The sequence below is a fragment of the Pelecanus crispus genome, chromosome 16 (genome assembly GCF_030463565.1).
Source record: "Pelecanus crispus isolate bPelCri1 chromosome 16, bPelCri1.pri, whole genome shotgun sequence".
Taxonomy (NCBI): Eukaryota; Metazoa; Chordata; class Aves; order Pelecaniformes; family Pelecanidae; genus Pelecanus; species Pelecanus crispus.
Genome location: NC_134658.1, coordinates 5676803 through 5809852, shown reverse-complemented (window position 1 = coordinate 5809852; position 133050 = coordinate 5676803). Strand labels below are relative to the sequence as shown.

General features: G+C 57.5%; 12 protein-coding genes across 18 annotated transcripts; 8 read left to right on the top strand and 4 right to left on the bottom strand.

Annotated features, from left to right (window-relative positions):
* Positions 1-4977: 4977 nt before the first annotated feature.
* On the top strand, positions 4978-6016 carry FAM110D (family with sequence similarity 110 member D). Its single transcript, XM_075721772.1, is given in 2 exon segments — positions 4978-5232; positions 5234-6016. Coding segments are annotated over 2 exon segments (1038 nt in total).
* Positions 6017-6806: 790 nt separating this feature from the next.
* On the bottom strand, positions 6807-7816 carry C16H1orf232 (chromosome 16 C1orf232 homolog). Its single transcript, XM_075722178.1, has 4 exons — positions 7715-7816; positions 7520-7606; positions 7331-7428; positions 6807-7065 (listed from the first exon to the last, which is right to left on the bottom strand). The coding sequence occupies exons 1-4, from the start codon at positions 7799-7801 to the stop codon at positions 6807-6809; spliced, it is 531 nt and encodes a 176-aa protein (XP_075578293.1). The 5' UTR covers positions 7802-7816.
* Positions 7817-8663: 847 nt separating this feature from the next.
* Positions 8664-10031, top strand: ZNF593 (zinc finger protein 593). Its single transcript, XM_075722066.1, has 3 exons — positions 8664-8860; positions 9324-9386; positions 9572-10031. Exons 1-3 carry the CDS (start codon positions 8664-8666, stop codon positions 9711-9713), a joined length of 402 nt encoding a protein of 133 aa, XP_075578181.1. The 3' UTR covers positions 9714-10031.
* A 2930-nt stretch (positions 10032-12961) lies between these two features.
* CNKSR1 (connector enhancer of kinase suppressor of Ras 1) lies at positions 12962-20280 on the top strand. Its single transcript, XM_075721976.1, has 21 exons — positions 12962-13013; positions 13414-13571; positions 14339-14529; positions 14609-14693; positions 14921-14962; positions 15040-15288; positions 15362-15421; positions 15874-15942; positions 16386-16505; positions 16658-16743; positions 17265-17398; positions 17486-17661; positions 17933-17963; positions 18079-18251; positions 18334-18407; positions 18814-18885; positions 18981-19054; positions 19329-19393; positions 19470-19584; positions 19811-19992; positions 20092-20280. The coding sequence occupies exons 1-21, from the start codon at positions 12962-12964 to the stop codon at positions 20278-20280; spliced, it is 2397 nt and encodes a 798-aa protein (XP_075578091.1).
* A 1028-nt stretch (positions 20281-21308) lies between these two features.
* Positions 21309-21908, bottom strand: LOC142595053 (claudin-7-like). Its single transcript, XM_075722177.1, has one exon. The coding sequence runs from the start codon at positions 21906-21908 to the stop codon at positions 21309-21311; it is 600 nt and encodes a 199-aa protein (XP_075578292.1).
* A 2105-nt stretch (positions 21909-24013) lies between these two features.
* CEP85 (centrosomal protein 85) lies at positions 24014-34029 on the top strand. Its single transcript, XM_009484722.2, has 14 exons — positions 24014-24053; positions 24139-24210; positions 24815-24967; positions 27363-28087; positions 28724-28857; positions 29715-29832; positions 30227-30412; positions 30768-30920; positions 31178-31332; positions 31847-31967; positions 32429-32479; positions 32566-32673; positions 33345-33573; positions 33852-34029. The coding sequence occupies exons 1-14, from the start codon at positions 24014-24016 to the stop codon at positions 34013-34015; spliced, it is 2409 nt and encodes an 802-aa protein (XP_009482997.2). The 3' UTR covers positions 34016-34029.
* Positions 34030-36401: 2372 nt separating this feature from the next.
* Positions 36402-38399, top strand: SH3BGRL3 (SH3 domain binding glutamate rich protein like 3). Its single transcript, XM_075722031.1, is given in 4 exon segments — positions 36402-36462; positions 36465-36574; positions 36930-37097; positions 37496-38399. Coding segments are annotated over 4 exon segments (405 nt in total). The 3' UTR covers positions 37562-38399.
* A 1688-nt stretch (positions 38400-40087) lies between these two features.
* UBXN11 (UBX domain protein 11) lies at positions 40088-51139 on the bottom strand. The gene is made up of 14 exons (XM_075722176.1): positions 51072-51139; positions 50504-50535; positions 49972-50064; positions 49571-49671; positions 48735-48789; positions 47586-47662; positions 46967-47081; positions 45335-45552; positions 44923-45000; positions 43597-43717; positions 42358-42449; positions 42043-42116; positions 41122-41268; positions 40088-40253 (listed from the first exon to the last, which is right to left on the bottom strand). The coding sequence occupies exons 1-14, from the start codon at positions 51137-51139 to the stop codon at positions 40088-40090; spliced, it is 1437 nt and encodes a 478-aa protein (XP_075578291.1).
* A 6543-nt stretch (positions 51140-57682) lies between these two features.
* Positions 57683-66380, bottom strand: CRYBG2 (crystallin beta-gamma domain containing 2). Its single transcript, XM_075722174.1, is given in 31 exon segments — positions 57683-57771; positions 57916-58075; positions 58456-58614; positions 59168-59291; positions 60079-60218; positions 60379-60508; positions 60688-60800; positions 60915-60947; positions 61060-61186; positions 61270-61412; positions 61721-61847; positions 62071-62198; positions 62278-62313; positions 62635-62761; positions 62850-62932; positions 62934-62990; positions 63094-63162; positions 63165-63203; positions 63205-63253; positions 63528-63658; positions 63771-63818; positions 64326-64445; positions 64447-64563; positions 64566-64613; positions 64616-64816; positions 64818-64973; positions 64976-65011; positions 65013-65102; positions 65104-65259; positions 65261-65431; positions 65433-66380. Coding segments are annotated over 31 exon segments (4155 nt in total).
* Positions 66381-82064: 15684 nt separating this feature from the next.
* On the top strand, positions 82065-94788 carry LIN28A (lin-28 RNA binding posttranscriptional regulator A). The gene is made up of 4 exons (XM_075721953.1): positions 82065-82095; positions 82986-83164; positions 93232-93416; positions 94575-94788. The coding sequence occupies exons 1-4, from the start codon at positions 82065-82067 to the stop codon at positions 94786-94788; spliced, it is 609 nt and encodes a 202-aa protein (XP_075578068.1).
* Positions 94789-99799: 5011 nt separating this feature from the next.
* DHDDS (dehydrodolichyl diphosphate synthase subunit) lies at positions 99800-113124 on the top strand. Of its 7 annotated transcripts, none has more exons than XR_012831665.1 (10): positions 99800-99845; positions 101309-101392; positions 102326-102442; positions 103060-103202; positions 104586-104702; positions 104901-105002; positions 105663-105777; positions 107688-107795; positions 110813-111907; positions 112295-113124. XR_012831665.1 is itself a non-coding variant. In XM_075721791.1 (9 exons), the coding sequence occupies exons 2-9, from the start codon at positions 101330-101332 to the stop codon at positions 111047-111049; spliced, it is 999 nt and encodes a 332-aa protein (XP_075577906.1). In that variant the 5' UTR covers positions 99800-99845; positions 101309-101329; the 3' UTR covers positions 111050-113124. The 7 variants fall into 7 exon arrangements, 4 of the variants coding, with proteins under 4 accessions (XP_075577906.1, XP_075577904.1, XP_075577907.1 ...); XR_012831664.1 differs by having other exon boundaries at positions 110813-112446; positions 112583-113124; XR_012831663.1 differs by having other exon boundaries at positions 110813-112653; positions 112757-113124.
* Positions 113125-114542: 1418 nt separating this feature from the next.
* HMGN2 (high mobility group nucleosomal binding domain 2) lies at positions 114543-118103 on the top strand. The gene is made up of 6 exons (XM_075722029.1): positions 114543-114640; positions 115497-115541; positions 115891-115920; positions 116249-116299; positions 116660-116755; positions 117191-118103. The coding sequence occupies exons 1-6, from the start codon at positions 114626-114628 to the stop codon at positions 117224-117226; spliced, it is 273 nt and encodes a 90-aa protein (XP_075578144.1). The 5' UTR covers positions 114543-114625; the 3' UTR covers positions 117227-118103.
* Positions 118104-133050: the final 14947 nt, after the last annotated feature.

Sequence of the window (133050 nt, the reverse complement as noted above, 5' to 3'; positions counted from 1 at the left end):
CAAAAGGAAGAGGGATGTATCTGAACTGCCACAAACCATCCAGAGCGTCTGCGCTGTTTGGGGAGGGGTGGGAGGTGGAAATATAAGACAGAACCGCTGCAGATCCCTGTTCACCAGCTGTTTAAGCATTTTTGGGGAGTCTGAGACTGCACGCTCTTATAAGCAGAGCACGGAGAAGTCGAGTGTCCTGAAGGATGAGCCAGTATCACCGCTGCGTCGCTGCGAGAGGAGCTGCAGCCCCAGGCCACGTTCTTGTTAAATCCCGTTGTTCCCAGATGAATTTCCAGATTATTGGGGTGCCTGAAGCAGAAAGCAATTGCATAAGGGCTGCAGTTTGTAAAGGAGTAGCCAGGGCCAGCCCGGGGTGTGCAGGGGCAGGGGCTGAGCCATGGGGCTGAGCCGGCGGGGGGGCGTTGAGGCTGCGGCCGCTCTCTTTGGGGCAGCCCCACGCGCCCGGCTCCCGCCCCACGCTCACCAGGTAAGGAGCGCTGGGCTGGGGTGCTGGAGGACGCTCGCTTTGCACCCTCCCGAAGGAGGGCAAAGGGAGAACTCCTGCTAGAATTGCAATTGCTCAAAGGCCTCTTTAATCTCTGGGATTTGAGATGAACACGGATGCAACCTAAAAACCTCTGCGGGTCCCTTGCAGCTGCTGGGGGTTCAGCCCAGGTGCTCATCGTTGACCCTGAGGCTTCCCTCAGCCCCGGCAGCTCCTTCCATCTCCCGCTGCCTTTCCCGCCTGTCCCTGTGCTCCCAGCGCTGACCTCTTTTGCTTCCCAGACCCCGGCAGCTGGCAGAAGCCGGCGAGGCCAGCCATTGCCCGCTGTGCGTTTTGAAGCCCCCGTTGCCGGGTTATGAGCCTTGGTGCCTTCTCCTGGGCCCAGCTGCTGTCTAGTCCCTGCTTGCACCAACTTGTGGGTGGCTGCCCAAGATTAGGTGGTGGTTTCAGATTTATTCATGCCCATCTGAGCCCTTGATATTTTTAAACTTGTATAGCAAGCCTTCCGCTCCTGCCCTCTCCTAAATGAAAGTGCCTGCATCCTTGAGCCCTACTCTGGCTTGCAGCCACCCAGCTCCCGTGGGCTGCACCCCAGGTGGTGGCATTTGCATGGACCTCAGACCAGAAAGGGCTTTTGTGGGTTGTGAAAGTAAACCGGCAAGTAGAAACAGATGGCTGTGTTATCAGGTGCTGCAGTCCTGGCTGCACCTGGTCATGGTGGAGTTAAAGTGATTTTTTTTTTTTTTTTTAATTGTTATTTTTAAAGGAGAAATGCATCTGGAAAAGACTGAATGGAACTGCCTGCGGGCATGGCAGCCTCTGGCTTCCCCTGCCTGCTTACCCAGATCCATCGGAGCCGCGCTGGGAGCCCTGTGCTGGCTGTGCTGCTCTGCTGCTGCTCCTCAAGCCCCATGTGTGGGTTATGAGGGGGGGATGTAATTAGTGGGGCTGAGGGGGCCGTGTCCCCCTTGCCATGAGCAGGGAGGGAGGAGGGCTTGTGGGGAGCAGGGCTGCCTAATCAGGAGCTGGACACGCTCTGAAAAATGGTGTTGGAAGGAGGATCTGTGCTCTGGGATTGTGACCTTTGAGGACTTTTCTCGGACTTTTCTCAGACTTTTCTCATGCACTGCAAGGGCTGGAAGTTTCCATACCTGGCCCCAGCTGTGGCTGGGTTTGGCCCGGGGTTGCTTTGCTTGCTTGGCACCATGCTCGCTTCCCGGTGAGCTGGGAGGGGAGGGAAGCAGAGCCCCGTTGAAGAGCAGAGAGTGCCTGGCGAGAGCTCTGAGTAACCTTAAATCAAAACAAGGGACTTTGAGCATCCACGTGATTAAGAAAAGCCACCTGGTGCATTCACAAGAGGCTGATTAATTGGGTAAATCCCTTCCTAGAAGTTGAAGTGACAAAACCCCCATCACCTCCCCAGGGGAAGCGGGAGCTGCTGGGAATGCTGATGCCGGGAAGGGCTCCTCACACTGTCCCTTTTTGTATCCTGAAGGGAATTTGCCGTGTCCAAATATAACAGTTCAACAGTACGTGCCTGGCGGGTGCTCCGAGGAGGAGCCAGAGAGGACGGTTGCTCCGTCTGCTTCGCTCCAGGGTAGGAGCATCCCCTGGGAACACCCCGCATCAGCCAGAGAAAGGTGAATCAAAGGCTGCTCTTACTCATCTGTGGCTTTACCGGAATGGCTGCTGTGATTCCAGCTTGGAAAATAAAACCTGTCCTAATAAACAGTGATTCACATCGCCTGGAGTTAAAAATAAGGGCCTGTTGGCTGGGAACCCATGTGCTCTTTTCCCGGGGGCAGATCCCAGGGCTGCCACAGGTTTCTCTGTCACTCGTCCCCATCCCTTTCCCCGACTTCCTCTGGAGACGGTTGGGTTTGCTCCGGTGCGGCCGCATCCTGCGCACAGAGCCCAGGTTTATTAGAATAGAATCAGTGGTTTGTCCCTTCCTTGCTTTCACTGGGATTTTTTTTCTGGTGCTGGCAGAGCTTGGACAAGCCCTGGCCGCTCTCATCCTGCTCAGCTTCCATTTTAGCCTCTGTTTTTGTCAGCCTGGGGGTACTGGCTCCAGCCCCTTCCTGGCACCGGTGCTGTCGTGCCGGGAGTTGCCGGATGCCGACCTGGCCCTGGTTCCTGGCACTGGCTCCCCAGCAGCGGCACCGCAGGAAGGAACCGGGGTGGGGACCAGCAGCGCTCGGGGCCGGGTCCCCTCTTGTCTGGGGACGGAGCGCCCTGGCCTGGGGGTCCCAGCCCGAATGCCGCGGCTTTGTCCCCTCTGCAGCTTCCCGGACCCCTGAGTCCCCGCGAGCAGCCTGGGCTGGGCCGTAGCCCAGTTCTCCATCCAGAGGAGATGGGGAGGGATGGAGGGAGCTGGTGGGTCCCTAGGGAGCACTGGGGGCTTTTCCAGCCCCGCTGCCAGGGGCTGGGAGCTGAACTCGGGGTGCAGCATGTCCTTCCCCCCCGGCCGCTGTGGTGCCACCTTCGCAGCCTCCCCGGCAGGCACTGGGGATGGAGGGGGCTGGGGGCTGCCCCCGCGGGAGTGCTCAGCCCTCGGGAAGGGGAGAGGGCAGCCGTAAAAATAACCCCTGGGCTGGCTCCGGCTCATTGTGGCTTCCTGTGATTTACAGCCCTTCCCGGGGGGAAGAGGAGGCAGGAACTGGCCTGGCTCGGGGGTGGCTTTGACCCTTTCGCCACCAGCGGAGAAAGTGCCAGAAGGACCCTTCCTCCCTCCTTCTTACTCGCCGGCCAGGGCAGGATACTGGGGAAGGGGATCGTGGTGGGCTCCTCCTCAGCTGCACCCAGAAGGAGAAGGAGAAGCTGCTGGAGCGGACATGGTTTCCCTGTCCCGTTCCTGATGCCCCGTGTGCTGGGAGGGCAGAGACTCAGTCCTGCCTGGGAGGAGGCAGAGATATCTGTGGTAGATCCCGAAATCCCGGCCAGGCTCCTGTAAGGAGGAGAAGGGAGGAGGAGAGCTGGCAGAGGTGAGCTGGAGCTGCAGGAGAAGGAGGGTTAGCGCTGGCTGGGCAGGGGCAGGGGCAGGGCTCCGGGGTGCGAAGGCTGGGGCAGGGGGGTCATGCTGGCAGGGTGGGCACAGGGCAGGCTGCTGCTGACGGCGCTGGGCTGGCAGGGGTTAACGGGGTGGCTCTTCCTCTTCCTCACCCTCTATATGAGGCTCCTGCCGGCTCTGGGGTCAGTTTGCTGCTGGCAGCCAGAGAAGCAGGAGCTGAGTGAGACCGGAGCATCCCTGCATCCCGTCCCTTCATCCCATCCCCGCGTGGGCTCAGGTGAGCAAGAGCATCCTCCGCCCACCGAGCCCGGTGGCCAGGCACGGATCCTGGCAGCGGGGCTGGGCTGGGGAGCGTGCGGGCGTGCTGGCAGGGGCGGTCGCATCCTGGACACGCTGGCTCTGCCAGGGCAAAGCCGGCCGGTGCTGGGGCCACATGCTGGGGCCACCTTCCCTTGAGCCACCGCGAAGCTCTGCCCCGCACCGGGGGAGGCTGGGGAGTGCATCCCTCGGGAGCACAGCACCAGACAAGTGGCGTACCTCGGTTTCCCCAGCTGTACAGCAGGAGTGGATGTGGTGTTGGAGCCCGTGGAGGTGCGTGGGTGCTGCCGGGCTGTGTGCTCTCTACTGAGCCCTGCTCTGTCCGGCCCCGCGTCCCCGCTGTCACCCGGGGAGGCTGCGGAGCTGGGTCGGCCGCTGGCGATGGGGCGGCTCTTCGCGGCCGTTCGGGCCTCTTCTGCTCAGCGAAACCATCTGCTCTGGGCATTTACAGCCCCCGGCTCTGGCTCCAGACCCCCTTCCCCTGGCACCCACCTCTGCTGCCGGATTCACAGCCCTGGTCCTGCACGGATGCTCGGGTACAGCTGAGCGAGAGCCATCGCACCCCAGGGCTGAGAAAAGCCCCTTTGCTCCGTGCCCCACCGCATCGGGCAGGAGAGGCACCTTGCCTGCCAGGCAGCCGAGCTCAGCCTGGCTGCGGGAAGCACGGCACGGAGACCCCAAAACATCCCCCAGCCCCTGCCCCGCTGCCAGCAGGCACGGGCCTGGCCGGGGCAGCTCGCCAGCTCTCCTGTGCACGGGCTTTGTTCTGCTGTCCCTGCACTCGGAAAGATAAGACGGCCGGCCCCGGTATTTTTTCCTGTTGGAAGCTGCTGCTGGGATGCGGGTGAAACCGGCGGATGCTCGGCGCTTCTCTCTTCCTGCCTGCTGATTGTTCCTGCCTGGGCTGGCAGGGCTTGCTGCCTGCTGCCTGCCTGCGTGGGATCGAGGGGACCCCTGGCTCTGCTTCGCCCCACATCCTCTCCTGCCACTGCTGCATCCTCCGTTCTAACCCTAGCTCTCCTCTCTCCTCCCAGGGCCGAATTCAGGAGCCGAGCAAAGCTTTGGGAGCGTCCCTGGCTACAGCACCGGACCCCCCAGCAGCCACCCAGGGAGGAGCAGAGCACCAGGGGTGCCATTTCGGGGCTGAGGGGTGATGGTGCCTCTGGGCAGCCCCCCTCTCGCCGTCTGTGCCTCCAGCAACCTGCGCCTCGTGGCCCCCGGCCGTGGCTCCCCCCTGGCCTGGCTGAACCGGGGCCCTGAGTGCCCGCGGGAGCCGGGGGGCAGCGGGGGCCGGGTGCCCAGCGCTGTGGAGCGGCTGGAGGCCGACAAGGCCAAATATGTCAAATCCCAGCAGGTCATCAACAGCCGGCAGGAGCCGGCGCTGCGGGGCTGCTCCCCCCGGCTCTCCCCCCCGCGGCCGGCGCCTCCTCGCCCGTCAGCAGTGTAGCGAGTTGTGTCAGGGCTCGGAGCTGGGCCGGGAGGGCCCGCGGAAGCTGCCGTGCCCCCAGTCCCCCGTGTCGCGCCGGGCCGGCAGCAGGCGCCTGCTGAGACCCGACTCCCTCATCATCTACCGGCAGAAACGGGACTGCCCGGGAGGGGACAAGGAGAACACCAAGGGCTCCGGGCTGGTGCGACGCCTCTTCCAGGGACCCCTCAGAGACAAGCCCCCCAGCTCCCCGCCGGCCAGGGGGCTGGATGAGGGGCCGCCAGCCCCCCAGAGCCCCGAGACCCCCATGCTGTGGGTGCCCGCGGAGAAGGAGGAGGTGAGGACGCCGGGTGCCAGCAGCGGCAGTGGCGGTGCTGGCATCTTCCCTCTGCCCGGCAGCCCTGCGGCGCAGCCCCCCCGGCCCCCCGGCAAGCAGGCGCTGGCTCTGCGCGTCTCCCTGCCGCTCTCGGAGAAGGAGCGGTTCTTCAACTACTGCGGGCTGGACCGGGCGCTGGTGGAGTTGTTGGGGCAAGAGCGGTTTGGGCCAGCGGGCTGGGACAATGCCTCGGCTCGGCTCCCTGGATCCTGCGAGTCGGAGCCTGGGCAGGCCTCGGAGGGCAGCGAGGGGGACGCGGGGCCGGGCGAGGACGAGCCAGATGTCCGGTTGGGCTCTGCCGTCTCGGTGGTGGAGCGCAACGCCCGCGTCATCAAGTGGCTCTACGGCTGCCAGAGAGCCTGGGCGGCTGCCAAGGAGTCCACCGTCTGAGCGGAGGCGGCCTGGGGTGGGGACGGGGACGCCCGTGTGGGTCCCGCCGGCTGGATGTGGCCCCTGGCCCTCGCTGGATGCGGCCAAGGGACCAGTGGCATCCCCGGTCCCGGCAGCGGGGGGGGGCTGCTGGCCGGGAGGGCCACCAGGTCTACCCTGGACCCGGGGCTGAGGGCAGCGGGGGCACCCGAGGGGCTGGTGGGGAAGGGGCTCCCTTGGGTGAGTCTCTCCCTCGCCCTGGGCTCTAGCAGGCTGCTGCCCCCCGCTGCGGCCCCTCTTCTTTGTCCTCCCTGTCTCCAGCCCAGGGTGATGAGATGGGGCTGCAGCCCCCTCAGCGACTCAGGTCCTGCACCGGCTGCGGGGGGTGGGCAGCGCCTGAGCCCCCCGCCACCGGCAGCGCCCGCCTGCAGCTCCCTCCTCCCCGAAAACGGGGCTGCTGGGACCAGAGCAGTGCTCAATAAACCCATTATTTTTTTTCTAGCCTGGCAGGGTGTGTGTAGTTTGTGCAGGCAGAGCCCAGGACAGCGGGGGGGATGCTTTGGGGCTGGGGGTGGCAGCTCCCCATCCCCACCGTGGGGGCCGTGCTGCTCTGGGGGCAACAGGGCTGCCGGGGGGGGCGAGGGGGAAGAAAGCAGCAGGCAGGGCTCGGGGAGAAGGGGCACCTGGGGGTCTTTAGTGCAGACACATCGCTGAAACCCACCGCGGAGCCACCCGGCGTGGGCAGGGGCTGCCTGCCAGCAGTGGGGGGGGGCACCCGTGCTGCCGGAGAGTCTGGCTGGTGCCTTCCCCTCTAGGTGCCCTTGGGGGCATTTTTGTTCCGGATTTCAGCCAGTTTGCTGGCCAGGAAGCCCCAGTGGAAGGCCCCTTCCTCCGGCTCCCGCAGGTCGCAGCCATCATCGCCTGGCGGCTCCCCGGGGCTCTCGCCCGGCTCCAGGGGGGGCACCCCCTTGTCCGGCCTTGACGCCTGCTGCCACTTGGTAGCAAAGAGATCCCAAAAGCCGGGCGCCTTCTCGGAGCGGGGTGGCTCGGGCGGCGAGGCGGCCAGCGGGCTGGGGAGAGAGCGGGGACAGGGGACGTCGGTGTGGGGACCCTTCTTGCTGGGTCCCGTGGTGGTCAGGACTGGGACCCCCGAGCCCCCCCATGTCTCCGCTCCATGCCGGCTCTCCTCCTGCTGCTCCCCAGCCAGCCCCACGGGTACAGGCAGGGGAGGGGGATGCAGGTGATGGGATGGGGGGGATGCAGGGGCTCAGCAGCTCCCGGGGGTCAGATCCAGGCTCTGGGGTGTCCCCCCCCCCTCCCCGAGCTGCAACTTACTGGTCTGCGCAGGGCTCCGGGCTGAGCAGCTGGTGCTCGTCCTCGCGGGTGAAGAGGGACGAAAGCGTCCGCCAGCCCCGGGCACCCACCCCCTGCACCTGCGGGGGAGGCAGCACCGGGCTCACCGAGGACCTCCAGGTCCCAGCAGGCCCCCCCCCAGCCCCCTGCTTCCCCCGGCCCCCTCCTCACCTTCCTCGCCAGCTGGGACATGGGGCTGGGTCCCTCCTCCATCAGTGCGGGGGGCTCGGCTGTCTCCATCGTTTCGGGGGAGTCTCCCTGCAACAAAGACCCCATGTAAGGGCAGGGGTCAGGCAGGGGGAGGGCAGGGAGGGTGGCTGCCCTGCTTTGGGGGGACCCAGGCATACTGGTACCCCCCCATCCTACCTCCTCCTGCAGCACCCCGTCTGCCTGTGCCCCCCCCAGGGTCTGCAGCACTTTGGCCTTGTAGAGCCGCCAGAAGCCCTGGGTCATGGTGAGGGGCTCAGCAGGGCCAGGAGCCGGTGGGTGCCACGGGGAGCGGGAGGGGCACGGGGCCAGGCCCCCCCTGCACCGCCCGGCGATCCGGTGGCTTCATTAAAGTTTCAGGGACCACTTCGAATGCACAAAGGGGAACCTGAGCCCAGCCTGAGCAGGGGCCGCGCAGGGGGCGGCTGCTCCGGCCACCGCCAAACCTCCCCCCCTGCCTCAGCCCCCCCCAGTGCCCCTCGCTCACAGGGGACCCCCGGGGCTGGGGCCACCCCAAGCCCCCAGTGCGGAGCAGGTGCTGGGGCTCGGTGCTCCCCCCTGCTGTGAGTCCCCATCTATAACTGAGCACCCAGGGGGAAGGAAACGTGATCGGTGCCGGGGCACCGTGCGCTGAGCCCTCCCCAGCTCATCACAGCAGTGACCGGGGCAGCACAGGCCCCCGTCACCCCCGGCCCCGGGGCCAGGCCCTGTGCCCCACTGCGGGGACAGCCTGGGGACGGCTGACACCGGGTGCTGGGGTCCCCTGGGGACGTGGCTCTTCCCCGTGGGCGTTTACTGGCCCAGGGAAGCGCGGCGCTGGCCACGGCCTAGGACAGAGCGATGGGGCTGAGCCGGGGGCGTGGCCTGCCACGGCATGGGCGTGGCCTGTTGGTTAGTGGGCGTGGTCTCCCGGCCCCGCGGTTGGTGTCTGCCGCTGTGTGGGCGGAGTCTGCCGCTGCGTGGGCGGAGTCTGCCGCTGCGTGGGCGGGGTCTGCCGCCGCGTGGGCGGGGTCTTCCCCTTCGTGGGCGGGGGTGTAGCGGCGCGGGGCGGGGCCTGCAGCCGCCCGCGCCTGCGCACTGCGGAGCCGGGCCCCGGCGTGGCTCCGCCATGTCGCCGCGCAATGGCCGTCGCACCGGCGCCCACCGGGCGCACTCGCTGGCCCGGCACTTGAAGACGAAGCGGCGGCGCCGTGACCTGGACGAGATCCACGGGGATCTGCGGCCCGAGAACGCCGCTCGGCTGCTGCGGCAGGAGCCCGACCCCGACCTGCCGGGCTGCGCCCAGTTCTACTGCCTGCACTGCGCGTGCGTGGGCCGGGGGGGGCCTGACCGGCCCGGGGGGGGTCCCCGCACCGGGGGGGGTGGTCCCGGGGGGGCCTGGTCGCGGGGACGCCGGGAAGGGATGGCTCTAACCCCTGGGGGGGCTTGCCCTGGTGCTGGGGGTTGTCTGACCCCTGCGGGGGGTGTCCCCTGGTGCTCGGGGGTCCCTGGGCCCTGGGAGGGGGTTTTCCGGTCCTGGGGGGGGGTCCCTGGCTCCTGGCGGGGGCTGGTCCTGGCGAGGGGGGCTCTGAGCCCTGGGGGGTCTTGTCCTTGTCTCAGGAGGGACGCTGGCCCTTGGGGGGTCTTGTTCTGGTCTCGGGGGGGGGGACCCTGGCCCATGGGGGACTGGTCCCAGGGGTGTGGGGGGACCTTGGCCCCTCGGTAGGGCTCTCCCCAGCCCCACTCCCATCTTGGGTGCCCCTGACCCCCGACCTTTTGTCCCCTGCAGGCGCTACTTTGTGGACCTGACCAGCATGAAGGAGCATTTCAGGTCCAAGGTGCACAAGAAGAGGTAAGGGGGGGCCCGAGGAGGGCCCTGAGCCGCCCTGTGGGCCCGTGCCCTACCCCAGAGCAAGCTGGGGGCCCCCTGCCCTGACCTCTTTGGGGTGAGGTGGGTGGCAGTGTCAGTTCAGGGCCGGTCTTGTTTTGAGGAGCTGGGGTGGAAGGCTTCAGCCCTTCTCTCTGCCTTCCCCGCAGGCTGAAGCAGCTGCGGGAGGCACCATACACGCAGGAGGAGGCAGAGCGCGCCGCCGGGATGGGCTCCTACATCCCCCCAAAGAAGGTGGAAGTGCAGACCCAGCCGCTCGAGGAAGTCATCGAGATGGAGGCATCCAGCTGAGCGCGGACTGAGGGGCTGGGCGGCTCTCTAAGGGTGTCTTTGTCCTCAGTTTTGTGAGAAAAACACACCCCGGCGCAGCCTGCCAGCAAGCAAACGCGCTGCTCCTCCTGGCAGCCTTCCTCGCCGGAGCACTAACGAGGAGAAGGAGCCAGCAAGACCCCGGGTGCCCTTGCTGTGTGTCCTCCTTCTTGGGGAAGGGGCAAGCCTCTTGTTCCCGAAGCGCTGGCTTGACCGTACGCTCATCTCTTTGCTTTTAGAGCGGTTTTAGGTCTCTCTCCTTGGGTCAGAGGTTGACTCCAGTGACTCGCCCATTAAAAATATGTCAACCAACAGGCTGGCAGTGTTGAGAGCTCGCTGTGAGTGTGACCCAGGCCCTGGCTGGAGGGCGGGAGCCGCCTTGTTGTGCCCTTCCCGATCACGCAACGCGAAAGATTGCCAGCGTCTGTGCCAGCCCGGAGGAACAGCCCTGTTCCCAGTGCTCCTGCCCTGGCAAGGTGGTGAAGCTCCCTTTCCTTTCCCCTCCTGGCAGGGGGTTGGTTCCCAGCCTACCAGTAGCAGCTATGGGGCTGCTTTTTGAGGGGAATATGTGCTTGAGTGGACTCTTGATCAAGTGCCTGGGTCTGTAGTGAGCAGCTCATTGTGGTGCTGGCCCTGCCTGTTTGGGCCTTGAGAGGGGAGGGGTGGTGTCCCGCCATCAGGGATGTTTTTAGGCTCCTGTCCTCTAAAACCCAACGCCTGCAAGTGATTTCATCTTCCTAGACGGCTGGGGCTGTGTATGCAGCATGATCCAGCCTCCCCCCCCCCCCCCCCCCCCCCCCATCACATCCGCCAGCCTGTCACTCCTGTGATCCTGCCAATGACCCTGCCCCCGCCTGCCTGGCTCTCGGGGGACTTTGTGTGACCATGCCACCACCCGCTGCTGCGAATTCCTGCAGAGCGGGTCGCTCCCTGATGCAGCCCTGGCAGCAAAACCCTTAGGCCAGAGGTTCATCCCTCCTGCTGAGCCGGGGACGGGGCGCTGGGCAGAAAGGCAGCGCGACAACGCAGCTGTGCTCGGCAGGAGAGGGTTTATTTCCATGCAGCCCGCCCGGATTTGCATCCCCCTCCAGCCCTGGGGAGATGGAGGCGACTAAATCTAGCTGTTAGCATCTCACTAGGCGCAGCTCCATGCTGCGGCTCTGCGTGGGTTCGGTGGGTGTGAGGGGGCCGGGAAGGTTGCAGACCCCATCCCAGCGGGATGCGCCTGCCTGGGGGACATGTTGCTGACCCCGTGGGCCCCATCTCCGCGTCCCCCGTCCGTTGTTGCAGGGGCTGAGCCGGTCCCAGCCCTCGCCGCCGCGTTACCTAACGGCGCTCGGTGCTGACCTCCTTTCCCTGGGCTGGCTGCGGCCGCAGCAGGGTCCCCACGGGGATGGCGGGGGGCTGCCAGTGGGGTGCAAGGGACCCCCGGGCCACTCTGCTTGGAGGGGGGAGATGGAGAGGGATGCAGCAGCCGGCTCCGCCGTCCCTCTGTCTGTCTGTTCAGCCTCTGGTCTTGTTGTAGCTGGATCCTGGTGTCTTGCAGCGGCTCCGTAAGGGGCTCGGCCAGCAGCTCTGGAGCCGGGAGGTGACATCTCTGTTCTCCCTCCCTCACGGTCGTTGAACTGGCTCCCGAAAGAGGGGACAGACAGGGGGACAGAGGCGCGTGTCCCCTGGACGTTGCACCGCCCAGGCATGGAGGGAAGGGCTGGATGTGGCGCAGATCAGCCGGAAGGTTGCTGCAGCCGGCAGCTCCGCTCAGGCGGGGGCCAGCGGGTGGAGGGGGACCCCGGCACCGCCCCCCCCGGGGACTGACCCCTCTGGCCCCCTCCTCACGGCTCCGGGGGGGCCTTGGTGAGGCTGGCCATCCTCCGGGTGCTGTAGAAGGAGAGGCAGAGCCCAGCGGCCGCCAGCAGCAGGGCCAGGGGGGTCAGCAGCCGCCCCCCCGGCTCGGCCCCCCGCCCCGCCGCCAGCTGCATCTGTGGGGGGAGAGAGGAGAGGAGAGGGGAGTGCTGCGAGACCCTCAGCCCCACACCCCCTGGGGACAGGGACGGGGGACCTGAGGCCGTGCCCTGAACGTCTCCATCGCACCCGGCTGGGATGTAAGGGCGATTTGGGCAGCTTTGTGGGCCCCCCGGGGCACCCAGGGGTGCTTTTGGGGTGCCCCATGCAGCACTTGCGGGGCTGCAGTAGCAGCACCCTCGCTGCTAACCTGGAACCGGGATACGGCCGGGCATGGCTGCCGTGGCCGGCAGGCCTGGTGGGCAGCGTGGGCAGGATTCTGGGGGTCCCCGTGGGCTCCCCCCCACCCTGCTCGTCCCTTACCTGGAGCAGACGGAAGTACCCCGGGGTTAAGCGTCTGGGGCGGATGATCATGGCGCGGTGGGGAGCAGCAGGATCAGGCCCTGTGGGTCAGCAGCAGCAGCAGGGCTGGGCTCCCCCAACCCTGGGACCCCCGCCCTGACCACGGCGAGGGTGTCTGCGTCCGTCGCCCGCCTGCCGGCCCCGTGGCTCCCTCGGAAAGGGCGGCACGCACCCGGCGAGCGCCGAGCTGCTGTCAGCTGCGATCAGCGCCCGCTGCTCCCCCAAGCGCACACGCCGGGGCGGGGGGGAGACGGGCGCCGAGGCGCTGGCAGGGGGGCCAGCGCCAGCCCAGGTCAGGTTTTGGGGGGGTGGGAGAGCCTGCAGAGCGGCTGCCCCCTGCCTCAGTTTCCCCACCTGCAAAGGAAGGGGTGGGAGTTGTGCTTTGGTGGGGGGGGGATGACCCCCCAAAATGCCCGGGTGGTGGGGAAGGGGCTGAGCAGGGGCTCCCCCAAGGCTTTCCTGTGGGGTCTGTGGGGTCAAACCTTGTGCCCACAGGGCACCCGGCTGCTGGGGGACACCCACTAGTGTCACGAGTTCTGCTGGGACTCAGCCCTCACTGCGTGCCGTGGCGGGAGGGCAACACCTGATCTCACAGCTGAGGGGGAAAGCGGGGGGCCCCGGGTGGGTGCCATCCCCCCGGGGGCGTTTCGGCAGCCATGCGTCACCGTCCGGCCCGTGACTCACTGGGGTGCGTCGCGGGGCCTCGCCCTGCGGGGTTGTACTGGGCCATACTGGGCCATACTGGGAGGGCGGCCCCGGGCGCGGCAGGAGGCCGCGGTGAGCGGCGTGCGGGGTGCGCCAATGGGGCCGCCCGTCCCTGCCGCAGGTGAGCAGCCGCTCCCGCCGCCGGTTCCGGCCTGGCCGCCATGGAGCCCGTGGGCACCTGGGGCCCTGCACAGGCGGCCGCCTGGCTCCGAGGTGAGACCCCCCCACACCCTGCGCCCCAGCTGCCCCCCCAACTGGGGGGGGACCCCGCTGCTGGCCCTGGGGTGGGGGTCTGGGGCGCGTTGTCCCCGGCGTGGGGACATGTGGGTGGCCTGGCGTGGCTGCGGGGGGGTGGCAGCCCTTTCCCGTCCCTCACCCCTTGTTCCTGGGGGGGGGGGGGGGGGTCAGTCCCTGGATCCAGCTGGGGGTGGGGGTCCGGCCATCCCCGCCATATGGGCTGAGACCGGACAAACTCATTGCACGGAGGGCGCCTTTCCGGCAGCCAGGCCTCACCCCCTGGGGTCACCCGGCCAGGGGCCAGCAGGGACACGAGCGGGGGGTTGCTGGGCCCCCCCCGCCATGTCCGGCTGGCTGTAGGGCAGGGCTGTGGCAGGGCTGGACGCGGCGGTGCAGGGGTACCCCTTCGAGGCCTGGGGGCTGGCGGGGCCCCAGCTGCTGGGGCTGTCGGCGGGGGCCCTGGAGGCGCTGGGCGTGTGGCGGCTGGGGCACCAGGAGCTGCTGCTGGAGGCCGTGGAGCAGCTCCGCGCCCTGGTGAGTGCCGGCACCCGTGGGTGCTGCGGGACGCCCGCGGTGGAAGGCGGGGATGCGGGGGCACTTCTGGCTGGGTGGAAAATGGGGAAACCTTGGTTGGAGGGGGGGACGCAGGGGCACCCTGGGCTGGAGGCGGGGGAGGATGTGGGGGTGCTTTGGGCTGGGTGGAGGGGGGATGTGGGGGCACCCTGGGATGGGTGGAGGGGGACACGGAGGCACCTTGCACTGGGTGGAGCGGGGGGACATGGGGGCACCCTGGGCTGGAGGGGGAGGACGTGGGGGTGCTTTGGGCTGGGACGCAGGGGCACCCTGGACTGGGTGGAGGGGGGACGCAGGGGCACCCTGAGCTGGGTGGAGGGGGGGAACATGGGGGTGCTTTGGGCTGGGTGGAGGGGGGGTGTGGGGACACCCTGAGCTGGGTGGAGAGGGGGGGACATGGGGGCACCCTGGGCTGGAGGTGGGGAAGGATGTGGGGGTGCTTTGGGTTGGGTGGAGGCGGGATGTGGGGGCACCCTGGGCTGGGTGGAGGCGGGGGACACAGGGGCACCTTGCACTGGGTGGAGGGGGGGGACTCAGGGGCACCCTGGGCTGGAGAGGGAGGACGTGGGGGTGCTTTGGGCTCAGTGGAGGGGGGATGGGGGGGCACCCTGAGCTGGGTGGAGGTGGGAATCGGGGGCACACTGGTTTGGGTGAAGATGGGGACACCGGGGCACCCCGGAGACCCCCCGCTGCCCTCCGGTCCCCCAGCACCTGTGTCCCTCGCCCAGGACGCGGGGCTGGCGAGCACCAGCCTGCGGACGCTGACGGAGAGGCTGCAGGAGCTGGCACAGGGCACCCAGAGCCTGGTGCTGGGGGGGCTGACAGCGGGGGCTGCCCCCCGACCACCCCCCCTCACCCTCCTGGCCCACGTTGTCGACCTGGTCGGGGCTGCCAAGGGGCTCTTCTCCTGGCTCAACAGGTCCGGGGGGGATGAGGGCACCCGTGGGTGCTGGGTGCCCCCAGCACCTGGGGCTGAGCTCTCTGCCCACCCCCCCCAGGTACCTCTTCTCCACCCTCAACGACTTTTCGGCCAGCCGGGACATCGTCCTGCTCTGCACCCAGCTGGCAGAGACGCTGCAGGCGGTGGGTGCCCAGGGTGGCCACGCTGCCCCGAGGCCACGGTGATGGGCACCGGGGTGGGGAGCCGGCCTTCTGCTCTCCTGTCCCCCAAAGCTCTGCCTGCTGGAGGCGGGGGAGAGCTGGGGTGAGGGGAGATGTGGTATTGGGGGGTCCCCCGTGGGCCCCCGCAGCTGGGATGGAGGGAGACTGGGCCATCCCGTCCCGCTCAGCTCCGCGTCTTGTCCCTCCAGGACTGTCCCGCGGCTGAGAGGGACGGCCACATTCTGCAGATTGTAAGTGCTGGGTGAGGAGGGGGTGGCAGGCATGGGGGGCCCAGAGCCCCCCCTCAGCCCCCTGCTGTCACCCGCAGTGCCAGCACATCGTGGGCATCTGCAAGAGCATCGTGGGCTGCAGCCCCCCGGCGCTGCTGGACTGCAGGGCTGTGCTGCAGCGCGTGGGGCTGGTGCTGCCCCCCGGCCCGCGGGGCAGCTCCCCGCTGTCCCCCCACACCCCGACACTGCCTGCCAGCCCATGGGGGAGCCCCCCGCCATCCCCTGACACCCCAATGTTGCCTTCTGACCCCCCGAGGAGCCCCCTGCCTCTCCTCACCGCCCCGCTGGTGAGTCCCCACTGCCCTGGGACCCCCCGGCACCCCCTGCACCCCACTTACGCCTCCCTCCCATCCCCCCCAGGGCCTTGAGATCACCTCCACCAGCTCCTGCCAGCACTTTGTGTCTGCGACCGCCTCGGAGGTGAGTGAGGGGCTTGCCCCTCTCAGCCTGTCACCCCCCATGCCACGCTGTCCCTCCGTCATCCCCTTTTAGTGCCTGCCATGGGGAATGCCACCCATCCCAGCTGCAACCCATCCGGCCGCACCCTGCGAGCATTTTAGGGCCCTAATCCTGCCCACCCTGCCCCAGCCCCGCCCCAGAGCTCGGGGTGGCTGCCTGCAGCTGAGACCGTGCAACTCGTCTCACGAGTGAGCACAGCCTGGGCCATGGTGGGAGCCCTCCTCCGCACCCTGATGCCAGCAGCCGATCTGGCCGGTGCTGTGCAAGGTCAGGCTGCCGGTTAATGGTTAACCCCCCCACCCCCTGGTTGTCCCCGGCCAGGAGAGCTCCGGAGTGTGGATTAGTTGGGGCGGGGGGGGGGGGGTCGAGCGCCCAGGGCCAGGCACCCCGCTCCCACCCTGCCTCTGCCCCAGGCCCTGGCCACCCACGGGGGCCTCATCCTGCCTGGAGACGAGATCGTGCAGGTCAACGAGCAGGTGGTGGTGAGTCGGAGAGGAGCGGGTCTCGAGGGTGGTGCTGGTTTTGGCAGTGAAGTTGTGGACGGGGAGCTGCAGGGCTGGGAGGATTTGGGGGAAGGTGGGGGGCTGCGGGCAGGGGGATCTGGGGGTACGCGGGAGCTGTGATCTGCAGAATGCAGGAGCCGTGGCTGGGAAAGGTCTGAGGGACAGAGGAGCCACTGCCGGGGGGGTTGGAGGGTGCGGGAGACTCCGCAGAGGAGGATTTGGGGGACGTGGGAGCTGTGGCTGGGGAAATGCGCAGCACACAGGAGCCATGGCCGGGGAGATGTGTGGGATGTGGGAGCTGTGGCAGGGGAGGATGTGGGGGATGCCAGAGCTGCAGCCGGGGAGGGTTTTCAGGATGCGGGAGCCGTGGGGCTGGGAGGGTGCACGGGGCCAGGGCTGGGCTCACCAGGGCGTGCGTGCAGGTGGGTTGGACACGCATCAACCTGGCGAAGAAGCTGCTGGAGAAGGCGAGCGGGGTGACTCTGGTGCTGAAGAAGATCCCCCTCGACCTGCCCGGCTTGGCCCCCTCTCCCAGGCAGCAGGTGAGTGATCCCAGTGCTCCCAGTACAGCCCCAGTGCCTCACCGGGCTGTGCTGGGAACCAGGCAGGGATGCTCAGAGTCGGGCATCTCCCACTGCGTTGGTGGTCCCTAAAGATCTGGGGGACCACACTGGCCCTGATGCTCCATCCGCAGCTCCCGGGAACATTTTCAGACGCTGCAGATCTCCCCGACACCAGAAGCGGCGAGTGCCCGGGCAGCCCCGTGTCCCTGAGCTCCAGGTGAGCCCCGACCCGGACACCCCGACACCCCCAGCCCGGCCAGCGCAGAGGTGTTTGGGTGCCTGAGGCTCCTTCCCAGCCCTTTCCGCGCGGAGAGGTGCCCGCAGCGTGGTAGCTGCCTGCGAGTAGCCCAGGAAGCTGCCAGTAGTCTTAAGGAACAAACAAAAAAAAAAAAAGCGGTTGTGTTTGCAATTGATTCACTTGGTAACGTTTTAATGGGGTTGAAACTATATTTAGACATGACCCTTCTCCTCTCCCGGAATGGAAAGGCGTGCGTGGAGCTGGCGGCAGTGCGAGCCGGGCAGGAGCCGTCGGGCTGAGCTCGGACCCTGCCGGGGAGCGCGGAGGCCGGTGGAGCCCGTGCCGAGCCACTGCCGCCACGTTGCCTCCAGCCCCGCTCCTGCTCGGGCAGGGAGAACCGTGGGTGCCCCAAGCAAGCGCGGGGCCGGCTGGAGCCCGATAGCGGGACCCCCGCGGCGGTCGAGGGCATTGGTGGCTCAGGGATCCCTTTTTCCCTGCAGTGTTGCTGCCGACTTGGACTCGGGGCCAGACTCGGCGCCGGACCCCGTCACCGACGAAGAGGACGGAGAGGACAAGCAGGACTCGAGGCTGCCCGGGGCAGCCGTGGGAAAGCTGCCGGGGCTGCCCGGCTGCGGTAAGAGGGGAGCGGAGGGAGCGTTTGGGGACGGAGAGGTTTCTCCCCCCAGACAGGAGGCTGCAGCCCCGCTCGCTGTGGAGGAAGAGGAGGCATCGTGGGACAGTGGCACCTCACCGGGCACTTCGCCGGGCACCCCGCTGGGCACCCCGTGCTCCCCGGGCACCCTCGCTGCTGCCGGACCCTGCGCCGCGGAGCTCAGCCCCACGGCAGCCCCTGCCGCGGGGGCTGGGGGAGCAGAGCCCGGCCGGCTCCCCAGGGAGGTGAGAGCTGGTGGGAGAGGAACGCTGAGCCTGGGAGGGGTCCCTGGGGGGACATCAGCGGGGGACGTGCAGGATTTCACATCCTGCCTGAGCTGGGAGGCAAAACACCCGTCCCGGGGGTGGGTTCCCCTCTGAGCTAGCTGCTGCGGGGTGTGCGAGTTGGGGGTCCTTAAGGGGCTGTGGGTGCTGCTTGGGGGGGACTTGGCTAACGCTGCGGTGCCCTCACCCCCCTGCATGGTCCCTAACTGCTTGTCTCTGTCTCCCCGTCCAGGGCAGCCCCCCGACAGGACGCAGACCAAAAGGTGAGCGGGATCCTGCCGGGGCTGGGGCGAACGGGGCTGGGGGCTCTCCGGGGCTCTCCCCTCTGCTCCCCCTTCCCTGCTCTTGACCCCCCCTCCCCAACGCTGCGGCCAGCAGGAGTGGCGACCAGGCTGAGCCGCCGGCGGGTCTCGTGCCGGGACCTGGGCAGGGTGGACTGCGATGGCTGGCTCCTGAAGAAGAAGGACCACGTGGCCTTCATGGCCCAGAAGTGGAAGCGGTGCTGGTTTGTGCTGAAGGGCCACACGCTCTACTGGTACCACCACCCCAATGTGAGTGGGGGTGCTGGGTGTCCTCGATCCCCACCTGGGGCAGCCGAGGCGGGCGGTGAACACGGCTGTTTCTCCCTCACAGGATGAGAAGGCTGCAGGTCTCATCAACGTGGCTACCTACAACCTGGAGAGCACGAGGGAGCAGAAGAAGAAATAGTGAGTGGGGTCTGTCTCACCATGGACCTCCCAGCAGGTGGTGGAGGGGAGGCTGCTGTCCCGAGGGCGCGTGCCCGTGGGCCCTGCTGGGTGCCACCTGCATGTCTCTACTGTGATGGTGGGGTCCCCGTGGGGCTGGTGGGGTCCCCACAGGGCTGGCGGCGTCCCTGCAGTGCTGGCAGGTCTGGCTGTTGTGCAATACAGGAGCCCGTGCTCTGAGCAAGGTGTGCATTGCGCTACTGGTGTTATCCAGGCCAGGGCCGAGGACCGGAGCATCTCCGATGGCAGGGAAAAGCCTAAATCCCTGGGCTGGGTCAGGACAGGGGGGCTGCAGTGCAGGGGATGGGGGCTCAGGACTGGCTCCGGTGCTGGGTAGCCCCAGCAGCAAAGGTTTGTCCTCCTCCAGCGTGTTCCAGCTCTCCCATCAGAGGTACAAGCCCTTCGTCTTTGCTGCAGAAACGCTGTCTGATTTAAGCATGTGAGTAATGCGCGGATTGGCGACAGCCTGTGCCGGTCCCACCATACTGGGCTGGCCACGACCCTCTTCTGTCCATCCATCCTTTCTTTCCCCAGGTGGGTCAGCCACCTGATAACAGCCAAAACGAAGTACGTGCTGGCTCACCAGTCGGTCCCAGACCGGGAGGAAGGTAACAGGCCCTTCCCGGGGTGGGAGATGGGGTCCGTTCCTCCCCAGGAGATGGGGACCCTGTGGGGAGCGGCAGGCTGGGGGTCCCGGTGGGGCAGCCACGCTATGGCCCCTGCATGGGACTGCTGGGAGCTTTGCCTGTGATTTGAGGGAAGCGTGAGAAATGCTCCCTGAGAGGAGGGCTGGGGTGATGCTCAGCCCTGGGGAGGGCTGGGGGGGCAGCCTGGGGCTTCCCACTCCCTCTGCTCCCACCATCCTCCCCCCGTGGCCTCCAGACTGCTACAGTGAGACAGAAGCCGAGGACCCCGATGATGAGTCCCCCAGGCACGGATGCGACTCGGTGAGTGGCCCTAAGGAACATCCCGGGGAGGGGATGGAGGATCCTCATCTCACCTCTCACCCTGTCTCTCCCCCAGCCAAAGAAGAGGCTGCAAAATGCCCCGGAGAAAGCCCAGCTCTTCCTGGCCGGCGGCGAGCCCAGCAGCACAGCCAGCAGCCCCCAGGGCAGCCCCCAGCCCTGCTCGCCCATGGGTAGGTGCTGGGGGGTGACGTTTGTCACCCTGTCACCTCGAACACACCCTTTAATCGAAGCTAGGGCCACCCTTGTGTGTGTGTGCTGGGGGGTAACTTGAGTTGGGATGTATTTGAGTGTCAGCCACGTATCTCGGGATACTCTCGGGGCAGGGTCATGTGCAGGGGCAGCCCCGCCAGGATTTGGGGCTGCCCCCATGCTATGGTGCCCCCTCTCCTCGCCCAGACCCTGCCGGGGAGGATCTCGAGTGCCTGATGCGGTGCCTGAAGCAGGGGGGGGTGTCCCTCATCGGGCAGCAGCGGTTCCTGACGGAGGAGCAGTGCCGCAAGTCCTTCATCCGGCGCAACAAGAACCCCCACATCAATGAGAAGGTGCACGCAGTGCGGGTTCTGCAGAGCACGCTCAAGGTGGGACCCCGCAGCCCCCTGACCGCCCCCCCCCCCCCCCCCCCCCAAAATCCCCTGCCCATGGGCAACCACCCCAAAACATGCCCTTCCTTTCGGCAGGCAAAGCTGGTGGAGCTGCAGGCCCTGGAGCAGCTGCTGAGTGACACCACGCTCACCTCGGAGAAGTTCACGCGCTGGAAGGAAGAGCACCAGGAGCTGCAGAAGTGGTGGGCACAGCAGGAGGGCCAGGACCCCGACGGCGGGCCCAGGGCCGAGCACAGCCCCCCCAAAGAGGCGGCTGAACCCTGACACCCTGCCGGGACCTCTCTGGCACGAATCGTTGCCGATAAAAATCAGGGTGCTGCGGGAGCAAAGCGGGCGCTCTGCCTGTGCTGGGGGGGTGCCCAGGGGGATTGATGACATTTTTGAAGACTCAGCCCCCGGCGTGGACTTGCCACAGGAGAATTGGCCTCTGCTACATCCCCCCTCCCTGGGGCGGGATGTTGCAGTGACAGTCTTGCTTTTTTCAAGGACGTTTTGCCTTGGCTGCACATTGGCAACTGGAGGCCTTTTCCTGGAGGAACATGCCCCTGCCACTCACACTGGCGCGGTGCTGCCAGCCGTCCTGGCCAGGGTCTCTTTTGCTGTAAATAAAACCATGTTGACAAGGGCTGACCGTGCCATGGTTTTTCTTGGCACTGGAATATCCCCGCGGCAACAGCCAGGCCCTACCTGTGCCATGTGCCACCATCCTCGAGGGGTTGTGGCATCCCTCTGCGCCCTGCTCCCCTCTCCCCATGGGCTGAGCCAGCCCAGCTCGGGGGTGATGGCACCCACCCGTGGGGGTCAGGGACAGGCTCCGATGGTGCCGAGAAGGTGATGAAGTGGCAAAGGCATCCCGGGGAGGGCTGGGGTGCTCTGGGGGCTTTGTGCAGCTCCCAAGGGGAGAGCACAGGGCAGGAGGGGCAAGGAGATGTGGTCAGCCTGGGAATGGCGCACAGGTCCTGCCCCTCCCTGTGCCACCCAGCCCCTTACAGACGTGCTCCAGCTGGGTATGGGGACACTCTTTTATTTAACAGCAGCTGCAGAGGCTAAAACCTGCATAAGGATTAAAGCACAATCAAGTAACAGGCAAGAACACTTGTTTTCAAGTGAAAAATGAAGAGCGTAAAGAGGTAAAGATGGGGAATGGACCCACCTCCTCCACCCAGTGATGGTCCAAGGCACTTCCAGGGGTGTGGGACAGCCATGGCGGGAGGCTGAGGAGCCGCTGTCAGCCCACAGCGAGCGGCATCGCCCCATGATGGTCACAGCAGGAACCAGTCTGTCCCAGCGCCTCAATAATCCACCTCGTAAGGGGCAGCGGCTGGCCCCCCGATGAACCCCCTCTTCCTGCAGAAGCTGGTAGCCAGGCAGACACCAGCCAGCACCTCTGCCCCTCCACCGCTCCAGCCCAGGTAGAGACACGTCCCCAGGTGGAAGCGGTCTGCTGGGGGGGTCTGAGGGCTGGCCAAGTCCTGCAGCACCCGATGAGCCATGTAGGAAGCAGCACCCAGGTATGTGGCACCCGCCAGCATCAGCAGCAGCCCGGCAGTGGCTGCCAGGTTGGGCCGTGGCGGAGGGGCCCACCACCGTGCCCCCAGCATGGCCAGAGCGTACGCCAGGGCCCCCAGCAGCAGCGAGCCCACGGTGGCCGCCCTCAGCACCCTCATGGGCCAGAAATGGGCCGTGTCCTCCGGGAGGGCGCGACAGGCTGGGCCCGGCTGTGCGACGGCCTCCACGCAGCTCTCCCAGAGGCCGTCGCTGAAGGAGAGGTCGCGGGGGTATCCGGGCCGCTCGGACAGCTCCCGCCACCGTGGGGTGGCCGTGGCCGCCAACAGCAGCACCCAGCCCATGGGGGCCAGCACCAGGCCCCACACCAGGGAGAGAGTCCCCATCACAGGCGAGGCCTCGCTGCCGGCGGTGCCGCTGCTCCAGCCGGGGCGGGCCCTGCCCGTGGAGCTGGGGAGGGAAGGTGACCCCGCGCCACACGTGAGCAGCCCCGACGTGGCCGGGCATAACGAAGGGCCCGGCGCCACGGCCTCGCTGCTGCCGGCACCCGGGGCAGCGCTGACCTTTCCGGCCGAGCGGGCAGAGGGGTGCGAGGGGGCCGAGCGGGGGGCAGCCGCCCGGTCTTGCCCCTCAGCGTGGGGGCTTGGGCGGCGCCGGGGGGGTCCCTGAGTGGGCGGTGGAGCCTGTGCGGGCCGCGGGATAAGGGAACGTGGGGGGAACGGTGGGGCCGGGCCTGGCTGGGAGCGGGCAGGGCAGGGCAGGGCAGGGCAGGGCAGGCCCCGCCGCCCGCCCTCGCCATGATCGGCGCTGCCCATGCGCGGGGAAAGGGCCGGTGCCGCGCTCTCAGGCCCCGCCCTACGGGTGGCGGCTGCGGACAGTTTTCCTCCCCCAGAAGCCGTCTCTCCCTCTACGAAGCTGCGGGGCGGGGATCAGCGTTCGGACGAGCCAATGAGCGAGGAGAAGGGGCGGAGCCGGCGCATCCGATAGGCTGCGGGGCAGGGAGGGGCGGGCGGGGCCCTGCCCCTTTTCCTCCCTCCCCCCGCCCCCCCGCGGCTGTAACGGTCGCGGCGCGCGGGGCAGCGCGAGCGCGGCGGCGGAGCCAGGTGAGGGGGTCGGGCCCGCCCGGGAGCCGTCCCGCCGCCGGGCCTCAGGCCTCCCGCCTCCCGGGGCGGGCTCCGGCCTGGGGCAGCACCCCTCCCTCGGTGAAACCATCCCTCCGCCGTCCCGGGGAGCCCGGCGGCCTCCCGCCCCTCAGGGACCGGCCCCTCGGGGTCAGGCCGTGCCTTCCAGGCGGTTGTGTCCCCCCCCCCCCCCCCCCCCATCCCTTTCTGGGGTCAGCTGCCTTCCCTCCACCCCAATCACTGTTCTCCCCACCCCTTCTGGGGGGCCAGGGGCTTCCCCCCACACCCTGGCTTCACATCACTCCACGTACCCGCCGAGCCCTGCCCCCTCCATCGGGTAAAGCGCTGCTGCCCCCCTCTTGGTGGCCCACCTCTCCCTGCCCACCCCTTCTGCGGGGTCTGCCCTGTGCCCGCTGCTGGAAGGGGGTGGTTTGTAGGATGGTGTGGGTGCTCTCCGGGAGGGGGGGGGGGCTGTTTGTGAGAGGGGGGTGCTGAGCGAGGTGGGAATGCTTTGGTTGCTTTGTTTTATTTCAAGACCCAATGCTTGAATTTCCGTGTTGTAACTGCTGACTGCAGTGCTGGAGACTGAGATTTAAACTCAGGAGTTTCTGAAGCATACCTAAACTAAACATAATAAGCACTACATTTAGCTAGAAGTGTTTTATTTCTTTGCTGAGTGAAATGCTGCTTCTAGTTCATTATCCTATTGTATTCCTGATGTCAATCCTATGTTGTAAAATCTGTATATGGATGTTATCTAAGAACTAGTGGTTTCTGTGAGCTCTTGGAATCAGTTAAGCAAAAAATCTGTAAGAGCTGGTAATTGAGGATCTAGTATTTGACTGGTGGGGAGGTGAGAGGTCTTGAATTTCCACAGTGAAGCCCGAGAGCTGTAAATTATACTTGCATCATCAGAAGCAGGAAATTCACTGCCTGAAGTACTCAGATAAGCAGATAAATTAAACCAAAGCTCTGGATAGATAACAATTGCCATTTATGGAACAGCAATGCCAAGTTTTGAATGACCGCATTTCTGCATGTAGTTGCTGAGTGACCTCTACAGAGGGCAGAAATGAAGTGGTTTTGAGTCAAGACTTTTAAAGGGAAATTTTTAGTCTCTATAGACATAAAGCCAGATGTAGTTACGATGGTGACTGATGCTCTGTAAGTAACTATGGTGGGGATAACGCATGCCCCAGTTGAAAGGTGCTGCTGAACTGCTGCGTACCTGGAGAATGTGGCAAATAGGAACTCTCCTCATTTCTCAGGCATGAAGAAAACCTACAATAACTGCAAGGTTTTTTTTGCATATTGCCCTGTTGCTGTGGGGATGAAACAGAGACACCCTTGGGAGGAGATGCTAATTAAATATGAAATGCTGTGTTACTCTGAATGAAGAGAAGCCGATGTGTATGTACCCTTTGCTTGGTTAGTGGGAACAGGGTTTTGGTTTATGCTGATTTAAAAGATGATTTTTTTATTTATTGCCCTGTAGTTCACTGGATAGGTAAGATGGCTGCTCTTGAGAAACACCCAGACCTGAGGCTCCAGCAGAACAATCCATCAGGTAAGGACAGGCCTTTCCTTAAAGCCCTGCTGCTGTCGGATCCTGTTTCAGTTTCTCTGAGGAGACGCGTGGCCCTGAGAAGAGTTCTTTACCAAAAGCTTTTTATTAAATAAACCCAGTGTCTTATTCCTGCAAAATAAAACAATTGCATGGGTGTCCAAGGGTAGAGAATTATTGGATAACGAACCTACCTCTTGAGTGATAATTGATAAATTGGGAAGAGTTCTTAACAGTTAGTGCAAAAATGTATCTAACAGTATTGCTGTGTGCTGCTCTTTTTTTTTGTTTTGTTTTTTTAGTTTGAGAGCATCAGCTGGGTGTAATATCACCAAACTTAACAATGGGAATATAATTTACTGCTTTTGCATTCTGACTTCTGTAACAAGACTAATTTTCATTCTCCTGTTGATATTATTTGACTTCCCCGTGCTTGCTGCCGCTTCCTTTTGCAAAAGAGATTTCTTTAGCAACAATACGGGGAGTCAAGCAAGGATCAGTTTGGGTTTTGGTGGCATGGGTAATTAGATATGGCTTAATTAGGTGTATTAAAAGGCTTTTCAGTCTGTTGGCCAAAACACAAATATCCCTGGCTTTTTCTCTCCAGATCCCAGCACCAGTCAGAAGAGTCATTTCTTGGAGACTGACTGGAAAACACCGATGTTGTCTGTGAAGTTCCAGAGCCATGTCAGTCGCTGTTCAAGCGTGGCTGACAGCGGGGATGGGGGCATTGGGACCTCCTGCTCAGACAGCACAGAAGGTGATGGTCAGCACAGGATCACACTGTAGCAGCCAAAGACTTTAAGTTTTCTTAAGAAGACGGACAAGCATTAAATAGTCCGATATTATTCAACCCTAGAATGTAAAACTTGGGGAGAGCAGAATCTGTAACGGTGTTTGGAGACTATTTCAAAACCAGTGCCTCAGTACATAGATATGCTGCCTGAAATATAAACAAGTGATTAAGGGATTTGCTGTTTCTCTAAGCTAGTTTGGTTGTCTGTGGTAAGCATTTTTAACTGACTAAAAGAGCCACCTTGGTGATTTGCTGGTTCATATTGACCAACAAGTGATTTATCAGCAAGTCTGTTGTGTGATTTTTTTTTCTTTAAGAAATAATTTATAGGTGCCTCTAGAGCCTTCAGATCAGTGTGCCTTTGTGTGTAAGTCTCCTCAGTGTTAGAGCTGTGTGCTTCTCACTGAAGAATGCTGCAGCCTTGCCCTCAGCTGAGGCATGTTCTGTCAAATTGCTTGTCCCAGCAATCCTTTCCACCTGTATTTTCATCTTCATCCATGAAAGTGACATAAACCACTATCGATTCACTGATTCTTCTTTTGGCAGCGAGGGAGTTTGTGGTGTTCTTTAAAACAATGCACTTCACGCATTCCTGTGTTCCATGAGCTGCCCGGAGCCTTTTGAATGAGCTGTAGATCTTACTAATGTGCGAGTTGAAATGAAGGCTTTTAAAAAAGTCTGGCTTGTGAAAATACTGCTAGAAATATTACTGGAGCACATGTTCAAATGTCCCATCTAGCCGCTCTTGGGATAATAAAGTGTCCAGTTGCACTCTGAGGGCAGGGGAGATAGTTTTTACTTTCATATAAATGATCCAGCCACCAAGCCAGGAGGCATGGGGTTGCTACTTTACCCTTAATTGGCTTAGTGGTGGACTTGGTAACGTTAGGTTAATGGTTGGATCGGATGATCTTAAAGGTCTTTTCCAACCTAAATGATTCTATGATTCTATAATGATGGCCCTTTCGGAAATTGCCCTCTGAATGTTTGTATTGTCGCCTTGTTTGTGAGGGCTGAGGCTGAGTTGTGGCACTGACAGCTGGCCGAACCACGCTGACTTTCAGGTCAGGCCGTTGGTCAGAAATGTTTGGGTGACCCTTAGCACACTCAAGGAACCGATTGCAGCATCTGCACGTGGCATGCTGGTTGGAGGACTCGGGTTCCTGGGGTATAAATTTAGGGGCTGTAAAAGGAAATTGTACTGTCTCTTCTCCGTTTGCCAAGGTGAACGTGCTTGCGACTGCTTGGTAGCGTGGTGTTCTCTTGAGTTCCTAGGCACAGCCAAATAATGTCTAAAGAAATTTTTTCCCCCTCCTGCTCATTTTTGAGGAGAGGGTTTTGTGCCTTTATTGTGATAGTTTTCCTGCAGTTTGATGATGGTCTTTACGGAATCTGGTTTTGGTCCTATTCAAATTGTAACCTTTTATTCCTTCTTGTAGCGATGCTTTGAGGTTACAAATAAGTGGAAGTGTGACCTTGCGGTCCTGATAATGGATTAAAGAAACATCATGTGGGGATGGGCCTTCAGCCAAACCCATGAGGAAAACAAGTTTGTGTATCTGGGAGAAACCTGGAATTACTGCGATACACAATGTATCGGGACGAGGAGTGGGAACAGGCGCTTCGCTGTTTGCAGTTCCCAGCTCTTGCTGTTGCTGTTATTGAAATCTGAGAGTTGCTAAGAATAGCCCTGTATTTCCATGTAGCCAGGTTTGGTGCCCGTCTGACAGGACGGGCTCACGTTGGGGTGCGTGCGCTGAACTCCGTCTCATTTCCTGTGGCAATAAGGCGAGAGCCATTACTCTAGGCTCTAGAAAAAGCTCTTTTGCTGCAACGTCCTGGAGGAGTTCGAAGGTCAACTGCTCGGTGATCTAGTGTTCAGCTATGTTTGAAGCTCATCATGGGCTTAGCGAAGGCTCCAGTTAGCTTTGGTTACAGTGCAGAGTCGCTGAGCTGTGGGACGGGCAGAACAGAATCAAGGTCTCAGTGTTCAGCTGAGTAAGTTTCAGCCTTTTATTCAATTTAAAGGACTTGATTTCTAAACCTATAGAAAGATAACATTATTGATTTAAGATTATACTAGACTAGCTTAAAAAGAAGGGATTAAAAATGTGTACTGAACTAAACTTGGATTCTCCCCGTGGTTTACGGTGGTAGGAGAATGTCAACAGGCTCCTGAAACTTGTAGCGAGGGGGAGCACAGACAGTGCTTTAGTCTTGCTGCTGTGGAAGACATGTTCAGGGGGAAGAGAATTGCTTTTAAAAATTCTTTTGCGAAGTTGTTCAGCAGAGGAATGGCTGTTCAAGTCAGAATATTTTCAGGGTTGTAATTAGAGCATCACTCTTCTTCTTTCCCCAGACTTCTGCAATTCCAGTAACGGTTCATCATTCCAGCCCATCAAAACCCAAGTGACCATCCCAACAGCACATGTTATGCCTTCTACATTGGGTGCCTCACCCTCCAAGCTGTGCTCTGTGGGAGACCAGAGCTGTTCGCAGAGTACTTCAAAAACTGCTATGCCAGGATCTGCTTCTGAACACGCAGGGCTCATGAGAAATGGAGATTTTAATGCTGGGAAGTCGTCTCAGGTGCCACCCAGGGATCTCTTGCGTCTCTATGGGACTTCAGGGGAAAATGGTTTTGAGCAATCCTGGCACCCTGTTTCTGATCACATGAGAACAGAAGATACTTGGAAGTTTGACACCCCTGCCATTGAGCGCACCCTTAACCAGTCTCTCTTTCTGGATAGTTTGTGCACTGACCCTCTCCACAGGTTCCAGAAGTTCAGTCCAAACCCTGGGGCAGCTGAGGCAGGAAAGGACCATTATAAGGTGCTGCCAGAGAGTAAGCAAGCGGCAGGGGCTAATGGAGTCTGTGAGCCCCAGGACGGAACGTGGCCAAGCGGGAGCAGACTGATGCCAACGGGACTCCAGGCCAACAGTTTCTTTTCAAAACCTGTAACTCCTTCATCTCGAGCATGGATGCAAGAAGCCTGCACACTACACCCACATGAGAGGGTCTGTGAGCTCAGCGCTTGGAAACAACAGCTGGAGAAAGTGCGATTGCAAATAGAGCAAATGCAGGTAGGGAGCCGCTTCTGTGAACGTACGAGTTTGAAACCCCTCCTGTCTCTCTAGTCATGAATCGTTATGAAGCGAGGGGGCAAATGTCTCGTGCTTCTCCCTGTCTTACACTGAAAGTCTCTTAATGATCTGTTTTTACAACACATGGTGTCACAGGTATCATTTGACATCCTGCTTATGTAGAGCAGCCCTGTATTATGTTACAGCACTGCACAATGGTTCGGATCAAGAGGTGAAATATCCTGTCTGCTAGAAACTGCAAAGAAAAAGCATGCCAACAGTTTCTAGAATAACTGTATTCTGTATATAGAGTTAGGAAACAGACTTTTCTTCTTTTAAAGGTGCATAAAACTTACTGCAGTTTATTAGATGGAAACAGTTTGTTTATCGCCTCCCACCAGCTGTACCCTAATGGAGACAAATTGTTTCCAGCAAGCTAGCACAGTGATCTAAAATTATTTGTTAATCTCCAGTTGTGCTTGGGCAAAGTTACTTGTTCTTGGACATCAACAGAGACTGAAATAGCTGTGTCCTGGCATGCAGATGAGCACACAGTGTGCAAAATAGCTCTAGCAATGTTGCAATTACCTCTGTGGAGCACAAACCTCTCCCTCCTCATTTTATCTCCTCTTTCAGTTACAAAATGGAGGCGCCTGCCACCATCCCTCCATGTATTCTCCTTCGCTGCCTACACCTGATCCAGCCCAGTGGATCAATATCCTCAACTCTAATGAAAACCTACTCAAGGAGAAAGAGCTTCTCATTGACAGGTGAGAGTCTTGATACTGATGTGGTTTAAGGACTCCAGTGCATTTCCTTTTGGAAAGGGAGGGTTTTGGAAGTACCAAGGAAAACTCATATCTCAGAGTTCCTGTTACCCAATTGAGCTTTTTTATTGCAAGAACAACATAATGACCTTTGAGAAGAGCTCTCCTCCCCTTCCTCTTGGAAACAGGATGGTGATCCTGATGAGTTCAAATAAATCAATTTTCATTATGGTTTTCTGTGTTTTATAAGGGATAAAGATTTCTGTTCACATCACGATTATCTGGAATGTCAAAACTACTGCCTTTTTGCTTGAGGACTTTTTGGTAGCTCTTGGAGATCTTTATTTTAAATTAGATCTTTGTGAGTTTGGGCTGGCAAACGACACTTCTCATACCTAACGCTAGTGGTCCATTAGCTTTTCAAAAAAGTAAGTCCTCATGAAAACGACCTTCAGCATTTGGGCTGTAAATACTTTTTCTGCTTGCTCATTTTGAGTCCGCTGTTCGTTTTACGCATAAGCTCCGCAGCTGAGCTGGATTTTCCAAAGCATGCACGGCTTGTGTGTTTTATGTATAATCATTGCTGGGGGGGAGGCTTTGAAGGGAGGGGAGGGAAGAAAAGTTAATACCAATTATAAAAAAAGTCAGAATGGACATCTTTCAGATTATTATTTTATTATTATTCAGATTTTGTTATGGACATCTTTCAGATTGACTTTTCTGCAGGTCATTTCTGAGGTGCAGTGTTGTCTTTCCGTTCTGCTGTCATTGTATGGAGCATTAGAGCTGTGGCAGCACTGTTCATGTTGTATTGCTCTCTACTGTATGTTTGAGAAGTGTATTACCTGTGTTTTTTACAGACAAAGACAACACATATCCCAGTTGGAGCAGAAGGTCCGTGAGAGTGAACTGCAGGTTCACAGTGCCCTGCTTGGCTGTCCAGCACCCTACGGAGATGTTTACATGTTGAGAATGCAGGTAACTGGGCGCAACAGGCTGTCAGTAAGAAATATGTATTGAATCTAATGGCTCTGCCACTTCTCATTAGGTGTTTCCTGAGTAGGAGGGCTATGCAGAGTAAAACTATCCTTTGTATGGGGTTCCAATTACCTCTCATCTCTGAGATCCTCTGTGACTCTTGAGATTTCAAACCCTGCGGTACTATGGTTTGTTTAGAAGCTGTGCTAGTGATGCAAATGCCTGACAGCACTGACAAGTGCTATTTCAGATACTGCGGTACGTAAGATGGGCTGAATGATGTTTGGGAATTAGGAGGGCTGAGAACACAGCTCTCAGACAGCGCAGCTATTTAGTGCCAGTTTGTAACTGTTAGCTCTGATGGACGGAACTCACAGGCTGTCTCTGTTTGCAGGAGCTGCAGCGGGAGAATACATTTCTTCGAGCACAGTTCACAGAGAAGACTGAATCGCTCAGTAAGGAAAAGATTGAACTGGAGAGAAAACTGGCTGCTGTGGAGGTGGATGCAAAGCTGATCCGGGAGTCGCTGAAGGAAACTATGCAGAAACATGCAGAGGAGTTGAAGAAACAGGAAGAAAGGGTATGATCCCATTGCTCTAAAGATGGGAAGGTGTTTTCTTTGAGAAGTCAATGTCATGCCTAGGTGAAAGCTTTCTGTGGCCATGTGTTATTGTAGGTATTTTCTGATCTCCTTGTAGAATTCTTTGGCTTATAAGCAAAAGCCCTTCCTCCTGCAGTTAGAAGTATTTCAGTACCCCTTCTTTTAACCAGAGAAGCAGCCTGTCTTTAGCTAAAGTGAGCAGAAATGCTGCTGAGTTAGTGATCTTGTATTTTGGTGTTGCACTGTACAAAAAGGTAAATGAGTGGGCTTACAGAGGACTGAAGAATGGACAAGAAATTATATAAGCTAAACTTGTATATAACTGTCCCTGCAGGTAAAGGGAAGAGACAAACACATTAATAATCTTAAAAAGAAGTGCCAGAAGGAATCTGAACAAAACAGGGAGAGACAGCAGAGAATTGAGACCCTGGAACGATACCTGGCTGATCTACCAACCCTTGAGGACCACCAGAAACAGAGTCAGAAGGTAAAACTTCCTCTGAGTTGTGATGGTAGCTCTTCACATACTTGCTCAGGTGGCTTTTCTACAGCTGCAGATAATCCCCTGTGCAGCTGCCCAAGTGAAGTTGTGGTCTGACCTTTTTAGAGGAGGAATGTTCTGAGCTATAGCTGAGAATTGCCACATAGGTAGTAAAAACCTGCTTTGCGAAAGTAGTTGAAACATGGTGTGTGTGGTGAAACCCCTGGGAGGTCTCTAGAGTGCTGCGATGTGCTTTGTTGCAGCTGAAGGAATCTGAACTGAAGACTACTGCTATGCAGGAAACAGTGCTGGCACTGGAAACAGAGCTTGGAGATGTCCGGGCTGCTTTCAGGGAGCAAGAGATGCAGCTAGAAACCCAAAAACATAAGGAAATGGAGCTTCTTTCCACCGTGCGCAGGTAAAAATCTGGAGGATTAGAATAAGCTTCATCTTAGCACTGAAGTAATTGCTGCACAAGAACAGTGATGATTCAGCACAGCCACTGTCCCACCTGTCGGAACCAGGTTACCATGGATTTGTGATGATTGTGAGTGCTTGCCAAAACACCGTGTTCAAATTCTGCGTGGCGACAGTGGAGGGTGGGAGCAGAACCAGACGGCTGAAAGAAAGGGGCCCCCTGTTTTGTCACCTGGGTCTGTCTGTGTCCTCAGGGTATTGCTCTCAACCGTAACTTCTTGCAGAATGGACCTACGTAATCTGCAATCGTTGCATCCCTGCAAATGTGCCAATATCATGGGCAGGGCTATGTCCAGGGAGAGGTACTCCTCCCTTCACAGCCCTTGCAGTTTGCAAGCTGGGACACAAACAGGGCAACACTGACACCTGATAGGAAAATCGTTCACCACCTCATATTGTTTAGTGAGGGAAACACCCCAAATCTTGGTTTTCCCATGGTGTTCTGCTAATTTCAGCTTGCAGGACAAGATGCAGCAGTGTGTAAAGAACGCAGAGAGAGGACCTCCTGCCCAGGATGGGGAGAGACAGAAAATAGAGAATGATTCTCTGAAGAAAGAATGTGACTGCCTCAGGAAGGTAACAGGCTGTCCCAGCTGGGAATCACGCATTTTTCCTTCCACTGAGTCACACCAGGCACTAAAAGGAAATCAAGGACTCTTGCAGTCATAGGCAGTCACAATTGCACTGAAGCAGCAGTTCCTGGAATTCCAAACTGTGAGGGGTTTTAAAAATTGTTCTTGGTGTGATAACAATGCACTCCTACAGTAACACTGGAGAGAAGTTGCAGAATGCAGAAGAGAGGAGAGGAAAACCACAAGAATGTGACTTCTCCAGTCTGTTTTTAGCTGATACTTCTAATGGTGCCTTTTATCAGGTGCCTCTCATCAGGGAATCTAAGTCCATTAGTAACAGAGCTAGTGATCAAAGCAAAGTGGACAGGAAAGGAGGAGAGGGGATGCTGTCTTACTGAAGGAGAAATCCTGGTGGTATTACTGAGTCTGTGTGGCCAGTTCTGATGCCTCTGCTTTTGATTCCAGATTGTGGACAAACAGCAGAAGAAGATGGAGCAATTGTCCTTGCAAGTAAAGGTGAGAGGTGACTGTGGAGGGACCTAGAACTTGAGAATCTGCTGTGAAGTGAGTTAGACTTACTGCTTTCCCATGGTCTGTTCCAGGACCTGGAAGAACAGGTGGCCCAGGAAGAGGGGACAAGCCAAGCTCTGAAAGAAGAGGCGATGAGAAGAGAAAATGCACTGCAGCAGCTCCGGACCGCTGTGAAAGAGGTCAGGGCAGGAGCGTTTAGAGTGCCTGAGCACAGCAGTTGGATGAACAATGGATTGTCTTTTAGCAAGGCCCTTAATTTTGCAGTCAGCAGCACAACCTCTTCTGCTTCCTGATAGTCAGTTGCCCTCTCAGGGCTCTGAAAGGAGCTCTTCTCTGTTCAAAAGTGGGAGGAAAAAGGCAGTTTCTGCCTCGGGAGCTTCAGCTGGGGCTGTGGGTTGTGGTGGAGGATGCGGAGCTTGCCAGCTGGGGGCAGCAAGGCAGTGAGCAGGAGCCCAGACTCACTGCAGCCCTGGCTGAAAGGCAGTGCTCAGCACCACTCTCAAGCCTAAAGGAAGCCAAGCACAGTGGCAGCCCTGGAGGGAAGGGATGGCCAGTGTAGGGGCGAGCGGCTGGTGCACAACCTCCTGGAAGCTTGTTTTGTTGCATCATGCCTTGGCAGGGACAGTGCAGTGTCGCGGGGCGCTTGCCGTCTGAGCCAGGAAAGCTGAACGCTCACACCCTGTAGGACTGACACTCGCTCATCTGGCGAGAGTCCGGAGGGCTTGATGTAAACCGGCTCCTCCTGCCCTCGGTGCTCCCATCATCACCACTGAGCAGTTGCGTTAAGTTGCTTTAAGTGCACTAGTTCTGTACCAAGCGACCACTAACCTGCCGTGTCCGTTTTGTTCAGCTTTCGGTGCAGAACCAGGATCTCATTGAGAAGAACCTGACCCTTCAGGAACGACTCCGGCAGGCAGAGCTAACGACCCAGCCGCTGCCTGCTGAGACAGCCCGCCTCGCCCATGAGTTGCACAGTGAGCTGGCCAGTTGTCTGCAGGATTTGCAGTCTGTCTACAGCATTGTCACTCAGAGGGCTCAGGGCAAGGATCCCAACCTCTCTCTGCTCCTGGGCATTCGCTGTAAGTATGTGGAGTGATGGCAGAGCAAACCCTTTGGTTCCTGTGCTGTGGTAGAATTAAATAACTCACATATATTATAGCATGGAAGGTTCTCATCTTCGTGGGATTCTGAACCTTCTTTCTGTGGTTAGCTAGCTCTAAAGGTGCATGCTGTAATAACTAAATGTTAAATAGTACCTCTTTTGCAAATGTGTGTTGTTTTTTCTGGCTCAGCTGTGAATGTGTGTGATCCTTGATCAGAATTGCATGTGAGGTAACTCCCTTCTCTGACTCCACAGCTGTGCAGAACTCTGCTAAGGAGAAGGATGACTTGCTGAGCCCTGATGGACTTGCAAAGAAACTGGTGGAGGTAAAACAGCTTCACAAAGAGGTGGAGGACTTAAGGACGGCAATATCTGACAGATATGCTCAGGACATGGGAGACAACTGCATCACCCAGTAAAGAATGCTCCCCAAAGTAAGGCAGGAAATGAAGACTTGAAACCCTCAGGAGTCTCGAGCTCCTACAACCCAAAACCTATTCAGCACTTTACCATCCCTTTGCTCGGGTACAAGACGTGTGACTTATCCAATCTGTGAGAAATCAGGGGGTTTGTTGCCAGGAGCGTTTAGCTGCTGACTGGCTAACTGAAATTGTTCAGGGCTTCGGTGTCGAGCTTTGCAGTAGCTTTGATCTTGTGGAATGTGTTTATGCTGTGTTTGCTGGAGCTGGTGTGGTCTCTGATGCTGGGAGATGAATTCTGAATTGCCTTCCAGGCATGTCAAATGCCGAACGTGCAAATGTGACAGTTAAAATCATCACGAAAAGGAAACGTATGCCCTGGTCTTTCTGATAAATTCTCTGTGCAGATCCTGTGTGACTAGTAAGACCAGAGGATTATCAGTTTTCAGGGGATATCTGTGGACTTCACAGGCAAGCAGGTGTGCCAGTTACACTACTGCTAATTACAGCGAGGTGCCACAGGCTCCTCAGGTGCCCTGTGCATGGTTCTGGCTTGGATGCTTGTGGAACCATTCATGGAGCAGGACCTGCTTTCCTCAGGTAAATGCAACCAGAGTCTTTCGGTAGCCGACAGGAGTTGGGGAATAAAGCTACACTAAAAAGAGACTCTGAAAACGCTCCCCCTGGGCACTGTTACCCCAGAAGCCTTCAGGCTTTTATCCCCCTGAAATAGCACTTTGTGGGTATGATTTAGACTGCAGAGGAAGTGGATTGATGCTGAAGTGCCTTAATGTGCTAGAGAAACCTCCCATCCCCACACTGCTTCATGACTAATGCATCTGCTGGCAGGGTGAGGAGTTGCTGTTTCTTCTAGCAGCCTTTAGAGCCATCGCAAATGATCCCGGGGAGCTTCAAATGTCTGGAGCCCCTGCCCAGAGCTGCAGGGAGCCTCTGCGCCCCAGGGGACCCTGCCGCAGGCCAGCGGGGAGATGCACCTCTGCTGGGCACTCTGCTTGACAGGGAGAAAAGCCATTCTGGTCCTCACGCGGCAGGGTGGTACAGCTGGATCCGAGAGCTCTTCCTGATGCCCGCAAGGCAGCGACCACTCCGGCTTTGTTGTAGCCCTGGCCCTTGTTCTCCGGGAGCTCCCTGCTCTTCTGCTAAATAATGAGATTTCTAAATAAATCAGCATGGGATGCGGTTTGCTTTGTCACAGCCCTCCTTAGTGGCAACTTTACAGTATTGACTGCTCGCTTGTGACAACTGTTGTGGTGCTGAGGGTGGAAATTCTTTGGTTTTCAGCTTGAGTGAAGAGCAAGATAAGAAGTCGGCTCTATAAACAGGGGGGGAAATACTGCTGAAACTTGTTCGGTTGCTCTCAGTTCATGTTGGGCCAGTGAGCCCTAGGTTTGAGAGAAATGCTTTTGTTACTCCTTTGTGTTAAAATTTAAGACCAAATCTGTTTTATTTGTTGTGTTTGGCCGCCACGGGTGATGGTGGCAACAAATTGATTAGTTTGCTGTCCTGAGCTACCCCCTGCACGGCATGGGGAGAGAAGGCAGCCAGCTGTCTGCCCTGTTCTTTCTGCATCTGGTGTACGGCATTTCTGGTTGTTTCTGTTCTCAGGCTGCTGCTGGCGTGTACTGAGCTAAATGTGGGCCAAGGCTATTCGTTGAAGTCGTTTGTCCTGGCTGCTGGGTGCTCTCTAGGCACTGGGGTGCCGAGCAGCACCAGCTGTGAAAGTTGCTCCCTCCCAAAGGTTAGCAGGGTGCTGGTGAGCACCATCCCCTTTCCCTGCGCGCTCCTGGGGTGCGAGCAGGAGATCTGGTTGCCAGGAGCATCATGTGGGGACACGTTTGCCCTCTGCAGAGCTGGCTGTGCAAATGGGATCGCGGCTGAAACATCATCTCGGCCGATGTTTGGAGCCTGGCCCTGTCCTGGGCTGCCCAGGTGGGGAAGAGAAATGCCCCCATGTCCTCCTCCCGCAAAACGGGACCCGTCTAAGATGGTGATCCTGTCTGCCATCCCTGTGCCTGCCGCTCTCTGGGCGGGGGAAATCTTGGGCCTTTCTTTGCAGAGCAGCCCGGGCAGGGGCGGCAGGACCACCTTCCCACCCTGCCCCACCTTCCCACCCTGCCCCAGGTTCTCGCCCTGTCCCCTTGCGCAGTTTCCCCGGCGCTGCCTGTCCCCCTTCCCCGTCGCGTTGGGCGCGGTGTATTTATACCAGCCTTTGTCTCGCCCTCTTGTTTGTACTGAGTACTTTGAGTATAAAATAAAGCTGCTGTGCTCCACTCGTGGCGAAGCGCTGCCGTGCCGAGGGGCCAGGGCCGGGCTGCGGGCGGGTGCTGCCCGGGGCAGGGCCGCTGCCGGGCCCCGCCGAGGCCGCATGCCCGGGCCCGCCGGCCCCATTGGTCCCCGCAGTCACATGCCGGGCGGCGGCGGGGCCGCCCGCTCCCTCCCTTCCAGCCTCCCTCCGCCGGGCTGAGCGCAGGGAGCGGCCGCGATCGCAGCATGAGCACCCTCAAGGTCTACAGCACCTCGGTGACCGGATCCCGGGAGGTGAGCGGCGGCGGCGGGGCTCCGGGCCCCGGTGGGGCAGGGCTGGGGGCCCCCTTTTCCCTGGGGTGGGCCTCTCTTCCCAGGGGAGCAGCGAAGCCCCCCCCCCCCCCCCCCGCCCCATCCCCGGTGTCCCCTCCCCTGCTCACGCTGCCCCGTCCCCTTCATCCCCCGAATCCATCCCGCCGTGCTGGGTGTCCCCCCCCCCGCCCCACGCAGGGCCGAGCCCCACGGCCAGGTAAGGAGCGGTCGCTCCCTGAGCGCTGCGCTGAGTGTGCCTGGCACGCTGCGGTGCATGCCCGCCCTTCGGGCTCCTCTCCAGCTCCCCGTAACCTGCCTTTTCCCGCCCGGGTTCCAGATCAAATCCCAACAGAGCGAAGTAACCAGAATCCTCGATGGGAAAAACATCAAGTACGAGCTGGTGGATATCTCCCAGGACAATGCTCTCCGGGAGGAGATGAGGGCGAAGGCGGGCAACCCCAAAGCCATCCCACCCCAGATCGTCAATGGAGACCACTACTGCGGGGTAAGGCTCGTGCTGTGCCATGGGGATAAGCACCGCGGAGGTTGGGTGGCGGGCAATAATCCTGTCCCCTTGGTTTTGCTACAAATGGTGTCAAGACGCTTTTTAAAAGGCGTTTCTTGTGAGGTGTATGGCCAAGGGGCTGCCAGGGTTAACAGGCGTTTGGAGCATGGTGGCTTGTAAAAAAACAGGACCCAGGCAGGGGGACTCTGGGTGGGCGTGGGCAGCGGGGCTGTGCTGTGCGGGGCTGCCCCGGCTTCGCTCTGTCGTCCTCTGTGTGACTGTCACCCGTGCTGTGAACCAGTTTGTGCTGCGTGCCCAGGGGACCCCGCGCTGCCTGACCGGCAGGAGCGTACAGCTCGCTCCTGCCTTGCGAGCAACTGCGTGGCTTTTCCCTGCAGGATTATGAGCTCTTCGTGGAAGCGGTGGAGCAAAACACTCTGCAGGAGTTCCTGAAGCTGGCCTGAGCCCTGAGCTCCCCTCCTGTCCTGGACTCTACCTGCATTCCTGAGCACCCTCATCTCCGACCACCTTCACTTCCAGGTTGTCAGCGCTGTCCTGGCACTGTGACCTGTATCCCGGCATAGGGAAACCCATGACCAAAACTACTCATTGCAGCTGCCTACGATTCCCTCCTGCCTAAACCCTGATATCATCTCAGAGGGATCCAAAGAAAGTCTGACGCTTGCTGCGCACGGCCTTCGAATGAAGCTGGGCCTGGCTCACACCGCAGCTTCCAGTGCCTCTGTAAACAGCAAAGCCTCTGGGGCTGTGCGAAGTGCGGCCGGCCGTCAGCCCTCTCCTCCGCAGGGAGAGCTCCTGCTTCAGCAGGGGGGGGGCTTAGGGTTGCGTGTTACTTCCCACTTCTCCCAGTTGCTGTTAAAATTGTAAATCTGCTGCCTCACTTCCCCTTTTTTTTTTTTATCTCAGCTGCAGAGATTATGGCAACTAAGTTGATTTTTGTTTCTTTTGTTTTAATGCAAGAATACTGCACAAGGCTGGGGTCTGACCACCCGCCGCAGAGAAGGCAGGGGCTGGGGGTGAAGGCCGGTGTCCCTGGCAGGCTGCCTGGGGGGATGGATGGGCCTGGAAGCGGGGACCTGAGCTACTCTGTCTGCCCCCCACTGCGGTGCCAGGGCTCCCTTGTGAGCGTTAATGGCTCAGGGCTGCTCCAGAACAGCTGATGCTCCAGCTGTCTTATCTTTCCTCCTTGAGTTGGCTTTTTTTGTTGCAACCTGGACCAAGTGCATTTTGTTTTCCTGCCAAAAAGCAAGTTTATAACTAGTGTTCTTTTCCGAGATGCTATTAAATGTTACTATACCTTTCACATTGGTACTCGTGGGTTTCTTTTAAATTTGATTTTATTTTGACTACAGGTTAAACGTCACCCTACGTAATGCTTCTGAGTCATTTCCAGCTCAGAGAAGCTGAGTCAGTTGTACTTGCTGCTGCAGCCTGACACAAAGATCTTAACACCTTAGATTGCTGCCGCTAATCAAAGGCTCACAGGACTTGAATATCCTACAGCGCGGTAGTGACAGGTACCTCTCTCGAGCATTCCTCTCCTCTGTGTGGTAAGAACAGCAGCCCCGGGGAGGGATGGCTTCAGCCAGAGACGTGAGCGAAAACCAAACCCCTGGCACAAGGATTACCTGGTCGTTATAGCCCAGGCTGTAGAGGGGCAGTGGAAAAGGCTGCCCTGCAGGAAGGTGTTCTGTACACTCCTGTATCTGCTATAGGTGGAAAAAGGAGGAAACTAACTTAGCGATGTGGGGGTTGAGTCACTGGTCACGGGGAGCCCGTGGAAGCGGCTGGTTTGCATGAGTGGCGCTTCCTGTATTTGAGTTGTGCGGGTCCAGCTCTGGTCGGAGTGGTCCGGGAAGCACTCTGGGCACCTTGCCCCCTTCCACAGCAACTGCGCCTTTGAAATCTTAATGGAAGTGGAACCTGTAACTTAAATGGTTTTATTGGGAGCTTTTCATGAGGGCTGGGTGGCAGTGTGTGCTGAGCCTCTGCTAAAAGGGAACCCGCCAGAAGGTACTGCCTCGCACAAGTGGGAGTGTCGTCAGCTGGGAGTCAAGCGGGAGCTTGTCATGTCTGAAATGGGAAGAATGCGCTGGGGAAAGGGGCCCGCAAAGCATGGCCCCGGCCCACGGGAGAGGGAGGAAGATGCTTTTACTCAGGGTTCAGCAGAGAAGCAGCAAAGGGATTATGCTCTTCTCCAGTGACATGGTGTCCTGTTGCAGCATCCAGCGCCTGGCTGCAGCTGGCTGCGGAGGGAGGGAGGGAGGCTGGCAGCTCGGGGCCCTTGCAGGCTTGGCGTGGCTGCGAGCCTGGGCCCCGCTGGAGCTGGGGGCTGTCCAAGGGAAGGAGTTGTTCACGTACAGGAAACCCAGTAGCAGGATCTCCTGGCTGAGATGAGTCTGGCTCAGTCCCAGCACTGCAATGGCTCAAGGTCTTTTCGTTTAGCTTCACTAGGGCCATAGAAATGAGCTTGTTTCTCCTGTGGTGTAAGTGCAGTTGAAATCTCTGGGGAGCAGCTGTGGGTGGAAAGCAAATCGACCTTGGCTGTTTGTCTGTTCTGCTGCTACAGAGAATCCCTGAGCCCAACTAAGCAACTGCCCGGTACCAGCATAAAGCCGGTGGCCTTTCCTGGGCAGGGATCAGCCTCTGATCTCCAGCAGAGATGAGAAACCGGGCTGCTGGGCCAAGCTGACAGAAATGCCCCTGTGTTAGGAGCCCACCCACCTTGGGGGAAAAGCAGCCACCCATGAGGAAGCAGCACTGGGCTTGGCACCTTCTGCTGAGGGGAGAGGCCAAACCGCTGCCCCTCAGCTCTTCTCTCCATCCCAGGTAACGGCGCAATGAAACTCAATCTGGAAAGACACCCCTCTCCTCTCTTCCCAGCCAGGGGAGGTTATAATGCAGCTAATGGTGCGAGGCAGCTCCTTCCTCTTGCAGAGTCTGGGGCGAGCAGCTCTTGCTAGGAGCTGTTAAGCTGTTTGCAGCCCTGTCCCCTCTTGTTGGGAGGGGTCTCTTCTCCGCAGCAGCAAGGAAGCACTGGGGATCAGGCCACATTCCTGCAGGCTCCTGGAGTTGTCAGTGTACACCCTCTGGGGAAAGGTGCTGATGATCTCATACGAGTCCGAGTCTCCACCCCTAGGAAAGAACAGCACAATCTTTCCTACACACAGGATCCCCCAAGGTTTTGCTGAGATGCTCTGGCTGATCCAGCTGCGGTTGTGTAAGAGCAGAGGGACAGACTGTTTCACAAGCACAGGCTGAGCGGAAAAAAAAAAAAAAAGGGCTTCCCGCCCAAAGTGCAAACAGCCAGGCACAGAGCGGCCATTCCAGGCTGCACAGCTGCAGTGGGGAAGGAGGCTCGTGCATCCCAACAGCAGTGAGCTCATCGTGGGCTCAGACTGAAGCCAGAGCTATGGCCTGCAACAGGAGTGGGAAGAAGGGAGAGCAAAGGGGTCCCCTCAGCCATCTGGTGCTGTCCCTAAAAGGATGTGTGAGCCCTTGGGCAGCATTAAATGTGTTGGGATATAGAGCTGGCTGAGCAAAGGGGGTGTTTTACCAGCAGCAGATCCATCAGCCAAGCTGAAGGCTGCTGCTCAGCTTCCAGGCTGCACCAGCACCTTGGGAATGGTGGCAAGTCAGGCGAGAGCTGCTGAGCAGCTGGAAGGAGGCAAAGGTAGTGCTGGACCTGGGTCAGATGGCAATTTTAAGAGGATAAAAGAGGTTTCTCTCTGCTGCTGTGTCAGCTTTTTGGCAAAGGTGGGTATTAAATGCTCCGAGCTAAGCGTGACCCTGGCAGTGCTGCCCAGAGCATGTGTCTGGTGGTGGAGCTGAAGGAGCAGAGGGTGCCCAGCAGCTCCTGGGGCTGGGACTGTAACCCTCAGCCCTGCCCAGCTCAGCCTGATCTGCCTGAAGCGCAGCCCCAGGGCCCTGCGTGGCAGCTGAGAAACCTTCCCTGGGGCTTGACGGAGCCGGGTGGGGAGCAAGGAGGAAGTCCTAGGCCTACCTGACGTGGGCGAGGTGTTGGCGCAGGTCCCCTATGGTCTCCGTGAACAGCATCCTTATGATGTACGTCTGCTCCCCGCTCTCGGATTTGATGCGGAGAGCGCAGACATCGGGGGCAGAAGCTTCAGCCTCTTCAGCCCTCTTCACCCTGGAGGTGAGAAAACCTCTTCAGCTGAGGAGCGAGGGCTCTGCCAGTGGTGGAGGCTGTGCTCTACTCAACGGGCAGAGCCTCTGGGCTGCCAGGGTGCTGCAAACAGGGGAGAGGTGTTTCACATTTGGGAATGTCCTGGAGGTGAATGAGGCCCCATCTGACTGCGGCCGAGCAGACCGACCCACGGACCAAGCTGCTGCTTTGCTTTCCCTGCTCAAAGGTGCCTTGGAAAGAAGGTTGCTGACCTTTTTTAGCTTTTTCATTTTAGATCAGGGCTGTCTGGTAAGTACTTCGCCCTACTTCTTTGATTAAAAATAATCTGCTTGGGGTTTTTTTTTCATTAGCTATTTGGGTCTTGTCTTGCTAGAAGACTATGAGTGGAAAAGTGCTGTTAGTATGATCTCCCACTTGGGCATCGGTTTCCTGGAGGGATTCTCCCATTTAACATGACTGCAAACAGCTTCTTAGATGGTTTCAAACTCTTAGGCCTTGGCTTGCTGTCAGGAAAAGTATTTCACAGCAATAAGTAAGCAATGTTTTGAAAGACAGTTGTTTTTGTTAGAGTTGTAGAAGATGGCAGGTTTACCGTGAACAATTCAGTGGTCTCCCCAAAAGACCAACCTTGGCTTTTTTTTTTTCTCCTTCACTCTTTCTAAGGTATAAAAGGGGCAAGTCCATTTATGTCCTCAACTGAAACCCCTGAAATAACCCCAGAGTGATGAAACAGGAGGAAGATGAGAGCCTGACAGGGCAGGGGTCGGGGGGCTGTGCCCGTACCTCTCCAGGGCAGACAGCCTGGGTGTCTCCACCAGGATCCCTTTGCTGCTCCACACCCCACCAGAGCCCTGAAACCAAACCAGGTGAGGGTCACCGCTGCCTGCCCTGCGCGGAGAGCAACCAGCGCCGGGAAGGCCCCGGAGCAGGTGCCAAAGTGCCACGTGTGCTCTGGCAGAGCCTCTCCGGGAGGAGGAGGCTATGCAGAGCTGGGAGAGGCCCGAGGAGGGGGTGCCGGCGCTGTGCAGGGCACTGAGCCCAGGGAATTGCTGCTGGCCTCATCCTGTGGGTGTCTGGGGGGTCCGCTCATACCTGCCGTGCTGCTTTGGCCGAGCCTCGGACACTGATCACTTCTCCTCTGTGTTTGAAGGGCTTGGGAAACTGCTCCAAGGAGACTTTGGGACCTGACAGAGCAGAGGGGAGCTGTGTCTGTGTGTCACCTTTTTGACAAAGGATTTTCCCCCAGAACAGGCTGATTTGGTGAAGTAAGAGAGCGCAACAGCCGACAGGGAGAGCTCTAACCTCCCCGAGCTAGGCTGAGCCTGCCTCTCCATCTCCCCCGTTGAAGCTTGTCCCGCTTTCTGGCTCATGACATGTTTGATTGTCAACATCAACAGTGAGCAACTGGGGTGCACAACGGGTAGAAACCTGGTTAGCCCTGCTGTGAACAGCAAAAACTGAAACTATGACCATTTTTACAGACTTGGAAAATTTTTTATCTTGTGAAGGCGTATTTGTAGGTGTCCATTCCTTTTGTTGTGGCATCACTGGACAATTATTTTACTGCATGGATAAGGGAAACATTTAGCACAGCTTCTGCTTGTGAATGGCCTTGAGATGACTGAGCAAGTAGTGTGGTTTTATAAAAATAGGAAGATGTTGCTGATGGGCCATGCACGTGTTTGGGTTATGTAGTTATGCATACACAAAGCCACTATTTTCTGTCTATATGACTGACTGCATTTGACTTTCCAACCCCGACAGGTATCGCTTACACAGACTGCTAGAGTCTAGAAGCAAAATGAGGAATCTGAGGCCTGACCTTATGTCCCATATTCTCTTATGAAAGTCTGAAGAGGAATTAGACCATATTTAATACAGATAAGATTGGTCTGGCTTGAAGATGTCCACCCTGACAGAATGAACTTGTAGGAGAACTGAAGGTTGTTTGCAAGCTACTCCCCCCAGAGCTGCCTGGTTTCCTCGGCATCCTTTGATGCTGATAAGGGTGAAGCTAGAAGGAGCTTGGCCTTTCAGAAAGGTGCAGGGCAGATGTGGTTTTGGAAACCCGCTGATCTTCTGGTCTTTTATGGCTTGTCACATCTCCTTCTTTAGGAGGATTTAATGTTGAGAGGACACCATGCGCACTGCCTGGCTCCCAGCTCCTGAAGCAACACTGGGGCTACAAGCAAAGGGCTTTTGATCCAGCAGTGTTGCCTTCTTCTCTGAGACCTTACACATTCGCCTCCTGCTAGCTGGACTTCCCCAGTAAGGTTTTGATTCTCCTCTTTGGGAGTTAGCTGCATTTTTAAGGCAGGTTTAAGAATTTACCTGGGATCTCGGTGGTTTCCTGCACCTCACTTGATTTTGAATGGCCAACCACTTGGCCGTGGCCAGGAAAACTCCCTGGAAGGTCTCTCTCCCGAAATACCACATCCCTTCTGTCAGTGACCTGTTGAATCAAGGCCAACTGCCATAAGCAAATCTGACTGGTGCACAAGCTTGTTCTTGCTGCATCAGAGCGTAATAAACCATGGCAGTGATAACCAAGAGTTGTAAACCCCAGACGAAACCAAGAGAGCTGCTTCCTTGGGAGCTGCTCCAGCTCTCTGAACTCAATGAAATGTATTTTCAGCTCCTGCAGGCTCTCTAACAAAGCAAATCCTGGCGGATCCCTCAAGTCCCCGGGATGGCCCACCCAGACCGCAGGGTAGTTGTTCGTCCATCTCAACCGGCACCAGGCAGCTGCTCCTTTCCATGAGTAGCAAGAAATGAGCCTGGACCTCATTGCAGGTGGATGCACTCTGTGTCTGTGTTTACCCCAGATTACGGTCCCGTGGCTTCCAGACGTGGCCAGCTACACACAGATTATAGGGAGCCACCGCCCCAAGAGCCTTGCACAATCCTCGTTCCTCTGCCTGACTTCCTAACTATTACACCTACCAGCTCACTCCGGCTGTCCTGACCTCATACTTGCCTATGCAGTTGTGCCCTGCTTTCTTTGTGGCAGTGGGTAGGTGCACCCGTCTGGTTGTGCTTGCTTATGTTTCGGATGCACTTGAAGACCTAGATTAGAGTCCTCTGAGGCTCTCTGTCTGCTTTCTGCCTGAAAATGTGGCCTTGGCTTTTTGCCACTTCTAAGAAATCAAAAAGTGGGGCCCAAAAGAACCTCAGGTGGCCAAATCCATTTAAATGGTGGCAAACTAAACTCTCCCAACATCCTCCTTGAGAGATACTTGTTCAATCTGTTTTTAAAAGCTTTTCCAGGGGAACTACTTGAGAATTTTTTTTTTCTCCTTTTTGATACACAGCTCTTCAGATGCTGTGCATACTACTTCCCTTCTACAAAGCCTCCTGTGCTCTTAGAAGTCTCGTTCCAAGCCAAGATTCACCAAGGCAGAGAAACCATTCAGTCCTAATGCTGAAACGCTTGCTTACTTCCTGTAACGGCTCTCGCAGGTGTGCTCCCAGCCACCCTTTCCCCGAGACACACATGCACAGCATGAAGCTGCATGTATGCTGTGTTCAGAAACCTCAAACTTCATTTGCTGTGGGGAGCATCCAGCAGATTGGTGAAAGAAACCTGAACAATTTTCTTGGGCAGCAATAGAGCAATTTCTTCCAAAAAGGTGATGAATAGGGTTTTGCACCGCTTACCTGCAAAGGGATGCCTTCTGGGTAGCGCATCTGCAACTCCGAAGGGAAATAGCCATCCATAATATCCTGTAGGCATTGCTGAAACAAAATGAGAGCTTGTGGTCAGACTTTCTATTTATCTCATGACTGATGTATTCCTTCTGGGCTGCTCCTGTTTGGGGTGGTATTGCTGTGCAGAAAAGTCTGTGTCAAAGTCCCAGAATCTCTTTCTCTAAAAATTACTGCACAAAGACATGCTAGTCTTTAAAGGCACCATGGGAATGCAGGTGGGAAGCTGGAGGTCTTTGTACCTCCTCCTTTTTAGGACTGGGGGGAGCTCACAAGCCCTATTGCTACATATTCCCTTTCCTGAGGCTCAGTGAGTGACAGAAGGGTGGCTCTAAGTCTAATTCCTCTACAGACCTTTCCGTACCTGTGTTGATGGGTCCTCATAGGGCCGAAAAGGTCCGTCGAACATGACGATCCCATTTTGATACAGGGTAAGAGGGAGGGGTTCTGGCTGTCTCAGCCGAGCACCCCCAGGCGTGTGCTCGATTTGAGAAACACCTTCGCCAGCCAGCACATTCAAATCCTTCACATTTTCCAAGATTAAATCAAAATCAATCTGGTGTTTGGAAACAACTGCTTCACCTGTGGCAGAGGGATCAGAGTTACAGGGGGAAGGGGATGCCAGCTAAGCAGCTTTCACCTCTATGTGAATTTGAGGTGCATTTGAGTCCTAGCATTTTGGGGCTGTCTGTGCTGCCTCTCCGCGCTTCGCCTTTCGCGCTTTTGCAAAGTGTGGTGCAACATCGCTGCTGTTGTGCAGTGCTGCCAGCTTTACATGGGTGTGTGCAAAACCACAGGGTAGGGCAGCCGGGAAACAGCCCTCTTGCTACAAGCGAACCTAACTCCAGAGCCAGCTACAGATGCAGCCAGCTCTTAGAGACCCCACTTGGCTGCTTGGTTTTGGTTGTAATTTCGGACGTGTTGTGTTGTCGCTTAATGTGGTGCTGTAAAATGTACAGAGTGAGGAATTTAACTAGTTGGATTAACTAGATTGGATAAATGGATCAGGGCGGACTTGCTGAAGAAATGCCAGTGTAAACACGGCCGCCTGCGTGCTCCTTGCTATCAGCAGATTGCTCTCTTGATTGGGGGGACACTGCTCAGGATGTTTATCTGGGTGCTTGAGGAGGATGATAGGGTGAAGCAGTAAGAGTTGTGATGGGACAGAAGAACAAAATCAGAAGAGGAAGTGAAAGAAGAGATGTAGGCAGAGAAAGCCTTTGGTATTTTCTCTTCCCCTTGTTTACGATTTGATAAAGGAGGGCAGGGGGAATATCCCATAAAAAGGGTGAGCTGAAAACAATGAAAATTATTTCTGCTGCTTCCCCTGTCTTCTCCCCTCCTGCATCTAAGGGAGGGAGGGATTAGTTAGCTAATATTTGCATGGTGGTTAGGAAGCAGCATTGGCTGTACAGCCTAAGTATTATTCTTTTTTTCTCTGTTACCACTTCCTAAGAAGTCATTGCCAGATATGCTTGGACCTCATACAGCACAATCAGGTCTCAATTAAACCACTCACGTGGTGGTTGGGAGGAAAGGCAAACACTACTTTGTGGAGCCAGATGATATGGGTAAGTTACTACAGCTACTATATACACAAACCACCTGATTCCATTTTCCACCCTCTTTATGTCAATGTTGTTAGAGCAATCAAGCTTCAAACGTTCAGGGTACGTGAACTCTTCAGGAAACAGCTGCTGCGAAGTTATCCTTCCAAATGGCTGAGCCATCGTATTCTCTCCACTTCCCCTAGAAGGGGCTTACAAAATATAGGTATATAAAATACCAGCATTCTGCCTGGCTTAGCTCCTGTTAAATTGCTCCATGTCTCTATCCCTGAGATGGACTGATGTGAAGACCTCAGCACAGGATCACAAATTCTGAAGACCCAAATTCTGGTCTTTGATGCTTATCGACTCTGGGGAGCATCACACCTTCTCGAAGCATGCAGCAGGAGCTAGCATAGCTGCTTCAGCAAAGAGTGCTGGTGCTTTACCTGGCTTCCAGAGGCTTGTCGCTGGCAGCTCTTCTTCATCCTTCAGCGATTCTAAATCTTCCAGCTGTTCGTGTCTGTCTCCAACCCAAATCAGACCATAGTCATTTAGAAACTGCTGTAAGATGAAAGTACAAGTCAGTGTTGTACACCAGAGCTTCGAAAAACTAGAAACTTCAAAAAGCCTCAGAGTGGTCAGCTGTGACTGTGAGAAGGAGACAGGGAGGTGTAAGAGAACGTTTGTCTTGAGGCTCTTTGGCCCTGGCAGACAGACAAACTCACTGGCAGGGTAGTAGCAGCGGCTCTACTAGTAGTAGGCAAAAGTGACAACGGAAGTATCTGTAGCGACACAGTAATCTCCCAAGACTGTAGTAGCTGCAAAGAACATTTCTACAGTCCTAGAAATCAAAATGAAGAGGCTTGCAGGAGGCACAAATGTTTGTGTATTAAAGAAACTCCTGCTCTGTAGCTCACATCCAACCTATTCTTTCTTTTCAGAGGGGTGAGGTGAAGAACTGTGATGATCAAAGTGGCAGCTTGAAAAAGACCAAGCAGCCTGGCACCGCAACGAACTCAAACCAAAAGTGCAGATGGCTTAGGATAAGCGAAGCAGGTGTCTCACCTCCATCTCCCAGACCTGGGTCTGCAGCTGAAGGCACCTAATTTCCAGTTCGTCTGCTGCGGATGAGTCAGGAGCATCTGAAAGGGAAGGCTTGGTTTTTCTATGTACAGTCTTAAAGAAGAGCTATAGATAACCTGTGCCACACAGTGCAGATGCCCCAGCAGTACCTGCCTGTACTGTAAGTGAACCCAAGCGCATACAACACAGGAGCTGAGCATGAGCTCTGCGTGCTGGTCCCTGACGATTCAACCTGCAGCAGTTTGATAAAGATGCCGACAGACTAAAAGATAGTTGTGAACGATACTGGTGAGGCTTTATGCTGTGGGGAGCTGATGTGAATGGTGCTGTTCGCAGTTATGCAATGAGGACTGCTTGCCTTACTCAATCTTAAGGGACCTATTAAAAAAAATGAGCAGGTGTCCACTAAAGATGGATCCAGAAACCTAGACTGACTGGCTAGAACAATGCATGATTACATGTTTGTGATCAAAATCACATGTTTGTGGTTTGATGGACATATTCTTGTTCTCTGCTCAGGAAATGGAGAGCTTACCACAGCTTTGTGCTAACAAGGTAGTTCAGCCGTTGTAGGAAATGTGTCTGGGCTCAGCTCGAGAGCTGCTGGATTCCAAGGAACTGATTGGAGGGGAAGACCTTCAGTGACTCACTCAAAGCTGGGTTCAGTTGAGAGTTAGGCTGCCTTATGGGACAAGTGAGCCTGGACCTGTAATACTGTTTGAGGCTCCAAGTCGGTTTTTGGTTTTGCTTAGCTGTGAGTAGCTGTGTTTTTTTCAGCCTGTTTGAACTCTGCAGCATTTACCATTTGTTTTGGGTTTTTTTTGGTTTCTTTTTCCCTAACCATCCTCAGGTATCTGTGTGGTTGGTCTTTGCTCATGGAAACTTAGAAAATAGGTCAGGAAATAGTGTTTTGTACTGAACCAGAAACAGATGCAAGTATAAAGCATGGATCTGCTTTGGCAAAGAGTGCCGCATGTGTGTAACGGATACCACTCACCAAAGAGGCTCTTGGGCTTTTAAGGCAAGGATGGCTCAGAGGGGAGGTCTCCAAGCCTGCTCTGTTGCAGTACCAGGAGCTCTGTAGCTCTCCCACAGGTAGGAGCAAGGTGCCAAGGGTACAACAATTTTTACCTTCTCCTTTCTGAAGAGTCTTCATCTTCTCTTCAAGTTCAGCAATCCTCCTATCCTTCAGGACCAGAACAAATAATGACCTTGTTTAGTTCCTTGGGCTTCAGGACCTTGAGGCACAGTTTGCGTAATTAGTCCTGGCTGGGTGAGTCAGTGGTGCACGTACTCTCACCCCACTCAGACACAGGCAAAATAAGGGTCGGAAAGGCTGTATCACCTCACAGGTACCTTAATTAGACTCAAATGAGGGGTGGGATATAAATACACTGCTCCAAGAATAGGCGAGGGACATGCTGACCTATCTCCCCCTCCTCCATCTGCGCAAGAGCTGTGGGCAGACACACGGACTCATGCCCCTGTGCTTCCTGCTCAGGCACAGCTCATGCTCTGACCTGCAGTAAGTGGCTGACGTAGAAACAAACCCAGCATCTCTGCAGCCACCTCTTTTTTTTTTTTTTAAAAAAAAAAGTATTTATTCTAAGCTGCAGTAATGCAAAGAGGTCTGTTCCAGGATGACTCTGCTGCATGAGCAGCTGTTGTTTCAGAAAGCAAAAGGAAGGAAAGAAGAAAGGTCTGAAGCCAAACAGCTGATGATACCAGTGAAAGGGTGCTGAGAGTATTTACTTCAAAAAGTCACAGCAGGGACTGTCCACTCTCCTGCCCCAAGGACTCATACAATTCCTCTGTTGCTTTGCAAAGGCTTGTTTGTGTCATTAACAGAGCAGGCTACAGATTAACTTGTTGTAGCCCAAACTAGGTCTGAGCAGGTGTAATGCTACTGTGGCTTCAACCATCAAAGCAGGGCACAGAACAGGTTCCGTAAGAGGCAGAATTTTTACCTTCAGTTGGTTTTCTTGTGCTTGTTCCTCTATTTTTTGCTCCAACAGAGTGATTTTTTGCATCATGGAGGACACGAGCTCCGTGTCAGTGCGAGCTGCGCCTGAAAGCACAAATACGCGTTACCTCTCTAATGTGGCAATCGGTATTGGAGGCTCATCTGTGCCATAGGGGACCCCACACAAGAATTCCTGTTCTGCCACAGCAGGTAGGACGAGGGTACCTTTTGGGAGTACTGGGTAGAACTCCCTTGGCTCCTGACTGGCTGTGTCACCAACAGCACGCTGTGTATGCAAGAGGGGGGGACCACAGGAATTAGCCCTGGCCTGGGGTATTGAGTCCATCAGACTGTCACTGAGAAACCGTGATGGCCCAGAATGCCCGAATCGTTGAGGGACTTTACCCTGCATGTTCTTTTTCAGTGTTGTCCCCCTTGAGCAGGAGGGGAGACTGCCTTGCGCTGGATTCTTTGTCCTAGGAGACAGGCTGTCATCTTCTGAGAAGAGGCACGAAGAGCATGAAAGAAAGAAAACAGGTCAGCATTTTGGATATGACTTCTCCAAAAGCAGGTAAAGAAATACTGGGGTTATGCTGAGGGAAAGAGAGGGCAGGAGAAAGCAGGGTAGAGAGCACCGTGTGCTGCACAGCAAGGCAGAAAGTGGTAATATTGAGCTGTGTTAACAAAAAGCACAACACTCTGGAATATTAACGGAAGCAGCAAACTTCATTGGGAGTGGAAAGGGAGTTTTTGCTCTAAGATCTAGTAGGAAGGATGTGACCTAAAATGGAACTGTACAAATAAGTGAGGCTCTAATGTGCTCTAGGACTTGCTGAGGATGTGGAAACCTTTTGTTACTTATCTGATTTTGGACACGTGTAGGAGAGAAAGAGCTACAATCATTGCAAAACATGTAGGATGGTAAGAAAAGCCTTACCAGTGGAGGCAATGAACTTGGACAGCTCTGCCCTTTTAGTAAAAATAAGAGGGGATAGTATGTAAACATAAAGCATAGACTGACTAAATTTGGGAGGATTTGCTTGATGGGCAATTTTTTCAAAATGTAATTGAAAATGCTGTCCAAAAAAAGCCCAAACCACATTTTTCTCATCAGCCTATCTTCCCAGTCCATGCATCCTTGCTTTCTGGGCAGAGAGGGTGCTCATACACCCACAACTTGTACTAACAGTTAAAATCCTTGAGCTGCAACCTGTGGGAGCTGCCTGAGAGCAGAGGGGGTGAAACCCATGTGAGTGAGGTGGAGTGGTGCCTGCTGTGTCAGGGCAGGAGCAGGTGAAAGAGCTGACATTTGTGATGCCATTGCAGCTGCGGAAAGTGACTCTTCTCTGCTTGAAACCGAGGAAATGCAAATGCGATGCGAACCAGGCTGAGACGTGACTGAGCGATATCCCTGGTACCTGCTGGGGACAGATGTGGGCCAGGAGGCAGCAGGTAAGAAATTTGTGGAGTTTTATTCGAGGTGGTGTTGTTTCTGAGCCTGTCACCGTTGCGTGCAGCCCTGAGGGTCCCCAGAAGGCCGGTAGCGCTCAGCTTTTTGAGGGATCGTTGGCATAAAGGGGCTCAGAATAACGGGGGTAAGGGGGTACTGCCCGGGGCTGCCTGTGTGGGGGGGGCTTGGGGGGGGGGCTAACGTGGGTGGCAGCGCTGGGGGCACCCCGGCGTGTGCTGGGGGGGCCTTCACGGGGTGGGGTGGGGGCTCCCAAATCGCGGGGGGCTCCCCCCGCTCGGCGCAGCACTCACCCCGCGCTCAGCGCGCCGCCGCCATCTTGTTTACAGGCGGTTGCCACGGCGACGCGGGGCCGCCGCGATTGGCTCAGCCCTGGTCACGTGGCGGGCGAGGCATCCGGAGGACTACACATCCCAGCATGCACCGCGCTCCCCCCCGGGACCCCGGCTATGGCGGGAGGGCACCGGCGGGACGCCGCGGGGGGGACCGGGCCCTGCCGGGGCCCTACGGGATCCGCCGTCGTCCCTGCGGCTCTCCCGGTGCCGCCGGGCCCCTGCCGGCCCCTGGGCGGGCTGCCCCGAGGCCCACCCGGGCCTGAGCTGTGGGTGACCCGGCCTCCCGGCCCGTGGCGGGGCCTTCGCGGCCTCGGCTGCTCCCGAACCCGCGTCTGGAGCAGGGATGCGCCGGGGAAGGCCCCTCCGTTTTGTCGCTTGAGGATGGAGGCCCGGGCTGCCGGCAGGCTCGCTTCTGCGCAGCCACCAGCCAGGCCGAACCGCTCCCTGCCTGCCTGCGCTCTGCCCTGCGCACCTGCCCACGCAACGGGGCTTTTTTGATCTCCGTTCACTTCAGTGTTTCAGACATTTCCCGGTGCTGGGGCAAGAACTGGTGCAGGAGCACCGCACGCAGCCATGCTTCCTCAGCCACCCTCTGCACACCCTCAGCTCCAGCTCCTAGGCACGGGCTGTGGCCTGACCTGAGGCATCGCACGTGGTACAGCTGCTCCCGTTTTCCTCGCCTGCCTCTTCTGCCTGTGTTTTCTAGCAATGCTTTCCCTCACCCAGGCACTACCGCACTCTCGTTTTGCCTCACCGGTGCTCTGAACTCAACCCAGCACTTGCCCCCGCAATGGCTGCGCGCTGCGTCCAGGGAGCGTTCCCTGCGTGTCCCCCATCCGGCCTGCCGTGCTCCGCTCTCCGGAGAGCTCAGCTTGCTGGTTGGAGAGGAGCAGGACAGGAAGATTTTTAGCACCTTTTATGGGATGTTGGCTGTCCCCAAGAGACTTTCATTTTGACACTTCTATAAAGTGCAAAAATTAACTAAATTTGGTGAAGTTTTGCCGCAGAGGAGCCTGCAGCTCTGGGTGGAGGCTGGCAGCGGGCTCGCTGCACTGTGATGCACTTCACCAGCACAAAACCAGACAACAGGTGTATGCACTCGGCACCTTTCAGTAGCTTTACTCATTTCAAACTGTCTTAAAATAACCAGATCCTGTTTGTTTACTACCACTGCAGCTGAGTGGGTGAGGCAGCTCAGAGATCTGCTGTGAGGAGGTGGATGTTGAGGGGCTGGAAGGAAGCATTTCCCTGATCCATTACCTGGACCACTACCCCAGGCTTGTAACTGAAATTCAGAGGGACAGCTTGGACCCAGCTTCTGCCCTGAGCTGCAGGGAAGGCGGTTTGTTACACGGTGCAACGCAGAGCCCTCGGTGAAACGTTGGCCACAATTTGCAAACTGTCCTGGTGAACTAGGGTGGGTTTTAACCCCTAACCACCATTAGTCCTTCATGGGCGTGTGGGGCACAGGACGGGGAGCCCCCAGGGAGAAGCAGAGCTCAGCCCGGGGGGGTTTCACGCTGCAGGCGCTATTTTGTGATGTGGGAAAAGGCAGGGTGAGGGGCTTGCTGCCTTTGCTGGCAACGATGGCTAGGATGTCCCGCTCGGTGCTGGCTCTACGGCCGTGCTGGGGAACAAGGGGAGCAGGAGCTGCTCTCGTGCCGGGTGATGTAGACTGACAGCTCTGGAGAAGTGAGGCCAAAAGGGCTGTTACAGCATTGTCCCCGCCTGGAGATCCCCCCTGCCATGTCTTGCACCTTCTCCCTCGCAGCATCAGCAGCGGATGTGACTTCTCCAAATTGCCCTGGGTTCAAGCGGGGAAGGGAGGTGTGATTGGTGAGATAGGGCCACTGCTGTGCTTAAAGCCTCCGACTGCAATCGCTGCGAGCAGATGAGGAAGTGTCACCGCACACTGAGCCAAACCACGACCATGCAGCCCCTCCAGCGTGCCCAGCTGCTCCTCCTGCTCACCCTGATTCTCCTCTGCATGGTAAGAGAGACCCCATGGCGCGGGGCCCCGCAAGGGCCAGGGGGTCCAGCCAGCTCTGTCCTGTGGGTGTGAAGGCAGTCGGGGGGCTGTCAGGTGGGAGAACTTCTGCTGTACTTCAGCTGAAAACCTGAGCATTTGACTTTTTATTTGACTTCAACCCTGGCTGTCTTACCAGGAGCTTTGTGCTGTGGTCCGTAAGGTCTAAATACTTCCATACGCTGCTTTTTTTTTTTTTAAAGCATTTTTTTACTTCAAAGCATCACGCTTATCTATAACTTTCACACCTAGCTCTCCATCCCATCTTGCAGGTTCTCCTTTGCATACGGGCCCCAGCCCATACCTGGTGCGGGGACACCGAGGACAGCTGTGGGGATGCTGAGCATGGCTGCGGGGACACTGGGGACACCGGGCGCAGCGGTGGGGATGCTGGGTGGGCACGCAGCTATGTGGTTTCCTCTTGCCTCTCCCTGCTGGAGGTTATTTTCCTTCCTGCCAGGAGGCTCCATGGGGGCTGGGTTCGAGTGCCGCGCTGGTGAATGTCGGCTCTCTCCCGGGGGTACGCGTTGCGTGGGAGGGACGAACGTGCCAGCACTTTCAGGGAGGGCGATGCCATTCGGAGCCGCTCTTGGGATGATTTTTTTTTTCTTTTCCTACACTATGTTGGTAACGGGGACAGGTTCTTCTGTGGTTGTTTCGTTCACAAACTCCACGAACTCCAGCCATCTGCAACCTGCTGCTGGCTCCACGGTGTGCTTTTATGTTTCCAGAGTCCCGCTCTGTGGCTGGGTAGACCAGCTGAAAACCCTCATAGCTCAAGAATGCCTGTGAGGGGCAGAGCTGTGTGTTGGGGCCCCATCCCTGGCCCTGTCCTGGCTCCGGAGGGACCCGAGGAGTGGTGTGAACCAGCGCAGGGGCTGGTTCACAGAGGGAAATGGAGTCCCTTCTCCAGCAGACCAGGGCAGTGCTGGTCGCTGTTCACGGGTGTAACGCATGGCTGCTTACGCCGGGAGTCCCGGGAAAGCACCAAAACCCCAGCGACAGTGGTCTTGCACAGCCAGGGCAGGAGGGATTCATGCAAACACCTTAATTTGGAAGGTGATGATCTTTAGAGACGGAAGGAAACTACCCTGAAATCACCATCCCAGATGTGTTACATTTCGCACACTGACTGCAATGTCCCTGCTTGCGACAGCCTGCGGTGCCAAGGGGACAGGGGGTCGTTCCTCCTCTTCCCCCTCCTCTTCCCCCTCACTTCCAGCATGGGTGTTTCCCAGCTCTGCTCCTGCACCCCACATCCTCTGCCACAGGGCCCGTGGGCCGCCACCTCCCCAGCCACTTCCTCACAGCAGTCTGTGGGGCAGAGACCACCCCCCCGGCTTCTCCTTTCCCCCACCAATTTCTAAAAGCCCCTGGCTTAGAAACAGGGTAACGATGTGAGGGAGAGCTCACTTTGCTCCCTGTGTTGGGAAAACCCAAAAGCCAATGGTGATTTCTGCGTGTGGTGTGAAGGAGAATCTGCTGGGGGAAGAGGAGGCTGCGTGTTCCCCCTCGGAAGCAGCAGTGTGGGCACCAGGGTCCCCCTGGCTCTTTTCTGCTCCCCGGGCAGTCGGGCTCTTGGGGGCATTTCCACCCCATGCTGCTGTCTGCTCCGGTTTGGAGCGATGCCTGACTCTCTTGTTTTTCTTTTCCAGCCTGTCGGCCAGGCGGGCAAGGTCGTGGAGACGGCCACACACACCTTCAGCACTGCTTCAACCCCCGCTGCGAGCAGCCTGAGCCCCCCCTGCGGCAGCCCACCCCTCCTCTCCCTCGCCATGGGGCTGGCTGCGGCTTTCTTCCTGCGGCTGCGCTGACCCGGAGGGGGCTGCAGCACACCCCAAACTCCCCGGCTCCCCCCAAGATGACCCCCCCCAGCATGGCGTTGCTGGCTCTGGCACCTCCTTGGACCCTCGCAGCGTGGAGGACCGGTCAGCATGAGGCCATCGCTCCCATCCTTGCCTCCCTCTGCTCCCCTCGCCCTCCAGCCTTGAAGTAAAACCCTAAAAGCTGCCCTGGGGCTGGCTTGGGAGCAGGCCTGCTGTGAGGCTCTGAGAAATAAAGTGCTGGTGTAGAGACCTTTGGCTCATTTTCGCTGTGGGGCTGGGGCAGGTTCGGTAATGGGGGTTTGGTGTCTGGGACCCCGGCACCGGCCGTTTACCTGGGGCCTTGAGCTTTGGGTGTTGGGGAGTGGCCGGGTGGAGTCAGGCTTGAGCCCTGCGGATGCACCGTCTGGATCTCCCGGGGTCTTTCCCCGGCCCCACTGAGGCTCTGTGGGGCCGAGAAGGATCCCCCAGCCCCGAGGCCTGGCCCGGAGGCCCGGCCCCGGGCGGCGGGGCCGGGCCTCCGGGCCAGGCCTCGGGGCCCAGTACCGACAAGCGTACACAGCGCCCCCTGCCGCCCGGGAGGTCCCGCCCAACCCCTTCCCTCAGCCCCAACGGTGAGTCCTAGCCAATCCCACGGCAGGGGCTTATGCTCCCCACCAATCCCACGCAGCCAAGCTCCCCGCTATTAGCCAATCACGGCCTGGCGGGGGGTATATAAAGACAGGTGAGGGCTTGTCAAGCTTTCTGTCAGGCGTGGTCCAGGTTGGAGAGTGGAGGTCTGGCATTCTGGCGTCTCCGCTACGTGAGTAGGGCCGCGCTGAGAGGATTTCCCCACTCGGTTGCGTCCCTACCTGCCTGGCCGAGCTGAGCTTGAGTGTTTCGACGTCCCTCTACGGCTTCCAGGCACCTGAGCGGTGCCACAGGCCCAGCCCGGCCTGTACAGGGTGGCATCATCCTCCCTGCGTGTCTCCTGGGCCCTCGCTCCCCATTCCCTGGTGATCTCTGCCTTCCCGCCAGCATTTCTCTCAACATTTGGGGATGGGATTGTGGCGCTCACCCTGGCGCTCAGCATCCGTGCGTCTGCAGGCTTGGCGTTGCCTTCTCTGAGCAGTCGGTGGCAACGCAGCCCTGCCTGTTGCCCTGCCTGTCACCGCTGCCTGCAGGCAGCAGTTTGGGCTCGGGCCAGCGAGAGTCTGCCTGCTCTCTGGCATGGCAGAGGAGCACGTCGCAGCTGGGCGTCCCGATGCAGCACGTTCCACTCTCCTGTCCTGTGGTTACGTGTCCTCCTTGCCCGAACAGGTCTTAGGGGCAACTGGGGACATGTTTCAGCATAAAGATGGACATCGGATGGCGGCTGTTGCCGAAAGCCAGAGCAGCCAGCTGGAGACGCCCGATGTGGGGACTTTTGCGCACCTGAGTCTGCTGAGGAAACCTCCCGGGGAGGCACTGCGCTGTCTGTCGCTGCCAGAACAGCCCCGTTTCGCTGCGGGGTTGATAAGTGATCGCTGCCCCACTGCAGTGACTCTCCCCGAACTGGCCTCAACCTGCTCAGCAAACCGGGCCCTTGCCGGCAGCCGTCTCCTCTCCCCAGCAGTGAGGACAGAAGCGCCTGATGTCTCCGTGTGTGGATTTGTCACCCCACATCCCTTCTGGCTCTGAGTCACATCCCCGGGGAGCTCCTGCCCTCACCCAGGTGGAGAAGACTTCTGTCCCAGGGACCTCGGAGACGAGCGACCCGAGCCATGACGCAGCTCTGCAGCGCAGACACTAAACGCTGCTGAAGCAGAGCTCACCCTCGGGTGACGATGACTGGAACGTCCCCAAACCTGCAGCACAAGCGGGCTGGGCTCCCCCCGAGCTGGGGCCGCTGGGGTCCGGCAGCCCCCGGTGCTCCCGGGGGCACAGCTTGGCCTGCGCCTCGCTTCTCGAAACCCGGGGTCCCGGTGCTGCCCGTGGCCCGTGGACACTAGAGGGCACTGGGCTCCCATCCCGGGAGCAGGATTGGGCCCAGGGCTGTGGGGCTGGCGAGGGGCAAGGTGCTGGAATCGGGGGGGCAGCTCCTCGGCGTGGGGGCTGGGGCCAATGCAAGGACAAGGACAGGGACGCCAACCACCCAGGCAGAGCTGGCCTGGACGAGGGGGGCCGTATCTTACACAAGTACATAAATACAGTTTGGAGGGGGAAGCTGGTGGGGAAGGGGCTCTGCCACGCTCTGGAGGGTCCCACGCCGGTCATGTCCGTGGGGTCCTTTGCGAGCTACGTACGGGGCTCCCCGGGAGGGAGGCGGGGTGGTTCCCCCTTGCCATGGAGGGCACCCTTCACGCCAGCAGCCGGGGCAGAGGGGTGCTTGGGGTGCGGCGTGGGTGGGGTAGGAGGCCTCCCGCCCCCGGTGCGGGGACGCTGGCAGGGCGTCCCCGTCCTGCCCCGTGGCGCTTCTGGGTGCGAGGGCCGCGTGCCACCCCCCTCATAGCACCTGGATGTCCCAGATCTGTGTGGGTCTTTCCTCAGCCATGTCCCAAACGATGGCGTGGTCCCGGTCGTAGGATCGGCCACCTGCGGAGCGAGGGGAGGGTTTTGGGAGGGCAGACCGCGCTGCTGATGGCAGCAAAGCGGGGGGTGCCCCATCTCCCAGCCAAACCCCCCATTTTTGGGCGGTCCCTGGGAAAGCAAGCCCCTGTGCCAGCACCCAGGCCTCACCCTTTATATCGAGGATCATGTCCTCAAACATCTGGCTGTGGATCCGTCCCTGAGAATCAACGCTCCAGGTCTGACGCGGCATCCGGGTCTCGGACCACAGCACGGCCTTTGCGCCCTTCCTGGCTGGCCCGATGACCTGCAGGCTCATGCTGGGGGCCACCTGCAAGGAGCGGCAGTGGCCGGGTCAGCCGGCTCCTCTCCATCGCCTCCGCCCGCAGCGAAGGCTTGGAGCTCGGAGGGGTTTCCCTGTAAACGCAGCTGGTTCTGCAGTGGGACGTGGAAAACCTCTCGGTGAGAGGTGAGGATGATGATTAGGGTGATGAAAACCCCGCAGGGGAGGCGGAGATGCCTTCGCATCTCTAGAGACTTGGGGAGGAGCGAATCGACTGCTCTTTGGGGACGAGGCTGAGGTCAGATGCTGGGAAAGGCTGTTACCAACCCTAAAATATCGCTGTGGGGTGGGGAGCGCCTGAGCAGGGGTCCTGCCAGGGGCTCCCCTGGGTCCCACCGCAGCGCTGGCTGTCCCACCTCAGCCCTCACCTGGTTTTTGATCAGCCCATCCTCATAGTACCAGACAGAGCTGCTCTGCTCGCTGAGGCTGGAGACCACCACGCGTCCCGCTTTCATGTCCTCCACGTCGTCAGGGACGGAGAGGTAGAGCTCCAGCTCCCTGCTCCTCATGCGGAAATAGATCCGTCTCTGCAAAGAGAGAAACCTTTTATTTTTTATTTTTTTATTTTTTTTTTCACCAAAAAGCCCTGCTGCCTGCACCTCTGGCCCCGCACACTGCAGCTGGCTGAGGCAGGACCTCACCCAGCCTGCAGTTTTGGGAAGGGAGCACCCGGCCCTCGTCCCCCTCCCCGGGGAGGTCCCCGCCTCTCCCCAGGGCGATGGCTGTCGCCCTGGCCCGTCTCTCGTAGCCGGCACGGCCGGGATGCTGGGGTGTTTTGCAAGGCGCCTGCGCACGGCGAGTGTTTCGCCATCACAGCGACCGCTCCCAGGGCGGGGGACGGGGATCTGGGGGGGACGGTGCCAGGCTGGTGGCACCTTTCGGGGGCCAGAGCTGCCAGCACTACGCTGCTGCTCTCCAGGCCGTGCCCCGCTGCCTCCCCCCGCTCACCCGGAGCCGCTGCCGCTTCTTCCTCCGTCCAGCCATCGGGACTGGCAGCTTTTAGCCCCCACCTGAGCCTCCCGCCTCGGGGTTTTGGGGTTCATCCCGCCCCGAGCGCAAGCGCCCCGTCCCAGCACTCGCCTGGCGGATGGGGTAGAGGGATCCCACGTGCTGGAGCCCGCTGTACGTCAGCCAGTTGGTGATTTCGGTGCAGTCCAGCAGCCACTGGCGCCCTCGGAAGTCACCGTGTTCGCACAGCACCCAGCTGTGGGGGACGGGGTGGGGTGGGACAGGATGGGACGGGATGGGATGGGACAGGATGGGATGGGACGGGACGGGACAGGATGGGACAGGATGGGATGGGACGGGACAGGACAGGATGGGATGGGACGGGACAGGATGGGATGGGACGGGATGGCATGGGACAGGGTGGGATGGGACGGGACGGGACAGGATGGGATGGGATGGTACAGGACGGGACGGGACAGGATGGGACGGGACGGGACAGGATGGGATGGGATGGCATGGGACAGGATGGGATGGGACGGGAAGGGATGGGATGGGATGGGACGGGACAGGACAGGATGGGATGATACAGGACGGGACAGGATGGGACGGGACAGGATGGGATGGGACGGGATGGCATGGGACAGGATGGGATGGGACGGGACGGGATGGGACGGGATGGGACAGGATGGGACGGGATGGGACGGGATGGGATGGGATGGGATGGGAAGGGATGGGATGGGACGGGACAGGACAGGATGGGATGATACAGGACGGGACAGGATGGGACGGGACAGGATGGGATGGGACGGGATGGCATGGGACAGGATGGGATGGGACGGGAAGGGATGGGACGGGATGGGACAGGATGGGACAGAATGGGATGGATTGGGACGGGATAGGACGGGATGGGACGGGATGGGACGGGATGGGATGGGATGGGATGGGATGGGATGGGATGGGATGGGATGAGCAGAGCGCGGTCAGCCCCGGGCAGGCAGCCAACACCTGCCGGCCGGGGGAGCGCAGGGCTGGGGCTCACTTACATCCCGCCTTTGACGCGCACCGACAGCACGTGGTTGTTGAAACCCTCTGCCTGCAGACTCCGCACTTCGTTGTTCAGCTCGATCTCCTTCCCCTCAAAACACTCCAGCCCGTGCAGGAAGATGGAGGGTTCTGAGAAAAACTGCAGGATGGGGCAAGAGATGAGGGGGGCAAGCGGGGAGGGGCGAGCACCCATGGGTGCAGAAGGGCTGCAAGGTTGGAGAGCCAGTGTGGGGGGTACTCGCGGGAGGGGAAAAAGGAGGTTCCTGGGGGGTTTCTGCCCCAGTACTGGCGGCACTCACCACCGGGACCTTCTTCAAGGAGCGGATGGTGGTGGAGGAGAGGCAGCCCATGGCGCTGAGCGTGGGGTACTCGCCCTCGGACAGTACGTGCTGCTCCCCCGCGAAGGCCTGCCCGTCGAACAGGATCCAGCTGGCGGGGAGGAGCGTGCCCAGGCTGACGCAGCCATCGTGGTGGGCACCCATCCTTCCTGTGCCCCCCCCACAGCACCCCTGTCCTGCCCATCCTCCCGGGGAGCCCCCACAGGTGCCTGTGGGTGATGTCCCTGTTCCCATCCCAGCCAGAGGCAGTGAGGCCCCAGGACACCCTACCTGCCCCCGCGGACTCTGCAGGAGCGTGGGATGAAGGCGGTGGGCAGGGCGTCCTGGTCCTCCTCAAAAACAACGTGGTCCCCCAAGAAGTCGGGCTCTGAGAAGAGCAGGATCTGGGGAGGGGGAGTGGAGGGGCTCAGTGAGGGGGGGCAAAGCATCGCCACCACCCCACAAGGGGCTGTGTCACCTGTGGGGGCACGTCCGCCTCCCCGTCCGCTGCCCCTCACCTTGGAGACGAAATGGAGGTTGTGCTCCCCGACCTGGAAGCAGACAGAGCGGGGCTGGTTGGCGTCTCACCCCGGCCCCCACCAGCCCTGCCTGCGGCGGCACCCAGTCCCGGGGCGAAGCGGGGGGGCTGGCCGGCGCTCTCACCTGCAGGATGGGCTGTGCCGAGGCGATGCGGCAATCTGTGGCACCCCAGTCTTCGCAGCTGCGGTACACCCCCTTCTCCAGGATGTACTGCTCGCCCGAGAAGTTGGTGCCCTCGTAGGCCACCCACCTGTCAGGAAAACGTGGGTGCTGGCTCAACACCCCCCTCCCATCCGTCCCCCCGTCCCTGCTCTCCCCCATCCCCGCACTCACACGCCGCTCAGCACGTGGATGGACTGGGTGACGGTGCCGTAGCTGGCCAGCTGCACGTCAGGCAGCGCCTCGCTCAGCTCCACGCTCGGGCCCTCCTCGAAGTCCATGGCCTCGAAGAGGACCAGCGCCGGGTCAGAGAAGTCCTGCGGGGAGAAAGAGCCCCCCCCGAGCCCCTCGGTCTGTCGGGGGGAAGGAGCTGCGGGCCGCGCACTCTCCACACGCGCAGCCGGGGTCCTGCCTGGCCTCAGGGACCCCAGGGAGGGTGGGAGCAGCTCTGGGCACCTGGACCTCTGTGTGTGATGAGTTTGGGGGAACTCAGGCCATGCCCAGCTGCCTGACGCAGGCAGGGAAGGCTGCTTTGGGGGGACGAGGGTGGGACCGGGGTGGGTGGCTGGCTCTCCCTGCCCACACCAGGCCCGTCCCCAAGCGATGCCGCCAGCGCTGCCCTCACCGTCCGTATCAGCCGTAGGGACACCAGCTGCTTGCTGTAGCCGCCCCACTGCCTCCAGTCCTGGTACTGCCCTTCCTCCAGCAGGTACTGGTGGCCGCGGAAGCCCTCCTTCTCGTACCCAACCCAGCTGTGGCACAGGCAGATATGGGCAGTGAGATCTCTGGAGCAGAGGATTTCCACGTGCCGGGACACGGGGACACCATCCACTCCTCTCCAGTGCCACCCTCTCCCCGCCGCAAGCTGCCTGTGGCCATCCCACAGCTCGGGGCAGCTCCTCTGAGCCCTTTCCGGGGGGAACCGTCACCTTCCCAGCCTGCTCCAGCCGGGATCGCCCACCCCACGCCACTCACCAGCCGCCCAGGACGTGCAGGGAGCCCACAGTGGGCAGCGCCGGCCCAGGCAGGCGCTTCAGGTCATAGACGTCTCGGCTGATGGTGAAGCTGCGGCCCTGGAAACCCGTGGCCTCGTAGATCAGCACCTGGGGACACGGAGGGGTGAGCGCGGTCCCACGGCCAGCCCGGCCCCACGGCCTCCCCAGGCGCTGGCCCGGTGCTCACCTGCGGCTCGCCAGGTCTCTCAACGACAGGGCAGCCCTGGAAGGAGAAGGAGCCCCAGTGAGTCCGCAGCGGCAGGAGGGGACGGCACGGGGGCATCCAATCCCCCCTTTTAAAGCCTGAGCTGTTTTTTGGGTCATTTTCATTCAAGAACAAGCTCTTTAGGGCTTTGCTTTATTGCTTTCCTTCACCACTAACCCACAGGAGCGCCTTCCAGAGCCGTGCTCAGCACATTTCCACACTGAGCTCTCACTGATGTTGACTGCAAGCACCGGGAGATGCTCTCGCCTGTCACGCCCGGGGCTGGATGTGTCCCCCAGCACCCCAGTAACCGGTAACGCTCCAGCAGCCAGCACTCACCAGCCTGATGGGGTGCATGGAGCAGATGGATGGGTCCTTTGCTCCCCAAGCCTTTAAATTGGGGTACCCGCCCGGCTCCAAAACGTAGGGGTCATCGTCAAAGAAAGGCTTGGAGTAAACCAGCCACCTGGGGAAGAGGGGGGGAAAGCATCATGCCCCGCTCCAGCCCATGTGGAGCCCACCTGGCGCCCACCCGGCACCGCGGTCCCACTCACAAGCCCGAGTGGACGACGATGGAGGCGGCGGCGAGCGCCTGGCCCCGCGTGCGGGTGTCCTCGGCCGAGTCAGTGAACTTCAGGCCGGGTGCCTTCGCCGTTCTCCTCCGTAAACAGGCTGATCTCAGGAGTGCGGTAATCCTGGCGTGGGGCAGAGCAGCGTTACGGGGGTCCGGCACCCCCATTTGCTGGGTGCTGGGAGAGATAGGAGGAGCGGGAGGCTCGGGGGGGTCCATGCGCTCACCCGCACCACCCTCTTGAAGGAGCCGATGCGGAAGGGCCGGCTGCCGCGGGGGCTGCCCGCTCTGCCCATACCGCCGTCCAGGGGTTGTCGATCTCCACATCCCCCTCGGCCCAGCACGCACTTGCGCCCGTGAAACCGCGGCTTCTCGTACATCACCCACCTGGGAGCGGGGTGGGAGCAAAACGGGGCGGGGGAAAATCCTACTTTTACCCACAGCCCCGCAGCCGTCGGGAGCCTCAGGGCAACGCGTGGGTGGGGATGTCCTGCCCCCACCGCGATGCTGGATTGCAGCCGCAGTAATTAGCACCGGTGGGACGGTCACTCCTGAACCCCAGGCTGGAACCCGACCCGCCATCCCCGGCGTGGGGAGCGCAGGAGCCCCAGCCAAGCCCTCCCTCCGCATCCTCGCCATGTGTGTCCCCTCGCCCTGCTGCCGTTCCCTACCCGCCCTCGGATCACCCCGGATGGAGATGGTGTGCGAGAGCTCCCAGGACGTGGCGTCGGGGACGTCACCCCAAATCTCCCGTTTCTGACCCGCGAAGCTGGCCTCGGAGAAGAGGATGATCTGGGAGGGGGTGACACAGCGGAGAGATGCTACCGTACTGCACCGCACCGCACCGCACCGCACTGTGCCCCGGCCGGCCAGCCCAGCCCGGCCCCCGCCACACTCCCTGTACCTTGCCAGGCCTTGTGTTGATCTTCTCGAAGCCCTCCTTGTCCTCCTGCTGCGAACACCCGATGGGACAGGCGCATGAGGAACGCGGAGGGCCATCAGCTGCACCAGCCATCTCCCCGCAGCCCAGGGAAGCCACAGCCACAGCCGCAGCCTCGCGTCTGGCGTCTGTGAATCCCTCCCACCTCCCCAAGCAGCCACACCTCGAGCATTCCTGCACTGCTGGGGATCAGCCTCCCCGCCTGCCCGGGGACCCTCCTGTCACCCGCCTCGGGACCCTCCCATCACCCGTGGTGGCACCCTCCCATCGCTCAACCTCGTACCCTTCCGTCACCCGTGCCAATACCCTCCATCACCTGCCCTGGTATCCTCCTGTCCCCCATCCTGGTGCCCCCCCATCGCACTGGGGGCTTTCACCCCATGGCTTCTCCGAGAGGAAGCACAAGCCATGTGCTGGGAATGGGGAAAGATGCTCTGGGAATTCAGACCCCACCCCCTCCCCATGTGCCCAGGAGGGGCAGAGCATCTCCCCAGGCACCGCGCTGCGGGATTCACTCACCAGCACATCAACGGGGCACAGGGCCATGTCGCTCTCTGGCTCTTCGGTGACAGACGGGACAGAGCCGGGACTCGAGGCTTCCAGCATGGCCATCTCGGGGCCAGGGTGGTCACCGGGGGCTCAACCCGTTGTGGTCGCCGGGGGTGGGCGAGCCCGTGCCCTCACCGTCCCTGCCGGGCAGCTCGAGCGGGGCGGTGCTGGGGGAGACGAAGCGGCTGTAGAGCACGCTGTTTGTCCAGGGCGCGAGTAGGGCTTCCCCTCGTCGGCCGCAGGCTGCCCCGAAGTGGAGCCAAAGAAGGGGAAGAGCGCGCCATGCCCTTGAGGACCTTCCCTCGAAGAGCACCGATCACTCGCGAAAGAGCTCCACTCCGCTCGGCCAAGCCCCCGGCCACCGGTTTGGCTTTTTCCTCCGCTTCCCACCTGCCTCGGTGTCCCCCGGGAGCGAGCCCCCCCTCCACCCGGCCATTGCTGGCGGTGCTGTCCCTGGGTCCCCCGTGGGAGGGTCCCCGCCGGCGCCCGCTCGGCAGGGCTCAGGTAGGGGTTCTCGATCTCCCCTCCTCCATCCTCAGGGGTCTCCTCCCGCCGCCCCACCGGGCCCCGCTCCAGCAGCTCGCGCAGGGCCTCGGGCAGGGAGACGGGGGCCGCGGGGGGCCACGGCGGTCCTCCTGGATGGGAGGTAGAGCGGTGGCAGCGGCCCAGCGACGACGGCCGGGGCTGGCGCGGGGCCTTGGGCGCCTTCCGCATCTCCGAGGGCTCCATGTTGCGCAGCGTGTCCACCGAAGATCTCCATGTCCACCAGCAGCTCAGGGTCCTCCTCGGTCGCATCTGGGGGGCTTTCGGCCGGCGGGTCGCGGGCTGGGGGCTCAGCGGGGGACTCTGGGCTGCTCTCAGGCTCTTGGGCCATGCTCTGGGGGTCCCCCGTCATCTCACCACCCCTCCAACTCAACCTCAGCCTTCGAAGATGCTGGTGCTTCAGATGAAGGCTCTGAATCATCGCTCATGTCCGAGGAGGGGATTTCGGGGGTGCCGCCAGCTCCCGGGGGGCTCTCTGTCCTCGGTGGCGTGGCTGAGATGGTGCCGTCCCCGTCTGCCGCGCTTCCCTCTCCCCACGCCAGCCACATCAGCTTGGCCGCCGGCGTCCGCCGAGGGACACTGCGGGGAGCTGGTTATACTGGGTTTGTGGGTCCCGGGCCTGTCGCCGTCTCTCAGGGCTGCGTTTGCTGGCGCGGCTTCGGCTTGTGGCGCGTGTTTCTCCCCGGGGAATCCCTCGGCTGGGAGCCCGGCAGCCTCCGCAGTGCCCGGAGAGGCTCTCGCCGCCCGCTGCGGCCCAGCAAGGCTGCTGCCCTTCTGCTCATGGCTCTCCCGCTGCGGCAGGGCCATCGGGGCACCGGCAGCATCGTGCATCCCATTTTGGGCTTCCCTTCCCTTCACCAGCCCCAGCTCAGCCCTGGCTGCATCCCTGCCCGTCCGCAGCACGGTGACGTTCCTGGCCCTGGGCAGAGCAGAGACGCAGCCGGGCTCGGCCCCACACGGGGCACCGGGACCTTTGCTGGGACCCGCTGCAGGGTGCTCGGTGGGTCGGGTGGGGAGGAGGGTGCCGTGCACGTAGCTCTCCCTGTGCACGGGCATCTCGCAGGGGGCACCCACCGGCGGGGGGATCCCACCGCCGCCGGCCTCCGCCTTCCCCCTCTCGTCCTGCCGCCGGGGCTTCTGCGCGGGGGAATACACCTGCGAGAAGATGGGGCCGTGCGCGGTGAAGTCCTTGAGGACGTTGACGGAGGACGAGCGTTCCCGGTGCGTCAGGGTGGTGGGGCTGGCCGCCGTCTTCTCCACGATCTCCCTCTCCCAGGCTTGCAGCAGGAGGGAGACGCGGGAAGGGCTCCCATCCCGGCCCCGCGCGCTCCCCGTGCTCTCCAGCCGCTGCGACACCAGCGAGACCTTCTGGAAGCGGGACCTGCCCTCGGGCCCCGGCGCGCTTGGCACCGCTTGCTTCGTGCTCAGCTCCACGCTGGAGACGAAGCCCCTCTTCTTGGCATGCCGGAATGGCGAATCCATGCCTGGGGACCGGGGAGGGGGCTGCCGCGGGCCCCGTAACACCCCGCGCTGCCGGGCTTGGCCCCTGCGGCCGCTGCACTGGGGCTGGCGGAGCTGCAGGGAGAGAAGGAGACCCTGGGAGGGCTGAGCACAAACCACCCTGCGGGGACCAGCCCTGGACCCCAAGCCAGACCCTAAAACCCCCGAGACCTCCCTCTGGTCCTGCAGAACATTTTGGGGGGGGGTCCCATGAGCACAGGAGGTGGCTTTGGGGCTCTCTGCAATTCTCGGGGTGCTCGTGTCATCCATCCTGGCCCACGCAGGACATGGGGGGCACCGTGGGCCCCTCTGCCCACCCATGCCAATGCTTCTGCATCCAGCGGAGATGGTGGGGAGCTCCACCGTGCTGCCAACGTGGGCTCCGGCAGAGCCCAGCAGGCCGGCACTGCACAGGTGAGTGTGCAGGATCCGGCCAGGCCATGCCATGCCCCGAGCCGTGCCGTGCCCCGAGCCGTGGGATGAGTCAGGCGGGCAGCAGGGCTGCGCCGAGTCAGCAAATGCAGCAAACACAGCAAACAAGCAAGCCCAAAAAGCAACAGGGAAGCTGCTCCGTGGGGAAAAAGAGCCTGGCCAGGACTGGGATCGGGGCTGGGGCAGCTGTGGGGTTCACAGGAGAAGGTGGGGACCTAAACAGCATCTTCACTTGAGCCCTCCTGACTGCTGCTCGGCAAAGGTGGGATGGCTCCGTCCACGTCTGCAGCCCCATCGGCACGAGGAAAACAAGCGGCACTAATCACCCGCCGCTTGCACCCTGATCCAAGCTGGTCCCCAGCACCCAGCTCCCGCGCCCTCCTGTTCGGTGCCGCAGGGTTGGGCACCGCTGTGGTCCCCGGGGTGCAGGACAGGGGACGGGGGACACCCGCGCCGCCTCGGCTGGGGGGGGGATGCTGGTGGAGGCGTCGCTGTGCCGTGGCTGCGTCCCTGCCCCAGAAGGGTTTATTGCTGGGTTTGGGGTTTGGGAAGCAGCTGACGCAGCAGGTGCCGGGGAGGCAGCCAGAAGCGCGCCAGCATCTCCGCATCTCCCAATTAGGAGCTATTTGGTGTCACCGCCCGGCTACGGGGACAGCGGCAGGGACGGGGCTTTGGGCTCAGCCCGAGGACAGCCTGAGCGTGGGGTCTCCCAGCCGGGGACAGGGGACACCTCCCTGCAGGGCTGCTTTCCCCGGGGGACGCCTCGGGCGAGGGCCTCATCCTGCACCACCCGGGGCTGGGCTCCCTCCAGCAGCTGCAGCCTGGGCTTTCCCAGTCCCTAAACGGGGTCGGGGAGGCCAGGGGCAGGCAGAGAAGCCCCGGGTGCAGGCAGCTGCCTGCCCCTTCTGCCAGCCCTCCACGCGCCCTCCGCGTCTTGCTCTCCCCGGCCCAGCAGGTCTTTCCGGTAGAGATAGGAAGAGTTTGTGTCATTTTCCAGGAGGTGATGAGACCTCGTCTGGGACAGCCAGCGCTGCTCAAGGCTGGGACCAGCCTGGGCGGGGCCGCGCATCTGCATGGGCAAAGCCACAGCCGCATTGGCAAAGCCACAGCTGGATCCCCAGGGCCACAGCTGGATCCCCAGGGTCACAGCTGGATCCCCAGGGTCACAGCGCATGCCAGCGGAAGAGGGATGGGTACACTCAGCAGTGCAGAGGAAAAGCTGCTTAAATGTGCTGGGGACAAAGACGGGTGTCAGAGCAAACAGCCAAGAGCGGGGTCAGGGTGAAGGGAGCGCCAGCACCCCAAGCCAGGGGCTCCGCGGTGAAACACGGGGATCCCTGCACCGGGGAAGCTCCTGCCAGGGACAGCGGTGCCAGGGCAGCGTGGTTTGTGCCGGGACGTGGCCCCTCTCTGCCCTGCGATCTTGCCGTCCCACTGGAGCCGGAGCCGCCTAGCATCTGGTTGCACCCTGGGCTTGCTTCAGCACCGGTTGCTCAAGTGCTCACTGACAGTGCCTGGCCCTGCCATGCCCGTGGCCCCAGGGTGGCACCGGGACAGGGACGCCGGCTCTGCACAGCACCGGGGTGCTGGGGGGAGGCAGGAGCTGCTGACTCAGCATCACGGCTGCCTCTCGCCCAGAGCCGGATTTCCAAAGATCTCCAGGTTTGTCTTTCCCACCCCATCCCTGCAGCTGAATCCAGCACTCAGTGCCACCCTGGGCCACCTGGTGCCCCACTGGCCCTGCAAAAGGAGCTCACCCCGGAGCCCTGCTCTGCCTCAGCACCCCATTTATTTTTTAAAATATTTCCTACTGCAATGGTGGGTCAAGAACACAAGGACGTGAGGACACAAGGACACAAGGACAAGACCCTGCAGCCTGCCGGCTGCTCCTGCTGGCCATCCCTGCCCGCCAGGACATGCCACGCTGGATCCCAGCAGTATTGCCACACCAGGGCACCCGGCACGGCTAATTAATCCCCCCTGGCCAAGCAAGCCAACCCGCTCAGCTCGTTTGCTGCCTCCCGTCATCCCAAAGGGTCTCCCAGCACCCATCCTGGGTCTCCCAGCACCCAAGTAAAAGGCGCAAGGTGCCATTTAATATTTAGAAGAGACGGAGGGGCCAAGGGCAGCGGCTACGTCTGCCTTTGAGAAGGAGACCACGGATTAAGCCGAGCCTCAGGCCACATCGGGCTGAGCCCGGTCGCCGCGGGGTGAGAGCGGACCTGCTGCCTTGAGGAAAATCCAGGATTTGGTTTGGGCGGCTGCTGTGTGGGCTGGGGTTCATAACAAGGGCAGGGGAACCGCCACCCCCCCTCGCTGCCCCTGCCCAGCCGGGTCACGGGTGGCCACGTGCCCTGCGGGGAGGAGGAGGACGGGGGGCACAGGGGAGCCCCGTTGTCCCCACAGCCCGGGTCACGAGGCCGCTGGAAGTGGAGGAGCCCCGGCTCGCTCCGGTGGCTCTGGGGACGCACTTTGGTGGCAGGAGCGGGGTTCCAACCCCAGCAGCCCCCCGAAGTTGGGGGCTGAAGCTGAGAGGGGCGGAACTGGGCTCAGCCCCCACCTCCCAGCCCTGTCCCCCCTCCCCGGCCGGTGCCGATCCCAATCCTGGGTCAGCGGGGACCCATCCCAGCACCTGGCGAGCCGGGGTGCAGGTCCCAGCACTGGGCAGCCCCACAGGTGGCAGCCGGGACGGGAGCACCAGTGCCCTCCAGATCCCAGCACCGCAAAGCCTCCCTCCCCACCAGCACCCATGCAAGCCGGGCCAGCCTGGGCAGCACCCCATGCCCGGGGGCCCCCCACCCTCCACCCCCATGTACCTGATGGCTGAGGGTCCCGCCACGCCGGCCGGGTGGCGAGCGGGGTGCCGTGCCGTGCCGTGCCGTGCCGAGCGGGGCTGCGGGTGCTGCTCTCTGCACGCCGCAGCTGGGCGGACCGGCAGAGTAACCCGGTGAGCACCCAGCCCTCGACGAGCACCCAGCCCTGAGCACCCAGCCCTGGCGCAGCAGAGGTTTGGCATTCCTCAGGTGCTGACAGCCGGGGAGCCGGTCAGGCTGGTTCCCCGGCACCCAGCTCCTCCGTTTCCTCCAACTCAGCAGCACCAGGAGGGAGCCCGGACAGCCTGGGTGGCTCTGGCCCCCCCCCCAAAACCCCTGCCTGGCCACCCCTTCCCTGACACCCATCTCGGTGAGGGTGGTCGTAACTTTGGAGGGGATCTCAGGGCCCGGCCCTGCACCGCCAGCATGCCGGGGCACCGCATCGGCCGGGCTTGGCTGGGCCATGGTGCTGGCAAGCTCCCAACACACTGCGGTGATGGGCTGGGGGTCCCCAGGGCCATGATTGCACCCGGATTCATCGGCTGCATGGGGGGTCCCAGGCGGAGCCCCCGGCACTGCAACGCATTCCCAAGAGTCTCCCAGTGCTGGGAAGTTTCCCAGGTCTCGGAGAACTGGCGCGCTCGGGGGGCTTTGTGCTGGCTTGGGGATGGAGCGGGGCTAATGGTGGCCCTGGGCCACCGCGGGAGACTTGACCCCGGGGTGCGGGGCCCTTTCCCAGCAGGGCTGGGAGCAACAGCAGAGCCAGCACCCGCCCTGTATCCTCACCCTGCCCTCCCACTCCTCCCCAGCACCGGCGGGTGCCCTGCCATGGTGCCAGCCTCACCCCAGGGCCACCACTCCCGGCTGCCAGCCCAGCCCAGGAGCCTCCTGGGCCACCACTGGCCCAGTGCAAGCAGACGCAGTTCGGCTCTGCTCGGGGTGCCCCAAGCCACCCAGCTCTGGGTGCCACTGCTCACGTGCCAGGGAAACTGAGGCAGAGCCGAGCTCCCTCCGCACCTTGGCCAGCAGCGCTGTGGTCCGGCCGGGGATGGGGAGCTCGCGGCTCGGCTGCTCTCTGCCCACCGCTGCGCTGGCTTTGCCCGTTCCGAAGAGGCAGCCAGCAGGACGTGGTTGTGAAACCCCCCGGAGAATTGCTGCACGCCCATGAGGACACGTCCCAGGTGGGCGAGGGGCGGCGCGGGCCGTGGGGCTGCAGGAGCGGGGGGCAGCGGGTGCCACAGAGGCACGGCTGGGGCAGGAGGAGGGGGCACAGGTTGCCCAGGCGGACCCTCAGCTCCCTGGGCTGCGGCGGGGGCAGCCGTACCCCCACCAGCACCGGCCCCGCTCGGCCAAAGGGCTCCTTCCTCCACCCTCTGAGGCTCCCTGCAGCTCTTCGGCCTCGGCTCTTGCCTCCTCCTCCGTGCTGCCAGCGGGGATGCCTTTGGTGCAGAGCGGCCACGCTGGCAAAGGCGCCATGTCCAGCCCCGCGGGGGTCCCGTAGCTGGTGGCCCTGGTGGCATCGGGGCCTGCGGGCAGAGGAGCAGCCGGGGGGGTCAGCGGGGAGCCCGGGGAGCTTGGGGACGAGGGGCCGGTGGGGGGGGAGCCCAAGACAGGCAGGAGCAAAGCTGGGTCTGCGGGACAGGCAGAAGCACCCGCTGCCGGATTTGTGGGGCCAGGGGTGCAGGCAGCTGCCAGGGGAGGCGGGGAGGCTCTGCTGCTGGGGGGTCTGCCAAGCCCTCCGCCCTGGGCAGGAGCCCTTGGGGGGCAGCTGGCAGCTTGGCCCCAGCCCCCAGGGACGAGGGGCAAGAAACCGGCCACATCGCAGGGAAGGGAGGGAAGAGGCAGAGGAGGACGAGCAGGGGAGGGAGTGCAGGAGAGGCCAAGCAGAGAGTTTGGGCAGAGCACGATGCCTTTCCTGGCCGCATTCTCACGGAGCCACAGGGACTGCGGCAGTGCCGGCGGCGGCGGTGGGTGCCCGGTGGGCTCCCGGCTGCACCCTGCGGGGCGCTCGGGGTGGATGGGCAGCGGCCGCAGGCAGCAGAAGTAGACGCAGGAGGAGACGCAGAGCAGGAGGTCGGGGACCGCGGGGCCCCGGTTCACGTAGCACAGCCAGGTGCTGCAACGGGGGTGGGGGCTGGCGAGGGGGGGCCGGGGGTCCCCTCTGGCCATGAGACCTGGGCGGGGACACGAGCTGGGACCTGGAGCAGATTTATGGGGTGGGACCCTGCGGACACCAGTTCTTGGCACAGGGGTTTTGGGTTCAAACCCCAGCCCTGCAGCTTGGGGGTCGTTTTGGGAAGAGGAGGGTGGCCAAGGGCCCCCCAGCCTGCAGAGCAGGGTCTTTGGCTGTCACCACCCTGCCACCACCCCAGCCCAGTCGTGCCTCAGTTTCCCCCCTGCAGCAGCATCTGGGGAGGGCTGAGCCATTCCCCGGGGAGCCCAGGGCTGGGTTTGGGGTGTCCCCACAGGTACTCGGAGGTGAGAGGGAGGTTGTGGGGTGATGGGGGACCGCAGCGGTGGCAGCGGGGTCGGTACTCACATGCCAGGAGGGCTGCCCGTCGGGTGTCCCCTTTGGTGCAGATGTCCCCAAACGGTGACCGGACCCGCGTGTCCTCCGGGATGTGCTCGCCACTCCCCACGGCCAGGCTGGGGGGGGCACCGGCCACCGCTTGAGGGGGCTGGGGGGGCTCTGCCACCTCCTCACCCCATCCCGCACCCCCAGACCCAGCGGGCTGAGCACCCGCAGCGGGGCAAGGCTGGGGAGCGGAGCAGGACCCTGTCCTGGCAGGGATGCACTGGGGGAGCGCTTGGGGCTGCGCAGAGCCTGGCCACGTCCCAGTGCCCTGGGGATGGCTCTGGCACCCAGCCCTGGCACCCTGGTGCCGACCCCAACCCCGAGCATGAAAAGCCATCATTGGGGGGGAAAAAACCTGGCATCACAGGAGGGTTGTCCAAATCTGCCAAGCACAAACCAAGGGCCGGGCAGGGAGCAGAGCCGGCGCTGGGGCACATCCAGGCAGGGCAGTGCCCTCGGCTCGGCCCTGCTTCCCCAGCCATCAACAGGCAAACAGGCATTTTTTTCCCCCTTTGCTTGTTTTTGGGGTAACTAAACCCAAAGCAACGGTCAAGCCTAAAGACCAGGTTTGTGGCGTGGGCTGGGGAAGCCAAAGCCTGGCGAGCAAAGCCACGCACCACCCGGTATCACCATGTCCTGATATCACCATGTCCCGGCATCACCGTATCCCGGCACCGAGGAGCTCTGTCCCCGCCAGCCGATGCTGTGCCCCTGTAAAATGGCAAAGAGTGAAACAGGGGCGATGGCAGCCCCGAGGCAGAGCGATGGGAGCTGGGTCTGCAGGGGGAGGCGGAAAGGGCAGAAGAGCCAGCAGGGATGCCCATGCATGGGGACGTCCCCATGGGACATGGCAGCGCGGTGGCTCCTACCTGCTCTGCTCCGGCATCGCAGCCGCCAATGAGCCCCATCCGCCTCTGCGTTATGGTTCAGTGGCTGCTGGGGGCGAGCGAACAGGAAACCTCTGGGTTCAGGGGCCTTTGCTAAATTTGGCGAGGCGAGGTGAAGCCTCTTCGTGGGGGGAGGAAGAGGAGGAGGTGGGACTGGGTTGTCTCTAATAGACACAGCCCGGGGACTCGCCTCCCTTGCCAGGGCACGGCCCAGCGCCTGGAGATGCCGCTGGTGACACCCCACGGTCCCTCTGGAGCAGAAAATCCCCGGGAAAGCAGCGGGAGGTCACTGTCCCCTCCCCGGCCACCTGCTTGGCACCCCTGCAGCTGGCAGAAACACCCCACGTGGGGATGGGGACAGCGGCTGAGCCTGGCACTGGGGACACTGGGAGCCCAGTGTGGGATGGGGATGCAGCAGGGCTCCAAGCACTGCTCAGTTGGGCTCTCCTGCCCCGGCCGGGGGTGGCAGAGGTGCCATGGCCACCCACCCCGGGGACGGTGGGACCTCAGCCACCCACCAGCTGGTGTCACCAGCCCCGGTTGCACAGGGAGCCTGAAAAAGTGCCAGGAGTGGCAGCTGGGGCTGGCCGAGAGCCTGGGACCACCTGAATGGCTCCCCTTAAGCAGGGTGTTCACTCTGAAACCTGCCGATGGCTAACAAACACGGCCACCGCACACAGCAGCTCCCAGCTGTGACAGCAGCCCCGGGTGGGCACCCCTGACCCAGGGTGGCTGCCCTGCTCTGGTGACAGTGGGGAGAGGATGAGTCCCGCACCCACTCCAGTACCTCCCAAAAAGCTGCCCCACTGGGGAAGACCAGAAAAAGCGGATTTCTCCTTCTCTGCTGGTTTTCGCCGGAGCCTCTGGCCTCCCTCCAGTGCCCTTCATGGGGAACGCGGCAGCTTGAGAAACCACGTGCAAAACACAACCAGGTGGGGAGCAGCCAGGGAAGGGTTTTGGGGCAGAAACCTCCTTTTACCCTGGTTTCCTTTGGGAGGAGAGTTTCCTGCATGGGGTCCCGCAGCCACAGCCCTCCCCTGGAGAAGGGGAATGGCGGCAGCTCCCGCCCGGCCACCCCAGACCCGCGGCCCCCGCTTCCGCAGTGGTGCCAGGGAGTACGGGCTGAGTCCCCCCCAGGAACAGCCCCAAGAGACAGAGAGGACACGGAGGGGTCCCCAGCAGCCCCAGGGAGCCCAAGGGTGGCTGAACGCCCACCCCAGGCCCGGCTGCCCGTCCTCACGGCCCTGGCACAGGAGCAGGATCTGGCCCCTGCATCCCTCCAGCGCCGTGGTCTCCCTGTGACGGGCAGCGACGGGGAGGTCCTGGGAGGAGTGGGGCCGGCTGCAATGCGTGAGCGTGTGTGCAAGCGTGTGCAAGCGTGTGCATGCAGGTGCAAGCGTGTATACGTGCCAAACCAGCCGAGCCAGCTGGCCGCGGCTCTGCGGGAAGCAGGAGCTCGCTGCCACGTCCCCCCAGCACCGCCGGGGCTGGCTGGGGAGGATTTAGTCAGCGCTGGGGAGGGTCCTCCCTGGGGCAAACCAGTTCCCCAGGCACTGGGGGAACTGGAGGGACACCGGGGCAAGCCCAGGCCTTGAGTCACTATGTGCAAAGGGAGGGACGCAGGATGGGGCAGGCTGCGGGGACAGGGACGGGCTCAGCCACAGCACCCAGGGGGGCAGAGGGATCCCCACAGCACCCGGGGAGGGGGAGCTGCAGGGGGGTCCCCGCTGTCACCCTCCCTCCAGGCAGAGGGAAATGGGAAGGTGACAGCGAGAAGGGGAAGGGAAAGGAAAATTAAAAGGAGGTTGATGGAGAGAGACTGAGACACGAGATGAAAATAGTGCTGGGGTCGGTGGGGGGGGCGAGGCAGGGCTGGGATGGGGACGCATGTCCTGGGACCCCAGAGCACCCCAGAGCCCTGGGGAGAGCGGGGGCTGCAGAGCCTGGAGGGGATGACAGGGTGCTGGGGGGGGTGACAGGGTGCTGGGAGGGTGACAGGGTGCCCAAGGGGGGGATGTCAGGGTGCTAGGGGGATGCTGGGGTGCCCAGGAGGGTTGCAGGGTGCCCAGGAGGGTTGCAGAGTGCCCAAAGAGGGGATGGCAGGGTGCTGGAGGGATGACAGGGTGCTCAAAAGGGTGACAGGGTGCCCAAGGGGGGATGTCAGGGTGCTAGGGGGATGCTGGGGTACCCAGGAGGGTTGCAGGGTGCCCAGGAGGGTTGCAGGGTGCCCAAAGAGGGGATGGCAGGGTGCTGGAGGGATGACAGGGTGCTCAAAAGGGTGACAGGGTGCCCAAGGAGCGGATGTCGGGATGCTGGGGGGACGATGGCGTGCCTAAGGAGGGGATGGCAGGGTGCTGGGGTGATGGTTGGGTGCCCAGGGGGCAGGTTTGCAGGTCTTTGGGTGCATTACGAGCACCCAGGCACTGGTTAGCAGCCTGCCAGCAGGGAAGGAGGGAGGAGGAAGGGGGGGTGCTGGGGACGGGGAGGTTGGCACAGCGAGTGCTTGGGGACTGCAGCGAGGTGTCACCACTTCCTCCCTGCCAGCACTTCAAAAAGACAGCAGGCACCACCATCCCCCCCCCGCCTGCACCCCGAGCTCACAGCACCCAGCACCCACTCGCTGTTGCTTGGCGCTTGAGCATCTTCCCCTCCAAAATTTCACGCCTACCCTGCCTGCCCGCGATGGCTCGAGATAAGCGGCTCCGGTGGCAGCTCGCCAGCACATGGCTGGAGCTGAGACCTGACACGCTCATGCTATGTGTGACCTGCACAACCCCTCCATACCCCCCCACCTCGCCTCCCCCAGAGAACGGGGCTGTTGCTGACATCTTGGCATCAGTCCCTGGACCATCGATGGAGCTGGGACTGCTGGCAGCACAGGGTGCTGGTGGCATCCCCATGCCCAGGGGTTGGGACAGGGGGTCCCCAACCCCCCCCCAGCTCCCCCTTGGCCTGCAGTTGCTCTCAGCATGGGGGGGTGGCCCTGGCAGCGGGTGCTTTTCATGAGCAACCCCCAGCCCTTCCTGGCACTTTCTCGCTTTGCTCGAGCTGGGTTTTCCTGGAAGGGCCCACAAGCTTAAAATAAGCCGGGTGCTGGTAAGAACCAGCTTTGGGTCTGGCCGCCCGGCTGGCACCCAGCATGGAGAGTGGGGGCTGGCCGAGGTGCACCGAGCGCGTCAGTCTCTGCAGCAGCACATGGAGATGGGGATGCTCCGACACCGCCTGCCCGGGAGAGGCCTTTGCCCACGTCCACAGGGCCCTCGGGGCATCCACAGCGGCAGGAACAGAGCCACGGCAGCCCCTGGGCACCCCTGGGGATGCTGAGCTGGGGGCTGGCCCTGTGAAGGGGGCTGGCATGGGGCATCTTGGTGGTCTCAAAGCACCCGAAAGCTCCTGGGCATGAGGCCCATTTTACAGATAGGGAAACTGAGGCACGGCAGGAGTGTGGACATGAGAAGGGTCCATCTGGGCTGACCCAGACCCACGGCCCCCCCCCTCCCCAGGCTGTATTTTGGGGGGGTTGAGCCCCTATGCCCATTTGCACCCATGGGCACACAGGGCTGTATCTCCTGCAGGCAGAACCCCCCCCCTCGGGTGAACACTGGGTGCCCCCACCCCATCCCCACGGGACAGGCACCTGGAGGGTGCTGCTCTGGCCACACCTGCAATGAGTTTACAGGTCTCAGCACCGGGGAAGGGGCTGAGGGCAGGGCGGTGTCAGCCACAGCTGCCGGCGTTTGGGGGTGACAGGCTGTGGCTGTGCCAGCCGGTCCAGATTCCCCAGGGTCACCCTGCTCAGGGCTTTGGGTGGGGGGGGGTCTCTAGCACCCCAAGAAGGGGGAAAACCCCCTTTGCCAGACCACCGGTGAGAGGAGGAAGGTGCAGGGCAGGCCGATGCTTTGGGAGGTGAGATTCAGCCACAGGAGGAGAGGCTCTGCCTCCGCTCCTCTGCGTCCTGCCATGGTCCCCCCCGCCAGCCCGGCTCCCCCAAAGCGATTTTCTCTCCCACTGTCTGGGTTTGCTGTCGGGGGGAGCAAGGCTTGAACTGGGGTGGGGGGACTTAGGGGGCAAGGGGAGGCTTTTGTGCCCTGGTGTGCTGGAGGCTGCTGCCTCGGAGGAATATCTCTTTCAGCTATCGATTTCCCTTTATCAGAGAGCAGGAATATGTATGGGGCTGAAATCCTGATCAATCCCCACTCTGCAGCTGATCGATCAGCTCCTGCCCAAGGGCTTTTTATCGAAGGGAGCCGGGGATGCAAAGAGGAGCTGCCGAATTTGGGCACGACCCGGGGCCCCAGGCCAGGGCTGTCTCTACCTGCCTTTACCCCCTCCTGCCCTATGCGAAAGGCAGCGAAGCCGCAGGGAAGCCTGGCATGGGGCAGCATCCCGGCGGGTCACCCCACAGGCACGTTCCTTGCCCTCCCCTCGTCAAATGCCGAAGCCCTGGGGACCCCCATTTCTGATGGCAGCAGGATGGCCACGCTCCATCCCCGCCGTGGGGACCCCGGAGCCCCAAACCCAGAGGTGTGGGGGCACCCACTGACACCCCAGAGCTGGAAAGCAGCCCTAGGGGAGCATTTTTGGGGTGTTGGGAAGGAGGGGCCTGGTTAGGGCATCCTTGGGAGCACACCTGTGTCTCCGGTAGGTCAGTGCACCCCCAGCCCCGTGTCCCCAGCGCTGGGAGGTACCGGAGCATCCTTCAATCCCGGCTGGGCTCATTAGAGGCACGGGGCGAGTGGGGGGCGCGGGGGGCCAGCGAGGGGGAGGAGCAGCACCGTGGCCTCCGTTATTGATTACTTCGTAGCCAAAGGTCAGCGGCGAGCGTGCAAGGACAGGGAGGAGGGAGGCGGGTGGCTCTGGGATGCGAGGGGCTCGCTGTCAGAACCGGGGCTGTGCCGTGGCGGGGCCAGCGCCAGCCTTGGGCACCGAGCTGGCGTGGGGAGCCCGGCACAGGTTCCCAATTGCACAGCCCACCCGCTGTCCCCATCGTGCCTCAGTTTCTCCAGCAGCAGGTCGGGTGGCGAGGCTCTGCGGCGGCCGGCAGCACCCCAGGCTGTGCGGGTGGGAAAGGAGGCGCTGGGGGCTGCAGGGAGGGGTCTGTGAGGGGAGGGGGAGGTGGGTGCTGTGGGAGGTTTGTGCGTGTCTGTGTGCAGCCTGATGGGCAGGTGATGCTGGTGACCGGTGCTGGGAGACGGTGCTGGAGCCACAGCCCCGACAACACCATTTCAGGGCCCTTCGGCTCCCCAGAACCAGCCCCTGACGGGGTCTGCAGCACACTGAGGACAGCAGACCCCAGCTCTGCCAAAGCTGCGACCCACGCGCGCGGGTTTTTCACACCTCTGGGGCTTCATCCTGCCGGCTCAGGACCTGGCAGCGGGGCCGGAGCCAGGCAGCCCCCGGGCAGCACCGTGCTGCTTGCACGGGGGTCCGCGACGCCAGACCGCGGGCAGCACCGCCGGCGCTGGGCTCTGGCAGAGCGGTGCCTGCCCTCGCCCCGGCCGTGCCGTGAGGGGGAAGATTTACAGGCTGTCAGAGCCGGGGCCAGAGGTCAGCAGGGGTCAGAAAGTCCATTTCGGCGAGGTCACTGTCCACTTCTTTCAATCTAATGAAGCCATTATTTGTGAAAGCGGCCGCTTTGCCGGCTATTCCCTTGAAGCCGAGCAGGGCACAGCGACCGGCTCTGAAAGAACAGGAAAGAGTCCCCTTCCCTTTCGCATTTGCCATTCAACAGGCCCCCAAAAACAAATACGCCACACACAGAAATATGACGCGGGGCCGTCGCTGCTGCGGGGCTGTGTCACCGGGGCCGGGGGACGGAAGGGGAGCTGCCTGGAAGTGCGGTGCTCAGGGATGTGGCTCCGTCTCTTGGATGGACGGAAAGTCGCCAAGGATGGACAGAAATTGGGGGGGTGCTGAGAAACTTGCTGCCGAGTTTAAACAGAGTTACAGGAAAGCGTCTCCAGGGGCTCCCGGTCCCTGCCCTCGATCAGGAAGGGGCTGGAGGAAGGAACCTGGTGCGCGGTGATGGATTATTTTCCAAAGGATTCGTTTTTGGAGAAAGCAAGGGCTGATTCCTCGCTACGTCCTTCCCCTGTACCCCTGCGTCTCTGCCCACCTCCCGCCCCGCTGCAGGGTGCCCTGTCCACCCCGGGACACCGGCCCCAGGCCGCGGGGGTGCTGGCATCAGGGTGTCCCCTCCAGGGACAGAGGGGACAGTGCCGTTTCTCAGGGCTGCTCCGCAAACCTTGGCCCTGCCCAGCGCCGGGGGCTTGTTCAGGTGCCCCTTATCCCTCCCCCACGAGCGGCTGAGGTCGCTCATGGGCTTTTTTGGCAGAAGCACTGGCGTGAAACCCGCAGACAGCTGGCTCTGTGCTCCCCAAATACTGGGGGAAGCGGGGAATGAGATGGGCTGGAAGGAGGGATGAGCAGAGAGGAACGGAGCCATGCAGAGGGGTCTCCCGCCAGTGTTGGGGTTTTTTTTATCCCGTTCTTTCCTCTCACCCCAATTATCCTGCAAACAAGAGAATGAGAATAAACGCAAGCTCTCGCTGGCCAGGAGAGAGTGCTGGCTGCACCTCGGCTCCCGCAGCCATCGGGACGGTCCCGCAGCGGGTTCCCCACCCAGGCCGGCTGTGGGTGCTGGCAAGGAGAGGGTGAGCATGAAGGCAAGCAAGTGTGAACATGCACAGTGGGTTTTTTCTTTTTCCCCACTTGCCAAGACCGTCCCCAGCCCGGCGTCCCCTCTGCCAGCCCTGTGCCGTGGGCAGGGAGCTCTGCAGGCTGCCGGCGCCTGGTCATGGGTGGGAGTGGGGATCCTGGCCGGGCTCTGCTCTCCTGCTGTTGCGGACGGGGGGCTGCTCCTTGGCTTTGGGGATTTGGCTCAAGACTGGTGTGAACAAGCGACTTGTGGAGTTTCCTCTCTGTCCCCGTTAAAACCGGCGTAAAGATGAGGTGACACCTTATGAGCGTTGTGGAATTAACGGTGCTGTGGGTGGGTGTCGGGCACCTCCTGCCCCACCCGTGCCCCGGGGGACCCTGGTCCACCCGCACTGCGGGAGCTGGCAGAGCCCTGACGGGCTGGGAGCAGGCTCGGGGGCAGCCCTGCCTTCGGGGTGCCCACGCAGGGAAAAAACCATCCTCCTCCTCCTCTTCCTCCGCCTCTGCCGTCACCCCAGACCCGTGGGTGGGAGGCCGGCGGGGCTGCTCGGCTCCACGGGGAAGGGCCAAGGCGGGAGCCCACGGGTGTGGGGAGCCTCGGGGGCGGGCGGGGGGTGTGTGGGCAGGAGGAGGAGGAGGAAGGCCAGGAAGGGAGGAAGGCCAGGAGGAGGAGGAAGCCGCCCAGGACCCTGGACAGGGCCGGGGCCGGTCAGCACCATGGCCAGCGCCGGCGGCCCCGGGGGCGGCGGAGCCCTCACGCGGGGCTTCCCCACGCGGGATTTTGCCGGCAGCACCGGGGGATCCCCCCCGGGTGACCCCGCGGTCCCCGGCGTGCCCAGCCGCCGCACGGTGCCCCCCCCCCCCCCGCCCTTTCTCCGCGCAGCGATCCCACTCGGGGCGAGTCCCGCGTGGGGCGGCCGCGGTCAGCGCAAAGAGCCCCCCCCCCCCCCCCCCCCCGGGGCTCTCCCTGCGGCGGGGGATGGGGGGCACTGCCGGCTCACCCCGCTTGGGGGGCGGCGGCGGGGGGAGCCCCCCACGCACACCCCACACCGCCCGGGCGGGGCGGCGGGCGGCGCTGTGCCCCCACGGGCCGGGGCGGCGGCGGGGCATTGTCCGCCCGCCGGAAACCGAGCCGCTGGCCACCCGCCCTTTGTCCTCGCCCGGCCCGGGGGGCGACCGGCCCCCGCCCCCGGCACCGCCTCGGCACCGCTCCCCCGCCGGCCGGGGGGCACGGCCCCGGGGGTTGCGTGTCCCCGGGGGTTGCGTGTCCCCGGGGGTTGCACGGCCACGGGGGTTGCACGGCCCCGGGGGTTGCACGGCCACGGGGGTTGCACATCCCACGGGTTGCACGGTCCCGGGGGCTGGGTGTCCCGGGGGGTTGCGTGTCCCGGGGGGTTGCACGGCCACGGGGGTTGCACGGTCCCGGGGGGTTGCACGTCCCGGGGGTTGCACGACCCCGGGGGGTTTCATGTCCCCGGGGGTTGCACGGCCACGGGGGCTGCGTGTCTCGGGGGTTTGCACGTCCCGGGGGGTTCATGTCCCCGAGGGTTGCACGGTCACGGGGGTTGCACGGTCCCGGGGGTTGCACGTCCCGGGGGGTTCATGTCCCCGGGGGTTGCACGTCCCGGGGGTGCACGCCCCACTCGCGGGCCACGGGATGGTGCTGGGAGCGCAGGAAGACCCCGGTATCCCGGAAAAAGCCCTCCCCGCCCCGCCGGGTCCCGGCTCGCAGGTGGCTCCGCTCGTGGGGGCAGCTGGGGGGCGGGGGGCGGAAAAACGGCGTGGAAACTCCCCCCAGCCCTCGGGGGTCCCACCCCCTCGCCCCTCGGGGGCCACGTCTCCCCCTGACAGGTGGCCTCGCCCCTAAGTGGGGGGGGTCCAGCCCCCCCCCCCATCCAAATCCCTCCCGGAATGCGTGGCTATTACCGGGGGGGGGGGGGGGGGTAATTAGGATCACGTGGGGGCGGGATGGCGGAGCGGGGCCCGGCGCCCCCCGGCCCCGCGGGTGGGTCCTGGGGGGGCGGGGGCTGCTATTGTCTGCGAGAATTTGGGAGCCTTTGAAAAAAAAACCCTCCCGCTCCCTCCCACCCCTATTGTTGGAGTGAAGATGGAGTCAAACCTCTCCCGGCTCCCTCCCGGCGGGGTCTAAGCTGGGTTTTTTTTTTGTTGTTGTTGAGGGTTTTTTTGGCTTTTTTTTTTTTTTTTTTTTTTTTGGCTGGGCTGATACCCTCAAAGCTGGCCGAGGAGGAGGAGGGAGGAGGCGGTAACAGCCACAACTCGGAATTTGCAAGCGAGTGTCGGGATGGGGTCTGTTTCCAACCAGCAGTTTGCAGGTTAAGTTATATTATTGTCGCAGCCCGCCTCGGCTCCGCGATTATTAATAACGGCGGCAGAGCCTGGCCGGGGGGTGCGGGGACCCCCCCGAGCCCCCCCAGCCCCGCTGCACCCAGCGCCGAGGCCGGGTCCGGCGTGGCCTCTGTCCCCCGCTGCAGCTTTGGGGAGGGGGAGTGTGGAATTTGTTGATTTTTTTTTTTTTTTTTTTGCTTTTGGGGTTTTTGTGCCACCCCACCAGCCCCAGGATGAGCCCAGAAGTTTGGGGCCGGTGGCGGCTGCTGGGGTGGTTTGGGAGCGGGGGGGGCCCCGTGCAGCGGGGGGATGCTGAGGGCAGGGGAGAGGCTTTCTCCAGCGTGGCTTGCTGGGGGCGGGGGGATTGCGGGTTGGTATTTTGGGGGAGTTTTCCCCTTTTTTTGTGGTTTTTTTATGTTTTCTTTAAATTTGGGCTTTTTTTGTTCGGTTTTTTGGTTTTTTTTTTAGTTTGGGGGTTTTTTTCTTTCTTTCTTTCTTTTTTTTTTTTTTTTTCGTTTTTAACGATTTTGAGAGAAGAACGGATTTAGGGCCCCCACCCCACACACAGCCCGGGCGGTGCCGGCAGCAGCTGCCTTCATTTCCCCGCGCTCCTGGGGGGATCCCCACGCACACGTGGAGGCAGAGCTGACCTCTGTTTGGGCTTTTTTTGGAGTGTGGTGGTTTTGTGGTTTTGGTTTGGGGTGGTTTTTTTTTTTCTTTTCTTTTTCCAGCCTGGGGAACCCGAGCAGAATTTGGGGCTCCTGCTGCGGGCTGCCCGGCGGGGCGTGGGGTGGCTGGGCCGGGATGGGGGGGGGACACGGGACACCCACGGCTCCCCCAGCCCCTCGGCTCAGCGGCTCTGTGGGTCTCTCCCCAGGTGCGAAGCCAGGCGAGGAGCCGGCCGGAGACTCGCCCAAGGCGGAGAACGAGCCCCAGCCGCTGCACGGCTCCGGCATCTGTAAGTGGTTCAATGTCCGCATGGGCTTCGGCTTCCTCTCCATGACCGCCAAGGGCGGCGCGACGCTGGACTCGCCCGTCGATGTCTTCGTGCACCAGGTACAGGGCCGCATCCCCGCGTGGGATCCCGGAGAGGGACAGGGGTGCAGCCCCCGGTGCCCACCCGGCGGGATGCGAGGCGGGATGGGGACCCCCACGCCGCCTCCATGCGAGGCTGTGGCTCCCCCACCCTCCCCCGCCACCCCATCCCAGCATCCCGGGGTTCCCCGGGCTCGGTTTCCCCGGAGCGAGGCGGGTGGCGAAGGGCAGAGGCAGCCGCTCGCCCCCCGCCGCAGCCCAGGGCTGCTCTCCGGGGACCGGCCCTGTAAGCTGAGCCCCAGCCATTTCATTTTCTCATCACGGTTCCCTGGGGAGCCCCGCGGGGCCAGATCCGGGGGAGCAGGTGCCCACGGGGCTGAGTGGGGCGCGCTGCCACGGGGACGCTGCTCGCCCTGTGGGGGGACCCGGGGAAGAGCTGGTTTTCCCCCCGGGACAAGGGCCTGGGAGCCCCAAGCCGGGCAGGGGTGCAGGATTGGGCTTTCCCCAACTGGTGGCTCATCCCCAGAGCGGGGGTATCTCTGCACGGGCCCCTTGTTTCGGCTGCGGCTGGCACAAAGGCATGCGGGGTCGCGTACGTGCCCCTATGGATCCTGCACGACAGTGACAGTCTCGTGTCCCGTGTCCGATCCACACGCACCTTGCTGAGGGGGAAGCCCCACGCGTGTCGGTGACCCTGCGCCGAGGGAAGGCACGGATTCGGGGCTGCGGCTGCCTGAACTCCCCCGGCTCGTGGGGGACGATCTGCCGGGGGAACCCATTTAGGGGCTGGGGGAATGGGTTTGGAGATGGTGCCCGAATCGGGGCCATCAGGCCAGCGCGGGGAGGGAGACGTGGGACTCGGCACCGGCTTGCGTGGAAAGGGGTCTGTGTGAGGAGCGTGGCCCGTGCCCCCTCGCCCGGGAAAGCGGCGGCCATCGGGGCGGGGGAGCAAAGCGAGCATGAGCAAAGGGGGCTCGGACACCTCTGGGGCAAACACGAGCAGATTTGTGGGAACGGTTGGGAGCAGCTGCCCAAGATTTGGACTGAAGCAGCGTGATGGTGCCATGTGTGCCGGTTCTAGGGAGCCCCCGGGCTGGGCAGCTTCAGTGGCTGCTGCTCTCCATGGGCCCAAATCCCCCCAAATTGGGGTCTGTCCTGCAGTCTGCTGTGGGTGCAGGACTGAGCCCCTGGGCTGTGCAGGGCTTCCAGAACTGGGGGGTCCCGGGACTGGGAGCTCCCGGGGGTCTCTCACCCCCTGCCCATGAGGCAGTGGCTCCCACAGGCAGGGCTATGGCTGTTCAGCAAGGGAATGATGATACCAAGGGGGAAGCAAATCCCTTCTTCAGCTGCAGCATTGTGAAAGCGCCTTGGTAGGAGCTACCGTCCCGAGCCAGAAACACGGCTGGGTTCGGAGGTGAGGGCTCCAAGTCAGCCAGGGAAACCCGCGATCCTGGTGCTCTCGAGAGAGCAAACGGGTCTTCGCAACTCGGTGTAGCAAAGCGGGACCCGGTGCCCGTGGGGGGAAGCCTCCTGCCCTCCCTCCCTTCTCCTGGGGGTTTATTGCCCCCAGACAGTCTGGTTTCCTGATTGCTCTCAGTCACATTCCTGCAGGAAAAGAGAATTAGCTGGGGTGTCTCTGCTGGGAGCATCCCACCACCCAGGGAGAGGTGCAGCTTCCCGGTGTCCCCCATTTTCCAGGGCCAGGGAAGCCACGGGGTCCCATGTGCGGGGTTTGCTGCGTTCGGGAAATAGGGCGAACGCCGGGTAAAAGCAAGTTATTTTGGGTAGCAGAGGGGCAGCGCACGTGTGGTTCCCCTGCCGCGGCGAAGGGCAGGGTGCTCCCGGCGTGGGGCTTTGCAGCACCACAAGCAGGGAGGTTTTGGGCCGGTGTCGAGTCTTTCTCCTTCAGGTCGGGGTTCTTCGCCTCTCGCCCCGCTCGCCAGCGGCACAAAGTCGCTGCTTGAAACAGCCGGGACCGATGCCGGCGTGCTCTCCCACCGCAGAGCACCCCGGCATCGGCTCAGCCCCTCCTTGGAGAGGAACCAAACTCACGCTCTCACCCCGGCCTCGCTGCTTTTGGGTGGCTTCTGGGGAAACGGGCGCTTCTGCCGGTGCTGCCCCCATCCCAGCATCCCGGCGCTTCCCGAGAGCCGGTGCCGGCTCCGTTCCCCGGGCAGGGAGTCAGGCCTGGGAGGCGAAAAGCCAGCAGCATCCCGGGGGGGGACACAACCCACAGGGCCCGGGGTGCTGCGCCCAGCACCCACCGCCCGCACCACGCAGGGTGCCCCAAACCAGCCACGGGGGCTTAACACCCCAGAGCCCCCCATAACCCGCTCCTTCCCCTCTTCATTTACATATGTGAATGATGACCCACAGGAAGTAATTGTGGGAGAAAGAAGGGAATTGGCCTCTTTAGATCTATTAAATCACTTTATTACAGGAACCAGGTCTGAATGGCCCCGCTCTGCAGGGAGCGCGTCTCCATCTCCCTCTCCCTTTATCTGATCACAAAGAGATTAAAATCTCGGCAGGACAGGGGACTAACAGGGCTCCTCGGGGCTGCCTTTCCCTCGCATTGTGAGCTAAAAATGAGGCATTTGGGTTCAAACGCCTCCCCTGGGCACTGGAGATGGATTCATTTGGGGGATCTGAGGAGACGGAGGGGATGAAGCAGGGAGGAGCGGAGCAGGTCCTGCCGGGGAGGCAAAGGGCTGAGCAGCACCCGTGAAAGGGAGGGGGTCTCGAGGTGGCAGATATCGGGCTGGTGCCGGTGAAGACCCCAAAGCCGCGGTGGGCCCCTGGGGATGTGGCTCCCGGGCCCGCACCATGGCTCTGGGCATCGCTTACAGGAGCGTGGGGCTGCCCAGGGAAGGGAAGGCAATCTGGGAAGGGGAGAGGAGGAAATCTGGGCACCCCGTGGCCCCAAGGCTCGGTGCCGCTGGCCAGAGCAGCGAGCGCAGCCCATCCCCAAACCAGCCCTGCCAGCCCTGGCCGAGAGCCGAGGGGAAGGGGCTGCCCGGCCCCTGGGAACGGCTTGGCTCAGCTCTGTGTCTCCAAGCCAACAGGTCTAAATCCTTGATGAAGGCAGCGTTAGTTGGGTGGTTTGGTTTTTTGGGGTTTTTTTTTTGTTCCTTCTCCTGATTTTGGCAAGGAGAGCTTCTAGGCACCGCTGGGACCCCACGGTTTCTGTGGCCGCAGGGCGTTTGGCGGCATCTCGGTGACGTGGTCCCGCGTGTCCTTGCAGGGACGTAAGGCAGCATCCTGGATCCCGCTGGGGCTGGGATGGGGCACTCCTGCCCTGCCCGAGTGCCCGGGGCAGCGGGGACACGGCGGGGGCTTCAGTCCCCCAGATGCTGCCATCGCCGGGAGCCTCGTGGGGGTCCAGGTTGGTGCAGAGGCTCCATCCCTGCTCGGCTGGGCAGGGGACAGGGCGGAGGGGGATGACGGCTGCCGTTGGGCCGTGGCTTTCGGCTGAGCTGACCCAGGCTGTCGCCCACCTGTGCTCGTGCCATCCCCTGTGTGCGGCCGGGGACAGAGCCAGCCACGACGCGAGCATGACGTGAGGTCTTAAAAAAACAACAAAAAAAGCACGTGCTTGCAGGCAGCTCCATCCCTGAGCGTGCAGGAGAGCAAAGGCAGGGGCACAAGGGAGGATTTCTCCTTCGGGGAGCAGGGCCCAGCCTTCCCGTGGGGTCCCCTGCTGCCTTTCCCCTGGGCCGGGGTGCTGGGCAGGATCCGGGATCCCCCGGATCCCCAAAAGCGGGGGAGTTGGTTTGTGCAGAGCTGGGGCGGCAGCGAAGGGAAGGGGGAACCCACTCAGAGCAGCGTTTGAGTTAGTCGGGGCGTCGGACCCGTGATGCTCATAGAAGCACGGGACACATTTCATATCTCACTTTTTCTGCTTTCTTATGTGCATCGCTCCTGCGTTTGCTCTCCGGGACCAGGGTCACCCCGCAGCGCTGGGTGGGCACCCCGAGGCGCCGGCGTGGGTGGTTGCAGGAGCCAGGAGCACCAGGGTTCCGTGTGTCCCTGGGGTAGGAACGCAGGTCGGCACCCCTGCTTTCAGCCGAGAGGGGTAGGAGCAATTTCTTTGTTGTTGGGGCGGGGTTTTTTTTATTTTATTTTTAAATAACTGCTGGAATAAAATTGTATCGCACCGCTTGTGTGCCACATCCTGATGGCAAATAGTGAAAGAGAGCGGCTTTATTCCACCCCTGCAACTCCCTCAAGACGCACACAAAAAAAGCCTCCTGTCTCTGTCTAAAGATTAACTGATGGCTGCAGGCACATCCCTTCCCCCAGCTCCCCCTCTCAGCCCCAGGGCGAGGGGCAGGGAGAGAAACCACCCTTAAATGGTCTCCCAGATAAAATGGCCCAAATGAATGGGATTGCTCCCGCTGGAGCCTGGGAGGGCTGGGATGGAGCCGCTGGCTCCGTGAGCCCCTTTCCCTGCCATCCCCAGCTCTGGAGTGTTTCCTTTTCCCTATTAACTTGGTCCTAAGAATAAGTGGGATAAAGCTGAAATCACTGACGGAAGGTGCGCTGCTGCTCCCGGCCCTGCCCCTGCTTTAATATGGGAGCATGAAATTAATATGCAGCAGCTAATCCCAATTAGCCGCCTGCTGGGATGCGCAGGAGGGTTTGGCACCCTCAGGGTGGGGAAAACACAGCTGAAGGAACTGAAGGTGTGGATTTAGGGCAGGTAGCTGGTGGATTAAACTCCTTGGTGGACGCTTTTCTTTTTTCCCCAGAATTAGTATCTAGCGTTTAATTTTGCTGGCTCACGGTGGAAGATTAAGAGCAAGCGTAGTTACTTTGGCAAGAAAGTGGCTTCATTTTGGTTTTACTTGAATTGGAGAAAAAAAATCCTTGGGGATATTGCTCCAGATGACAGCAGGGAGAGACTGGAAAGCCCTGGTAATGTTTTGTTAAACCCCTTGTGCTCTCCTCGAAGGGCTCCCACAGGCGTCACCCTCTCTATCTCTGCGCCGAGTCCCTGGAGCCGACCGAGGATCCTCTTTCCCGAGCAGCATCCGCCGGCCGCTTCCACGGGGGCCGAGCCGCAGGAAGGGACCGCGGGGCGATTCCTGCCCTGAGCCCTACACGCGCGAGCCCGAAAATAGCAGCAGCGCAGTCCCCTGGCGCTTGAACTGCCAGCACCGGGAAAAGATTTACTGCGTGGCTTGGGGAGAGGGAAGGGCTTTGCTCGGGGACGGATCCAGGCGCGGGCCGTGACGGCAAAGGGAGGTTTCCCTGCTGGCCTCGTGGCTAGCGGTGGGGAGCTGAGCTGGCCCTGCTGCGGCACGGGGGCTTGGGTCACTGCTCCGTGTTGGCTGCCGAAATCTGCTCTGGGGGCTGTTAGCGAGGGGAGACTTTCTCTGCCAGAACCGGGCTCGGAGCTGGGCTGAGGCTGCCCCGTCGCAGCGGGATAGCAACGGCATCGCCCGCTGGCCATCGGAGCCGTGCCCCAAAAAACTGGGCAAGCGTCAGCCCCCTTCACGCCAGCTTATTCCCAGTGCAGGAGCCAAGGAAGGGGCTGCTCTGCACCAGGGGTGGCTGAGGGCTGGGGCTGCTCCCCTGGGGACGTGCGTGTCCCCCAGGATGGGTCCTTGGGGGTCGTGGTGAGGCAAAGGCGGCCAGGATGCTCGGGGCTCTGTGGCCACCCCGCACCCCGGCTGCTGCATCGACCACGGCAGCGCGGGGCTGGCTGGCACAAAACAAGGGATTTGGGGGGCACAGGGACGCCGCGGCTCTGGGGGACAGAGGGGTGTAGAGGCAAACGGGGCAGCACGGTGGCCAGGGGTGCCCTGGGTACCGTTGTGGGTGCAGGCTGAGCGGAGGGGACCACAGTTGGGGTACCCCCGGCCTGCGGGCAAAGGTGGGGTGCAGCGATGGGGTGCGGTGACCCGCCGGGGGCTCGGCAATCCCTGTGCCCAATGCCGGGACCTGCCGGGGATCCGTCTTCCCTGGCCCCCGTGAGCCGCTTCACCTCTGCAGAGTGGGGGAAACTGAGGCACGGGCAGCGGCTGCAGTGGGGTTGGGCTGCCCGAAAGGCTCTGGGCACGGCCCGGCCGTACCCCTGGCACAGCTCGGTGCCACCGCTCGCGTTCCAGCGGCTGCTCTTAACCCGGCATCCCAAGGCAGCTTTTCCGAGGGATTTGAGTTTAAACGGCTGCAACGCTCCCGCGCTGGTAAGAGCGAGGTGCAGCGGCCGCTCCGCCCCAGGCCCCTCCGGACACAAAGATGGTTTGATTGAGTGGCCAGGCCTGGCTGGGAATAAACGTCCCCTTGTGTCGCGCTGGGGAGGCCACGGGGACAATGGTGACCCTGGGGCTGGCCGAGCCTCTCCGGAGCCCGGGAGGGTGGGGGTGAACTGAAGCCCAGCGGTTTGGGGAGCAGCCAGTAGATTTAGGGTGCCCCACGGTGTCACCCCACGGGAGGGGAAGCAGCTCTGACGGTGGGATCTGTGATGAGGGGTTTGCCGGGTGGGAGGAAGAGGAGGGATGAAGGCACCCGTGCGCAGGTGGGGGACACCCAGCACGGTGGGCAGCGCTCGGCCACGCGTGTGCTGTGTCTTTGTCTGCCGTAAATAACCATGGAGCCGCTGGGGTGCGGGATGGGTGGAAAAGCAGCGAGGTCCCTGCTGCGACGCCCAGCGAGGGGGTGCCCAGTGGGGCTGCAGAGAACTCGGCAAAGCGGCGCCAGCTCTCCTGCTGTTCCTTGTCCCGCTGGTTAACTCTGGACCCTACTGATGACGAGTGAAATCCTTGCCCTAGGATACGCTTTAAAAGTTTTATTGTGAGGATGGCAATGCTTTGTGATCCCGAGCCCAGAGAGAGCCCAGGGTCACCCACACCCCCCCATACCAAAACCAGCCCCCCAAGACTGACCCTTCAGCTCCGCCACAGGACCCAAACCCCAGCACCCGACGGGTGAGCCCCGGCTCTCCTGCAGCGGGCGAGCTGGGCGCAGGGCTGATGCGCGGAGGGGCTGCAGGGGGTCAGAGGGGCCGCGGCCATGCCGGCCACCCTTCCTCCCCCCGCTGTGGCCTGGAACTCCTGGAATTTGGGCAGCAGGAGCGCGGCTGCCGCCGGCCCTTTGTTCTCGCTGGCCGGTGGCTCCCGGCCCTGGCCCTCCCCTGCGCTGCCCCTCATCCCCAGCATCCCCGGCTCGCTCCAATCCCCCCCTTCCTCTCTTTATTTTTTTGGGGGGGGTGTGTGTGCGGAGGCCTGGGAAGGCTCCGGCTTTGTGTGTGGTGTGGGACAGGGGCTCTGGGCCCCTTCCTTTCAGATGCAGGAGGTATGCAGCTAATTCAATGGGCTGCAGTTTGATTACCTATCTGATAACAGAGGAATGCCAGCAATGTGTGTGTTTTGGGAAGGGGGCAGGGGGGATGCGCAGGGACCACCAGCCACTCTGCAGCTCACATCAAAAGGCTGCAGCGGGGGGAGAGCTGGGGCGCCCGGCCGCTGCCCCCCCTCCTTCCCTGGGGAGAGGGCGTTTCCTTTGGCCTTTTGGCGGAGGGGGCCGGGGGGCCAGGGGGGTGGTTGTCATCCTCACCCGCTCCTGGAAAATAAATCGCTTCCCCCCCCCCCGCACCCGTCATGTTGCGGCAGCTTCTGCCCCAGCCCTCCTCTTCCTCGAAATGGGGGTAACGGATGGCTCAATGCGGGGGGAAGGAGCTGGACCCCCGGCACTGGGGGTCCAGCAGTTTGGCTGCCCATGGGTGATGGTGCCCAAGGCGTGGGCTGAGCGGGGGGAGGGGGTCCAGCCTATGTGTCGGGGTCCCCCCTGCCACGGCTCGGCTTTGTCCCGAAGATTGGGGCCGAGCGCCTGGGAGTTTTCATCTCTGCAGTGTAAACACAGCTGGGCCGGCTGGGGCTGTAAACCCCCCGATAAGGATCTGCAGGAGGCGGCTGGCTCTCGGCCCCCGGCCTCCGGAGCTGCCTCCCGTGCCGCGGCGCGATGCTCACCGCGGCGCGATGCTCACCGCGGCGATGCTCAGCTCCTCCTCGCCCCCAAAATGCCATAGCTGCTGCCAGAGTGGGACAAATTTGCTGTCTGTGGCAGCCCCCGTTGCCCAAACCACCTCGCCCAGGGGGTTTGAGGGGGCCGGTGGGGCAGCACGCTGGGGATGGGGCAGGGTGGGTGGCCGACCCCGAGGCGCCAAGTCTGAGCCGGGCACCTCCTGCGTTGTGCTGGCAGCTGCTTTGCACGCAGAGCTCCTGCTTGGGCGATGCTCGGCATCCTGCCGGCGATGCTCAGCATCCTGCCGGCGATGCTCAGCACGGGGAGAAAGCCGCCCTGGGGTTGGGGAGCGGTGTCTGGCCATTGCGCTGAGCGTGGTGGGGGGGTTGCCAGGGGTAGGTGGTGATGGGGCTGCCCGGACCAGCCCTGGATGGGCAGAGGTTGCTGCTGAGCTCCTGTCGCACCCTTCTTGTCACTGGGGACCTCGTAGCTCGTGGTTTGGCTTTCCCTTTTGGGAGCAGGAGCAGGTCAGGGAGCAAAGGTTTCTGGCAATCTCATCCAGACCGCCCTGGACCCTGTTCCAGCGGGCAAGTGGACCGGGTGGACATGGGTGACTTGGCCCAGCCCACGGGGTCTGTCCCAGCTGGGGCTGGGCCCCCAGACACAGAAAGCGAGGGGAAAGGCAGCAGAAAAAGGGCCCTGAGGGTCATTCCCCGAGCTCTGCTGTGTTCCCACTTCCCTCATGTTCCCACGGACACACGCAGGTCTTGTAAGACCCCACCCAAAAACATTCGCTCCTGAAACCCAACAACTCCACGTCTTCCCTCTCTGCTTTTATGTGGGGTGTTTCCACGTGGGTCCTGGGGAGATTTGGGGGCGGAAGAGGGGAAGGGAGAGGGGAACCAGCTGGGCCTGTCCATCCCTGGGCAGCGTGCCCACAGAGGCTCGGTGCAGGAAGAATGGGCGGCCACGGCCCACGTGAAGGGAACTCGCCGGGCCATGAATGGGGGAGATGCTCCATTCATAAATGCAGGGTCTTGCTGCAGCCGCGCAGGCATTGGCGCCGGCTCTGCCGGGAATCCCCAGCCCACCGGAGCTGCTCCTCCCTCTGCTAGCAAATCCCCCTTAACTCTTTGCTTACGCTCGTCTGGGCTCCGATAACGAAGTCGAGTGAAAGCCCTGCTCAAATCTCTGCCTGCGATGCGGCGGTCCTGGTCCAGCGCAGCAGGCAGCAGTGCTCACGGCAGCGCTTGCTGGCACAGGGGGGCAAGAGACGTCGGCTACGTCGTCCATCTCGGCTCCTTATGAATTTGTCCTGCTAAAATGGACGTTGCTCGTGAAAGTGGAGTGGATCTTTCCACCATCTCACAACCCCGCTCCCCAGCCTGGGTCTGAACTCCCGAGTTTGATTGCACAGTGTTGACTGATGTGGTGATCCTGGGAGGGAATGGAGATGCTCCCAGCAGTGACGATCCAGGGCCAAATGGCTGCTTAATTAATTACTGGGGGCATTTAAAGGGCTTGAACCGAGGTGAGCTGCAGCGAGGGGGGCTGGCTGGGACCCTGGGCCGGCAGCGCCAGCTTCCAGCCTCCTGGCCTTGCTGCGGGTCCTGCCACGAGCAGGGTTGCACATGCCTGTGCAAAGCCTCGAGATCCTTTTGTCTTTTTAAAATGATGTTTTGGATCTCCCCACAAGCAGCCCCAGCCCAGGGTGCCAGAAGGTGCTGGGGCAGCTCTTGCTCCCCAATGCGGGGCTGCGGGGGAGAAGGGGGCTGTTCTGCAGCGCTGAGAGCCAGCGTTTTGCAGCAAATGCTGCTGAAATTTGGGTCAGAGCTGGCTCTGCCGGCTCTTGCTTGCCAAACCAGTAAGCCCCACTCAGCCGGGTGTCTCAGCTCACTGAAAGCTCTGTGTTATCAAACGCGGCTCCAGAGATTTTTAGGGAGATGAAGGTGCCTGGTCGAGCTCGGTGCCCAATGTCCATCCCCTCACAAAGGGCAGGCATGGGACAACGTTGGCAGCTCTCGTGCCACGGGAGGTGTTTGCTGGGCTGGGGCTTGTCGTGTGCCCAGCGCACACCCCGGCTCGGTGCTGACCCCCGTCCTTTCCCCGTGCCTCCCCAGAGCAAGCTCCACATGGAGGGTTTCCGCAGCCTGAAGGAGGGCGAAGCTGTCGAGTTCACCTTCAAGAAGTCGTCCAAAGGTTTGGAGTCCATCCGGGTGACCGGCCCGGGAGGCGTCTTCTGCATTGGCAGCGAGAGGAGACCCAAGGGCAAGAGCCTGCAGAAACGCAGATCGAAAGGAGATCGGTAAGGGGCAGCCGGGGCCTGATCCGGGGCAGGGTCTGAGCCCTGCGGGCACCAGGAGCTGCCCGGCACCCTGCCTGCGGCGTGGGGACGGGCTCGGGGCCGGTGGGTCAGGCAGCGACCCTTCCTCTGGGAAAGCATCTTCCCTCGGCGGTTAATGAATGGCAGATGCAGCTTGGTGGGGAGAGGGCAGGGAAGCAGCAGCGAAAGGGCAGAGGTCAGGGACACCCCGGGCGGCCGCTCCCCTTGTCTGGGGGAGCCGCGCCGGGCAGGGGTAATTTTCTCGAAGAGAAACCCTTCCTTGTGGGAAGGAAATGGCCGGACGTCCTGGCAGCGTCTTCCACGGTGAGGCTGGGAGCCCCGGGCAAGTTTCTGGGCAGCCCTTCATCCCCGCTCTCCTCTCCCATCCTCTCCATCCTAGCTGCCTGGGGATGCCTCATCCCCGCTTTCCCAGCGGACGCTGCCCGCTTCACCCGGACGTTCCCACAAGTGGGTTTTAAAATTAGTCGGAAAGGAATTGGGAAGGAAAAGGAAAGAGAAAAGGGTTGTGGCCGTCCTAGACGGATGCAGGATTTAAAGCAGGCGCAAGGCAGCTCCCTCTGCCCACACCGCCCTGGTGCGACGGTGGCAGCTGGGGGACAAGTGCTGCAAGGGTGCAGCTGTCAGCGAAGCCACGTTTGGGGTTGTCCCCACGCCTATGGCCGCGTTCTTCTGGCTGGGGCTGTCAGTCGTCCCATTGCCTGCTCCTGCTCTGCCCGCAGGCTTTTGGGCTGTAGCGTGTAACCCTGGCTGCAGGGTCTGCAGATGCAGGAGCCAGAACCATGATGGACCCCGAGGGGTGGAAGCCACCCCGATATCCCCGATTTTTGTCCCCGAGTGCTCGGTGTCGGGGCGGGGGTTTGCTGCCATCTCCTGGGTACCGGCAGCAGCACCGAGCCAGGTCCAAACTGGCCGTGCTGGAGCTGGGGCTCTGCGGGGACCAACCCCAAGGCCCCCACCTGCCCCCAAAGAGCCGACCCCACATCCCTACAGCGGCCGGGCCATTTTAAGCCCAGCTCTGGCTACGAAGCCAGGTGGGTCCCAGGCACGGCCACGGCAGCATCCCACCTCATTTTATTTCTTCTCCTCGAATCTTTCTTCCCCCTCCCCGCCCCCCCGCAGATGCTACAACTGCGGCGGGCTGGACCACCATGCCAAAGAGTGCAAGCTCCCGCCGCAGCCCAAGAAATGCCACTTCTGCCAGAGCATCAGCCACATGGTCGCCAACTGCCCCGCGAAAGCACAGCAGTCCCCCAGCTCCCAGGGAAAACCTGCCTACTTCCGAGAGGAGGAGGACATGCACAGCTCGGCCCTCCTCCCCGAAACCCGGGAATGATGGCGGGTGGCGGGGAGGGGGGGGCTTCCACCGGGATGAAAAGGCTTTGGCAAGGCAACGGGCAGCCGCGGGGGCTCGGAGGAAGGAGGGCAGGGTGAAGGACTGGGGAGGGAAGATGGCAGCGCTAACAGCGGGGACCCGGCGTCCCTGCACAGACCTTTTCCCCCTGTTCCCGGCCTGGGGAAAGCCCTGTTTTAATCGGGATGGCTCGTTCCAAAAACAGGGGGAGGCAGCACCCAACACACCCCTTCCAGCTAAAACAACCCCATATTTGATTTATCTTTATTCTTTTCCGAAACGGAGCCAGGCAGTAGTGTCTCTGGGAGGAGGAGCAGAGAAGCAACATCTCAGGGAGGAGCTCATGGTCCTTGTTCTCCTGAGCTTCAAACAGGCTCTGGCACAGCTTGGATGAGCTGCAGGGGACCCGCTCCTGCGCCTGCCCTGTCCCTCTCTGCCCCAAGGAGGGAGGCCGAGGGGGGAAGGCTGCCTGCAGAGCGCCGGGGAGATGCCCGCGGGCCGGCCCCGCGGGTCCCTCCGCTCCTCGCGGCTTCTCGCTTGCAGGCTGGTGTGAGGATTTGCAATTTTTCCATGGTCGCCCCATTGCTGAAACCAGCAGAGCCCAGATTTGGGCTCAGTCTGGGAGGAAATGGGGCGTCACTCAGGGCTGGGCTAACACTTGCTGCCTGCTCGTGGGCTGCGAGCTGCAGCTTGGGGGAGATCAAGTCAAAATTAAACACTTCTTTTTTTTTTTTTTTTTCCCCCCCTAAGCCTTCCCAAGTGCCAGCCCAGAGAGCACAAGGTGTTTTATGCAGCCAGCTCTTCCCCACTAAGGCTTCTCCCTGCCTCCGAAACGTGGAGCCGGGGAGCGAGAGGGCTTTGCGGAGCAGAAATGCTCTTCGTTAAGCCTTGGGCACCAGAGACGGGGTAGAGCCGGCTCCTGGGGATGTTGCTGGCAGCGTTTCCCTTGGAGGCCGTGTACACAGCCCACGCGGGGCTCACGCAGATCCAACCGTGGCTTGATCCAGGCTGCTGGGGTCTTCCCCCCGGGCTCTGGATCAAACCCCCGCCGGACAAAAATGCGCCTCTGCTCCTTCTGCCCATCCCACGCTCCAGAAAGCCATGGCCCCTGGGCTGAGCCTCCCTGGGGGCAGAGGAAAAGGGTGCCCCAGGTCCTTAGCGGCTGCTGTCCTCCCTCCCCGCCGGCCCCCCCAAGTCTTGCCTTTATTTATTGGTCCCGGTGGACAGCCCTTCTCCCGGGGCAGCCCCCCGGCCGTGCCAAAGCCAACACCAAGTGAAACCTGCACTAGGACGTGCGTGAATGACGTATCTTTGGGTTTGTTTGTCGTCTTTGTTTTGGTTTTGTTTTGGTTTTGTTTTTTTTTTTTTTTTAATATAAATATTCTGGTTTTGTATTTTTGTATATTTTAATCTTTAAGAAAAGAAAAAAAAAGAGAGAAAGGACATAATTCCTGCAACTTATTCTCAGGTATTCGAGCAATCTCAGGGATAAAATGCCTCTGTAGCCCAGTGCTGGACAGAGAGGAGGGTTTTTTCTAACAGCACAAAGACGTGACGGAGTTTGTATTGGAAGTGTAGATCTACCTCACTGGATGTTCGCTAGGTGGACTGACGTGTTGTTGAACTTTTCGGTTGTGGTTTTTTTTGGTATGTTTGGGATTTGTTTTCTTTTTAACTGTATTTTAATAGTCTCTTTCCCTTCCCCATGGACTGAGGAGGAATTGGGGTCTGTAGATCCGTGTGCGGGGATGGAGAAGCCAGGCAGTGCCACGGGGCAGGGGACAGCTGCTAGAGCCCGTGTCGGCTCCCCAACTCCAGATTTTCTCCCAGCCTGGTGGCTTTTGAGGACTGTCCTCCATTTCTCTCTCCTGTTTACGCTCACACGTCCCCTCCCCGCCGTCCGGATGGGAACGCTCCAGCCCGCCCCGTGCCCGAGCCCCGCCGTTGCCTGCAGGCTGGGATGTCGCACAGGCTCCCAGCAGGCTGCTGACGTGTGGCTGGGGGTCGGAAAGCCAGGGTGGGGGTCCCAGCCTGTTCGGGGGGCATGGCAAGAGCAGACAGCGGCCAGGGAGGTTGTTGGGAGACTGAGGGTTATCCTCGATCCCCTGCCCTAATTCGCCCTCGAGCAAAGGGCTGGCTGGCTGCCCGTGACCTCCTAGGACGAGGGACCTGGTGCCAAGGTGGACCCAAGTCCAGGGGAGGTGCAACTGCTCCATCTTTCTCCTCCCTTCCCAGTTTCCCCCAAACACTGGCTCACGATGGCTGGGGGAAACTCTGGATCCCTGCTTTTGGGGCATTAACACTCCACTTCGCAGCCCGGGGCTGGCTGGAGCCTTCCCAGGGAGGGCGTCTCGCCGTGCTGGCGTGTCAGGACGTGGGCGCGGTTTCTGCTGTTTTTTAGGTAGCGATAGGTTTAGATGTAGAGCAGGGCTGGAACAGATGGGGAGCATCTACTCCATCCTCGCCGACGAGGGTCACGGGCGGGGATTTGCTGAGGCTGCTGGAGCCCGGTGACCCCTCTGAGGCTTTGCTCTGCCCTGCGGCACACGGGCACCGGGGATGGGGAGCGGCTCCCTGGCTGCTTGCCTGCCCTGCTCCGGTAGTTTTTATGGTGAGGTGGTGGTCTCTTCTTGGGAGGGTGGGGGGAAGGACTTTTTAGTTCTTGACTAGCAATGGGACCTATACCAAAACTACTTCAGGAAAACGGCTTTTGTCTGAACGGGGTAAATGCAATAGAGCGCACTGGGCTGCGTGTCTAAGCCTGGGCCTCGGTCCCGCTGCCACGTTGCGGGGGGCTGTTGGCCTTCCCCTGGCACCTGGGGTGTGCCGGGGAAACTGCTGCCCCCCCTAATTCTTGTATCTGTCTTGAAGAATTGTGTAGGACCTTCCCCCCCCTCGCCCCCAGTTTAACGGTTTGGTGATTTTTCTGCTAGTGTGTGTAAATACCTCTGTAAATCTTTCCATTTTTCTCTCAGTATTCTCCTTGATTATTGTTTACAAAAGTAAGAGGGAAAAAAATAAAATTAAAAAAAAAATAGCCAAAGCATCTAATAGGTTATGGACCAGGGAGACAGGATCTTCTCTGTGTACTCTGCCTTGCAACTGTGTGGGGATATGAGCTCTGCAACCATCCCTGTCCTAGGCTAAAGCAAATAGCAAACGGCTTAGAGAATCACTCAGGTTTCCCCCGGGGCCAGCGCGGTATCGGGATCCAAGAAACAGGGATTTTTATCTGTAAAGGGAAGCCACGCTGGAGAAGATGGGGTTGATTCGCACCTTCTCGTTGCGTTTGCCATTGTGGTTCTTCCCGTATCTTGACAATAATTAACTAACTTGCTGCATCATCACCCACCCTGCCCATGCTCGGCTTGCAGGCGCTGGGCACTATGCATTACGGGACGGTGAATCGCGGGCGGATGAGGCCGCGTGCTCAGGGTCCTGCTATAACACGGGAGCGTTTGAATGTATGAGGAAAGGGTGGCCCTCGCGAGAGGGTGCCTCCCCGGTGCGAAAGCCTTGAGTCACAAGATTGTCTATGAGGAGACGGAAGAATGTAATCCATGTTTACTGCTAGCAACCAAAGCTTGTTTGTGGCAAACTCTTGAATTTTTATGAAGTGGGTGGGAGGGAGGGGATAATGGGGGTGGCTGGGTGCGGCTCAGGGGTTACCCCGAGCCGCGCTTTCCAAAGAGATTTCCTGCGGGAGTCCCTGCAGCGAGATCCCCAGTTCCTGTTGCTGCAGGTTTTTCCCCATCCTTTCATTTTTTTTTTTTAAATTTGTTTTTGTACCAACTATGTAAAATGTGGGGTTTTTTTCTTTTCTGGAAAAAAAAAAAATAAAGACCATGGGCAATGGCTGCTGGTGATGTTCTGTGTGCTGTTACTCTTTTTTTTCCTGCCCTGGGGTTGAGAAGCCCAGACCCAAAATGGGTGCTGCCTGGGCAGGGGGGAGGCAGTGCTGGGAATCGGGGCACCCCACAGCTGCCTCGACTCGCAGCCGGTGACCAGCCTGGCTGTGCTGCCAGCCAGCTTCCAGCCCCCCGTAACCAGCCCAGCCTCACTACCAGCCTGCGGCTGCCTCTCCCCGTACCCCGCCTATCCTCACAGCCCCCCACAACCCAGCCAGCCCCGCTGTCAGCTCACAGTGAGCCATCAACACCCCGGCTGCACCAGGCCACCCCACTCTGGCACAGCTGTCATCCCACAGCCCCCCATAACCACCCTGGCCCTGGCATCCACCTGCAGCCCCCCATAACTGCCCTGGCCCCAGCCCTGCCATCACCCTGCAGCCCCCCCATAATTGCCCCAGCCCTGCCATCCACCTGCAGCCCCCCATAACTGCCCTGGCCCTGCCATCCACCTGCAGCCCCCCCATAACAGCCCCGGCCCTGCCATCCACCTGCAGCCCCCCATAACCGCCCTGGCCCTGCCATCTACCTGCAGCCCCCCCATAACAGCCCCGGCCCTGCCACAGGCCTGCAGCCCCCCCATAACAGCCCGGCCCTGCCATCCACCTGCAGCCCCCCCATAACCACCCTGGCTCTGCCATCGGCCTGCAGCCCCCCATAACCGCCCCGGCCCTGCCATCCGCCTGCAGCCCCCCCATAACAGCCCCGGCCCTGCCACAGGCCTGCAGCCCCCCATAACCACCCTGGCCCTGCCATCCACCTGCAGCCCCCACAACCACCCCGGCCCTGCCAGGCTGCCTCAAAACCAAGCTGTCCCCCCGCTGTCAGCCTGCAGCCACCCCACAGTCACGCCGGCGCCTCTTTCCCCGAGCTGCCCTGGCCCTTTCAGGCTGCCTCATAACAGCCCGGGCCCCGCCGCCGGCCTCCAGCCCCCGGTAAGGGCGCGGGCCCCGCCATCACCCCACCCCCATCGCCTCACGGCGCCCCCCGCGCATGCGCACTGGCCCCGCCCCTGCCCCGCCCCGCGGAGTCGACGCCTGCGCGCGGCTCCCGCCCTGGGCGCCGGCGAGTGACGCAGGCGGAAGGGCACGTCACCCTCTGGCGGAGGCTGAGGCGGCGCCGCCGGGCGAGGTAACGGGCGGCGGCGGCGGCGGCGGCGGCGGCGGCGGGGGCGGGGGCGGGGGCGGGGGCGGGGCGGGGCGGGGCGGGCACCAGGGGGAGCGGGAGCGAGCACCGGCACCGGCACCGGGAAGGCCGCTCGGGTTGGGGCGGGGGGTGTCTCCTTCCGCCGGGTCTCCCCCGCCGGCGTCCCTTGGCGGCCGCTTCCCCTCCCCTCACGGAGCCGGGGCAGGCCCCGTCCCCGCCGTCCGCTCCCCGCCTCCCCCGTGCCTGGCGGGGGAGCCTGTCGAGGGCCGGTCTCGCCCAGAGAGGCTGGTCCGGGTGTCCTTCCCCCGCTCCCCCGCGCCTGCCCGCCGGCGGCGGTGGGTGGCAGCCGGGCGGCCCGCAGGGAGAGCTGCCTCCCGGGGAGCGAGCGGCCGAGGGCCGTAAAGCGGCCTGGCTGCACCCGCCCGGCTGGGCATGAGCGGGTCGCGTCCTTTCGGGTGCTCTGTTCCCAGCTCACAGGCAGGGGGTTTCTTTGTGAAGCTCATTTTTGCAGATGACTGCGTGAAATCGTATGTAAAAGATTGATTGCTGTTAGCAGCCAAAGATGGTGTTGGAAGGGGATGCTTTCAGCCTGAGCTATTCAAGGGGAGCATTAAGAGCTTTTGTAACAAAGCCCGAGGTTCAGCAGTTCCTTGCCTTAATGTTTTGTGGCTGCATCTGTGGCTAGACATCCCTTCCTGAGGGAAGAGGCAGAGGAGGCTGATACAGAAAATTAATGCAGTCGGTGTAATTTGAATCTGCTTCGGTCCTTGGATGTCTACCGGGTGGTTGGATCTGGACTGTTGCCCCCATAGCACTCTCTTGATAGCTGCTGTACCCACATCTCTCAGGGTTCCTAGCTGAGAGGATGGAAGATTAATGTGGAAGTTCAGCAAACTCTTGTATCTTGTTAGCTCAAACCAGACATTAGTATTTGATGTGCAGATAATGTGGTAAAAACCCCAATATTTTTACAGCTCCAGAGACTGAAGTTCTCTACTTGTGAGAAGAAATGTCAGTGGTGACACTAGTGCAGGGTAGTCAGTGATGTAGGTGGTTGCTTCACTTGAAGGCTTTCCAAGAACTCCCACACAAAAGCACCAAAGGTCGGTTTGCGCTGCTGCCATTCCGTGACTTGCCTGGTGGTAGCCCAAATTGTGGGGCTGTACCAACTCACCAGCTAGTTTGGCTGGAAGACACAGTAATGTTTTTTTTTCTTGCTACCAGCTAGTGCAGAATCCCCTCTCATGACATACAGCTGGAAAACTCCAGACCTCATTTCTGAGCTTCCCCCGTTGTCTGCTTATCAAAGTACTTGTACAGATGATATAAAGGGCTCCAAAGCAGCTAGTCAAAGTTTTTTTTTCCAAGGTGATGGTTTCTAGTGTTGCTTTGGGCTCAGAGTCTTCTGTAGCTCTAACCCCTTTATTTTCATCTTCCCATTGAAAAAGAAAAGGAGCTCTTGGTCAGACATGTCGTGGATCAGAGAAGGCGAGCTGAGCATCATAGAGAGATTTTGTGCCAACATCATTAAGGTAAGGAATGAATTTCGTTACCTGTGGTAAAGAATTGGCAGGTTCATCAGCGTTCAGAGTGGAACTCTCTCTCTCACTGCTCTGCTCTAGAAATATAGCGTTGCTAGCAAGGGTACATATTAATGCTGGCACTGGATGTACGTCCCTAAATTCAGGGATGGAAAATTACCTAAGCTTAGTCTTGCAAATGAGCAAGGCTGTAGGCAGTGCCTGCCAATAATGAGCTTACACTCCCAGGCTTCCATGGTTTGTGCCCTTGCTGAGGAAGGCAGGACATGGGAGGAGGGAGTGAAGCAAGATGGTCAGATTATGAGTCGAAGAAATGAAACTGAGTTTCTCTTGATTAGAATAATAACGCACCAGTTCCAGGAAAATTCTGTCCTTGCTCAGCAGAGTCTTGAGACTGGTGACGCTGTCCTTCTCGTGAAGGGATCTGTGCAGACCCAATGAAGTCAGTGGATAGAAATACTCCTCTCAAGTGGGGGAAGGTCTTGTGACATTTTTGTTTTAAGTTAATTGTGTCTGTGAAAATGCCCTTGAACTCTGAAATAAAAAATACTTCCAATTACGGCAGCGTAAAACCGGGTGCACCCTCCCCTGTGGCTGCAGAGCGGTAGCCGTGGCAGTGCTGCTCTCTCCCGCGTACTACAGTTCCCTGTCATGCCCCAGAAGCGGGGAGGGCAAAGTTGCTTTTCAGTTTAGGCAATTGTCAATACTGACATGCTTTTTAGAGAGCATAAACTAGAGTTAGCGAAGCGGTAATTAGCATCTTACTCTTTCCAGCTCCAGACAAAGCTGGGAGATATGCCCTGCACTCCTACAAATAGGTGGTTCCTGCCAGGAACAGGAACAGTGGGACTAAACTCTCTGCAATGCAAGACACCAGCGTGGCTGTTCACTTTCTGGTTTGTTGTGTTTCTCCTTATTTTCTAGGCAGGTCCAATGCCCAAGCATGTTGCCTTCATCATGGATGGCAATCGCCGTTATGCCCAAAAGTGCCACGTGGAGAGACAGCAGGGGCATTCGCAGGGCTTTGATAAGCTGGCACAGGTGGGAAGGATGTTTGCTGCCTTTTTGTTGTGTGTTAAAAGTCTGAGCCGTGTTCACTGGCTGACTTGTTTACTACTTGACTGGTGTATTGTGTTCCTGTTCTTCACTGGGGTCAGGCCGGTGCTTGGAGCTGACGTTCGTCGTCAGGGTTCCCAACTTCAGCTCCTCTCTCTCTCTTCCTGTTATCTTGCAGAGTCATTCTAATCAGCTATTCCCCCCCCTCTGTTTTACGCTCAATCAAGATATCTGCCTTGCAGATCTTGAAGCTTCTAATTCTTTGAAGCAGGTTAAATTTCTCTGAAAATGTTTTGAAGGGTATGGTATTGTATAATTTATAATGTAATCTACAAGAAGTAGATTGGCTGGATTAGTTCCATATCTGTTGTGGATTCACATCCTTAGATAGTGATATTTTCCTCCTGTTCTTTAAGATGAATTTGAAATTCTCATCAAGTGGGTTTCATTGCCTGCTCTTGATGGTTTTTTTTCTTTTGATCCAGTCTTAGCACAGTGGGAAATGACAGGAAGGTTTTAGCAGCGGAGAAGCTGGGTCTTGCTGACCTGTCTGAGTCTGCTTATGTGACTTTTGTTTTCCATTATATTTTGTCATCTTGCAGACGCTGCGGTGGTGCTTAAATCTGGGCATTCGGGAGGTCACTGTTTATGCCTTTAGTATTGAGAATTTTAAACGCTCCAAGGAGGAGGTGGATGGACTAATGGATCTGGCAAGACAGAAATTTAGCCGCCTACTGGAAGAACAGTAAGAATCCTCTCATGTCTGTATCCCACAGGGTGAAACTAAAGCAGAACATGATTAAGAGGTGTTTACAGGGATGCTACAAGTTGTGAAAATGGATTAAATGAAGAAAGCTGTTCTCTGCCTCCAGCTAGAGATTTGTGTTGAGGGGCTCTGCCTACCTGGACGGGATATACGGCTCCTGAGCACGCACAGTCCCCAAGCACAGCAGATTTGTGTCTGTATCGTATGGCTTACTGTGCAACAGTCCCATCCAAACTGTTGGAACACTACAGCTTTCAGATGAGCACAGCACAATTAGAAATTCCTGCTTAGTGCTAGATGCCTTGTTTTCATGAAGTATCAAAGCCTCGTCTTAAATTCTGTCATTCTGAATTCTTAAATCCTGAATTCTTGGCAGATCAGAGTTTAGCTCGGCAATTTGCTTTGCAGTAACTTGAGACTTCTACGTATGGGCACGTGGTGCATTAAGTTGCTTGTTGGAGTTGGAGAACTAGTTCACGTAGTGTGTGCAGATGGAACTAGTAAGTTCTGAGTGAGCGGGGAGTGGTGTTGCAGTGCCTTGGTGCTCAGTGGATGTGTTTGTTTCCCTACGCCTGACTGGTGCGAAGGGTGGTACGTGGAAGGGGTGCTTATCTGGTTGAAGCAAATTTGAAAGGCAGTGAGGGGACGCAGCTGGAAGAATGGGAGGGAGAGGATAGCATGTGTGTGCTAGTAGAAGCTGGGAAGATCAGGGCTGTCTGGGCACTGCAGTACAGTGTGATTCAAAGAGGCCATTTCCCTGGGCCATACCCAATGTGGCCCTTCATCAGGGAGTCTGCACCAGCAGGCAGACACCAGCAGGGACCTGTAAGATCCTGTGGGGTGTCCTGTGTGCTCAGAATAATGCTACAACAGGCATGGATGATTTCCTGTCTCATCTGACATTCATTCCACCCTCGTACATTAATCTTTCTTTACACCAGAAAGTAGTTGTGCTACTCTGTGGGTGGCCATTAGTCATCTTAATTTTTGATGAGATATAGGTGGCCAGGGTCTATGGTTGTATTCTAAGTTTTCCATATGGATTTTTGTAACTTCAGGTAGGAATGCCTAACCTGTGATCATTTTCTAGTCCTTTGGTTATGTCCGTACCTCAGGAACTTGTATGGGGAATGATCAGTTTCCCTTTGCGGAGTGGTTTGGGATGGTCAAATCAAAGCCAGGTGTCAACACCTGAAAAACATTTGGTCATTTTGCCTTTTTCTAATTCTTAGTTTTGCTGAAGCTATGCCTGCTACATGCCTGCTGTTTTCATTTGGTGGATGTTACGCAGGGCAAACATGGCACTCATGCAGTAGGGACAGGTCTGTTTCTTGTAGTCCTCACTTTTGTTGTTGGGTGCAGGGAGAGCTTGAAGAAGCATGGTGTGTGTATCCGTGTCCTCGGGGACCTGCCGCTTCTGCCCTTGGATATTCAGGAGCTGATTGCCCAAGCTGTGCTGGCAACTAAGAACTACAACAAGTAAGTAAGGTGCAGTTTAAAGTAGCTGATACCTCATACCTTCCTCTTCTACCTGAAGGCTGAGACTTGGCAGATGTGATCCACCTTTTTTCTTTTTCTTTGTCCTACAAGCACACACAACTGTTGTAGATATTCTTCTTGCTGTCATCTGCTGTACCTTCCTTAGGTTAGTCTTTCACGTATTTCTCCTCTTTTCAGATGCTTTCTAAATGTCTGCTTTGCATACACATCGAGACATGAAATCAGCAATGCTGTCAGGGAGATGGCGTGGGGGGTGGAACAAGGACTGCTCGAACCCAGGTAACTCTCGTCTTTCTGTGTGAGGCTTCATAGATGAAGATTGCCTGGTCTTCCCTCCTACGCTTTATTAATAACCTCTCAGAAGCCAAGTGGCTTTTAAATAGATCTCATTAAACCAGTATGACTGGAACAAATGACTTAAAGTTACTATGCAATGTTTGGTTTTTATTATTTCAGTTACCATGGTGATAGATACACAACCAAGGCAGAAGAGAAATAGGTCTGTGTCTTAAGTTAGTTTAAATGTGAAGGCAGATTTTATGCCACAACAATTGGCTGCTTGGCTGGCAGTCTTAGCTATGAGGTCAAACAACAGATGAATCATGAATACTGACTTCCTCCACCCTGGAGGAGATGGAGTAGTTAGCACTCTGCTCCAGATGGAAGTCCTCACAGTCTGGTTCCACCACTGTATTATGTTTCAAAAAGCATGGCGGGGGGGATGCTCTGGGGGCTGAAAGAGCATTTGAAATAACCTGTGGAGCAGCCAGCAGTGTCCATCAGAAGCAAGGTGATGACTGGCTGTGGTACAGCTCCTCCACCCAGTTTTAATCTGCACTCCTGCGTTTATAAAGAAACCCTCTAGTAATTCTGATGTAGTAGTGCCACCTCTGTCAGCTTGGGAAAGTGATCTTAATAAGATGCATCTGTCTTTCTTAGTGATGTGTCCGAATCGTTGCTTGATAAGTGTCTGTACACCAACAACTCCCCTGACCCAGACCTCCTGATTCGAACCTCTGGAGAGGTTCGGTTGAGTGATTTCTTGCTCTGGCAGGTAAGGTCTTTGTTTTCTCCTTGAAATATTCCATCTTTGCATCAGGGAGTGTTCTGTTGACTCCACATGAGGGCTTTTAAACTCTCTCTGCCAGCAGTTAGGTAACTTCTTGGATGGACTGAGTGCTGGGGCACCTCTGAGGAATCTGTTTCTTGCTGTTCTGTGATTGCCTAAAATACCTTACACCACAAGTCTGATGTTGTATCCTCCTGAAAACACTTAATAAGAAATCACAAATTAGTCTAGCTGACAGCAGTCAAGGAAATTGTGATTCACTTGTCCTTTTGCTCCTCTTCTCACATTTAGGTAATTCCTCATTTGATTGGTAAATTCCTGGCTTTGATTAATTTAACCTGGCAATAGATTCCTCAGAGAGGTGTTTGTCACACGTTAGCTGTAGGTATTGGAGGTGTAACCCTATACCGTACACGTAATGTACATGCCCGACTTGTCACAGTTTCAGAAGTTTATTTGACTTTCATGATGAAACAAGACCCACAAGACAGGTTCTAAGGATGGCGAAGTCAAATCAGCATGACTAGGCTGCTAAGCTAAAACATAGTAAGTTCTTAACGCATATAAAGTTCGTGTATTTCCAGTTACAGGATCCAAAGCTGCTTCCATTCCTCTCTCTCCTGTGCTATATTGGCAATATTGACTTGTTTGTAACGCAAACTTTGCAGGAGAACAGTTGAGTCAAGCTGCTTTATTTGAAGCTAACATTTTCTTTTACATGTACAGTTTGGAGCCAAAACCCAATTGCCTTTAAGCAACCACATCAAATGTTCCTATTCCAACTTACTTAATTGGCAAGTTCACAGAAGTTGCCTGGCCAGAGTTGCGGTTGCCTACCGAGGCATCTCCCTCTCCTCCCTGTATTTTTGGGCACACGTATACCCTGGATGGGTGTCAGTGCTGCAAACTAACATTTCACTTGCTCCTCTCAGCGGTAGTCCTGGCAGAGGTGCCTCAGAGGCTGAGCTTGGAACTGGTGAGGCATTGCAGAGTCAGTGCTCTGCGAGTCTGGCTGGCGTGATGCCCCTCTCCTGTGCCATGGGTTACAGCAGAAGCAGCAGAGGAGAACGTGTGCTTGTGCTCCCACCCTGCCAGCTCGCACACCAGAGCATTAGTGCGAATTTCCCTTCACTAGCAATCGTGTGTGTCCTGACGGCCCCAAAGTAGGAGGACATTGTGCTATGCAGGATGATTGTCTGGTGTCAAAGAAAATGGCCTTATGGTGGGTTTTTTGTATAGAACTGACACTAAGATTTGCTATATCGTTACAATTTTAAGAGTCACGCAGAGTCCTTTTAAGTGTTAGATTTTATAGTAATGGTCATAGGAACACATTTGCCTGAAACTTTGCAGGATTTGATGGTGAAAACAGGTTTTAACTTGAAAGCCTGCATCTTTCAGCTCTAGGATATCTTCAGCGCACTACAACTCTTAGATTCATGAAGCACTTTAAATGCCATGAGTGGGCAGCAAGGAGTATTATGAGATGTCATTTGATGGATGGCTTAAATGTCGTGTCCTGATCCCCAGTTCATCTGTTATTCCCTTAACTCAGCCTTTGGTAGTCCAGTGTTGCTATTTTAATTTTGTTTTAAGTCTGTGATGCTTAAGCTATTAAAAATACCTCTGTGAAGACCAACATAGAAAGACTTCTGCTGGTATTTTTACAGGAATGGATGACTGTGTCCCAGCATTAAAAACTAATTAGAAAGGCTCTAGATTGTGCAATTTCAAACTCTCCTGGCTGCTATTCATTTCATTTTAAGTAGAACCTGATAACACAGCCTAGGTAAAATCTTTGTGGGGAAACTGACATAGTTTCACCAACAGAGCTGCATCTTGATGACTTTTCCCTCGCTAGATGATTAAATTGTTGGTGATCTTGCTTTCTGCAGACGTCCCATTCATGCCTGGTGTTTCAGTCAGTCTTGTGGCCAGAATATTCCTTTTGGAACTTGTGTGAGGCTATCCTTCGGTTCCAGATGAACTACAGTGCTTTACAGGTAAGGGAGCCTTAGAGAGATGGAAAGCTCAACACAGCCTGTTATCTGCACAGCGGTGCGCTGGACATCAGGTGAGAGAGTGCAAAGTGGGACCAGAGGAATTGTTCATTTAGTGTGGTTAGTTAAGATCTTGTTTTCATCGCAGCTAATGCCAGATGCGTTGCTTCTCCTGTACCCATGTGGCTTGTTACATCTTAGCGTGTGGACAGGCTCCTCTACTTTCAGAAATATCTAAAGTATCTGAAGTCACCACTGTCTCTGTTACTTGTTGCTCATTCCACCAGCTGGAAGTATCTGTCCCTGCTCCTCAGCTGGCAGGACAGAACAAGTGCGTGCCCCTGATCTGCTACAGGGCAAAATCAGCCAGTTTAACTCAATCCACTTCATCAGTGGTTTAAGCAAAGACTGCCGAGTTCACTCTGGAATGAGCAGGGAGAATTTGCATGCTCTAACTCTGCTATTGTTTTTAGGGTTGTGACAAGTGGGTTTAGAGTTTCCTTTCTGGGAGCTGAAGTGAGGCTGCCTGAGCTGTGAGCCTGTGGACGAGTGTCCCCTTTCTGGTGGGTCCACATGTGCCTACTGAAGAGGTTGTTCCTATTGCTCGTTGTCATTGTTCCTCTCCTCTTAGATTTGTTGTTCTGAGCTCTCCCTGACCTGGTTCACATAAATCTGGCCAATTTAGTAGTGACTAAAAATCTGGCTATTTTTAAGCAAAACAAGTCTGGGAGCTGGAGCTCTTGATGGGGAAATCTGGGGGGCAGCAGCTTGTAGCACAGACAGCAGTAACTGGCAGGCGGAGGAACTCAGTGTGGTGACTCTTACCTCCACTGTACCTGGTTGCTGAGTGTGTCTGTTCCTTAATTATTTGGGTCCTCTCTTTTGAAGACAGGCATTATATTGCCCTTTTCTACCTTCAGGGGCCTTGCACACCTCTGAGAGTTGTCAAAGACAGTCATGGTTATGGGTGAATTTAATCAGGTCCAGTCAGTCTGGAAGCATCCAAATTCTCCACCTCCTTAACCTATTTTATCTCTGTTTCTGCCCCAAGTCTGCCCTTTTCCTACGAGCAATTCATTGTATTAACACAGCTAATGGCAATTCACCTTCTGCGTGAAGAGGAAAGCAAAACAGGCAGGAGTGTTTGTTGCTAACATTAGCTTTGCCTCTGTCTTGAACGGTAAGGTCGTTCTGGTTTTGCTCATAGTGCTAATTTCTGATGGGTAACAAATGCTGCTACTGTTCCTAGCTAGTCTCATCTTTCTTAGTTCTTGTTTGTGGCTCTATGTGTGTTCATGCTATGGTATTATCAAGGTTTCTTTATCGGTCAGATCTGTCCCTCGGTTAGTTTTCTTGCTGTGAAACCCATTTTGTCCACAGTGTATGAGGCTGCCCTTGTTTTAAGGGATGCAGCCCAGTTGTGCAGCAGGAACTCACTCAAAGGAACTGCTGAGATTAAGAAGCTTTTTTTCACATTTTAAATAGGTGATCTTGAAAGCCAAAAGTATCTGGAGCTCTTGAAACAAATTACCTCAGTGGAAGGGTTGCATTCAGTGAGAATGGTGGGGCAAGGGGTTTGACTTGCTGAGAAGCCAGAATATGTGACAGCAGCTGCGTCTGCTGTGGGAGAGCGCTGCTGTGTTCAGGACACTGGAGGCAGTTACGGTGTGGGTAGGTGGGTGGATGGAAGGTTTGACAAGGTACAGAAAAAAACTTGATTTGGAGGCATTTGACAAAAGATCCTTCCATCAACTCAAACAGCATCATGTCTAATAGCCATCTTTGTTTTCCAGTTAGCCTGCTGCTCAAGGGAGCCTACTAGCTGGTTGTTGCTCACCGCTTAGTCCCAGCTTGAACTATAACCTGCTTTTGGTACGTGGTAGAGTGAGGGAGAGAATGCAGATGTTGGTTGGCAAGCCTGTCCTGTGGAAGTGGTCATGCAGAGTCTTTTCTAGTGAATGGACAGAATTTCACTTTGTCCAAGGGTGGAAGTCTTACGCTGAACAGGCTGACGATCTTTGCATTTCAGATAAGCAGAGCTACAGCAGTGGAGTGCTATCGGTTCTGTAGCTAGAGATATTTCTACTCTCATTCCCAGCACACAAAAGCTCATTTACAGTGCCAGAGCACGGACTACTGACTTGGGCATAGGGAAAGTGTGGTGAAGAGTGAGTCAGGCTCTCATTAGAGTAATTACTTCTTGCTCGTTTGAAAGGCCAGCACTCCCCAAGTGTGTGTGTGTCAGGTTATGTCACAGTGACCAGTTTTACTCTCTTTAAAAATGAAAGCTTAATATTCCTGCATGCAGGTGTGTTTTTGCTGTTGGAGGCTGCAGGCTAGGATATGTGCAATAAGAAGAAATCCAAAAGTGATGTTCTGCAAAAGTATTTCAAATACTTGAAGGGCAGGCGAGGATAGCCACTGCCTTTACCTTTCTCCTACCCACCCTGCTGTGTCTCGAGCCAGTACATTATTAGATGGCAGGCATTTGGGAATGCTGAGCCCACTCTTGCTTTTTTACTGAAGCTGATTAGCTCAGCACCTGATCATCAGCTCAAAGAATTGCCCCATAAATCGTTGTTCCGAATCCCTTAAAACCTTTCAGCTGCCATGTGAATAGGATCAAAGTTTCTGTGATGACACTGGTGAGGACAGCTTGTGTGCACATCTGTGGTTTGAAAGTCCCCTTGTATGCTGTTTCTCTCTGATTCCAATATCTGAGGGTTTTTCCACAATCTGTCATGACCTTTACCTATTTTAACTAGGAGTTAATGCTGTGAGCAGACTTGTGTCTTGGGGAGAAGGTCCGGAAGGATATCCCTGTACTTTTTTTTTTATAACCAATCAAGCAGGCTGCCTCAAAGTGGAGGAGGCGCACGCAGAGCCACCCTTCATTTAACCTGCAGATTGATGGCCGAGCAGAGGCTATTTCTTCCATAAGCTACGCTGCCTTGCATCTGTACCACAGATGAGCTGAAAGGCCTGGCAAAGTGCTAACGCTCTACTGCTTTTCACTCTAGAAGGCCAGAGACTCCTACATGGAGGAAAGGAGGCGACAAGAGATGGAAAGGGATCAGGCTTACGTGACAAAGAAGCTGCAGCAGGAGGGGTTTGCGTCCCACGGAGACTCTCGGCGCCGATGGACGCTGTTGCAGAAATGCACTGCCATGCGGGAGGAGAGAATCCGGGGCTTTCTACAGGCACTAGAGCACAAGAGAGTGGACTTCTTTGAAAGATTGTGTACGGTGTCTGCATGACATAGGTGCTGGGTTGTTCTTGGGGAGACAATTTTTAACTGTGTTAGAGGGAACAGCTGCTGCCCAGAGGAATTCACTCGGTGTGGTTCTGCAGCGGGGATGCAGGGCTGCTATAAGACTTTTTGTCCCCTGTCTGAGGGCAGGGACACAGAGTACTGTGAACCTTTCTAGTTCTGTGAATGCTGCTGAGGAAGGTAACGCCGTCCTTCTGTCTCGTCTCCCTGCCCCTGATGATCGAGAATACGCGCACCCTGCCATATCTCTGCTGCTTGGTACTTCACAGGCCTGACTGTTTTGGTGACACAAAGTTAACTAAAATGAGTCTTCGGTTGTGTGTGACTCCTCATGAATTGGCCCAGGCAAACCAATTCAGTCCTGTTAAGTCAGCCTGGACTTGAATTCTTTCCACGGCTTCGCAGTAGTGAATCTTCTGTGGAGATTTCCTCTGCTGTCCCATAAGGGGAGCCTTGCTTTCTGTAGGGAGAGGGTTATTCCTGGTGTAGAAGGGAGCCCTGTGCCAAGCGGTGGCAGAGATATTCCCCGCTGCCTACTTCATGATAGCATCTTGTCTTTTCCCCACCTTACTGTGCTGATTTTGCTGTATCTGCTCTTGGCTTCCAAAGAGCTAAAGCGAGGTGCCGTCAGCCTTGCCGTAAAGAAAAAAAGATACTCCAAAGGTTCACCGGGTCCTGTGATCCCTTCTGAGCAGCGTATGTGGGGAAAACCCAAATGCTGAAGATGCTGATGTTGGAACAGACTGACTGTGCTTAGGAAGGAGGCTCCGAGCAGGCAAGAAAAAAGGATTGGCTGGGAATTAACTTCATGGCTTAAAAAGGAAAAGAAGTTAGCTAAAACCAGGTGATGGATATAGTGTGCCAAATCCCTCTGAGACCTCTCTAGAGCTATGACTTAACATCCTGTTTCCAGGGAATGAGGGTGGGCTTGGTTCAGGAAACAGTAGCCAAAACCAATCTCTGACCCCAGCCAAAATGGTTCAGAAGGGCTGTTTAGCTGACTTTAATGGGAGTGGCCGGAGCAGCCATGGAGTGTTGTTTGTTCTCAGTTTTCCATCGGCAGGGAGATGGACTAGCTAAATTTCCAAGTTTGTTTCCGTCTCTAACTTCTCCTGGTTTCCGTCCCCGTGGTCAAAGTAACAGAAAATGTCTTGATTTTTGTTTCTGATGCACATACAGGTGCAGCAGTACCAGCTATTGCTGTTTTTAAAGTGTTCCTTTTTACCTCCAGGTGAAAACTAGAAAATGCAGATTTAAAAGATTTGTAAGCGTTGCAAACTCAGCACTTCGAACGTGATTGTGAAGAGGATAACTCCATTGTCAAATCGTGAATAAAGCATATTCATACCAAACTTATTTAAAAAATAAGCCGAACATTGAAAAGTACGTAGAGCTTCTTATTCTAAGGTGTGATGAAGTTGGCATCCGGGTCTAATATAATATTGTTTAACCTGTGACAGACTCCTCATCTGATTCCTGTTAGACTGGAAATGGTTTGAAGGCTCTGTTCTTTTCACAGTCTAGCGTGAGCAATTTGCCGATAGCCCAAGGCCCAGCCGAATGAAGCTCCATGCGTGTACCTCCTCTCGCGTAAGTAGGAAACAGTAGCTTCGATAAAAGCATGCCGAGACGATGGGAGCTGTTGATTTTTAAACTACTTTCACTGTATTTTTTCTCTGTCTTCACCTTTCAGGAAGCTGTCTGTGGAAATAGTTTACACTCCATGAGATGAAGCACTCTCCAGCCTGCTTTGCCAGGCTGATGGGGAGACTGTCTTCTACCTGAGAATGTATTTTTTGCCTAAAAAAAAAAAAAAAGTTTTCTGTTATGTTACGATGACACAGGTGACCAAAGCTACAGTGGCGGTTTTCCACGCAGTAGTAGTACTGTTGCAGGTGTGGTAATTGAAGGATCTGGTTTACAAAAGGCTTGAATGGAAAGTTTTAATCCCTTTATAAAAGTCACTGCTGTAGCAGGGGAGGAGAAAAAGCTCTTCGAGCAATGGAAAAAGGCTTGTGTTACCTGACAATTTGTTTATTCCACCTGCCTTGGTTATTCTAGTAAAACCAACTTTCCCTGTAAGCCTTGCTTCCTTAGGGGTGGGCGTAAGTTACACAGGCAGACGCTGAGTTTCAGGAGTGCATCTTTCCAGTCAATCTTTGTCATGGCTGTGGAAATAGAGCTACAGGCTGCTTTCGGTGAGAATTCAGCTTCCCTAATTTATGTTTATATGGTGAAGATGTGAAAAATTGGCATGACCGGAAAAATGTGCTCTTCCGGCATTTGAGGTCTGAAAAAGCCTGAGGGATTACCTGGGGAGGGAAGGGGGGAAAGCGTGCTCCTTGGGGTGGGGTTTGGGTTGTTTTTTTTTTTTTTTCTGGATGAGGTTCAATTAAAAGGTTAAAAGTTCGAGGCAGGATGAAATATATATCTTGTAATTGGATTGTAGCAAAGGGGCTGTGCCTGGCTCCAGGGGTGAGGAATGGCCAACTTTACCGGTACCTGTGTGAATTGTTCCAGTGTCATTTTCTTGCATTTGGATTTTTTTTATTATTATTATTTTAGCACTGCTGCCTCCTCTCCCTTACTCCTGTTCGGCTGTAACTCTCCCCATCTCCCATTGTTTATTATTACCATCTATTTCACAGGACGAAGCGCTCAGCGGAGCCCGGGGGGGCCGTGCCGGCCGGGGCAGCGGAGGTGCGCCTGGTGCTGAAGGAACAGCTCCGCTCACCTGCGCGCTGCACCGCGCGGGCGGCTGTGCAGCTCCCGGGGGGGCTGTCTGTCCGTCGGTCCATCCGTCTGTCCGTCCGTCCGTCCGTCCCCACTGCCCCAGCCCCGGGGGGAGCGGCCGCGGCCCGGCGGGGCCCGCCGCATTTGGCCTTGCTGCTTTTCTCCTTCCCTACTCCCCCCCTCTCCGCCTTTTTCTTCTTTTTTTTTTTTTTTTTTAATTTTATTTCTTACCGCCCGCCCCCGGGTGTTTCCCGCCCGCGGAGCTCTGCGGGCAGGCGCGCGGCGGTGCGCGCGCGCGCGGGAAGGGGGGGGGGGGGTAGCGCGGCGGGAGGGGGGCGCGAGGCCCGCGCGAGGCCCGCTTGCGCGCGCGCGCCACCTCCTCAGCGTGTCCCGCTCTCCCCCCCCCCCATCCCCTCCCTCCCCGCCTGGCCCCACCCCACGTGACCCTGGCGGGCCAATGGGCAGGCGGGGCGGTGGGGATCCGGCTGGAACCGGTTGGGCCGCGTCCGGCTCTATATAAAACTTTATAAACACCCGATTCAAATTAGTGGGGTCGGCAGCCAGCGTAGCCAGCCGGGAGGCAGCCCCGCCGCGCCGCCCGCCGCCCAGACAGCCGCGCCGCTCCGCTCCCTTCTTCTCCCCCCCTCCCCTCGCCCCCCTCCCCCGCTTCTCGCCGCCGCCCCGGACCGAGCGCGCCCGGCTCCCCCACCCCCCCTTCCTCCGCCTTCTCCCTCCGCCCCCTCACGCCGCCCAGCCGAGCGCCTCTCCCCCTCACAGACACCACACACACACACACACACACACAGCCACAACGCGCCCGCACGGAGCCATGCCGAAGAGAAAGGTACGTGGCGCCCGCCGGGCCGGGGGAGCGGGCGGCCCCGCCGCGCCCCTCTCCGCCGTAGGGGCCTACGGTCCCGCCGCCCCCCCTCCGCGACCGCCCGCGCCTGTGGAAGGGGGGGCGGGACTACGCGCTCATCCCCCCTCCCCCCCCCCCCCTTCGGGGCGGTAACGGTTGCGAGGTGGCGCGCGAGGCCCCAACGGGGGTGGGGGCGGGGCGGCGCGGGGACCGTTACCGGCCGCGCGCGTGGGGGCTAACGGCCGCGGCGGGGGGGGGGGGGGGGAGGGGCGCGCCGAACGGCGCCGGTCCGATCCGGTTGATTTTGGCGGGAGGTCGGGGCTGGGGAGCGGGGGGGGAGGGGAGCGCCGGTGGGGCGGGAAAGGGCGGGAAGCGGCCGCGCTGCTTTGCCGCCAAAACCGCCGCCCCGCGGGGGCAGCCGTGGGCGGGAGCGGGGCCTCCCTGAAGGGGCAGCGCCGCTCCCCCGCCGCCCCCACCCCCGGGGAGGTGTCGGCGCCCGCCCCGCCGTGGGGTGGGTCGGCGTGGGGCTTCCGCCCCGGCCCGGGGAGCCCGCGGGGGAGCGGCTGCCGCCCGGGCCCCTCCCCGCATCGCGGCGGCCTCCGGAGCGCTGTCCGCGGCGCGACCGCCCGGCCTGCCGGGGCAGGTGGGGGGAGCCCCGCCGGGCCGCGGCGCCGTGAAGGCCCGGCAGCCTCCGGGCGCGGGCTGGGAACGTTTCCTTTGCAGATGGAGGCGGGGGGGGGGGGGGGGGGGGTGGCGGTTTAAAAATAACTGCTGGTGCGGGGCCGGGGGCTGAGCGTGCCGCCCCTTAACGTGCCGGTACGACTTATGTTTCACGTCCTAGGCTGAAGGAGATACCAAGGGCGATAAGGCCAAAGTTAAGGATGAGGTAAGAAGTTCGGTGTTTTGAGAAAGTTGGATCTTCAAGTGTTTATGGTGGAGAATGAGGTTTAACTTCATCAGCATAAAGAACTGGGGCGGGGGGTGGTGGTCTCAATTGATTCTGACTTTTCAAAGTGTTAACTGTCTTTTAACCTTAACCATGAAAAATCTACTTAACTCCTGTTAGCTATTAGTAGGGATTTAAACAGGATGGTCTCACGCTTCTGGAGAATGGGGAGAACGTGAACTAAAAACTTAAACGTTAGTTCTGGGCTTTTACTGCTTTGAAATGAGAGTTACTTAGGAGAGTTCGTATTCCATCACATTAAATTCAATCCCTTTTTCTTTTTAAATAGCCACAACGGAGATCGGCGAGGTTATCTGCTGTGAGTACTCTCTTGTTGAGCAGAGATGTCGTGACACTTAGTAGTTTTAAGCTTGAGTATTACCTACCGTGACTGTGTGAGGACTGTAGGTCTCTCTCCAGAGAGAGACACATTGTTCAGTTGAAAGAAAGTTGTTGGCTTCCCGAACTGCCCCATTGTGTGGTCTTATGGGAGCGGTAGAATAATTGACAAATCAAGTAAGCCTTTCAATTTCAAATGTTTTGATTTGCTTTCCTAAAACTAAAATATTTGGGTTGAATGTTTTTAAAAACTAGTATGTTTCTCTTAAAGTAGATTGAATGACGCAAGGGTTTTTTCTCGCTTGCAGAAGCCTGCTCCTCCGAAGCCAGAGCCTAAACCTAAAAAGGCAGCTCCAAAGGTAAGTCGTTGTCAGTGCTGTTATTGAGAGGTAAATGGGTTGCAAGGTTTGGATTTGTCCAGTAATAACTTGTAAAACTTTGTGTAACAGCATATGTAATGGTGAAATGGAGCTGCATCATCACTTTATAAATAAAGTTACACTGAAACCTTTTGAATTTTACAAAACTTGCATAAAAAATACCAAAGTGAAGACTCTTCACAGTTGTTGTCAATCTCTTAAACATGCAAACGTTTGTGTGTTCTGTTCTTTTCGGGCCAACATCCAGGCTTGGTTTTTACCATTCTAGTTTTTGGATTCTTGTGGCTTAATGACTGGATATCGGTAACTGTAACGATGTTCGTCATCTTACATTTACAGAAGAGCGAGAAGTTGCCCAAAGGAAAGAAGGGGAAAGGTGATGCTGGCAAGGAGGGGAACAACCCTGCAGAAAACGGAGATGCCAAAACAGACCAGGTATAACAGCAGCTCTGCCAGCTTGTGTTACATCAGCAAATTATTTTTTTCCATATTGAGCACAGACAGGTCTAGGCTTGCACTAACGAGGAGGAATTATTGCTTGATTACTTAGATCCAATGCTTATGACACTACCAGCGCATCTACGCGTGGCGGGGGTGTCGCTTGGTCAGTAAAGACTTAAAGCTGTCTGTTTGCCCGTGGAAGCTGTTCTGCCTTGTTCTGAAAACGCGTAAAGTTCGCACGTAATAAAGCAAATTCGGGTTGTCTTTTACGGTACTTCGAATGTTAGATTTTGTTTTGTTAAAAATTAGGGCGGTGCAGCCCAGATGAGATTTTCTTCTGTTTGGAGAACTGCTATTTAGAAAAACGTGTTATCAGTTGTTTGGTGCAAGTGCGTGGTATGTATTGACTGGCTCCCCTTTTTCTTCTAGGCACAGAAAGCCGAAGGTGCTGGTGAAGCCAAGTAAAATGTGTGAATTTTTGATAACTGTGTACTTCTGGTGACTGTACAGTTTGAAATACTATTTTTTATCAAGTTTTATAACAATGCGGAATTTTGGTTTACTTTTTTTTTTAAGCTATGTTGTTAGCACACAGACAGCTTCGTTGTTGTGTTTTGGGGGGGCGGGGGCAGTGGGGACAAATGTCACTTAGTCTATTTCTCGGAACCTAAATTTTAATAAGAAAAGTTTTCCCGGTCCCCCAGTTTTTGGAAGAAGGGCTCTTCCTGCATAGAGGAGGAAGGGGTTCCTTCATGCTGCACGTCTGTTAAGTTCTGTGAAGTGCATCCGAGTGAACATCGAAGCTCCCAAGATGCCTGTTGCCGACTTCAAAACCGCAGTTTGTAATGCCCTCTGCGTTTCCTTTCGCGTCCTCGTTGTTTGCCTGCAGCCCGTCACTCCGAGATACGGCAAAAACGGCATTTTGGGACTTGCCACTCACTCTAAATGCATTGTCAGGTGATCCTGACTTCTGGTGTCTAATTTGGGATATAACGGCTCTAAAAGGAGCTGTACTTCCTCTTTTATAGTGTGGATCTTCAGATTAAGAAACCTGCATTTTAATTTTTTCCTCTAAAAGTCAGGGTAGGTTTGTGAAGAGTTGTTAAACAACACGCTAAATGTGAAAGTGTCCACCCTCACTCTAAACTTTTCCCTCTACAAGTATGAGATGAAGATTCTTCAGTTTTATAGCAACTTTGACGTTTCCGTAGTCCATGAAGGGAGGGGAGTTTGACAGTTGTTGTAAAATGTTGCAGATTGTAGCCCATGTCCTGCCTAAATTACCATGATTGTTTATGAAAAGTACTTTAATAAAGCTGGATACGGTTTGGCTTGGACTGTTCTTAACGCCTTTCTAATTTCTCTTGCTTTCTATTTCACCTCTCATGTGGTTAGTGTCAGAAGAATACTTGCTGGGTACATGCACGCGTTTGTATTTAGGCAGCGTTTTGCTAATGGCCAAGAATTTGTTTTAAGCATCTTAATTCAGATAATTAATTCAGACTTAATTCGCAAGTGAAAAGCGAGATTTCCTTACCTAAAAGCTAGATCGCTGCAGGATGTTTTGAAAGTCTTGGCTCACTAGGAGGCCCAAAATGGAGCATGTAAGCGAATCTACTGAGACAAATCATCTTCGTTTTGTCTAAAAAGTAGTACTATACAAAAAGGGGAAGAATACGGCTATCTTGCAGTCGCCGCGGCAAAAAATAAATTTTGGTAAGCTTTTCTTGGTAGTGAAACCAGAACTAGCTCCATTAAACTGATTACGCGTTAGATTTCTGCACTTAAGCTTGAATACTGTTGCTTCTGCTAATCAAATACAGACTTTGCTGTGGTAGTGACTAAGCAGGAAACAAGATTTGTTGAGTAAAAACGCACCATTTTTATAGTCACTACTTAGACTACAGAGCAGAGCCAAACCAAAACGCCTAATGTGCGAATGTCTCCTTCAGTAGCTTTCTCGGACGGAATATTTTTTCTGTCTCTGCTTGGCCTTTCCTGGGACTTCAGTGTCTATTCTCAGTTAAGGTCAGTGACCTGTTTCAACCTGTGCTGTTTTCAGAGGGAATCCAATGAAAATGAACAGGGCAGAGTTTCACATCAAGACGTTTTCTGCGTCTAGAGTGCTAGAAGCGTTCTGGAATGGCCAGTTAGAAATGCACCAGCATTGAACTACTTTTCCGTCTTGCATGATCGTAGCTGGTACGTCTTACATTTACCCTAATGAACATAAGAAAAATAATGTTTAATACTTGCATATTCCCCACCCAGAAGCAGCAGCTTAGAAACGGCCAACAAAAACACTGACCGCTTACTTGAGCAACCAAGCAGTAGGATGCAGCTGCTGCAGGGCCGCAGCTCCGCAGCAGCGGGAGCAGGGAGGAGAGGTGGTCAGCTGGCCGCGGCGTTCTCCGAGAGACGCGGCTTGTCCCCTGGCAGCCCTGGGACCTGTGTCTGCGGGGTTGAGGTGTTGGGGGCAAAGCAGAAAGTTAACGGATTTACAAGAAAAGGCTGTTAGGGTACCGTGGCGTTGCTCTGGTTTGCTCTGCCTTGTCCTAGGGAAGAGTTTCTCATAGGGAGCACGAGCAGCCGAAGCACCTGGGCGAGAGGGCTGGCGGCAGGTTTGGACTCTGGATTTCCCAAGGAGTCTGAATTTTGGAAGCACCGGAGGGAGCTGAGCCTCGAGGCTGTGGAATGGTCTGAGCTCGGTCACAACCTGGGTGACGCTGTAAGCACTCTGGACGGTGAAACTGGGATTTCACCCAATAATAATAATACTGTCATTATTGTTACGTTAGAATAACAATTAAAAGTTTTAAAAGTCAGAAATTTTGAAATAGCCTACCTTGCTTTTGTAGAGCCTTATGTTGTTGGGCTTCTACAAAGAGAGCGAGCAGTTCCAAAGGAGGCAGGGTTTGAAGGCATTGCCGCCGGCCGGGCCGCCAACTGGAACGCGCTGGTGCTCTCTGCGAACATCTTTGTGGTTGGAAGGGCTCTTCATCCCCCAGCTGTAAAATAAAGTGCTGCTAATGAAGGGTAATTGCAGGGTTTCGTTTTGTTGAAGAACTTGCTGCTTAACTATTACTTAATCTTTTCAGTACCTGGAAGTGTAAACGGAATGTTGCTGTGCTGTGCGTTACTGTACAGGGCATTTTCTCCAGCCGAGCAGGAAAATTACTATTTTATGTGGTAACTGCCATGTAAGTTTCTCTGTAGTTACTCATCCGTGCTATCTTACCGCTAACCGGTGAACTTCCAAACCTCATTACATCTCGGATGTGCTGAATCGACGGCCTTAATGTCTTTGCCACACACGCTGATACTGTAATATGCTTTGGAAAGTATCGATGCTTTCGTTTTTGCTACAAAACTGTATTTTCCTTTACCCTGGTCTGAAATCTACTCGCTGCTCAGAAGGTCCCCTCTTCTCCGTACAAGTAAAAGTTCCTAGAGAAGTTTTAAACCCCCTGGACGATCTGCACCTCAGCTCCGGGAGGGTTCCGCTCGTCTCTACCTGAAGCGTATATTCGCTGCTGCAAGACTCGAACCTCTTGCTCCACCTAAGGTGTTTCCCACCGGACGTGCCCTTGTGCTGGAGTTATTGGCCTGTTGGGCTTGACTTGACATGCAGGGCTCATCTATTTCTCCTTAAGCAAACAGAGGGTAAGGGATGCTAAAGACAGTAAATCCAACTAATTAGTTCTGTAAATTAAAACCTAAAGAGCAGGCAACCCTGTGCTGCAATCCATGCATGTTTAGTGGTTAGAATAGCCACAAATCTGCATCTCCAGCTGCCAGAACGCCTTAAGCTAAAAATAAGTTTTTCTGTTAAATGGTAATCGTTTTACATGGAAAATTGTCTCTGTGTATCTGCTGGGAGTGTGATTCATGCTGCCGGGTGCGAGGCATTTAAAAAGCTGGCCTGTCAGGTGGTCTTTGCATTAGCATCTGTTTTGTCCTATTTGTTTGAGCTTACAAAAACTGGAGACCACCAGTGTTTGATGGAAACAAAGCTAACACGAAAAACTACCCAGTGATCTCCTGTTGAAGGGTACCACTGCTATGCAGAAATGTGCAATTCGTTTCCAACTTAAAAGACGGAGAGCATCCTGGTTTAAATCAAGCTGAGGATTTGAGCATTAAAAAAACCTCCTGGGAACGCAGAACAACAGTCCCCGCTTGCAGCTGCTGATTAGGAAAGGCCATGGATTGCACTAACTTTAGGTGAAAATACAAGTACTAGGTGTAGAGACAAATAGCACCGTCAGAGCTCGGTTGCGTTCCTGGGCTTTGCTCAAGTATCCCATCTAGGAATTTGTCTCTGTTGTGAAAGACGTCATCCTCTGTTTTTTGTCCACTATTCTTCAATACTTCTCAAACGTTGGTATCTCGAGGACCAGCACTGACATTTTGGAAGGGTAAGCCAGCTGGGATCCTGGTTATGTTTGGACAGCTGTGTCGCTTCATTTTCGATGGTTACTGTATGTCTTGAAAGCTGTGCTAGGCTGTTAGGCAGTGCTGGGTACGTTGGATGTGTCCTGTACTTAAAATAAGACACAAAAGCTTCTTGTCTTTCTGCTAATTACCTCCGTTCTGAACATGCACTGTCAATTTACATGATAATTTTTCTTGTTCTGCTGTCTGATACCTTTCCCACCTTCATTTTATCCATCCTCTTACAGAAAAACTTGACTTGCACGAGAGACGTGCAGTGAAGCAGGAGCCTGATGCAATATGCCGGGGGAATCTGTTGCTCGGAGTGGCAGCTGCTCGTATGCAAAGGGAACAGCCGCATCCAGGAGCCAGAAAGTCACCACTGACAATAGAAAGGCAAATGAGTCGGTTCAGTGTTCCTTATCAGGCCTTGAAGAAGGAGTTGTGTACCGGTACGGTTTAAATCCATGTAAAATTAGTGGCTATGCCACTAAATTGTTTCTCAGTTTATTAATTTCAGCACAAATTGTCTGGGAAATAGACCTGAGCTGCTGTTATCATTTATTTGCCTCTTAATAGGTAAGATTGCAAGAATGGCCGAGTTCTTAACGGCGCTGAAACCTTTGGCAGGCTTCCAGCGGAGCCTGTGGATGATTCTTGTTTTCCTAAGACTTCAGATTTTTGCTGGGGTCTTAAGAACGTTTAGATTACTGAGAGATGATAGAGCAAATCCTCTGGACTCCCCAAAGCAGTGTACAAAGTGACAATTAAAACTGAGTAGAAGTTAATGTGAGCTAGTTGCAGGCCTGTGGGTCGCTCACCATAATCCTACAGAACCACCTTTACCCCAACCGTGCTTTTACTTTCAAGTGAAAGTGATTGGGCTAAAAAGCATAAGAACAAGTGAACTAGATTGCGTTGGGTGGACTCCCAGAGAACGACAAACCCCTGTCCCTGCTCCTCCTAATTCAGTGCCCTTGGATTAACAGTTTTGAGTTTCAGCATAATTTCATCCTGCAGCAGTTTTCATCTTGCATTCACAGAGCTCAATTATACTTGGAAAAAGTGACAGTATGCTCCTCCCATCAGCCGAGCCCTGCCACGGGTGGGTATGAAAAGGAACAAGGAAGAAAAACAGTCTAAAGTTCAGTGAGCGCACACGGTGAATATTGAGTTGCAGGAGCATTTGTGTCAGAAGAATCACCTAGCTTGATGGCACGGGGATTTCATTGTCCCTAAATCATCCCAGATATGGTAATACCATACCCAGGGACTAATAATGCTGACTATAATTTCTGAGAAATGGGTCCTTGCCCTGCAGTTCGTAGAGATGAAATGGAGCTATGGTTAAACTCACAATTTACAACGCGAGCCCATCGTTGGCAAGGGATGGGAAGGAGATGGTACAGGGGGAGCTGCTTCTAAGTAAAGTTTGATTGAGGCTAACGAGGAGGACCTACCGCCAAAAAAGAGCTTTAGTAAGTTGACATTAGGAGGACTTCTGATGTGAAAGACTGGGTGGGGTTTTTTTAACTATTTTGACAATCTTTTTAGTTTTCAACTATCTCCTTGCAAAAGGGAATTTTTAAGGTGCCAGAAAATCTATGGCGTGACAGAAGAAACAGCAACGGAAAACATCAGGGAAAACTTCCTCACTGTGAGAGCTATTAAAATGCATTAAAGCCTCTGAAAAAGAACATTCCATCATCTTAGGTGCATAAAAGCAGCCTGGAGAAAGTGCTCAGAGAATGTAGAAGGAATGGTCCTACGGCGGCTGCAGGTGACCCAGGTGTGTAACATCTCATCGCTCCACCTTCCGAAGCACCTGCAGGTGCTTTGGAAGACTTTGCATTTTGCTACCAGGTACTTAAACCCCAAACTTTCTAGGTTTCTCCTTCTAAACAGATTTGATAGTGGATTTCATTTTATCTTACTCAATTATCCCACTGAGTTTACTTTTGGATTTTTAACAAATCTCCTTCCAGGCAACAGCTCTTCCCTGCTCTCAAGCTTGGCTGCTGTGCAGAGGTGAGTGTATAGAGCAGTCATGAAGCAAGAGAGGAGTTACTATTAGGTTACTATTAATCTAGTTACACAAGATTACTATTTTAGCATTGCCCAGGTGGGAGATTTTGTGTGCCTTTATTCCCATAAAGTGGTATCTCTGTGCTTATTGTTGATGGAAATAAGTGTTATCGCAGTATAAGAACAGAATGTACATATATTAGGGGTTTCTAGTTTAGCCTGAGGACTGATTGTAAACTTAGGCAATTACTTTTTCTCGTAATTTCCTTCTTACTGGAGATAATACCAGAGATTGTTACTATGTTGTGGGTGTTGGGTGAAGAGGTTTTGTTGTACTGCAGCCTGGTTCCAGATGCCCAGGTTTCCCTGCCATACCATGATCAGATTAGCTTCCATGTTGGCAAGCCCTGCAGAAATCAAGGAAGGAAAATTCCATTGATACTGAATTAATTTCTCTTGCAAAAAAATACCCACGGTTTCACAAGTAAGCTGGATCGGAGGCACGCTGGCAGGGGAAAGCTGGATTTGGCAACCTCGCGGTACCTCCTTGCCACAGCCCAGTGGAGTCGGGGATTTGTGTAGCGCTGTTTATCTCATTAACCACCGGTTTGATTAACAGCCTGTTCCTTCCCTTCGCCACACGGTGGTAGCCGGAAACACAGAATCGGTGCTTGGAAGCCGATAAATGGCAGGCAGTGTCCAAATGCAGCGCAAGCTGCCTGTTAGCGAATTTGGGAGCCTGGAGCCTGGTTTATCCTGGTTTAGCACAGTCTAAGGCGTGTTATTTGCTTTCAGAAACCGGGAGGAGCGCTCCTCCAGCAACCTCCATCCCCCTGCTCTTCTACCACCTTCAGAGGATCAGCGTTAGACAAATGATAATCGCCTGAGCAGCGCAAGTCCCCTCGGAGCCTCTCTGATGTAGCTATACAATCACAGTATGCCAGCGCTTTCCAGTTTTTCTTACGTTTTTGCTTGAAATCCAGACGGAGTGCTCAGTTCACTGTCAGTTTACAGGCATAGCTGACATCTCGCAGGAACCTATCCGTGCTATAGCAAGCCCTTGAACTTAGGCTTCCCAAATTCTATTTTAAGAATCACTGGACCATTCCTTTTCTTCCTCAGGCAGTTCTTGCAGCTGCTGTGGCACATGTCCTGAAAGTTTCAGCCTAAACTGGAGCTCCCGCTATCCATCTCATCTGTCCTCAACCGGGGAAGGGATACTTTTATCTTAAACCCAGATTTAAATAGGTATCGTATAAGCCTGGTCACTTTTAGGCATGTTGGTACAAACTACTTATATCAGACTTGCTGAATCTTCAAGCTGAGATTACAGAATAAATCGTATTGTTCAAAGAAGTAATACTTTGTTGAAAAGCTTCCTGCCTCTTCTGTCGTGTCTCCTTTTGCTTTTGTATGCCAGTGTTTTGAGTGCGTGTGCTTTTTCTCTACAAGCTAAAGACAGTCTAGGAAATTGAATTGTAATAGTTGTGCTAATTCACAATGCTCCTTAAAAGTCTGACTAGCGTGATTTTTCTGATGCTGTAAAACTCTGTGTTTGGTTTGCTAGCCAGCAACTTTTACCAGCATTGCATTTGTTAAGTCTCACGGAATGCCATCCTGTAACGTGTATTGGGCTGAAGCAATGCCATCAGTTGCAGAGAGCTGTTTTTCCTTCACCTTTTACATTATGAAATATCTTAGGCATTGGGTTATCTCCTCCTAACACATGCTTTCCATGTTTACCTTTACCAAGGAGCGGTGCGTGAAGTTGGAAAGGAAGTTGCTACTTCCCAAAGTTGGCGAGATTGCATGTGGAGCACTTGACACCCTCATGATACTTCCTTGCAGTGGCTGCAAAACGGAAAGATGAGCTCCTGGTAAGACAAATCTTTCCTTTTCTTCAGTTCTCAGTACCTGCTTGGGGTGGGGATTTATGCATTTATTGAATGAAGTGGGCAAAACACCACCCAGAATTATAGGGAAAAGGCAGACATTTCCAGTCACTGACAAGTATAAATGCTGTGGCATGAAAACGTAGCAAACATTGAAACCAAATGTTTCAGGGGCATCTGAGTGTGCACTGTACTGAAAAATATGATGTAGATTTTATTCACATGTCTCCATTAAACAGGCCCCGTCACCATGCCCCGCTAGTTCCTAGATAACAAACCTACAGTGATTATTCAGTGATTAGCAAAATGAGCAGACCAAGGTGCGTATCTGTTTGCATGGGAATGCTTTGGGAGTTTGGGTTATTGATTAACTCGGTAAATGAACAATTTCTATCAGCAAAGCAAGGATGAGCCAGCCTTAAGCTGAGCTTACCATTTGTGTTTGGGGAGGAAAATAACAGGCCAGCTCAGCCCAGAACTGGGGACGCTGATAGACCCTTTCCTCCTGTCGATCACAGAGGTGGTCGGGCTGGCAGCCCCACAGCCGCCCCAGTGAGCATACTGGTTGGACCGAAGTGTAGTGGCCCCAGCTAGGTCATATTCTATACAGTGCCTGGCTTGCACACATGAGTAAACAGATTGTTTAAGATAAAATGCCCCAATGTCATCCCAAGGTCCTTCTCACATGCTGTGTGCTCAGCACCGGGTTTGTGCGTTCGCTGCCTTTGTGCACCAGAGCGGTGAGGAGGGCAATGATTTACTTTCTGAAATCAAAGGCGTTGGGTTCCTGCCCGGTATGAAGAAACGGTGTCTGAGCAGGTAGCTCGTTATACAACCTGACGTAGGTGAAGACAGAACTGCAGTTTCTTTGCACTTGTGTGCAGCTAACCCAGCAGCACTTCCCATGCACAGCTGCCTTACGTAAGTCTCTGTGCAATACCAGGCTTTCCTCGCAAGAGGGATTCTTCCAGCATCGCCACCTCACCCACGCTCGGGTTCTGCAGATTTTTTGCATCTCAGACACAGTCCCCATCTTACACCGAGAGGCAAATAACTGAATTTTCCCCGTGAGTGGTGCTAGGAACTGCAGGACCGTAAGGGGTAACTAACCGATGCTCTGGGTAGGCTGGTGTACCCTGTTCTTTAGCCAGACTGGTTTGCTTTCCGACATAACCCTTTCACTTTACTGAACAATTAACATCTAAAGCCATAGTAATGATATTTAAACCCACCCATTTCTGCCTGTATCTTCCTCTTCCGAAACACTTCTGGCTGCAGGTGAGCTTGTGCCAGAAGTGAGCTGGTGATGTTGTAGAAGGGATATTTGTCTGTTGGTAATTGACTCCCATATTAATTTCCAAGGAGCTGGCAAACAGCTGCCAAAAAACTGTTTTCCATCTCTGTTGATCAATATTACATTTCAACAAGTATATGGTGTTACTGAGCGTTAACAGCTAGTAGCACTATGTTTCTTGTACTATTTTTAAGGACTATAGCATGCCCCAGAGTCCTTATATTTGAGAGAAGACTTTTGAGTTAAATAACGTTACATCAGATGCTATTTATCATCCATTTCCAACACACTGACCCTATTTCCACTGTATCTTATGCTGGGCCGCTGCCACAGGACATTTATCTCCAACATTATGTTAGTGGCTTCTTAGGTTAAGGGGAAAATGATTCTGTGCAGACTTTACATAGACAAATAAGACAGCAGGTCTGGCCAGGAGTTTCTGAAACCGGGTTGTGAGCAAATATCTGATTTCCTACAGGAAAAGAGTGAAAGGAGTTGTTACCTACCGTGCAAGTCTCGGTTTTGCTGTCACTGAAGTCGATGGCAAAACTGAAACCATGTTTCACAGTTGGAACCTTTTAAAATGCTCACCGCCTCTGGCAAAATCTTTGGTGATACAAAGCAGCGTGCACTGAAGCTTTTATCTGTCCGTTGGGTGACAAAATACCCATCGCTGAAGTTTTTACTTTGTGAATTGCTATTCCTCAGTGGCTGGAGACGCACGTGTGAGCAACGCAGAGGAGAGTGAGACGAGAGATCCCACCGCCTGCCCCACCGATGGCGAGGACGTGTCCCGTGAGCGCTCTGGGTGCCGGAGGTTTTTCTGTGCATTGAGAGGTCTTTGATTATTTTAATTTTTTTATGTGCTTATTTTATGAATTCTTGAATAGGAATGTTGGGACACATTTCTCTATAAAAGATATTGAGTCCCCAGTAGTAAAACTTTACTGTCTTAACAACACAACCCTCCCCTCTTTACAGTGACACAGGAAAGACACAGCCACAGCGCAACAAAGAGACGGCTTTCGATCACACGGGTGCCCACAAAGTTTAGTGGAAGAAAGATAAAAGTAAGCTTCTTGCTTTTGATCTTAGAAATTATCTTTTCTGAGCATTTCTGGAGTATGACAATGAAATGACAGCAGTGCACAAGAATCAGGCAGGCGGATTTTTAGGCTGCTAACAGAAAACCCTTTGGGCTGAACTTTGAATGCCTATATAGTCACTAAAGAATAATTCTGAAAGAGGATTTTTCTAGTTAAGGATCAAGTGGTTCCTCCCTCATCAGCAGAGGTGTAAGTACTCTAGGTAAACTCACCGAGAAATGCACCGAGCCTCTCCTCGGAGAGCCAGAAAAGACCCAGCTGGACAGCCCTTACATTTCTAATATAAAACACAAGTGCCTCTTTTGGAAAGAGGAATGTCTAAAGAGCAGTCTCCAAGCTCCCTTCCTTTACTCATCATGAAGGTGAGAGGAGGAAAAGAGCAATTTAAAAAGCAGAAACAGAAAGTTCCTCCACTGTTAGCAAATTCTCTTCTGCTGTCAGGTATTGCTCCTGTCCCCGGGGGAGCAAAGAGGGAATATTCTGAAACAGCCAAGCAGCAAAGCACCAACCTTGTATTTCCGCACCATTTTGCGGTGTGCTGCGAGACATGCAACACTGCAAAATATCTAAGAGCCTCGCTAACTCCAGAATCTATTTTCTTTTTTTGTAATGCTGATGAGGGATGGATAGATTTTCTTTCACCAGGTAATCGGGTTTCTGACATCCCTGAACTTGTTGTGCCTTTTGTTCACTCCCCGACAAGGAAAGCGTTGAGCACCATGCAGATGTATCTGCTACCTGACCATGCAAGCCGGCTGAGTCGTATGTGTGCTGCCGCGCTGTCTTAATCGGTTTCTAAAATACAGAAAACAAATGTTACTAGAAGAAAAGTTGGAGACCTGCTTCTCTCTCCCCGAGTGACTAAGGTACCTCTTTCCCACACCCCTCTAGAAAATCTTGCTTGTATTCTGTCTTCCTATGTCATACAGTTGGTCGTTAGGCCAAAATATTCCCAGTCAGGATAATTTCTCATATTTTGGAAGTTTATTTCTCTGGTTATTTTTGGGATGTGGCTTTTCAAGGCTGGATGTGTACAACAGTCTCTGTTTTGCAAGAGGACTGAGAAGTAAAATACTGCTGGTGACGAGTATTGAACAAATCAGAAATAAAGTTTGTTTTTTTCCCGAAGAAAAATATTTACTGGGGTCTTTAGAATTCTCATCAGGGTTTCTGAAATTCACTTCCAATTTTGCAATGGTTTGGGGTTTGTTTTGTTTTGTTTTGTTTTGTTTTACTTTGAATGATGGCGTCCCAAGCTGTGGAATGGGGTAATTAGGAACAGGTATTTGTGTGTGCCCTCTATTAAGCAGGAAGAGACTTGTTCAGTTGCATGATGTAGGCATGAGACTGCAAACACTGGAATGACATTTTCTTCTCATCGGAGCGGGGTTTCTGTTGAAATGTGCTTTTGTTTTCCCGTACCCTGTCTGGAGAAACTGGGACTTGTGTGGTCTGTAAGTTGCATAAAACTGAGGGCATCTATTTGTATCCACTTAAAAGCTCCATCACTTGTTTACAAGTTCTTAAACCTAAAAGAACCATAAAAACTGATTATACTTAGGCACTGTTGTTTACTCAGCTTTCTTCCTGGCTAGGGGACAGTGAAAACAGGCCTGGCAGTTTAACTTCTGTTTACAGTTTCTAATAGTTTTCTCTTTCATGTTATCACTCCCTCGCATAGCGCTACACTGAAATAAACTACAAACATATCTGTATGCTAATTAAAACCCAAATTTGCCGGATAACTCGCTCTAAATAACTTACCACCTGGGCTGCAAACCTGCTTTAAAAATTAAAAATAAAATTAAAGGAAAGCAATTGCTTGTATTTTATGTGGGGTTTTGTAAAAGCCTTTTTCAGGTGTAGGTTTGAGCCACACTTGACCTCTCGGGTTTTTTTCCTTTGAAACAGGGAGCTGAAGTCACTGGAGCCTGCAGCGTTCTGCCCGGCTGTGTGTGCTACAGCAACAGCAAGCGCGTGCAGCCGGCAGAGTCCAAGTCCATAGCAGCTTGTCATGAATCCAAAAGGCTGAGCGAGAGCAAAGGCTGAATGGGCTGTGAAAACAGCTCCTCTGAGGTCCTAGGAAATAGCCAAAGGTTAGGACAGCACCAAATGCAATTGGGCAGAGCATTATCAGGCTCACATAGTTTGAATACCAAAAAAGCAAGTCACCTCCCACTCTCCCCTCAGATGATCTTAAGAGGAGATGTCTAGGTTTGAAACAGATTATTTTCTCCTTTTGTTTGGATGTCAATAATTGTGTCCTGCATAGGAACAGGAGCGGACCACCACTCGTTTATTTGCATCCAGGGAAAGGGAGGTAACTGATACAGGGAGGCTGGCAGCGATTGTATCCATGACAACCAGCAGATATGGCCTCGCTGCCTCGGCGGCTCATTCCCCATCACCTCCCCTGCCTTCCCAGGGCACATCCCGGCTCCGATGGGTCCCTCTCCTCAAGGCACCTCTTGGCTGCAGTTCAGTGTTCCTGAGAGATAGGCGCAAAATTCACAAATTAAGCGCGTTTCCTGGAGCCAACAGCTGAATTAATTCTGCGAGCAAAACTCTTCCCTGGCTTGAGCCGTGTCTGCTTCTGCCAGGGGCTACGTGGGAGATGTTTCAGAAGATCTGGTCCATGGAGGTATGACATGGTTTACAGTAACATCACACAGAAGCAGGGTGGGCTTAGCAGGCTGGTAGTTTGCAGAAGCAGCAGGCAAAATGCAATATATAGTGCAAAAGAAGAGAGTTTCAGATATGCTAGACGCCTTCAGAAATGCGAGCGAGCTGCGCAAAGTAGCATGATGCTTACCTTTGCAGGCTGTATCGGCAGAGGTTAAAGGTGTTTGTTCTATGAATAAGCCTTCGGTCTGCACAAACCCCTGGCAGGGGCGTGAGAGCTGCCTGGGCTGTGCTCCCCGAGGAGCTCTTCATCCCGCTGCCTGCTGTGGTGTAGTTTCTGCATTCCGACCGCTGCCTGGACCTGCCTTGGAAAACACTGGCATTTGAGGCAGCTGCAATCGCACACGGTGCTAAGGAACGGAAAGAAATCTGTCAGAAAAGCGAAACGCAGTTCTGCTGTTAAACGCAGCCAAAGTTTCTCATTTACAGGGCCCCTGCTTTATATCTTCAATGTGATGTTTGTACCACGCTAAGGAAAAATGTGTTCCTGGGATCAAAACAAGGTGATCTATCATCTCTTCCTTCATAGTGGAAAAACAAAGCAGAAGAGGCAAGGAAATGAGATCGTGAATTGAGAGCTGGGGATTAGGAGACAGGACGTGGAGTTCAAGTTCTACCCTGACAACCTATTGAAAACATGACTCAGTTTCCCTATTAGTACAGCGGGGATAACAATGAACTACGGAACTGATTAGTCAATCTTGAAAATACAAAGAGGGTTGCTGTGAGCTCTCATTAAACCACTCTCTTAGCGTAAACACAAAGCAGATTACACGAGGCTGTAAATTGTAGCAGGCGTTTGGGACTGAGCCTTGCGAGTTCTCATGCCTGCGAGCTTTTTGCATTTCCTTATATGTGTAAAAGCAGCGTAGCATGAAGCCGGCAGTTAATGAGAGATGCTCCCTGGCTTTGGTAGAAAGAATGGCTCCGGTGAGCCGTGGGAGCACTGGGTTGTTGCCTGGTTAGGTGGAGAATCACTTGGGCACGTTTTGGAATAATGAGGAAAAATTGGGTCTGGTAATGTGGATGAGGACCAGTCTGGATAGGTCCGCTTTGGAAGTGCTTCTTTGGGGATAACTGGCTTAACAAATGTTGTCAACCTCCCTGAAAAGGACAACGTGACGCTCCAAAAGCCAGCCAGCTGCAGAGGCAAAAATATCTACAATTGTATCTGAGGAGGATTTGATGTTTATAAAGCCAAACTAAAACCGCAGCATTTTGAATTTTCCCCAAATGCAATACTGACAAAAGGGCCGTCCAGCTGATCTGGAGTCTCTGTTTACCATAGCAGCAGCTCTCCCCAGCCTGCAACTGTCTCAGAAAAATATATGTATATTTTTATATTTATCGGTATATATGTTTTAATCGCTGTATTTAGCCATGACGGTCACCCAAACAGCAGGCTCTGCTGTTCAATGCCAAGGAACACTTTTTGTACCCTGCTTTCGGGATAGGGGCTGCTTTTTATAGCTGTTCTTTGACTAGGAAATAAACCCTTGGGGACACCACTACCTCATTTCTCTTACCCAAACATCCTGCCCTGGACTTGCCAGCAATCTCGCGTGGCACGTTTCACGTTCTGTTAATCAACTACGATTCAGCATTATCTGGTGCAGGAATCGAGGGAAGGTCAGTCTGATAACAGCTTTACCAGAAGGTAGACGGCTTCTCTTTGAGTCCTGTAGCTGGGGATTGAGAGACCTTAGCTTGTCTACCCAGCACTGCTGCTGAATCGCTGTGGTATTACCTAGGCTTTTTGGGGGGTGTTAGTATAATTTTGGGGGTACTGTAGAGCTACCTCAGCAAAACCCTCTCCCAGCCTTTAATAAAAGTAGCTGCAGAGATGCAGGGAGTAATCATGCACAGGTTGTTTGTGGTCTCCCCAATATCTTTAATTTGCTGTTTTATTAAAAGAAGTGGGCAGGATAATTTGGTAGTTTTATTTAGGTGCAGTGGTACCCGTGGGTTTAGAGCTGTCTTTTTCTTCCAGCCTAAAGAAGTCATTGCTCCATAAAGCTTCATAATTTCTGTCTTTTGTCAAGTTCACGGTCAGCCTGCCTGTCTTTCTGCTGTGAAATATGAAGGACTTTCTGCATCTCAATAGACCGACCGGGGGATGGAAGCAGCAGCGGTTCCTGTCTCCCTTCCCTCACTGAATCGCAATAGGCCTTGCTCTGCCTTTCAGACGGTTCCGCTGGATATTGCCCATTAACCTTTCACTGAGACCTTGAAAATGAAGACTTGCTTTTCTGGTGGTTACTGTCCACCCTATAACTGCCGATTTTCAACACTTCGAAAGGAATTTATTTTAACTTTTTTTTTTTTTTTTTACTGTTTTAAATAACAGTCATGACCTTGGAGTCGGAAACTTCCCAGGTGTTAATGACGAGCCTGACTGAGATTACCCCCTCAGCTGCTGCAGGTAACTGCTCAGCACCTGATCCTGCCTGACTTCCATGCGTAACCCTCCTTGGAAGCTGGGAGGCATTCAGTGGGTCACCGAGTGGGAAACGGCCTTTGTGCCTGGCAGCAGGGCTTAAATATTCCTTGTCACCCAGGCGGGAAGCTCCAAGCGTGCCAGGACGCGATGTCTGAAGGTTGGATTCGTGGGGGTCTGGCGTTAAAGCGTGGCAGGTCACGGAGTAGCGTCCCATTTTGCTCTCCTTCCAGAAAGGACGCGGAAAGCACTGTCCACCCTCAGCCCCTCTGCGTGCCTACCCCAGACCTGCCCCACGGGCGCGCGGAGCAGAAGGAAAGGGAGATGTGTTTTGCAAACAAATGAAGAAGGTAAATGGGACGCCAGTATTGACATCGTTGTGTTATTGATGCCATTTAAAGCAGGTTGCAGCAGCTGGC

Bases quoted from the DNA above. Each gene is read 5' to 3' on its own strand.
- DHDDS (XM_075721789.1), top strand. From the start codon at position 101,330: ATGTCGTGGATCAGAGAAGGCGAGCTGAGCATCATAGAGAGATTTTGT. The intron at 105,003-105,662 runs GTAACTCTCGTC...TGTCTTTCTTAG, and splicing joins CAAGGACTGCTCGAACCCAG to TGATGTGTCCGAATCGTTGC. The intron at 107,796-110,812 runs GTAAGGGAGCCT...TTTTCACTCTAG, and splicing joins TGAACTACAGTGCTTTACAG to AAGGCCAGAGACTCCTACAT.
- CNKSR1 (XM_075721976.1), top strand. From the start codon at position 12,962: ATGGAGCCCGTGGGCACCTGGGGCCCTGCACAGGCGGCCGCCTGGCTC. The intron at 18,252-18,333 runs GTGAGTGGGGGT...TCTCCCTCACAG, and splicing joins ACTGGTACCACCACCCCAAT to GATGAGAAGGCTGCAGGTCT. The intron at 19,394-19,469 runs GTGAGTGGCCCT...TCTCTCCCCCAG, and splicing joins CCAGGCACGGATGCGACTCG to CCAAAGAAGAGGCTGCAAAA.
- UBXN11 (XM_075722176.1), bottom strand. From the start codon at position 51,139: ATGCCAACGATCCCTCAAAAAGCTGAGCGCTACCGGCCTTCTGGGGAC. The intron at 50,065-50,503 runs GTAAGGCTTTTC...GCCTCTTCTCAG, and splicing joins CAAGTTCATTGCCTCCACTG to AAGATGACAGCCTGTCTCCT. The intron at 45,001-45,334 runs GTACGGAAAGGT...ATTTTGTTTCAG, and splicing joins ATGAGGACCCATCAACACAG to CAATGCCTACAGGATATTAT.
- LOC142595053 (XM_075722177.1), bottom strand. From the start codon at position 21,908: ATGGGGACTCTCTCCCTGGTGTGGGGCCTGGTGCTGGCCCCCATGGGC.
- CEP85 (XM_009484722.2), top strand. From the start codon at position 24,014: ATGAAATGCTGTGTTACTCTGAATGAAGAGAAGCCGATGT. The intron at 24,968-27,362 runs GTGATGGTCAGC...TTCTTTCCCCAG, and splicing joins CTGCTCAGACAGCACAGAAG to ACTTCTGCAATTCCAGTAAC. The intron at 30,921-31,177 runs GTAAAACTTCCT...GCTTTGTTGCAG, and splicing joins ACCAGAAACAGAGTCAGAAG to CTGAAGGAATCTGAACTGAA.
- C16H1orf232 (XM_075722178.1), bottom strand. From the start codon at position 7,801: ATGACCCAGGGCTTCTGGCGGCTCTACAAGGCCAAAGTGCTGCAGACC. The intron at 7,429-7,519 runs GTGAGGAGGGGG...CCTCCCCCGCAG, and splicing joins TGTCCCAGCTGGCGAGGAAG to GTGCAGGGGGTGGGTGCCCG. The intron at 7,066-7,330 runs GTAAGTTGCAGC...CTCTCTCCCCAG, and splicing joins CCGGAGCCCTGCGCAGACCA to CCCGCTGGCCGCCTCGCCGC.
- LIN28A (XM_075721953.1), top strand. From the start codon at position 82,065: ATGGGGTCTGTTTCCAACCAGCAGTTTGCAG. The intron at 83,165-93,231 runs GTACAGGGCCGC...GTGCCTCCCCAG, and splicing joins TCGATGTCTTCGTGCACCAG to AGCAAGCTCCACATGGAGGG. The intron at 93,417-94,574 runs GTAAGGGGCAGC...GCCCCCCCGCAG, and splicing joins CGCAGATCGAAAGGAGATCG to ATGCTACAACTGCGGCGGGC.
- ZNF593 (XM_075722066.1), top strand. From the start codon at position 8,664: ATGTCGCCGCGCAATGGCCGTCGCACCGGCGCCCACCGGGCGCACTCG. The intron at 8,861-9,323 runs GTGCGTGGGCCG...TGTCCCCTGCAG, and splicing joins TTCTACTGCCTGCACTGCGC to GCGCTACTTTGTGGACCTGA. The intron at 9,387-9,571 runs GTAAGGGGGGGC...CCTTCCCCGCAG, and splicing joins TCCAAGGTGCACAAGAAGAG to GCTGAAGCAGCTGCGGGAGG.
- HMGN2 (XM_075722029.1), top strand. The intron at 116,300-116,659 runs GTAAGTCGTTGT...TTACATTTACAG, and splicing joins CTAAAAAGGCAGCTCCAAAG to AAGAGCGAGAAGTTGCCCAA. The intron at 116,756-117,190 runs GTATAACAGCAG...TTTTTCTTCTAG, and splicing joins GAGATGCCAAAACAGACCAG to GCACAGAAAGCCGAAGGTGC.